The sequence below is a fragment of the Ictidomys tridecemlineatus genome, unplaced genomic scaffold, assembly GCF_052094955.1.
Source record: "Ictidomys tridecemlineatus isolate mIctTri1 unplaced genomic scaffold, mIctTri1.hap1 Scaffold_97, whole genome shotgun sequence".
Classification (NCBI taxonomy): Eukaryota; Metazoa; Chordata; class Mammalia; order Rodentia; family Sciuridae; genus Ictidomys; species Ictidomys tridecemlineatus.
In genome coordinates, this window is record NW_027526179.1 from 324,085 (window position 1) to 468,263 (window position 144,179).

Sequence of the window (144,179 nt, forward strand, 5' to 3'; positions counted from 1 at the left end):
AAGACAAGAATCATAAAATTTTCTCTATAGATGTTGAAAAATATAGAATCATTTCATTTTCAAAACAATAGAAAAACTAGGAATAGTAGGATCATACTTCAACATTGTAAAAGCTGTCTACACTAAGCCCAATGCCAGCATCACTGTAAATGGAGAAAAATTGGAAGCATTCCTCTAAAAACTGGAACTAGTCAGGGATGCCCTCTTTCACCACTTCTATTCAACATAATCATTGAAATTGTAGCCAGAGAAATCAAGTAAGCAAAAGAAATTAAATGGACACACAAGGAAAAGAAGAATTCAAACTATCACTATTTGCTGATGACATTTATAATACCCCCAAAAAATTCCACCAGAAAATTTCTAGAACTAATAAATGAATTCAGCAAAGTATCAGGATACAAAATCAACACCCCAAAATCAAATGCATTCCTATATATCATCGATGAATCCACTGAAAAAGAAATTATGTAAAGGATTCCATTAACAATAGCCTCAAAAATTAAATATCTGGAAAAAATCGAATAAAAAGGTAAAAAAGCTCTACAATAAAAAGTACAGAACCTAAATAAAGATATTGAAGAAAACCTCTGAAGATGGAAAGATGCTCCTCAATAGGCAGAATTAATAGTTTAAAAAGCCATACTACCAAAAACATCATACAGAAATAATGCAATTTCTATTAAAATCCTTATGACAGTCTTCATTATAATATAAAAGGCAATTATAATATATTTTTTGGTAAAATAAGAGCCCCAGAATAGTAAAAGCAATCTTTAGTGAGAAAACTGAAACAGGAGGCATCATAATACCAGACCTTAAACTATACTACAGAGCTATAGTAACAAAAATGGCATGGTGTTGGCACCAAAATAGACATGTAGATCAATGGTATAAAATAGAGGACACAGAGACAAACCCACATAATTTAATATGATTTTCTCATACTAGACAAAACATTCACTGGAAAAAAAGATAGCCTATTCTTTCAACAGATGGTGCTGGCAAAACTGGAAATCCACATGTAGCCAAATGAAATTAAACCTACATCTCTCACCCTGCACAAAAATCAAATCAAAGAGGATCAAAGTTTTAGGCACTAGAACAGAGACCCTGAAACTAATAGAAAAAAAAATAAGCACAAATCTTCACCACTTCAGCCTAGGATCTGACTTCCTTAACAAGACTCATAAAGTGCAAGAAGTAAAATCAAGAATAAATAAATGAGATGGGTTCCAATTAAAAAGCTTCTTCTCAGCAAAGGAACCAGTAAAGTGAGGAGAGCACCTGCAGACTGGGAGAAAATCTTTACCACATGCACCTCTGATAAAGCCCTCATCTCTAAGATATATTAAGAACTCAATAAACTTAGAACCATAAAAACAAATAAACCAACAAATAAATGGGCTAAGGAACTGAACAGATACTTTATAGAAAAAGAAATACAATTGATCAACAAATACATGAAAAAGTGTTCCAAAATCTCTAGCAATTAGAGAAATACAAATGAAAACTACTCTAAGATTTCCTCTCACTCCTGTCAGAATTGCAATCATCAAGAATACAGGCAACAATTAATGTTTGTGAGGATGTGGTGAAAAAGCCACACTCATACATTGCTGGTGAAACTGAAAATTGGTGCAACCACTATGTAAAGCAGTATGGAGAGTCCTCGGAAAACTGGGAATGGAACCAGCTTTTGACCCAGCCATCCCACTCCTTAGTTTATATCCAAAGAACTTAAAATCAGGGCTGGGGATGTGGCTCAAGCGGTAGCGCGCTCGCCTGGCATGTGTGCGGCCCGGGTTCGATCCTCAGCACCACATACCAACAAAGATGTTGTGTCCGCCGAGAACTAAAAAATAAATATTAAAAAATTCTCTCTCCTCTCTCACTCTCTCTTTTAAAAAAAAAAGAACTTAAAATCAGCATACTATAGTTCCTATAGTTCCTGAATAGATGAATGGATAAATAAAATGTTATATATATATATATATATATATATATATATATATGAGTGTGTGTGTGTGTTTCAATGAAATATTACTTAGCTTTAAAGAAGAGTGAGATTATGGCATTTAGTAGTAATGACTGGGGTTGGAGAATATCATGCTAAGCAAAATAAGACAAACTTACATAAAAAAGGCTGAATGTTTTCTCTAATATGTGGATGTTATTTCACAATAAGGTAGTGGCACTAGGGAAGAATTGTATTACCTTAGATTAGATAGGGGGAAGTGGTTGGAGGGGAGGGGAGGGCATGTGAGGCTAGGAAAGATAGTAGAATGAAACAGACATTATTACTGTAGGTATATACATGATTACATGACCAATATAACTCTGCAACTTGTACGCTCAGAAAAATGAGAAATTATATCACATCTCTGTATGACATAGCAAAGTACATAACTGTATTCTAATGTCATATATAAGTAAAATAAATAAAAACTCATTAAAATTGAAATAGATAAATGTAAGTCAAATATTAAAAAAACTCAACTGAAAAATAATAATACATCGAAAATCACATGAATGGACTCATAAGAGTTTACAGTAACAAAAGCCAGAATAGCTTGAATGATAAAATGTATATAAATAGTGAATTATATTTCACAGAATGAAAAAATGAGTATAAACTGATATGTAAACTGCTATAGGAGAGTTCTTCCTTACAGAATTCACATTAATGAATGAAATAGGCAATTCTTTAAAAAATCACCATTACAATACTGTAATAATTGTTGCAGAAATTGACCACAATGGGTGCTAAAAATAATGGACAAAATATTAAGGAAAATCAATATATTTGCATGGACTAAAATGAACATCAACCAAGACAATTATTAATTAAAAAAGAAAATTATTAACTTTAAAGTGGAGAATTAGAGGAATCACCAATAAACCAGGCATGGTGGTGCACACTTACAACTTGAGAGTTTGAAGCAGGATTATCACAAGTATGAGACCAGCTTCAGTAAATTAGTGAGAATCTCAGCAAGTAAGCAAGACCCAGCCTCAAATAATAAACAGGACTGAGGATGTAGCTCAGTGGTAAAGTGCTCCTGATTTCAATCTCAGTTACCCCCCCCCCCCGAAAAAGAAATCACCAGTATATGACTTATCAACATTATATATCCTCCGATATAATTCATTGAGAAGGGCACCATAGTCACTATTATGTTATTCTCAGCAAAAACAAATATACTCAAAGTAGTCACAAAAAATACCACAGAATCCAAAAATGAGTGACATAGTCCAAAATATCTGAACAGGACTTTTTAACATAGCATGGTCATAAAAGAAAAGGAAAGGAGCTGTCGTTGTGGCTCAGTTGTAGAATGCTTGACTAGTATGCATGAGGCACTGGGTTTGATCCCTGGCACCACATAAAAAATATAAACAAACAAAATAAAAATATTGTGTCCATCTACAACTGAAAAATATTTTAAAAAAGGAAAGACTTTTAGTCCTTCAACTAAAAGACTTTTATCATTTCAAATTTTCACAGATTGGAGGAGGCTAAAGACACATGACTATTAAATGTAATGTGGAATTTTGAAACATAAATTGGACATTAGATAAAAAAACAAGTGCAATAAAACAAATCATTAAGTTAAAATGATTGTAACAATATTAATTTCTTGATTTTTACCATTTTTGTTAATATTAGGGCAAGTTCAGTGCAGGATATATGAGAAACTTCTACTGGTTTTACAGTTTTGCTATAAATCTAAAATTCACTCAAAATGAAAAATAAATTAAAGATATTAGTGATACATTAGAATTCCTTTTGACATGATTACAAATGCATGGGGTATGATTTGCTCCACTTCTTTATTAAATTCTTACCCTCATCCTCTCCTCCTCCTGTTCCTTTTCCTTTAATGATTTTTCTGCTAGTTACTTACATTTATTTTTCTCAATTACTCTCTTGTGGATACACATACGGATATACACTGTATTATTGTGGATATACACTGTACTATATTAATATTAGACTTTTGAATGAAAATGTAAGAACTTTCAAAATAAAAAGTATATATTTTCCTATGGCATTGCTGTTTCACAAAGCTCTAATATGACAACCTTTAGTGATACACTAAGTAGAAAGTGATATGAATTTAAAGTCTTCAGATAAAAAAAAAGAAAGTCAGAAAATAGGCAAGTAGAGCCATAATATATCTAGTATAAATAGTTAGATGCTTTAAAAACAAATGACAACTTAAAATTAGTCAAACATTTTCAAATTCATTTTCTCCAATGAAAATCAGAGCAGATTCAGTTTGTGATAAATGTCTACTTACATCTATTTTCTATCTTATTTTTAAGCCTATAAAATAATCTCAAGTAATGTAGCATTAAGTAAATCACAGGGAAAATACAACTTATAAAAAAGTATAGAGAATTTTTGTTTAAGATTTTTTTACACCATAACTTTAATTAATTTATTTATTTATATATGGCACTGAGTATTGATCCCAGGGCCTCATGTATACTAGGCAAGCATTCTATCACTGAGCCATAACCCCAACCCATATTAGGAATTCTCTGATATGGAAAAGCACTCAAAAATTATTAATCGTAACACATACTAAAATCAAAAGAAATAATTCAAATCCTCTTACCAATTTCAGCAGGTCTGATTTTGTTCCCTCAAATGCTAAGTTTTCTGAGTCTTGACAGGTTTCTTATGTCCTTTTCTACAATAGTTATACTATTAAAGCGAAGATAGAGACTGGTGAGAGAATCTAACCTATACACCACTGAAGGGATTTCTCTCAGTCTATTATGCTGTAAATCAAGCAACTGCAGCTTCTTCATGTTATCAAGAGAGTCAGGCAGACTGGTAAGTTAATTTTTACTTAGAGACAGTATCATGAGATTTACTAGACAGCCTACTGCTGCTGGGAGGGACTGCAGTTTGTTACTGTATATGTAAAGTTCTGTTAATTGAGTCAAGTGTTTTATTGATGCTGGCAATATGTGCATAGACCTCTTGGATAAGTCCAAACACACTGAATTCTCTTCCAGGCATTTATTGCTCTTTAGTCACTTCTGCATTACTGGATTTTCTTCCTAGTCCCATGTGCAGGACTTGGCCACTCAATCGTATTGTCAACTGAAAAAGCCATCCCTAGTTGGGCAACACTGGAGACTTTTTTCCATCTTTGTCATCTTTCCCTTTGGTTTTAGAATCTTTTTCATGGCTTTCTGTCCCCAAGTCTCCAAAGGCCTTTGCCACCTTTTCTCTTTCCTTGACTGATGGTACTTTGGGCTCTTTCTTTTTAGAGTGTTTTATTTTCCTAAACTACTAACTCATGGTGACTTAAACTTGGAAAAAAACCACAAACTTTTACATTGTTTGCTAGCAATCAAATTCAAAGATGAACAGACACCTTACACAACACCTGTCTGTCACATGTTGGATCTAAAAGCACTATTACCATTTCTGACAACTCATTCCAACTGGTAAAATGGTGCTGGTCAATCAATTTATTAGAATTTCTGAAATATAATAGATAATATTAAATTACCTTCTGTTAAAATTTACATTAAGTAAATAGCCTAAGAAAAACAATCTTAAAGTGAAGGTTGCTGTGGAGAGCAGTGACAGAGAATGGGAAGCTTTGGCTGAGATTGGGGTCTCTAATGACCTCATGGCTGTGGCATACCTGTTACCTTGGAATGTTTCTGTGCAAAGGTGCCAGAGTCCCAGTGGCTATACACTGCATGAGGAGACTCTGTCCTAGAGACTTACTAGCCTCAATCTTGATCTCAGACACACAGCTACTGGGAACAGAGGAACTCTCTTGCTAGAAAACCACAATGTTTCACCAGTCTGCTGCACCTGGACCTGTGCACCTAACAGTAACTTCAGACAATGGACTTTATATAAAAACAGGACTATGCAATATATATATATATATATATATATATATATATATATATATATATATATATATATATATATATAATTACTATGACAATGAAGCACAGAAGTATTCTTAGGTAACTAGTTTTTTTTTTATCTTGTAAAAGAAAAAAACATTTAAAAATTTAAAAATGAACAGCATATATCCACAGCCTATATTCCTAACCAGCACCCTAAAATTGCTCTATCTGCAACTAACTATAGCTTTAGAAAACAGGAAGGAGAGGGTCATTATAATACAAAATACTTGAATGAAGATGTGAATTTGGTGTTAACATACCTTATATACAAACAGAGATATGATAAATGGTGGTATAAAGGTGAATTAAGAATTGTATGCAAAAAATAAGAGAAAATAGGAAGGGTTTCAAAGTTGATAAAAGAATGGACCAGCAGTGTGACAAAAGAACAAACAGAACAAAATGATATGAATGGAAAAAAGTAAATAGTTCAGGTAAAAGAGTATTAAAGTATGCACTTTAATAAGCACTCTAATTGATTCTCATACAGGTATATTGGAGGGCTCACTCCTGACCAACCATGACAGAGCAATCTCCAGTGATGTCTGTATTCTAGGAAACAGGAGAAAGATCAATAACAGGGAAATTACAAAAAGTTCAAAGTAGAAGAAAAGGTAAGTAAAACCTTTGTGAAGGGCATCAGTCCTCCCTAAGCATTTTTAAATTTAAAATAAATTATTCTTATTTTTAACTCTTGTTAACTCTCATAAAACTGCTTGGTTGGCATGCATCAAGCCTCTGGGTTTGATCACAGGAATGGGGTAGTCACTTAAATTATTTTTATTGCTAATCTCTTAATAGCAAAACTTCTCCAGGTAAGTGCTTTTGTGTTTCATACATAGAATAATTATTAGGAGATGAATTAAAGTTAATGGACCAAGTTCTCAAACAATATTTCACCATTTCCTTACTGAGAAAAAAAATATCCCTGAATGCTTTTGAGATATTGATTGAAATATGGGGAAAATATAAACTTTGCACACATTTTCTAGACACTTAAAATCATTAAATAGATTTAAGTTTTATTTTTTTCTGAAAGAAGTGATAATAATTTGTTACATTTGTTTTGCATAAACATAACTTTATATAATTTTATATAAAGCATTATTCCACTTTGAATTTTTCTGTCAAAAGAGCTGAAATATAGAAGCATAGTCCAATGTAATTTATTTAGAAAAAATAAACTTTCTTTCTTTTTGAGAGGGAGATACAAGAGAAGTTTTGGAAAATGAAATAAAACCATAGATTTGCAGACTAACAAACTGATTTTTAACTATGATTTCTCAGGATTATAACATAGAATATTTATTTTTATGATTTCTTGATACTGACTATACTGGTTTTATTTTTTCTTATGAAAATTTTAGGAGAATTCTCTATGGACTCTGTATGCAGAAAAGTTTCTGAAGATTTGAAGTGGTAAAGGTTTTCTACTTTATTTTGTTGTAAAACAAAGATATGTAAATTATTTGAAATTGCTGAAACTCAAGTATGTTATCCTTAAAAGAATATGAAATCATTTGTAGGAGTTTATCCTGTTTCATGCAGTCACAGTTACTAATAAATAAAAGTAACATAGTTTTTTTGTTTTAGATATTTTAAATTATTTTTGTAAATCTAGAAGATATTTAAATGATATTCAGTTTTTTTACTGTTTGTTTTGCTAGTAATAATTTACATGTATATTGTATTTGTAGAAAGAGGCTTGGTTTAAGAGATAATAAAGTCAACAGAGTAGTGTAAAATAACTGTTTTATTAAATGTATTTAAACTGTATTTAAAGATTTAAATGCTTGATGATGCTTTCTCTAGTAACAAAAAATTGAGGCAAGAATTAAACAATGCAGTTTTAATTAATCTTTTTGGATATTCTCAGCAATTGGAAGCATGTGGTGAGGAGCCAGAAGACAGAGAAGATTTGAACGAAGCTGTTACTTCTCTCATGAGTCATGAATGGACATAATGTAAAAACTGTATTCATCTAGACACCAATCTTCTTAATTCCAAACTGATGAAACAATGAATATTTCTTCATGCTTCATTGTATTTGGTGCTTGGTTTTCTCAAAAAATATAAATTATAATGAAAGTTGCAATTTTAAAGGTCGTGCTTTTCTTTCAATTTTCTGTTTTACTTTTTATTAGCTCTTTCACAGCTAATACACCTAAAATGTGTTTAATTATTTTTATACTCAATACAAGAGATTAAGTTTCTTTGTAATTTTACTACTTAGGGTAATAGGAATTTTGAAATATAGAGTCTGTAGTAGTTCTTTTTCACAGCAATGAAACAGGGCATATATGTATTAGTGACAAAGTTAAAAGAACATAAATTTTGTTTATAAAATTTAGTATTTTGTTATTTTTTCTTTTAAAAGTCTGTGGATTATACCCATGGTTTTATTTATACTGATAACTTGTTCTGTACCACTGAATATACACCATTAGCCCAATGCAATATTTTTGCAACTTGATTTGAAAGTTTGCCCTTGAGGCAATTAGGAATTGGGATTGTACAATTATTGATTAAACTTAAATTCTTATCTTTTTTTTTAATTAGGGATCCAGTTTGCCTTTTTTATAATCATTAATTAATTAGAAAGAACTGGACCAACAGAAAAATGACAGAAATTGGGAAAAATAGATGGATGGATAAGCAAAGATATTGCACAGTGCTGCAATGAATTCATAATGGAAGGACAAATGACAAGAACTGGTGCTAAGAAGAAAGACATATTTTTTTTCTTTGATGGCTTAATGATCAGAAGTAAACTTAATCATGGCCAGACCAGCTTCCAGGTTACAGTAGTGCAGGCTATAGATTAAAAGAAAAGTTTTCTTTTATGTGGAGAGTAGAAATCTGTGATAAGGAAGATACCTGTGGGGCAGACATGCCTTTGCACTAGTACCCCAAATGACAACAGTATCATATTTGCTGCTAAGTCTGAAGAAGAGAAAAATAATTGGATGGCAACCCTTGCTTATCTTAATTAAGGATCATATAGCTGAAGGCAATTTTTTTTGTAGTTCTATGTATGCAGTATTGTAGAAAAGGTTTTACAGAATTTGTATGTTCTATAAAATGATAGGAAACTGGAATCTTCAGTTGATTAGTTTTCTCTGTTGTATTTAAAATATTTTTTTTCTAATTTATGTATCAACAAATTACTTTCCTTTTGGTTTCCTTCTTAGATTTGAAATTCCAGATCCAGAACCTACTGAAGCAGACAAATTGGCAATAGAGAAAAGTGAACAGCCATTCAGTGTTGGACTTCGAAATAAATATGTCCAACCAGGACAACTTAGGTTTTAATTGAATATTACATTTTCTATGTGCCATTAATGTTCAGTTTATAGTAAACACAAACGTTCTTAGCTCTTAATTTAAATATAAGTGTGTTAACTTTATGATCATTAAATTTCCAAATTTCTTTATCTATGAAGCTATTTTAAATAAATTCTCTGAAGAAATGTAGCATGCCCTTTGCATTAGCTCTCTCAGGCATGTGATATGTTTACAAATCAAAGTGTGTTATGGTAAGTAAAACTGAAATGGGAAAGGGAGGGGCAGCGTGGGGGGATAAAGGAAAAAGAAAAGCAGCCAGTCAGTCCGGGGTGTATCGAGAAAACTCGGTCCTCTGCTGTTTCCTTCCACCTCTTTCCCATAGAACTAATGAACACATAAGCCGGAATTCTAAATTAAGAAGGGTCCTACACAGAGCCTGGAGACCTGGTCACTTCACTTCCTCCCTGAGTGGGCTGTCCAGGGCGATAGGGTGACAGGCGGTTGGGTTCTGCTCCCACGGACAATGAGGTGCCAAGGGGCTGGTGATGGCCCCTGGGATCCCAACCCATTGGAGGGCGGTGGCCCTGCATCCCTAGGCTCCTCAGGACAACTCTCCACAAGCAACAGCTGCTTTCTGGCACAGGGAGGCGGTGAAAGCCCCCGGCGGCAGCGGCTCCCATGGGTCAAGTTCGCGGCCGCCTGCGCTCCTGGCCTTACTGGAGGCCGCCCTGCGCGGGGAGGCTCGGCCTCCCGCGGTGGCGCCACGTGCGGAAAAGTTTGCGGGAGCGCTGCGGGGCCTTGCGCCACCCAATGCCAGCTCCCTCTGCGGCGCCTGGTGATGCCCAGGCCTGAGCGCCCCGCGGCGTCCCCGCCCAGAGCCTCCTCGGACCCCAAGGGTCGCCTGGGGGAAACGCCTTGAGGCTCCTCTGGCGGGTCGAGGAGCAAGTGTCCCAGGAAGACACACAGTGAGCGAGGAGGGTCCGGGGGGCGCCCCCCCCCGCCCCCCCGCGCAGTCCTCGTCCCCCCCCCCCCCCCGCGCGGTCCTCGTCCCCCCCCCGCCCCCGCGCGGTCCTCGCCCCCCAACCCCGCGCGGTCCCGCCCCCCTACGCCTGCGCGGTCCCCACTACCCTCAGTGCGCATGCCCGGCAGCCCCAGCGCACACGACCCGGGCTCCGGAGCGCTGCGGGGCGGGGGCCGGGGGCCAGCCGCCCACGTGATCCTGTTACCCGCTGCCTGGCCCGGCCTCTGCTGGCTTCTCCGCTTGGACTTCTTGCAGCCCTGAGGTGAGTTTTCTGCGTGAGCAGCGGCGGGGGCGTTCTCCCTCGCCGGGGCTGGCGAAGTTCCACGCCCCCACTTTGCTGCGACCTTTGAGGGCTCGCCGGCGGGTGCGGACTGCGAGCGTCTGCGCGGGGCGGAGGGACGCCATGCCGCGGGAGGGAGGGCTCCGTGTCAATTTTTTTGTGCAACCAACTGCGCCAGGAGCCTGTGGCGCGCGGGCGGCGAGCGCAGGGACCCTGGCGTGGCAGAGCCATGGATGGACAGGATCGGGGCCTTGGACTCTGCAAAAAGCTGCAGTTGCAGCGAGACCTGGAGATGCGCTCCGGGGTCGGTCTGGGGGCCGGCGCGGCTGGCGGCGGGGCCAGCCGGACTCGGGCGCCCTGGCTCCCTTAGTCGTTGGAAAACAATGGGAAGCCCCGGTCCTCCGCCCGCTCCTGCCCAGACCCCCGCCGAGTAAGCGGAGCGAGTCCACCTTGGCCAAAGAGGACATCATCAATGGGTTTGCCAGGACCAGCTTTGTCCCTTTTGAAGCGCTGGAGGTAAGTGCCCCCTCCCCCCATCTGCCTTTACGCACAAAAATTGGAAAAAAATGGTTTCTGTGTTCCTTCCAGAAACAGCACTGTTACTTGCACTTGGCTTCTGCTCCTAACTTTGCCACTCTGTATGTATTTAACCCTAAGCAAACTTCATAATCCTTTGTACCTCATTTTAAAGGTGTTGAATGTATAGATTGCTACTATCCCTTCCAGCAGTGGAAGTCTGTGATTTTACAGATGACTGAATGCTCTGAATAAGATTAAGAAAGCTTTTTTTTTACAGTGTCTACACGTCAATCCAAAGTGCTGTAAGTGTCCTCAGCTCTTAGGTTGTTTGGTATCATTGGGAACTATAGTATGGAGTTGTTTTTTAAAATAGGCTCAAATTTTCACTTGTCTTAGTGTTTCACTTTGACTTGTAGTGATACCTACTTAGAACTTTAGGGAAGATGGGTTAACTAGTGCAGAGGATGACAAGATGTCTGGAAAAATCATTATTTGAAATACTCTCCAGGTAAATAAATACATATTCTCCCAGTATTAGGGATTGAACTTAAGGGTGCTCTTCACTGAGCTATATCCCCAGCCCTTGTAAGAATTGCTTTATTTTGAGGCATGGTCTCCCTACATTGCCCAAGTTGACCTTGAACTTGTGATCCTGCTGCCTCAGCCTCCTCCATAGCTAGGATTGCAGGCATGTGCCACCATGCTTGGCACTCTGGTTATATTATTTATTGTGCTGCCATATGAATTTTCCACCTGTTCTTCTAACTAAACTTAATTGTGTGTGTGTATATATATTTATTTATTAGGGGATTCTATCTTAAAATGAAATAGCGGCATAAAAAAGAAAAACCACAAGTATTACAGAAAGTCTTTAAATAGATATTGGTTTTAGTTTTACCATGTATAACCTGTGTATCTTTGTGCAATTTATTCAAATCTCTGATCACCTGGCTCCTTGGATGTGAATTCGAGTGATAACATTGCTTATATTTCTTTATATCTATAGAGTAAATGCTGGCATTACTCAAATAAGAAGGGCTTAGAATTATAACTATTGATAACTCCTTCAAAAAGACGTTCCAAGAAGTAAAATGGACCTATGAAAAATTCTTTAAACATAAAGTCCTATCCACCTGTTCATCATTATTAATTGTTACTATTGTTAGGCTTTTCATGCAGAATGCATGCTACTTAATTAATATTTGGATTATCAGATATAAGTTTTAATTTGTGGAATATAGTTTTTCTTTAATGTTATAAAGACATATTGCATTAATATTTATTGGTACTATCTTTGCCTTCCTAGAGAAGTCCCTACATTATCATGATTTATTTCATTTATTGAACGTTTATTTTAAATAAACATTTAAGAATGATATTTACTATGCTCTGCTTTAGTATATCAAATTTTGACACACAGTGCTCTGTTTTCAATGTCATTGAAATTACATTGTGATTTGCTATAAAACCCTTGTTTTTTGTAAAAGAATGCTTTTGAAATTTATTCCTGTCGTAATTTTTTTTTATTTGCAATTGGTTTGTTGACAAAACCAGGTCATTTGTTTTATAGTTTGTCTTACTCAAAATTTTGGTGTTGTATCCTTGTCACATGTTTCTTTGTCCCCTCTATTTCCTGAAATTTGACTATTAAATCTAGAGCCTTAATCAGGTTTTAGTGACACATCTCTGGCAAGAATATAGTAGCCAGGCATGGTGGAACTCGCCTGTAGTTTCAGCTACGCTGGAAGCTGAGGTATGAGGATTGGTTGAGCCCAGGAGTCAGCCTGTACAACATAGGGAGACTCTGCTTCCAAAAAAATAGAGAAAAAAGAAAGAAAACTTCATAGGTATTATTTTTGTGTTACCATTAACTGACAGTAACATGTTATCGTCTTTTCTAATGTTAGCCATCAACAATTATCGTCTGCATCTTAAACAGTAATTGATAAAGGACAAGAGTGTATGTAAACATTACTTTTAACTGTTTGTTGAGATATTTCTATAAAACAAATTCACTCATATCAGCAATTTGACTCCCTAGATCGAATTCAGTCAGAAAAGGTCATATGAAAATGGGATAATTTCTTTCTCTTTACTGGATGTTTTTTTAAATAATGGACTTGTTCTCTAGCATGAACATGATGAAGAGTTCTTTTCTTAGTATCATTATGAAAGCACAGAATGAAACTTATGTGATTGTTTCAATTATGGAATCATGACACCAAATTTGTTCAGATTTTTGCATTAGAGACCATCCTGAGTCCCTCTAACATACACTCCAATATATTTTCACAGTTTTCTTAATTGTTTGAAGATTATCTTGTGAATTTTTTATTACTATTATTATTATCAATATATATTATACAAAGTAATGGGTTTTACTCTGACATTTCCATATATACATGTATCATATTTTGATCATGTCTACCCTCCATTCTACTTTCTCTTGCTCTTTGCCCCACCCCCCAGTATCCTTCCCCCTTCCCAATAATTTCTTTTCTACTTCAATTCATCTCCTTCCCACTTTTTACCCTTTGAAAAAACACTAAGGAATGGTCTATTTGGATTTTTTTTTTTTTGGTGGTGGTGGTGGGGAAGGGGGAACTAGGGATTGAAGCCAGGGGTACTTAGCCATTGACATCCCCTGTCTAATAATTTTTACTTTGAGACAGGGTCTCACTCAGTTGCTAGGGCCTTGCTTAGTTGCTGAGGCTGGCCTTGAACTTTTGATGCTCCTACTTCAGCCTCCCAAACTGCTGGGATTACAGGTATGCACCACTATGCCCAACTCTAGTTGGATTTTATGGTAAATCTATTTTTAGTTTTTTGAAGAATCTGTAAATGGTTTTCCATACCAGGTATACTAATTTACATTTTCATCAACAGTTTATACAGATTCATATTTTTTCCACATTTCAACTACCATTTGTTATTTTATTTTTTGCTTTTGCTTTGGTTTGTTTATTTATATGACAAGAGCCATTCTGAATAGGGTGACAGGAATCTCCATGTAGTTTTTTGTGATTTATTAAGGCTAAAGATATTATTTTTACATATATTTGTTGTCTTGTATTTGTATTCTTTTGAGAAATGTCTGTTCAGATCATTGGTCCAGTTACTGATTGGAATATTTGTTCTTTCTGAAGATTAATTCTCTGTCAGATGAATAACTGGCAAAGATTTTTCCCCATTCTATAGATTTTCTCTTCACTCTCTTGGTGGTTTCCTTTGCTGTGCAGCAGTTTTGATTTATTGTAATCCTATTTGTCAATTGTTGCTTTTGTTTCCTGAGATATCAGAGTACTATTCAGGAAATCATTGCATGTTCCAGTATTTTGAAGTGTTTCCTATATGTTTTCTTCCAGTAGTTTCAAAGTTTTATGTCTTAAATTAAGATTTTGATCCATTTTGAGTTGATTTTTCTTCAGGGTGATTAAAATCTAGTTTCAGTCATCTGCATGTGGATATCCAGTTGTCTTAGTACCATTTGTTGAAAAGGCTTTTCTCCAGTATATGACTTTTGGCACTTTATTGAGATCAGCTGTCTGAAGATACATGGGTTTATTTCTGGGTCCTCAATTCATATGTATGTGTATATATATATATATATATATATATATATATATATATATGTATGTATATATATATATATATATAGGGAGAGAGAGAGGGGGGGGCAGGGAGAGAGAGAGAGAGAGAGAGAGAGAGAGAGAGAGAGAGAGAGAGAAACTGTAATGAAAATTGTATTATCTGTAAATAGGGAGATATATCTTATTTATGTTTATATTCTCTTTTTTAATATTTAATTTTTTAGTTGTAGTTGGACACAGTATCTTTATTTTAATATGGTAGTGAGGATCGAACCCAGGGCCTCACATGTGCTAGGCAACACTTTGCTGCTAAGCCATAACTTCAGCCCCTTTATATTCTTTTTTGTTGTATCCATGTATATCTGTTTTTATGTCTATACCATGTTTTTTTAATTAAAATAGCTCTGTAGTATACTTTATTTATTTGCTTGTTTAGTCATTTGTTTGTTTATTTTTTGCATTGCAATTCTTACTACACCTTTATACCACAATTTATCATATCTTTGATTGTATATAAGGTATGTTGACACCAAATTCACATCTTTATATTTTGTATACTGATGAGGGTCTCTATAGTATATTTTAAAATAAAGGATTACAATGCCTACATCCTTAGTCCTTTTGCTCAGAATGATTTTGATTATTTGTGGTCTTTGTTCATTCCAGATGAATTTTAGGATTTTTTTTCTATTTCTGTGAAGAACTGTGAAAGATGTCATTGGTATTTTGATTGTGATTGCATTGAATCCATAGATCACTTTCAGTTGTCTTAACAATATTAATTCTTCCAATCCATGAACATGGAAGATCTTTACATCTTCTACTCTCTAATCTCTTTCTTCACTACTTTCCAATTTTCACTGTAGCAATCTTTCGCCTCCTTGTTCAAGAAACACTAATTTCTTTCTCAGTCCATTCATTACTGATATATAGAAAAGCTATTGATTTTTGTATATTGATATTGTATCCCTACTACTTTGCTGAATTTATTTATCAGTTTTGAGTCCTTTGGTGGAATCTTTAGGATTTTCTCAGAATATAATTGTATTATTTGCAAATAGGGATAATTCAACTTCCTCCTCTCATATTTATATCACTTTATATATTTTTCTTACCTAATTGCTCTGGCTAAAATTTCAAGCAATGTTGAATGAAAAGGTTGAGAATAGATACTCTATTTCCTGATTTTAGAGGAAATGCTTTCAGTTTTTCCCCATTCAGAATGATGATGGATATAGGTTTTTCATATATAGCTCTTATTATAATAAGGTATCTTCTTTCTATATCTAATTATTCAGAACTTAATCATGAAGGACTGTTGAATTTTACCAAGGACTTTTTCTGCATCTGTTGAGATGATCATGTGATGTTTATTCTTGATTCTATTTATGTGCTGTATGCTGTATTACATTTATCGATTCATATATATTGAGCCATCATTGCATCCTAGGAATGAAACCAACTTGATCATGATATATGCTCTTTTTAATGTGCTATTGAATTCAATTTGAAAGTATTTTGTTGAGGATATATATCATCTATGTTCATCAGGGACATTGGTCTATAGTTTTTTTTTTTGTTGTATCCTCATCAAGTTTTGGTAACAGGGTGATACATTGCGGAATGAGTTTGAAAGGGTTTCTTTCCATTTTAATTCATGGAATAGTTTGAGGAGCATTGGTGGTAGTTCTTTAAAAATCTGGTAAAAATTCATCAATGAATCTGTCTGATTCTTATACTTTTTTGTTGGGAAACTCTTTATTACTGCTTCAATCTCATTGCTTATTATTGATCTATTTAGATTTTTTATGTCCTATTGGTTCGATTGTGGTAGGTCACCTGGGCCTAGAAATTTGTTAATTTCTTCTAGAATTTCCAGTGTATTGGTATATAGTTTTACTCAATATTGCTAATGATTCTATGAATTTCAGTGATATGTGTCATATTATCCTTTTTTCATTTCTTTATTTGTTTGGGTTTTCTTTCTTTTTTTTTTTTGGTTTGTTTAGCTAAGTATTTGTCAATTTTGTTTATCTTTTCAAAGAATCACCTTTTAGTTTAATTGATCCTTTCTATCCTTTCTATTCATTTATTTCCTGTTCTGATATTTATGATTTATTTCCTGCTACTGATTTTGGATTTGGTTTGCTCCTGTTTTTCTAATGCCCTGAGAAATATCATTAGATTATTTGTGTTTGCTGTGGTGATTTTTTTAATGTATGTACTCATAGTTATAAAATTCCATCTTAGTACTGCTTTCATTATACTTCTGAAATGTTGGTAATTATGCAACACTGGCTGAGTCATAAAGAATTGAGTGTATGTCTTAGTTGTGATTATTGATCCTGAGTATATCTTAGTTTAAGTTTCCTATGTTGTGAAACAGGAATATTTGTTTTTTTGAGGATTTGATAAAAGTAGTCCTGAGTGATTCATTTCAGATTATAATGACAGCTTTTATTACTGCTTAAGTTTTTGTTTTTATGTATTTTTAAAGTTTTAGGTACTAGGGATTGAACCTAGGAGTGCTTTACCACTGAGTTACCTTTCCTATTACCCCCTCTTTTTTAAAACAAATTTTGTTTGGATTGACCCCAGGAGCATTCAACCACTTAGGCACATCCCCAGCCCTTTTTTATATTTTATTTAGAGACAGGGCCTCACTGAGTTGCTGAGGCTGACTTTGAACACTCGAGCTTCCTGCCTCAGTCTCATGAGTTACTGGAATTACAGGTGTGTGACACCATGCCTGGCTGGTGGTTTATTTTTTCTTTCTTCCTTTTTTTTTTTTTAGTTGCAGTCGGACCCATTATCTTTATTTTATTTTATGTTTCAAATTTTTTCTATGTGGTGCTGAGGCTTGAACCCAGGGCCTCACATGTGCTGAGCAAGTCCTCTGTACCGCAGTCTGGCTGGGCACAAAATCATGAGCCACTCAAGCAGGAACAAACTTTATTTCCAAAACTCCCCTGACCACCATGCAAGCTGCCTTCTCCCGGGACACACCACACCAACAGGAATTCCCTCCTCCAGAAATCCATCCTACCACACTTCCCCAACCAATGGGAACTCTCCCGGACTCCCCCGGGAGCTCCAAAGTAGCAGGCCAAGGCGGACAGCAGGGGTCTAATCTCCAATTGAATACACATCTTAACATAACCATTAGCATCTCAATGGCTTGCTGGATTCACCTTTCAACCAAAAATGCAATGCGTCATTCCTACTCAGCTATGGCTCTCAGCAGCTCTGCTCCCATGCTTCAGTCCCAGCCCCTGGTGGCTTATTCTTTTTTTATTTTATTTTATTGGTTGTTCACAACATTACAAAGTTCTTGACATATCATATTTCATATATTAGATTGAAGTGGGTTATGAACTCCCAATTTTACCCCAAATGCAGATTGCAGAATCACGTCGGTTATACATCCACAATTTTACATAATGCCCAATTAGTAATTGTTGTATTCTGCTACCTTTCCTATCCCCTACTATCCCCCCTCCCCTCCCCTCCCCTCCCTTCTTCTCTCTCTACCCCATCTACTGTAATTCATTACTCTCCTTGTTTATTTTCCCATTCCCCTCACAACCTCCTATATGTAATTTTGTATAGCAATGAGGGTCTCCCTTCATTTCCATGCAATTTCCCTTTTCTCTCCCTTTCCCTCCCATCTCATGACTCTGTTAAATGTTAGTCTTTTCTTCCTGCTCTTCCTCTTTGCTCTGTTCATAGTTGCTCTCATTATATCAGAGGAGGATATACAATCAATCAACAAGTACATGAAAAAATGCTCACCATCTCTAGCAGTCAGAGAAATGCAAATCAAAACCACCCTAAGATACCATCTCACTCCAGTAAGATTGGCAGCCACTATGAAGTCAAACAACAACAAGTGCTGGCGAGGATGTGGAGAAAAGGGTACTCTTGTACATTGCTGGTGGGACTGCAAATTGGTGCGGCCAATTTGGAAGGCAGTTTGGAGATTCCTGGGAAAGCTGGGAATGGAATCACCATTTGACCCTGCTATTGCCCTTCTCGGACTATTCCCTGAAGACCTTAAAAGAGCATCTACAGGGATGCTGCCATATCGATGTTCATAGCAGCACAATTCACAATAGCTAGACTGTGGAACCAACCCAGATGCCCTTCAATAGATGAATGGATAAAAAAAATGTGGCATCTATACACAATGGAGTACTATGCAGCAATAAAAAATGACAAAATCATAGAATTTGCAGGGAAATGGATGGCACTAGAGCAGATTATGCTTAGTGAAGCTAGTCAATCCCTAAAAAACAAATACCAAATGGTGGCTTATTCTTAACAAGAACGGACATAGTAGCCATTGATCTTGATCGAGGCGAGAACCCTTATTTTGTAAAAGAGGGTGATTTCCTTTGGTTGTGTTCTTCCTGTGAATGTGCAACAGGTGAGTCTTCCTAGAGTAAACTTGAAGGGCAGCATCTATCACAGGCATGCACGCGCACACACGTGCAACACAGGTTGGGGGCTCAGGTGAGGGCTGTCTTTTGATGAGCCCCATGAGGCGATGCAGCTACTGGAGTGAAGGCCGTGCAGGATTTCTTTACTCACAGAAGTGGTATTACACCAGGGTCTCAACCCCAGCTGCCCCTAAGAGTCACCTGGGGAGTTTCCCCAGCTCTCCTAGACTGTAAGGGTTTCTGAGGGCCTGACAGATGCCGTATGTCAGCACATGTATATTTTTTATTTGGGGGTTTATTTCTTCATATTTGTTTTTAATCCCATTAACATTAAAGCGCCCGAGGCAGAGGCACAAACATTAAAGTGCCCAAGGCAGAGGCAAGGGGTGTTTTGCACTCTACGTGAGCCTCAGTTCGCCATGGGGTTGGCGCACTGTGCTGCTGTTTCACTGTCAATGCTCTTTGTAAGCTGCAGATCCAGGCAGGTGCAAGTGAGTTTCTAGTTCTTTTTTGAATGAATGTTCTTCCCTCCCAGGCTTCCTCCCTCCCTTGAGGGCCTCTCTGAACAGCCTTCCGATGGGCCTGTGAACACACAGTGCACACACACACACGCGGGAACACTTGCACAACTGGACTTTTGAGGGTGCTTTTCTGGAATCAGCAGTAGCGTCTTTGCTAGCTTTGGGCACTTACTTCCAGAATCTTGCACGTTTTGAGGAAAGAGCCCTTCCCAGTTAACCTGGGTGGGAAGCAAGGTCCTTGGAGCAGTTTGTTGCTTCTGTTGGGTGGGGGTTTTGGGGACCTCGCTCCTTTTGGTCACTAAAGGAACTGGTTTCTCCAAATGCAGTGCTGGAGAATGCCCTTACTGGTTGTAGGTGAAGGGCTTTGGCTCATGCCAAAACAGAAGGAGAAAAGCAAGTGAAAGCTTTGCAAGCTCTGGGATGATCTCCTGGAGCTTTTTTAACAGGCCAGTGAATAGGTTGCCTTGGGAGCGGGGTCAGCAGGGGACTGAAGCGAAGTCCAGGAGATGAGCCCACGGTGGCTAGGAACAGGCTCAGAGGTGGCTTCTCCTCTCTGGTGGGTGATCAGATATCACCTGCTTTCTGACCTGTGTTCTGGGGTTGGCTGGGTTGGAGGGGATGCCACAAGATAAGGTCAAGGGAAAGACAGGCTCCCCTCCCCCGTGATCTCTCACTGCTTTATGAACCTTTGTGGCCAGCATAGTTCTCTTCCTCTTACCTTGCTTTGGGATGGGAGAGCAAGTTCATCAATATGGGCTCATTGGCCCATTTGGTCATACAAAGAGCCCTTGGTGGAGTGATGGAGGGGCTTGGGTCAGGTGATGTCATCGCAGAGGGCTTTACCAGGAAGTCATGATGAGAAACTTTGGTTCTTACCTGAGAGACCTGTTGGTCACAGGTTAGTGTCCAGGAGGAATCTACTTATGTGGCCTCTGCAGAGGATGTCAGGTGAAGGGAGGCACAGCTGAGAAGACCTCCTCTTCCCTGTTTTCCTTTTCTAGTTTGATCCCCAGATTGGGTAGACCAGGAATGACCAAGGAAGCCTCTGTGTATGGTAGGCAGCCAGGGTCCCCAGCCCCAGGTGTCTCCAGGGGCCCTGGGCCTCATTTGGGTGGAAGCCCCTCACTCGGCTTGGGGAATTTGGAGCAGGTGTTGGCTGCCGGGTGTTCTCTCCCTGCTGATTGTGAGACTGAGCTCCTCTGGCTTTGGAGGGTCTCGGGTCCCACAGACTCTCTGCCTGGAACCCTCCAGCTTACACCTGAAAGCCGCCAGTGGGAATCCGCCTGCTGAGGGAGCTCCCTGGCCGTCCCATGTTGCTAGGGTGGAGCTCAGTGGTGAGTACTGCTTGGGCCCCGCGCCTGGGCTTAGGAGGGTGTGGTTGTGTCTTCCAGATCGTAGCAAAGCCAAGATGGACCTGAAGGAGCTGAGTGAGTCCGTGCAGCAGCAGTCCACCCCGCCCCTCATCTCCCCCAAGCGGCAGATCCATAGCAGATTCCAACTGAATCTCGACAAGACCATAGAGAGCTGCAAAACACAGTTAGGTATGGTTCTGGTGGCTTGCTGTTCCTAATAATGTTTCTAATTGTTTGTAACAATGGCATCCACCTGGACCGGTGAGGGTCCAGTCCTGGCTACTCTTAGCGGCTGTTCTGACCTTGAACAACCGGTGGAACTAAAATGTATTTCCACTCATGGCAAAGTGTACTGGACCTTCTAGTTAATTATTTAGTTGATCATTGGTAAAGACAGCCTTGAGGACTCACGGTGCTGAGTTCTCCTCTGCCCCTGCCTCACCAGTATCTCACATCTGTCCTGAGTGGGTCGATAGAAACCTGTCCCCGCAGGTGGGCCAGTCACTTAATCCCTCTTGGATCCTCCCACACAGCTTTGTAAAGCCCCCCATTCCTGTTTAGTGAATTCCTCTGGTACATCCTGCCCTGTGCTCAGCACAGTGCATCCATCATTCTGGGAAATTGCTACTATTCTCAATCTCATTTTTTAGATGAAGAATCCAAGGCTGAGAGAGGCACATCACTTGTTCAAGGTCACACAGCCAGTGACACCAGGAGCAGGATTAAATTGTCACCATTTTGATTCTGGTACCTACTACTTAACACATGTGTAGTCCAATTTGTCTTTCTTGGGTCCAGCCATTAGCTACACTAGCACAAACCTGAGATCTAAAAACCATACCATGCCTGGGTGTTCTGTGTTTCTCCTGTGATTTTGACTGGGCCCTGGTGGAGGCAGGAGTGTTTCCTACAGATCTGCCAACCTCCTGGGTCCTGGGGTCCTCGTGGCTCTTGTCCTCTTGTGGGTCTCTCTTGGTGTGTCCAGGTCAAGACAGACAATTCAAGAGGCTGTTGCTCCTGAGGGAAGAAGTCCAAAGAGTCGATTGGGTTTTCTTTCTGATTTTAATTTTTTGGCATAGTATTGTTTACCTGTGGCTTGGCCATACTCAGGCATTCCCGGAAGCACAGTGGGGCTGAGCAGAACTGCTGCTGGGAGGGGCTTCTCCCGTGTTTGGAGCACCTGCTGTTTTGTGCCCCCTCCCCCCCTCTTTTTTTGGGGGCAGGGCTGGGGATTGAACCCCCGGCCTTGTGCATGTGAGGTGAGCACTGTACCTACTGAGCCACATCCCCGGCCCCTGCTCTTCCCTTTCAGTGGTCATGGGCACATGCAAGTCCATCTTGGCCCCTGTGAGTGGAAGAACAGTGAACAGTCCACTCTGTCCTGGGGTCGGCTTGTTACTCTGTCACCTGAAGAACCCCTGCCCCTCCCCCATGGCTGCTTGGACACAGGCCTGTGTCCCAAAGTAGGCGAGTCCTCTGTTCTTTGCTGACTCTGCCTGCCATCTTGTTGAGTTGGACACCAAATCCTAAGTTAGGAAAAGCAAAACACAGACAAAAATGGGTGCTGCACGCACAGCATTTCCTAATGAAGATACCTGTGGCTGGGTGGGCTCGAGGGCCTTGGCTTACTTCTGGAGGCCTGGATAAAGGGTGTGAAGGGCACAGAGGCTTTGGAAGCACACAGGAGGAGGCTGGTGATGAGCCCGAACCCGAGATCCACCTTCTGCTTTTGTCTCCTGGTTGTCTTTGTGTCCTAGGACAGGTGATTCTCTGAGCCTCTATTTTTTTTAATATTTATTTTTAGTTGCAGATGGACACAGTATGTTTTATTTTATTTATTTATTTTTATGTGGTGCTGAGGATTGAACCCAGAGCCTTGCATGTGTGAGGTGAGCGCTGTACCACTGAGCTGTGACCCCAGCCCTGAGCCTCTATTTTTTTAACCTGCAGGTTGGCTGGTTTGAGTGGCTTGTCCCTTTGTCCCTCTACCCTCTCCCTCTCTTACCAGTGATACGGATCTAGCTTTCTCCTGTTTAATCATATGTAGGGAGGTCCCAAGTCACCTCTGAAGGCTAAGGCCCAAAGCCTCTGGAGACACGGCTCCCGCTAATCACTTGTATCCAGCCGCTGCTTCCATTTACTCCCGTCCCTCGTGCCAGTGTGATGTGATTTGAGTGTGTTTTTCTCACTCCAGCCTTTGGCATGGGAACCATCTGCATTTCCTGGTCCTGATTTTGGTTCGGTGACTGCACCACAGGCTGGGTTTTCTCTTTTGAATTTAGGCATCAATGAAATCTCAGAGGACATGTACACGGCCGTGGAGCGCAGCGACTCGGGGGATTCTGAGAATTCAGAGAGTAGCGACAGTGAGTACCTCAGTGACAATGAGCACAAGTCCAAGAATGAGCCCGAAGACGCAGAGGACAAGGATGGTAGCGCGCTGGAAAAAGAGCCACCCGCTGCCAAAAAAAAGCCCAAGCCCGCTAATCCCACAGAGATCCCTGAGGAGCTGAAAAGCGCATCTCCATTCGGTGAGAAGGCAGAGCCTGCAGCCACAAAGTCCAGCCCCAAGCCCCAGCCCGAGAGGGACCCTGCCGAGAGAGGAAAGCCATCCCTGCATCCCGCCAAGGACAAACTGAAGGGCAAAGATGAGATGGATTCCCCAACCATGCACTTGGGACTGGACTCGGATTCAGAGAGTGAACTTGTCATAGACTTGGGAGACGACCATCCTGGGCCAGAGGTTTGGAAAAATAAGAAGGAACCCAAAGAGCCACCTTCCAAGCAGGATGGTAAGTCCTTGTGTCCGTCTGCAGGTTCTCACTGGACTTGGAAGGCCCCCAGCCCTTGTGTTGGCAGAAGCCATGGGGCCCCCAGCACCATGCAGCCAAAAAAGCTTGGACGGCCTTATGTTCCCAGGCTGAGGACAGAACAGGGCCAGGGCTTAGCCTACTCAGTGCCCACCATGATTAATTGGGAGCCCAGACAAGGAAGCACTTAGAAAACGGTAGTTGATTTTAGTGAAGTCCTCTTTAGCCTAAGCCACTGCTTTTCCAACAGGCTCACTCATGTCCCTGAAGTGTTTCTTGACATGTGGACCTCTGACCAGGCTCAGGTGCCTACGAGCATTCAGTCAAAGGTCCTCCTTAGTCCAGCTTCCTGTCTGTCCCTCACGCTACTCAGGCATTACCAGGTACATTTTCTTACAAGAATGTGAAACTGTTTGTTAAGTGGTACCCGAGTGCTCGAGAACCCTTTGAGGACCTAGAAACCGAAGGGGCATTGTCTGGTGGCATGCCACCTGTTTTGATGTCCGTACTATTCATTTAGCTGACTTGAGCCCAGGGCTGCTCAGCCTGGCATTAGGGACACTTTGCCCTAGAGAGTTCTCTGTCCTGTGCACTGGAGGGTCTCTAGGAGCATCCTGGCCTCTACCACTAGGTGATGACAGGACCTTCCTGGTGTTGGCTGTTAGGTGTCTCTGGAGGGTATGACACTTCATAGAGCACCCTTTCTCCACAGGAAAACCCTCTAGTGGGAGCTTGGGAATGAGTCGGAGGGTGTTCTTGCCCTGACAAAGCCGTCAGCACATTTTCCAGCTGGATTGGCAATTGAGTGGTGAGTGGAGCCCAGCATGCCCACAGAAGATACTAAAGAATTAATTAAGGGTCCCAGGAGAAATGTTGCCTGAGGACAGATTAGAGGTCACAGCCATAAAGCCTTATGTACTTTGTGGGTAACTTAAAGTGTAGTCAGGTTTATTTTTTGACTATGCCTTACTTCTGACAGCTGCTAGCTTCTTATCCAAACCATTGAGTAAGATGTGAGTCTGTGTCGTTTTAATTTCCCCAGTCTGGTGGCTTAAAGCAAGGTCTCAGTGTGTGTGGAGAATCTTGCTGCTGTGAAGTCTCAGTTGTTAGTGGGGAGAGAGGGTATCCCACTGCTCAGGAAGAGAGAACAGCATGTCTCTGAAGCGTGCAGGAGTGGAGAGGGAAAGGAGACACAGCACAGCAAAGGCAGGCTGACCATCTCTGGCCATCTCTTAGATTCTTAGATGCTTCTGAAAAATACAGTGACATCATGCATTGAGTTCTGAGAGGCTGCTCTCTATTGTTGCAGAAAAAACGGGCAGTAGCATTTGTTCCATGAGGATTATGGAAGTGTGATTTGGGTGTAGGTGGTACAGGACTCCTGAGGCACATTTATACTGTTCTGTTCTTTCTGGAACAGGCCTTTTGATTGATTCGTTTAATGCACCTTCCTCTTCCAGACAGAGTTTGCAGCAGATTGACAAGAATGCATAACCATGAAACATAAAGAAAATAAAGAAGTCAGTGTAAAAGGGAAATGAAGGTAGAATAACTGGGCAACAGTTTTATGCAAAAGTATGTGCTATCAGCATTTACAGTTGGGCTCTGAGCTTCCTGGCCGTGAAAGAAAAAAGGAAGAGATCTCCTTAAAAGATCTCACACTCTCCAAAAACTCAAAATTAATCCAATTGTTGAAAAAAATAGAGCTTTTCCTCATGCTGATGTCTCCAGGAAACTTCTCCTGGAGGCCCTGAGTAGATGCTGAATGATGGAGCAGAAGTTTCTAGAACCCAGTTCAATTAGCAGCTTCTTAGCAATTTGGAAAAAGACAAATGATCTTAAATCCAGAGTCTCAAGGTGGTTCTGGTCTCGAAGGCTCAGTCTTGGACTCTGCAGTGGAGCAGGGTCCTCACCAAGTGCCTTCGCTTCTCCTCAGTTGAAGAGAAGTCTGTAGGGACTCCCGCTCACCCTCAGCATGGAGTGCAGCGTGTGGTGGAGTAGGTACCCTCAGAGCAGAACTGCTCTGATCAGAAGCAAAGGGAGCCCCTAATGACCCCTGTTCCCTGCTGTGCCCAGCAGTCCTGTCACCCTTCTCCACCGGGATGCTAATGCATGGTGGCAAGTTCTGCAATATGTCAGGGAATTTGAATGGGCAGCTTCTGGGGTGCTAGCCCTTTAAAGGCTTCAACCTTTTGGGATGAATTTTGGGTGATTATATACTCCAGATTTCTAGCCAGTGAAATTTCCTTGAGATTCTTCCCCACCAATCATCAGAATACCCTAGAAATTAAAATTTGCCTAAATGATAACATGGGGAGCTGGAGGCAGGAGTCTTTTCGGGCCTCCCACCCCTTTTCTTGAAGGGAGAGCCAGCATGACCCTTGCAGAGTAGCTGCCCCAATGCACAGCTGCATGTTTGCTCTTATAAATCAGGAGGGAGTGACCCTATGGCATTGCCCTTGGCAGGGGCATGCAGGCCACAGCAATACACACATTTTGTCATTGGCAGAGAGGGAGGCATTGAATGTGCTTCTGCAGGTGGGTGCCCGGCTAGTGCCAGGCCTCTGCCCAGCTCTCAGTAGAGCCCAGATGAATGCCTCCTGTGTACCTCGAAGGGAAGGGGCTGTGTTCAGTACTTGCAGGTCACCCAGGAAAGATCAGGACCCCTCATTGCAGGAAGAGAACCCCACCCAGCTCCATTTGAGCTGATGCCCAGCAGCCGGCTGAGTGCTCCCCTCTAGGGAAGCAGAAGGGCTGCCCCAGGCCGGCCCGGAGTTGGCCAGCTGCTGTCCCTCAGCTTTCTTCTCCCGGCCTCCTAAACCCCAGAGCTTCCTGATCATCCTTCCTTCATCACGCTCTCGTGTTTCATTTGAGGAGTTTGATGTCCAGGCAGCACGGAGTCTGAGGTCAGGGGCAGTTGACCATGTTTGCAGTGTGTTCCCTGATGTCCTCTTGGGGCCAAAGTCCACCTAATCCACAGTTGGGACTTCAGTGGCCATGACCAACCCCCTGGTTGAATGAGCTCCCTGCTCTCTCAGTGCTTCTGGCTCTTCTGCTTCGGCCACTCCTGCCCCACTGTCTCCTTACCACGGTGGCCCTGTCATGGCCTGGGGTCTTCCCTCTGTTCTCGCTCTGCCGGGTAAAGCCTCAGCCCCAGCCCCAGCCCCAGGAAGACCACAGGGCAGTGGGCACCACCTCAGGCCTTCACATGCACGGTTTTTGTAATTCTCAAGTCCTGCTTGTGTAGTTGTTGACAATATTTTTATTAAAAGAAACTCATTTTAAAAAACGTGAACATGTGTCACACAAGACCACCACACAACGGGAGAACCTAGACTGTGTGCTGTGGACACAAGACGGCAGGGCGGGCAAACGTCCAGACGTAAAACTCCCAGAATGACTGTGCTGGGGGAGGTTCTGGCTGTGCATGGGGCAGAGTTCCTTACACTGTCAGCACCTCCCTGGGATGTTGTCCTGGAGGGAATTGAAGAAGCAGAGGGGGCTTTTCTTTCTGGGTGGGTGGCTCTGTGCTGCTCAGTGCTTGGCAGAGGAGAGGCCATCTGGTTCTTGTGTTGTGGGTGTTAGAGGATCCCTACCTGAAGGGCTTTCCTTGCCTCTCTGAAGTGAGTCCTTTCTCAGACAAGCACTTTCAGGGATTCTGTTTCCCACTGCTTCGTTCCCTAGTGGGGGTCTTGTTCACCTCCTGTCCCCCAGGGTTCTTGGTTTGGGTCTCGATGCCAGCCGGTCTCAGTGGAGGTGAGATGGAAGGTGGAACTGCTGCTCCTAGATGGGTGCCTGGTGCGGACCTCCCTGGGCACCCCTAGCTTTGGTTGATTTTGCCCAGAACTCACAGGCAGGTCGCTGCCAGGAACCAAGTCCAACCTGCTCTGTTTGTCTGTCTGTCTTCACACGCTGGCTCTAGTCATTGGTAAAGCGACGCCGTTCATGACTTCGGGCAGCCGGTCTCCCCCCGAGGTGCCAATGCCCACCCGCTCCTCCTCCCAAACCATTGTGGCCGTTATCCTGGCCACCACCAGCACAACGTCCACCATCACAGTCACCAGGCCGGCCCCTGCTGTCACAGGAAGCCCAGTGAAAAAGCAGAGGCCGCTCTTACCGAAGGAGACTGCCCTGGCCATGCATCGGGTCATGTGCAACTCATCAAGTAAGTTTCAAATGTCCTCCCAAAAGTGGCACATGCAGAAGATGCAGTGTCAGCAGCAGCAGCAGCACAGCCAGCAGCAGCAGCCTCAGTCTTCCTAGGGGACAAGATATCAGACCAGACAGGCTGTGAAAGGTATAGCCCCCTTCTGCTCTGCGTGGCGCCCACTCCCATTGCCACATCAACAGGACAAAAACTATTGCCATTTTATTTTTTCCCTCCCGTTTGTGTTCCGGCCATCATTCCCTGAGGGCCTCACACGTTCCATTTGGCATTATTTTTTTTAAGTTTGTTTGCAACTCACTTTTTCACTTAAAAAAAAATTTTAAGGTGATATATCCCTCTCTTCTCCTTAGAAATGGGACAGGATGTTTATATGAGAATTTTGTTGAGTGTTGTCCCGTTCACCTTCCATTTAATTGTCCTTCCTTCCTCGGTAGCCACGATCAGTCACCTAAAACCCTTTCCTATGCATGTACGCACAAGTATGTACACACACCGACCCCCACACACCCACACACAACACCATAAAAGTACTTATTTTCCCCTTTTTTTTCTTTTTTAAGACATAAAAATGGTACCGTACTTGCTTTTTTTTTTCACCCATCAGCATGTTTTGAGGTCTGCCTGTGTCCCAGCATATTGTCCTGCCTTCTTCTTTTGGACTGCTGTGTAGTATTCCCTAGTTTACGTAAAGCATTTCCTTCCCTATGGGCTTAGGTTACTTCCATTTTTCTTTCCTACCATAAGCAGTGCTGCAAAGAGAGTTGTACCTTTGTATAGTGTTTCCACAGGCATAGGAGCAAAGACATTGGCCTTGTTTTGGGAAGAGTACAGTGTAAGAGGTTGACAGCAAAGCTTACTCTAAAAACCAGGGATTTGCCACACCCATGAGATATGCCAGTGGCAGGAACTGCTTGTTGAAGTTGCAGAATTGAAACTCCCACCAGAAAGCAGGACACTCCATCTGCAGCTGACGTCAGGGCACACAGAGGGCTGATCTGCCCAGGGTCAGTTTGCCCAGGTTTGTGAGGCTGGGGTACATTTGGTTCCTCAGGGAAACCCCTTTAGATCCTGAAAGGTGGGGCCCCTGATTGAAAGTCCCTTAGTGAGTGCACCCTGGTGAGCAGGCCTTCTGATTAGCAGCAGGATGCAAGGTAAAAAGGTCACCTCAAAGGAGCCCCATGTAATCCTCCAAAGATTGGGGAATGGGAGAGGAAGGAGTCGAAAACTGGAGAGGTCAAGTTGGAAGAGAGTTGAAGTGACCTAGTGCTTAAAACGTGGTTGGAGCTGGGCGCAGTGGCCCATGCCTGCAATCCTAGCAGTTTGGGAGGCTAAGGCAGGAGGATCAAGAGTTCCAAGCCAGCCTCAGCAAAGGCAAGGTGCTAAGCAACTCAGTGAGACCCTGTCCCTAAATAAAATACCAAAAAAGTCTGGGGATGTGGTTTAGTGGCTGAGTGTCCCTGAGTTCAGTCCCTGGTACAAAAAAGAACAGTTGTTGGGACAGATCTAGGTTGCTGGAGATGAAGATGAGTACGTCTTGATTTCCTACCCCGTGAGCAGATGCTCCTTCCCCAGGGGAGGCTTGGTGCTGCCAGAAAGACTCATGGACATTATGGTCCTCAGCTTTCCAATTGTCTATCAAAATAAAGTGACAAGGACCAATGGCATGTTTGCAGCACTAGTTAAGGTGATAAGACACAACTGAACCAGCTGGGCACTTCCGCACCACTAGTTAAGGTGTAATCAGTCAAACACTGGTGCACTAGACAGGGAGTCCAGGTGAACTGACTTCTGCTTTGACCTGTGTGGAGGTTTTGGGCCTGTAGGTAGGTTGAGGGAGCAGGGAGGGTGAAGTGGGGGCTCAGGAGAGTCAGGAAAGTTGGACAATATGGGGACAGAAGGGCTGGGCCATCCAGAGTGGTGAGGTGCCTCCCCTCCCATGGAGCCAGAAGACATAGCCCCCTCTTCCATTGCCCTGTTGCAGGTTGGAACCAGCTGGGGTTCCTTGGGCAGCCTGGAGTCTGCCCCGGGCACACAGGCTGCCTCACAACCTTGAGCTCTCAGAGATGGTTCATGTTTTCTCAAGTTTTACTACTGGGGTTGGGACCTAACCTGGCTCCTTTGGTCACTTTAGTGTAAAAAATCCCACAGGGTGCATCAAGGGCTGGGCTGCACTTGTCACTACAGCATTGTGCTGGGACAGCCCTTCCTATGTTTCTGGGGTGACCGGGACCCTTTGTTCTCCAAGCTATCCAGCAGAAGAAGGTCACACAGAGCCCATCCACGTAAATGAACCATCACTCTGGTGACCAGCACACAGACATCCCCCCTGATCAGCAGCTCAGGCTGCACAAGCACCCTCACATTGTCAGTCAGCGCCGACCTGCCCATTGCCACCGCCTTGGCCGACGTTGACACTGACTTCGCCAAGTACTCGAGCAAAGTGAGTGGCAGGCTCCTGGTGGGCTGCTGCATGGGGCCCTGGCAGAGGACCCTGTTACTCCCAGCCCAGATCTGCACTGGCTCTGAAGTCCTTTCTCAAAGGGTTTTGTAGGGCAGACTCAATCTCATGCCAGGAAGGCTTACATCCTAAAACCAGCCCACAAAATCCAAAAGGCTCTGGAGTCCCCTTTGGAATTCAGGCTGCTCATGAAGGACAGGCTTTCTTTGAGTGTTGGAGCAAAGGACAGCTGACCCAGGGGTTCAGGGTCCCCGAGGTTCTGAACTGTGAGGATTCCAGGGTCAGCTGTGAGGATTCCGTGCCACTCATGATGGTTTTCTGGCCTGTTCATCATGTGAGCCAGTTTTGAGTTAATATTTTTATTTAAACTTAATTCCTGTTGTTTAAATCCATTCAGTTTAAAAACCTAAATAAATGAAGCTTAATCTCACCAGATACTGTTTGTGTCAAGGCTTGGACTGGAGGGAGACTGACCAGGGTGTCACGGCCCCCACCCCCAGGGAGCCTTTCTTGCTGACGGCTCTTGGGGGTTGGAAGAGGGCTGATGGGGACGTGTTTTCATTATCGATGTAAGGTGGTATCTGGTATTGTCTGTCTGTTTTTCAATGTGCATTTGTCCCTGCTGTCCCCCTCCTTTGATCTGGCCCCAGCTGTTTATTTACAGATAGGTAAACTGAGGCCGGCCGGGTGGTCAGGCTTATCCCTGACACTAAGCCCATGTTCCCGGTTCCTGTGGTCGTGTGCCTTCCACTGCCCCCTGCAGTCCCCTTTCCTCTGAGGCAGGACCTGTTTCTAGGGACATTTTCTTCACCATTTAAAAGAATGAACAGGTCATTTTGGGGAATGGGGGGTGGAGTGTTCCTGACTTTTCTGTCTCTCAGGTGACCTGACGTTGGAGGCCTGGGTTTCTGTGATTTGGCAGAAATGTGTTTTTTATTAATTCTGAGGTCTTGGCTGTATTTGGAAGTAGGAATAGAAGACACTCCACAAATCCATCTTTAAAATGGAAAGTCAGCATTGCGTTCACATCGTATTGAGTTTCCCCCACTGTCCCGCATTTTCTTGTGAGGCTGTTTGGTCCAGTGCTTTCTGTGGACGTGCCTGGCAGCAGAGTCCAGGGGCTGGGGATGTAACTCAGAGGTACGCACAGCAGAAAGTGTGTACCCTGGCAGCAGCCTGCAGAGGTGGGACTCACAACAGATGTTTCACTCATTTGACTCCCATTTTTGGGGTGAATTGGGTTCCTCTCTTGGGGCACGCCACCTGTCATGCAGTCGCGTGCTCACATGGATTTGTTTTTGTGCAAAACAGAATGTGAACAGGCATTCCTTTATGGCCACCTCCCCACTGGTAGGCAGGCCCCGGGATGGCCTTGGCCTGGTTTTCCCAGTCCCTTGTGCACACCCCACCGGGTTCTCTGTTGGCACCTGGCTTTATTCCATGGGGAAACCACAGCTTAGGGAAGGTGAGAAACTATGGCCGGACAGAGGCATTGGAGGCAGGGTGTCCTTTGTCCCGCCTTCCCTCTGAGCTGGAGCTTAGGAAAGCCCAGGAGAGACTGGCCAGGGTCAGAGAAGGCCTGAATGACCTCTCTCCTGACCTCTGCTGGCCCCTGTGGTGGGGGAAGGAGGAGAGAAGGTCTTCCCATAAACACATTTGGTCAGCACGTCTCTGGGTGGCTGCCGCAATGTCCTGGCTGGTTTCACAGGCTCACCGATGCCTTGAGAGACTCGTTAAAGGGAAAGAAGATGGGAATAAAGTAGGAAGGCAGTGCCCAGGCTGAGGGCATTAAAATGGCAAATAGCCAAATCCACCTGGCAGGCTGCAAAGGAATGAGATGTTGCAGGTGGGCAGGCCTTGAGCCAGCACCAGGGCCTGCGTGTTGCACAAGTTCATTTATAGGAAATGATTGGAATAAGCAAACCTGTAGGGGTAGAGAGCAGGTTGAGGTTTGATGGACAGCTGGGCACATCTGTGATCCTGGCAGTGTGAGGCCAAGGCAGGAGGAGCACAGGTTTGAGGCCAATGGGGGCTACTTAGCGAGACCCTGCCTCAATATAAAATATAAAGTCGACTGGGGGTAAGCTCAGAGGGAAAGTGCCCCTGACTGGGTTCAGCCTCTAGTACCAGAAAAGGGCCAGGGTTGTCAGAGACCTGGGAGGTGCAGGATGGGGACATTGGAGGGGTGGAGACTAATAGGGCGCGGGCATTCTTTGGGGTGTAATGAAAATGTTCTGGAATTAATTTATAGTGATGAATGAGTCACTTCAAATATTTTAAAAGCCATTGGTGTTTTGTGAGCATGTTTGAGCATGCACTGGGGACTGAACCCAGGCCTTTGTGCCTGTTAAACATACTGTGGACCTATCCTGTCACTGAGCTATGACCCTGGCCACTCAGTCTCTAAAAACCATTGCATTAGGGGCTGGGGATGTGGCTCAGAGGTAATGCACTGGCCTGGCATGTGTGAGGCACTGGGTTTGATTCTCAGTACTGCAAATAAATAAACCAAATAGAGGTCTAGCAACAACTTAAAAAAGTTAAAAATAAATAAATTTACATTTTAATAAAATTGCAATATACAGTTTACATGGTATGTTGTGGATTCTCTCTCTCTCTCTCTCTCTCTCTCTCTCTCTCTCTCTCTCTCTCCTCTCTCTCTCTCTCTCCTCTCTCTCTCTTCTCTCCTCTCTCTCTCTAGGATTTGAATTGAATCCAGGGGCACTTTACTACTGAGCCTCTTTGAGACAGGGTCTCACTCACTGGCCTTTAACCTGTGATCCTCCTGCCTCAGCTTCCCTAGTAAACGTGTTTTTAGAAGAGAATTAATTAGGGCTGGGGTGTAAGTCAGTGGTAGAGCACTTGCTTACTTTGCATGATCCCCTGGATTTCATTCACAGGAGAGGGAGAGGGCAGGGAGGGAGAAGATTCAACAACAGTAGCAAGACTGTCTCCCCCAAGCCTACCGTGTTAGACAGGACACATCTGTGGACCGGTTTGGCCATTCTGGTTCAGTCTGTGGTGTAGAAACTAGCATCAGAGTTGTGAACTAGTCTTCAGGGCAGGGAAACAAGTGTCTTGGGAGGGACATGGTCACTGCTGCCTTCTCCATGTCGATGTTAGTTCTGTTGCCTGGAGAAACTGTCGATGGTGACTGGATTGTTTGTGTTTATCTTTTAGATGATGGATGCCATAAAAGGAATGATGACAGAAATATACAATAATCTTTCCAAGAACACTACTGGAAGCACAATCGCTGAGGTTAGAGGTGACAGGACTCCTTACTTGCTCTGGACCTTAGAGGCTGTTATAAGGGTGGCGTGGTGCATGAGCTGCCCGGGGCCCCTGGGCCTGCCTTTGTCGTTGCTGGCTCTGCTGTCTGAGGGGTGGGTGAGCTACTTCCTCCTTGATGCCCAGCCAGCAGCTGTGCCACTTGGTCTGGTGTGATAAATAGCCCTGTCTGAGCCAGAGTTAGTCCATGGGTGAGACGGGAGACCCGTCCTTCTGCTTCATGTCGAATCAGCGCCGTGGTCTTTCCATAGGCCTGGGCCTCTCTGCAGTCGTGATCTAAGCATTTGCATACAAAAATTCTCAGGTGGTCCAGAGAAGCCTCAGACTTCTGGTGAAGCATAAACTGTCCCTTGGGAAAGCGACTTTCTCATGCAGTTTGCAGAATTCCCTCTCTGGCTGATAGACCTGGAGAATGCACTGCTGGCTGTGTGGCCAGGACAGTGTGGGCCAGGTGCTTGCAGGTCACCAGGTGAAGTGCAGGTGGCAGGGTTTCTGGAGCCTGAGAGGTGAGGACAGAGGTGGGAGTCCCATGCACAGCCTCTGACAGGGTTCTTTGCTTTGCTCAGACCTGGCAGTTTCTGAAGGAAAACTATGTGAATAGAATGGGTCAGGAGGAATGGATTTAAGAGTTCATTTTAAGAACCTGCCTATGATTGAAGGTGAGCGGGTTCATACTGTCTCACCTGAAGCCCTGGTCAGATGTGGGCCGCACTTGTTTTCCCATTTTGGGGGGTGATATTCAGTTCCCTCCCCGGCCCACTAGACATGAGATTTTGGCACTGAAATGAAGTTCTTCACCCTTGGAGGGTAAATCAGAAGTTTTCGACCTCAGCCCCTGTGATGTTTGTGCTGGGGACTATCCTTAGCAGCACCACTGGCCTCTACCCACTAGATGTCAGTAGTAATACTCAGTTGTGACAACCAAAGTGACTCCACATTGTCATTGTCATGTGTGATCAAGCTGCTTGACAATTAAAACCCTCAGATCAATTCAGTCCAAGCTGATTTTTCCCTTTAAATCAATATGGTCCAAATTGGGGTTATCCTACTTCCCCCAAGATACCCTTTCATTTCAAAGACGTTGGGCTTTGGGATTTCAGATGAATGATCATGGATTCCACCTGGATGTTTTATTAGGTGAAAAGTCACAGCTACCTTTATTTAATTTTCTTAGACAAAAATGCAAACTTTTTTATTATTTTTGGGGTGCTGGGGATTGAACCCAGTGGTGCTCTGACACTGAGCTTCACCCCAGCCATTTCTGTTTATTTTGAGACAGGGTCTTGCTTAGTTGTCAAGTCTGGCCTTGAACTTGCCATCCTCCTGCCTCAGCTTCTTGGATCACAGGCTGTGCCACTGTGCCTGCCTCTATTCAGACTTTTGATGTATTGTTTGGGGGACTTGGTCTTTCACTCTAAGTGGCTTTTTCTAGTGCTGGGTCTTTCCATGGTAGGTGGTACTCTCCGCTGGTCTTCAGAGCCAGCATTTCTTGTGAATTTGGGTCAACCTGGGACTCTCATCCCTGGACAGGTGCTGGGGGAAGGTCAGCACCCAGCCTGGCTGCCTGAGTCAGCCCCGTGGCACCTGTGACCCTTCTGGTCAGGAGAGGCTAAGCTCTTGGGGCCTGCTGGGGAGCAGCTGGACCCGTTCAGGGCCTCGTCAGAACCTGCTTTTCTCGTTCCAGATCCGCAGGCTGAGGATCGAGATCAAGAAGCTGCAATGGCTGTACCAGCAGGAGCTCTCCGAGATGAAGCACAACCTGGATAGGTCCTGGCTGCTGGGCCTGCACCGAGCAGGGCTGGGGGGAACCTTGCACCTCTGAAGTTGGGCCCAGAAGTGGACAGAGTCAATGCTGGGCCAGTGGGACACCATTTGTCTGTGCTTGAGTGGGGTGGGCACACGGAACCCTGGGGAGGCTCACCCAGAGAGGTCACTGGTGGAAACTCTGCTTTCCTTTGAGGCTACCGATGATGGTCACTGACTTACAGTGGTTCACCTTCCAACTCCTCCGTAACTTGCTGGTGCCTCAGTCTCTTCACTTGAAATCTGGATACATAATACAAACCCTCCACATAGGGTTTCTTTAGGAATTGCATTAGCCAGTTCATAGAAAATGATTAAATTCAAAGAGATGTCTCCTGAGAAGGGTCTGCAGGGTTCCCAGAGGAGACCAGGGGACCACTGGCCGCAAAGACTGTCAGCACAAGACAGACAGAGGCAGAGCCAGGGTGATTCAGGACAGGGAAGCAGCCGTGGCCTGGGCTGGGGCTGATATTTACAGAGGGGCTGCGTCAGAGCTGGGCTGGAGGTGGAGCCTGGGTGGGGCTACACAGTTTCCCCCAGGTTTTCTAGGGTTTGCATATTTCCCTCATTTCACAGGGGCGTGGGCCATGGTTTGCAACTTTGCTTTCTGAATCTCAGTGGCTTGTGGTGTCTCCTTTAAGAGTCTGCATTCCTCTCTATCCTGAATCCCTGTGTCAGTTGGGAGGCTGGGAGGCTCAGATCTGCCACCATGTGGTGGTTTTCTTTGTCCCCGTCCCTTATTGGAGTACTAGAGATTAAACTCAACCACTGAGCCACAGCCCCCGTCCTTTTATTTTATTTTTAATTTTTGATACAGGGTCTTTTTAAATTGATGAGGGCCTTGCTACATTCTGGAGGCTAACCTCAAACTTGGATCCTCCTGTCTCAGCCTCCCCAGTCTCTGGGATCACAGGTCTGCACCCCAGCTCCCCACTGTGTTTGTGTTCCTTATGAGGGATTAATTTTTCTGATTTTTTTTAAATTTCAGAGAGAGTATTTCAGGAATTGAACAATGATTCATTTTCCTTTATTTCTACCCAGGTCACTTGCAAATGATTTGCAAGTGGACTTATTTTCTGAAGTAACTGGTCTTGACTGCCTGATGTAAACCTAGAGAACTCTCATTACTGGGTGACCTGACACTTGTCCTTAGCACAGTGATCAGCCCCAGAGTTCCTCTGATGCCTTGGATCTAGGGCCACAAGACACACCCCTGAGTCCCAGGCCCTGCTTTACCCCATTTCCTCCTCTGGGAGAGAAGCGGAATGATAGTCCTTACCCCTCAGAATTATTAGAAGGGTTCCACAAATTAATTAAGTGCTTCAAGCCACACCTGCAGATAGTAGAAACTGTGTAAGTATTTGATAGGGAAACAAAGTATATGCTAATGTTTACTTGAAGGGTTTGTTTGAGGAATTCCTGTGACGTCTTGTGGGGTTGAGAATCACCATTAGTCTCCTCTTGTCTCCATACTGGAGACCACACGGACACTGTCACATGTGGCTCTGTAGGCCTGAATGGTGGATTCCCTGTTTACAGATGACGTTTGGACTCAGAGAGGCCGTGTTTTGGGCCCAGAGACACACAGCTGGTGGGGGCCTTTCCAAGTCGGGGTTTACACCCCTGCCTGTCTGAGTGTGGGGGTGCAGCCATCCTGTGCTCAGCCGGAGTCAGTGATGCAGCCTGCGCCCCCCCCTCCCCTCCCCCACAGCTGACCATGGCTGAGATGTGGCAGAGCCTGGAGTGGGAGTAGGACCGACTTATTGCCAAGGTGAAGAAGCAGCTGGAGCTGGAGAAGCAGCAGGCGGTGGACGAGACCAAGAAAAAGCAGTGGTGTGCCCACTGCAAGAAGGAGGCCATCTTCTACCAGCTACTGTGACTACCCCTGCCAGCAGGCCCACTGGCCCGAGCACATGAAGTCCTGCACCCAGTCAGGTAGCACGCACCCCAGGAGGCAGGGCTGGGGCCTGGGCTCCTGGGGACCTTGCACTGAGGGCAGCCGGCTGACTAGTGTGGGTTTTGAGGGCAAGCGTGAGCGTGGCGCACAGACTGAGCTGATCATGGGATCCTGGCTGCCAACTAGTGTGCAGGGCTTTTGATCTTCTCTTAGGGTGGGGATGGTCCTCGGCATCCTCGGGGCACAGGGCAGCCCCAAGACAGTGGGTCAGCCCCCATGTCAGCAGTATTCTGGTCGATCCTGTTTTGGGGGTGAGAATAGACCCACAGCTCTAAATATCGGGGATTCTTACATGGAGGCCCAGGTGTAGGTGTGCGCCCTGTGTTGATGAGGCCATAGCAGCAGCTGTGATGCCCCTCCCCAGCTGGAGCAAGCCGGCTTCAGCCGAGAGCCCACAGCAGAGAGGACTGCCTCCTTGGGGTTTATCAATAACACTTCAAAAGTTAATCTTTAGAGCTAGCGTTTGTGGCAAAGGACTCTAGCTTTCTGGGATTGGAATTGAAAGTCTTGGGCTGAGGTGAGGCTTGTGGTAGAGCACCCTGAGTGCCATCCAGAGCACTTCCCCTACCCCCAAAAGTCTCCATTTAAAAGAATTCACTGAAAGTATTATATAAAAAACACAAGGTTGTATGTCTGTAGCAAAATTTGCAGAGCTGGCGTGTGAATAATTCAAACTTGAGAAACGGCAGTCCAAGGCTGACAGACCTGGGAAGGGCCCTAGTGAATATTTGAGGCTTTGTAGCCAGAATCCGGCTGTGTGCCAACAAGATGTCATTCATAAGAACCGGTTGCCGACTCACTTTCTGTTTCCGACCACGGGAGGTGTCTTCTCGCAGTCTTTAGAGTCCTGCTGCTGTGGCGTGGCACTCCACTGTTGTCTGGAGTGTGTGAGATGCCCCATGCAGGCCCTGCAGCTTGGTCACACTGCCCTGAGGCTCTCTGAGTGTGGTGAAGCCTGGTTTATGAGTCACTCTTTATATGAGTCCAACACCCACTGTTCCCACCATCTTCAGAGGCTCTGTGCTCTCTGACCGGTCTTTCCCACCTGCCTCAGACAAAAACAAGTGTCCAGGGTTGTGGTGGACCTAAGCCTCTAAGTCATGGTGGGCTCTTGTGGACAGGTGTCATTAGCTCTGAGCACATGCTTTCCCTTCCAGAATGACTTATTGAATCACTGAGTATTAGAAAGCCAAGACGCTCTCACAGAACCTGACTTGGAGACCTCTGGGTGCCTGGCCCCCCTGGGTCTGCACCTGGACCCTGGGTGGGGCCTGGCCACTGGCACCATGGGGCATTGAGTGGGCTCCACTTGGGGCCTGAAACCATTGTGCTTGGCTTCCCATGGCTTCCCTCTCTTCCCTTTGTCCCCAGCCACTGCCCCTCAGCAGGAAGTGGACACCAAGGTGACCACAGACACTGGGAACAAGCCCTCCCAGGGGCGCTCCTCCAGCGCCCAGCCAGCCGCCTCGGACACAACCAGTGCCTCCAAAGAGAAGGAGCCATCAGCCGAGAAGAGCAAGGACAGCGGCTTGGTGAGGACCCCCTCTGTGCCTTGGCCAGTGCCATTTACCCTTTGTGTGTGTGTCCCACCCACCAAAGTCCCATGTTGTCTGGGTTTGTCTGGAACAGTCATATGACAGGGGTCAAGGGCGTGTCCCAGGGCTCTTTCTCACAAGTGAGCCCTGTGGACCAGCTAGAAGTCTGAGTTGGCCTGTGTAGGACCTGGGAGCTGCTCTCAGGACCCTGCCAGTTTAATGCAGTGCGTCCAGGAGAACTCTGTGATGGGGAGAATCCCACCCACTGTGGCTGCCAGTAGCCCCTGCGGCTGTGGAGTACTCAGGATGGTGAATGAGACCAAGCATCAGATTTTTAAATTTGATCTTAGTTCATTTAGATGCAAGTAGCCACATCTGACTGGTGCTGCCATATTGGACCATGAAGGTCACAAGTGCTCCTATTCTGTTGGGCTGTACACGTGACATCGATCTTAGAGGGCACACAGATCATCTTTTATGTTTGTAGTCATTGTGGACTTCGGACATCATCATCAGATTATCAGTCAAGATTGGTCTCAGGGTTGGTACTGCCTCACAAGAGGCTTCCAAAGTGAACGGATCCATTTCTCCTTCTGTGGTGAAGCAGACTGTGTGGGTGTTGGGTCGGTCAGCCAGTGGGTGCAGGCCACAGGGAAGGTTTTCAAGCTCAGACTGGAGTGCCAGGGAGGGGCCACCTGCATGCTGGAGGAGTCTGGGAGCCAGAGCACAGGTGTGTGCACACCTGTCCGACTCATCCCCTAGGACCACGCCAGGTGGAGGGCACTGAGATGACCTGGGGGAGCAGTGAGCACTCCCAGGACTCCCTGGGTTTCCCTGCGGGGAAACCATTGGACCCAGTGCCCTGAGTCCATCTTTCTTTGTATTTCTAGACCCTCGACCTTTCTGGCTCCAGAGAGACACCCTCCTCCATTCTCTTAGGCTCCAACCAAGGCTCTGGTATTTCGCCCCCTGGTGGGCTAATGGTGCTTTCATTTCATGTGGGCAGGTTGGGAACCATCTTGACAAGGAGCCCAGGGTTTAGGGCAGTGGTTTTCAAGCTGTTAGGGATCTTTGGGGTGCCTCAGCTGGGCGGGCTTGTGGGGTGAGGGTGAGGCTGGGTAAGGCAGTTACCCCACACTTCCCTGCACTGGTCAGAATTTACCTGTGTTTTTGTTTACCGGGGCCTACGTGACACTATTTGGATACAGGGTCCTGCCCTGGAAAATGCCAGGGTAAGCAGAGCCCCGTAAAGTAAGCTCCTGAGGGTCCTTAGACCTTCACATAGGTAAAGACAGTGTGGAGGTGGGCGGTGTTTCTGGACCATCCTTCCCTCTGGCACGCTTTTGGGGACTTTTCTGAGATGTGCAGATTTCTTTCCTGGGGTTCGGGCCGCCCTTATTTCTCAGCACTGCACTTTCCTAAACCAGTTCTGGCCACTGCACTTGGGTTCAGACCCAGGCCTTGCTTCTTGAGGACCGTCTTGCTGAATACAGGGTTCTTGCCTATAACCTTTCCTCCACGGTCTTTTTGCCTGCTGGTTCTCTTCAGTTGGAGACCAAAAACTTAATGTCACTTGTGCACACCGAGAGCTTAGAGGAAGCAGTATCTGTGGTCAGGTGGGGAAGGTTCCACAGAAGCCAGGCCTGGAAGGGCCAGTGGGAACTGGTTGGTGGAGATGGTGGAGTGGCAAGAGTAAGTCTAGGGAGGATGTGAACTTGGCCTTGGATTTGACTGAAGTGCCTGTCAAAAAAGCACCACCCTGGGGCTGGCATGTGTGAGGCCCTGGGTTCGAATCTCAGCACCGCGTATAAATAAAATAAAGGCCCATCAACAATTTAAAAAATATTTTTAAAAAAAGCACCACCCTTCATGCTTCCCTTGTTGTCCCCAGATGAAACCTCCAGTCATGGCACAGCGTGGCACTAAGATGCCATGGCATCTCAGTTCATTTCAGAACAGAGCCAAAGCGACTTCAGGTCTAGTGGCGTGATAGCCCCAGAACATTGCCCTGCAGTTTGGCTTTCATGATTGTAATTTGAGTTGCAATGAGAAAAGCTTCTTTTGGAATTGAAGTTGAAAAAAAAAATGAGCTTTAAAAAAAATGAGCTTAAAATGACAAGATGGCTTCCAACCTGCCTTCATGAAATGAAAAAATGAGCTTAAAACAGGTCTTTTTGTAGGTGGCCTCGTGGCGTGAGCACCCTGTGAGGGGACTGTGGGTGTGTCAGAGCGAAGGGGTGGCATGAGGAGGGCCAGGCTGGAGAGTGCTGCTGCCCACAGCCAGTGCCGTTCAGAGGTTCTGCAGCTACGAGGTGCTGGATGGAGGTGGCCCGGGAAGACTCATGACGCTGTGTGTGTGGGATCTGCCAGAATAAGGATTGCATGTGGCATGGTGGCCAGGAGAGAGTGGTCAGGGCTGGAGGGCCTTTTTGTAGGTGGCTAGAGAGTAAATGAAGCATTGCAGGCTCCTTGGTCTCTTTCCATATCCTTCACTCAGCCGTGGTAGCAGGAAAGCAGGAAAGCAGACCTAAGATGACATAGAACCAAATATGGGAGTGTGTGTGGGGGTGTGAGTGTGGGTGTGTATGTGGGTGTGTGCTAATGAGTTTGGAAGTGCAGAAGCAGGTGTTGGGCTGTGCGGGGCCTGAAGCATCATGGTATCTGGGGAAGTGAAAGGAAGGTCACTTGGGAACCTATGGCTTCTGCGGGTGGGGGACCTGAGCCAGTCAGGTAAAGCCCCTTCTCTGGCATGTTGAGGGTGGCAGAGGAATGCTCACTGGTGCTTCTTGAAGGACAGGAGTAACTTGCACTCCTGGTCATGCCCAGTGCCTGGGGGAGAAGTCACTATGTCCTGCAAGGCCCAGAGAAGCCGACCCAGAGGCCTGAGTCACTTGGAGCAGGTTTGGCAAGCCAGGATGTGGGTGACCCCAGACCCGAGCTTCACCCACAGGACTCAGACCAAAGCACTGTTGTTGGAAGTCAGAAGTGGCTGTGTCGTGGTACATGGGGCTCAGTCACGGGGGCCGCAGACGTGGCCCTGGTCTTGGTGTACACCTTCTCCCGCTCCCCCACTCCTTCCTCCTGTGTGGCCTGCGTGGCCTAGGTGGCCTGGTGTCTGAGCCCAGTCCTGGGCCGCAGTCTGGCTCACAGGCCCCGGGCACCCCAGCCTTCCTAATTTCTCAGTGCGGCAGTGTGACTCCTCACCTGCACCCGAGCCTTGGCACAGCTGGAGGAAGTTCCCCAGGACTACAGATCTGCCCCATGGCTCATTTACTCTTGATCACTGACCTCAGAAATACAGCTCCTCACTCACCTTATACTTCCTCCAAACCCCTTTCACCAGCCCCCATTCCACCCTGCAGAGGTGATGTCGTTCCCTGCTCCGTCTCAGAATCCACCTGTCTTTCTCACTGCCCTCCCTGTGACATGGGTGACATGCTCTGCCTTTCCCTCCTGGCCACCTTCAGCATCTGACCGCTTCTTGCTTCCTGTCCTTTGTCATAGTCAGATTCTCCACTCAGCTGCTTCCTTCCCTAGGTTTAATATGCTTCTCTCTCTCCGTGCTCCCTCCTCCACCGCCCACGTTGCCAATGTAATATTGTACCCTGAAGGCCGTGTCTTATATCTACACTGTGCACACTGGTGGCCACTAACCACCTGTGGCTGTGGAACCCTCAAGCTGTGACTAGGAGTGGAGTTTCATATTTTATTTTAGTTGACTTAACAGTAGCTCTGCCAGGTGCAGTGAGCCACACCTGTAATCCCAGCAACTCGGGAGGCTGAGGCAGGAGGTTCACAAATTCAAGGCCAGCCTTAAAACTTAGCAAGGGCCTAAGCAACTTAGTGAAACCCGGTCTCAAAATAGAAAAGGGCTGGGGATGTGGCTCAGACACTTGAGCGTGGTGTGACTCACAGGACTTTCATGTCTAAATGGGCCTTCCCCCAGGTGATTTTTGTGAAGATTGGGACTATACTGAAGGAGACATGGTCCCCCCTTTTAGAGATTGGAAAGAGGCTGGGCAAGGGCAGCAGGGCTGGAGTGTGGCTCCACTGTGGAGCACTTTCCCCGCATGCATGAGGTCCTGGGTTCCATCCCCAGCCCCACCAATACCCGCACCCCCAAATAATTAACATTTAAATAAAAGTATTTTGGCAGAGGAGGAGTCATCATCAAAATGGAAGGACAGGTGTACTTGGCACCAGGGCACTGGTGACAACTGCGTGATGACCAGCAGGCTGTGTGGACAGGGCCATGGGATGTGGACCCGTGGGATTGCAGACCTGAGTGCTCTCATTTCTTCCCAAAGCCATGTGAGGGGTCGTATCAGAGCAGCAAGACGCTCATCTCCAGTCCCCTTACCCATCTGGCTAGCTGGTCAGTGCATGGGAGATGTGCAGGAGGTGGACTATACAGGGACACCTGAGCTGTCTCCAGTACCTGTGCCAGGGGGGGGACTGAGGAGTCTGTGTGGAAGGAGAGGTTTAAGTAGGGGTGTGAGCTCCCTTGGTAGGTGACATAGGCCTCCCCTGTTCATATATATATATATATATATATAAAATTAGTTATAGGTGGACACAATAATTTTTATGTGGTGCTGAGGATTGAACCCAGTGCCTCACGCATGCTAGGCGAGCCACGACCCCAGCCTCTCCTGTTCATCTTTTAAGACTTCACCCGAGCCTATGCTGTGATGTATGCTTGTAATCCTAGTGACTTGGAAGGATGAGGCAGGAGGATCACAAGTTTAAGGACAGCCTCAGCAACTTAGTGAGACCATCTCTCTCAATACAAAAAAGGGTTGAGGATGCAGCTCAGTGGTAAAGCACCCTGGTTCAGTCCCTAGGACCCCCCAGCACCAAAAAAAAAAAAAGATTTTGCCTAAAGCATCTGCTCAGGCCGACAGAGGAAAATAGGAAGTAGAACAGGGGTCTCTCCCCAACAGTCTCCTGCTGGTTCTGATTTTTATTGGCATCCTCTTCTGTACCTCCATTTCTTGATTTGATTTTTAGACAAAAGGCGAGCGTTAGGTCCTCTTGTGACTTCCTCCTTCAATGTCACTTAGGCTACTACTTGGGGGCTACCTTGCAGGCCAAGTCCTCAACACCCCCTTCCTTGCACTGCTGCTGGAAGCACTGTCCACTGATCCCACTTTTCCCCCATTTCCTTCCCCCTCCTTCCCGTACCCTTTTGGGGACAGGAGCATCTGTTCTGTAACTGTGGTCAAGTCTCCTTTTGTCCGTCTGAGTCTGCAAAGGTGAAGGGACAGTGGCAACCTGCAGTACTGGGGTGGTGGGGTCATCGTGGAGTCCCTGGTCTGCTGTGGTCCGTTTCCTTCTCAGGCTTCCTTGCTCCTGGAATCCCCCACCCCTGAATCTTATTTTTTCCACCAAACTCCTGACCATTCCAGTTATTTCCTCGAGACCCCTTTCTTCCACTTTTTGCCTCTTTCAGCTGCAGGTTTGATTTGTGGGTAAGGAGTGGCCCTCGCCCCTCTGCAGCCCTGTCCCCCCCCCAGCTTCTCCAGCGCCATCCGTCCCTCCCTGTGCCTGGCCAGGTCACCACTGTCTTCGTTGACCCGGGTGCTGCCTTCCTCCCATGGCGTCCAGTGCCTGCCTGTCTTCTTGTTGGATTAGGCTCTTAGCAGAGCAAGTGATTTTGAGGATTTTGCTTTCAAAATCCTGACACCCTGGGGCTTGTCAAGTGCAGGTAGCTTTCCCCTTATCATGTGCCTTGTCTCCTGCCTATGGCATGTGCTGTGTTCAGTGGTCCTCTTGGGGTTTGAAGGTCTAAGTCTCTTAACACATGGTTTTAAGAGTGTTAAGTGTTAAGTGTTAACCTCTGGAGGTCACAGCCTGTGTGGAGTGGGGATTGGAGTAATTTCCTAGCTTTGGTTCACCTGATAAGGTATTAGAGTAGGGGAAGAGGGACCTTTCAGATGAGAGAAAGTTCATGACCTTGAGATGGAGAACCACCCTGGATTGTCCCTGTGAGCCCATTGCAATCTCAGGGTCCTGAAGAGTCAGAGAAAGAGCTAGGAGGGTGTCAGGAAGATGAGGTGGTGCTGTGCTGCTTCCTGGAGAGGAAGGAGCAGCCAGGAGGCCGGGAGGCCAGGTCTGTGGGGAGGCCATGAAGCCAGTTCTGCCTGGAAGGAGCAGAGCCTGTTGACCCCTGGCATTAGCCCTGTGAGACCCATTTTGGAGTATTACTCTATGGAACTGTAATAGAAGTCACAATATATTTGCTTTGCTTTATTTATTTTTTTCCTTTAGTGGTGCTGGGGATGGAACCCAGGGTTTCAGGCATTCTGGGCGAGCCCTCTACCACTGAGCCTTGCCCAGCCCACATATGCATTATTTTTAGCCACTAAATTTGTGGTAGTTTTTTATAGCAACCAGGGGAAGCTGGGAGGGTTGGAGAGACCTTGGGCACAGGCTCTCACCCTAGCCTTCCCATGCCCTGGGGTGGCTGGGTATCAGCAGGGAGCCTGCCTGGGTGGGTGCCTCCAAGGCATTTCCAGTTCATGCATTTCTTGTACTTGAGAGTCTGGAACTTAAATCACCGTGTTTGTGTGACTCACTACCTGTCCTTGGAGGAATAAATAAAAGTGTATTTAGGACCTGAAGGTTCAGGCTCTGAGCCAACAGTTTATCATTTATAACACAGTGGCCTTTGATATTGGCCTTTTTTTTAATCCTTGTTTTACTGATGAGGAGACTGTGGTTCAGAAAGGTTAGGCAGTTATTTAAGGCCAGGAATGAGTGGCAGCAACCAATTAGAACCCAGATCAGTCTTGCAAACTGCTGTATAAAAGAAAAAGAAAAGAAAGATCAAAATACTGTATAAAACAAAAGATTTAAAAATAGATTGATTTGTGTGTGTGTGTATGTGCATGTGCATGTGTGTTTGCGATAATAGGGATGGAACCAGGGGTGCTCTACCACTAAGCTGTACCCGCCTTTTTTTGGTACTGGGGATTGAACCCGGGGGTGCCTTATCACTGAGCCACATCCCCAGCCCTGTTTTGTATTTTATTTAGAGACAAGGTCTCACTGAGTTGGTTGGCACCTCTCTTGTGCTGAGGCTGGCTTTGATTCTCTTGCCTCAGTCTCCCGAACCGCTGGGATTACAGGTGTGCACCACTGCGCCTGGCCCCAGTCTTTTTAATTTTTTTTTTTTTTTTGAGACAGGATCTTTCCAGGTTGCTGAGGCTGACCTTGAACTTGTGATCCTGTTATCTCGACCTCTGGAGTCCATGATATTCAGGTGTGTAGTACTGTGCTTGACTCATTGTATTTTTAGCTAAAAGCATAAAAGTTGGGCATATTAACAAGCTGTAATTCCCAGAACAGGATATGGCTTCATTGCCTGTGGTAAACAGTTTGGCTCTAGGGTTGGAGAGACCTAGGTTAATGGGCCAGTTTTTCCCTTCTCCTGAGTGTGGAGAATCTGAAATGCTTGGAACTAGAAGTGTTTTAGACTTAGGATTTTTAAAATTTTGAATATCCTGGGGCTGAGACCCAAGTGTAAACACAAAATTCATTTACATTTGATACATCCTTGTATACATAACTCAAGGTTGTTTTGTACAGTAACTTATTTTTTTTTCTTTTGAGATGGGGCCTCTGTCTTGCCCAAGCTGGTTTTGAACTTGTGGGCTCAAGCAATACTCCTGCCCCATCCTTCCACATAGTTGGAACTTCAACTGTATGCCACCAGGCCTGGATTTTTAGAATTTTATTCTGCCACCTTATTGTTATTTTATTGTACTGGGATTGAACTCAGGGCACTTCACCACTGAGCCACACCCCAGCCTGTTTTAGTTTTTGAGACAGGGTCCTGCTGAATTGCTAGACCCTTGATATGTTGCTGAGGCTTCCTTGAACTTGCAATCCTCCTAACTCAGCCTCCCAAGCCTCTGGGATTACAGGTGTGCACCACCGTGCCTGGCTGGGATTTTCCATTTGTTGCATGGAGTTAGAGACCATCAGGGTTTGGAGTTTGGATGTTTAGAGTACAGATGCTCAACCTGTTCTTGTCTTCCCCAGTCCACTTCCCCCTCCCCGTGCCTCAGTTTGATCTTTTGTAAAGCAGGGGCATGGCAAGGGTACCTAGTGGGTGTGAAGCTCACAGAGGATGAAGAATCCAAATGACAGGAACTCTGCAGCCCATAGGGGAGTGGGGAGCCTCGGGCAAATTCCCATCTTGGGTGACAAGACGCTCTATATAGGACACTGCATAGGATCTGACGAGAGCAAGAGCTTAGGTCAGCAGTGGCCACAGAGAAACCAGAGCCACCAGAAGTGGTATTGGACCCTCATAAATACACCTCAGGTTGCTGAGCCTTGAGTGACAGGGCTGCTGCAGGCCCTAAGTATGGTACCAGGACCAAGGTCCATCAGATGTGAGATTCACTTTTCATGCCACTAAGAGAAATAAGGCCAGGGAGGGAGGAGTTCTTACTACAGATAGGGCTGTTTATTTTTTCTTCTTTTTTTTTCTGAGGCAGAGACTGCACTGCCACAGGTCCTCAGCACCATGTCACCACATGGCTATCATGTCAAGGCCATGGGAACCCTTTGTCTGTCTCTACAGGTTGGTCACGCTTTGACCAGGAGAGAGCAGAAGTACCCTGATACTCCTGGGTGTCAGGGATCTCTCCCCATGCCTGGAGAAGGGACAGCAGAGTTAGGGGCATCGGATTCTCCTCCACAAAACTCCCAACGGGGCCTCCCTTCCCTTGCACCGTCCAGGACCCTGGTTGCTGGCTGGTGGGCGGGGTAACTCGATCCGGGTCAGCTGGTGCAGTATGAGGTAGTGTCTAACTGAGCCTCATGGTATTTTATGAAGCCTGAAATGTGATCGGTACTGTTGTCACACTTTAACGCCCCCAACAATCCCCTTGCAAATGAGTAAAACAGAGCCTCCCCAAATGCCTTCCCCCTAACATCAAGGAAAATCCATGGAACCCAGCCGGGGCTGAGCCATGCGACCCCTGAGGTGTTTATCCAGTGCACTGGGGAATGTGCTGTTGGTCTTGTGTTCTCTGTAGCCTGTCTGTAAAGTCAGTGCTCTTCTAAAACGCAAACTCACCAGCACGTGGGGCCTGCTGGGCCTAAGGTCCTTCTAGTTACATGAAGGCTTTGAGTCAGAGATCTCCAATCAGATGCCAATGGGCCAGGTAACAGGTGAATGAAGCCCAGCAGAGATTGTGGGGACCTGAAAGTAGATGCCCCACAGCTCAGCTCCAAAGGACAGTGTGGATACAGGGATGTGGGAGAGAGGTGGACAGACAGAGCTCCCCAAAGCTGACCTGTTGCCCATCATTCCAAAGACATGTTTTGCAACCCAGGGCAGGCTAAATGAGGAGTTCTCTGCTTCTCCCTGACTGAACTTACCACCAGGGTAAGTATCCCTCTAGAGTTGCGCTGCCCATAGAATTTTCTTTGATGGTAGAAATGAATGTGTGCAGAATCCAGTACAGAACTCCCTGGGTACAGATGGCCACTGAGCACTCGAAGAGGACTAAGGAAAGACAGAAGGCCATGGGGCCCGTGGGTGGTGGAAACAGCAGGCCTGGGACACAGTGTTCAGTCGGTGATGGTCATAGACTTTGGGACCCAGAGGTGGCCTCCAGAAGCTGACACTGGGAGAACACAGGGTTCTTGGAGGCAAAGGCTGGAGAGCATCCAAGCAGAGGGGACAGTGAGGCAAAGGCCTCCACCTGATCATGGCCAGGGCTGCCATTTTTCCTGGAGAATGGGAGGCTGGTGTGGCTAGGTTTGCATCTACAGCCCCCAGTGTCACACACTTCACCCGCAGTCCCCTCTTCCTTGCAAAACTGTCCCAATTTGGGAGATAAATTTTCTTCTCGAACTTCCTCAGGGCCAACCAGCTGCCTAATAGGAAACCAGAGAGAGAGAGAGAGAGGAGACCCCATAAGAGCACCTCTGAACCCCAGTGGCAAAGCCCAGCCTCAGGCTCCAACATGGGCTCCCAGCCCAGCTCACCCACCCCTGTGGCTAGAGGAGCCGGCTCTGCAAGCTGCCATCACATTCACCAGGCCTGTTTCTTCTTTCTGTTCTCCAAATTCCCCGTAGGATTGTGACCAGATCCACATTGATGACATCTAATCAGATGACAATGGACAAGATTTAAGGTGGGAATCTGGGGAGTCAGAAATGTCTATCAGTTGATTCTCAGGAGGGGAGGGCTAGTCACGTGGGCCAGAGGTGCCCGTCACTAGCCAGATCTGGAACCTGAGCCCCTCTGAACTCAAAGCACAACCCTGCCCCCCTCTGTAGCATCTTCTGTCACCTCTCCTGTAACCTCTGACCTCAGGCTCTGCTGTGTCGCTCACTCTCCATCCCAGTTTACTGGAGTTGTGGGTGCATACCATAAAAACTCATCCCTGCCCCCCCCCAATCATCATTGCCATCAAGAGTTTGATCCACATCCCTTTGGAGACTTCATGACATTCATTAGCTGGCATGTATTTTTAATACAAAAAAATTGATGCAGTCAATACTCAAGAAACACTTCCTGAACAAATAAGTGGTGAGTCTGGTTTTCAGGGGAAAACACTCCTAAAACAGTTTCTGGAAATCTGGTAACTGGCTGCCTGATTAAAACGAGGCAGCTTTCAGAGTAGTGAGATAGAAATGTCCCAAGCCTGCCCCTAGGGAGACGTGACCAAAACAGAACCACAGCTCCTCTGTGCCAACCCCAAATCATCACAGCTCAGCACCTCCAAGCCATCCTGGATATGGTGAGCAGGTTCTGGTTACGGGTGTGGGCGTCTCCCCATCCACACTTGAACTAGAACGGAGTCCCTGCCGGGCGCTTTGCCAGTCTCTCCAAAGCCCAGCACAATAAGAAGTAATCTGATCAGCCATCCAGAACATCCATCTGTCCCCAGGCTGGTGAGGAGCAATGCCATCCCGCAGGCCGATTCCTGGTGTAAATAAGGCCAGATCAGAGTTAATGGGTCATTTCTGTGAAGTCATCTCTGGGAGCCAGGCTCCCTCTCAAGGCAGCGAGACACCAGGGTCCAGGGTTAGTGCTTCCCCTGCAGCTGCTGGGAGCCCACCTCGGGCTGCGCTCTCTGGTATCTTGTGCCAGGAATCCATCATCTGAGGGTGTTTCCCCAAGTCAAATTCCCCATTTAGTCATTCAGGAAATATTCACTATATTGAGCCTACTATAGGCTCAGCACCAAGCATCAAATGTCTTTTTTTTTTTTTTTTTTGGTGGGTACAGGGGTTTGGTTGTCAGTAAGACTCAACCTCAGGGCCCTTGTTCAGTGCCTGCCCTGCTTTCAATGCTTCCTGTGGGTTAACCCCTGGCATCTTTGAGGCAGCCCTAAGAGACTCTCCTGTCACCCCCTGTCATAGTTGAGGAACTTGAGGCACAGAGAGATTAAGACACCTGCCCAAGCTCACATAGCTGGTGAAAGGTAGGATCCAAACCCGAGCAGCCCAGCTCCAGAACGCCACTCTTACTGACCCCTCAGTCCCCCTGGGCACCCCACCCCACCCTCCTTAAGGGGACTCTATCTCTGGACATCTACCCTGAACCTGAATGGGGACCCTATAACACCTCCGTTGTCAGAGATCCTGTGTTAATCAGCTATTCATCATCATGGAAAATTACCTGAGATAAAAATTATGAGAAGGAGGGGTTTCAGATGTTTTAGCTCATGGGTCACTTAGCCCTGTGGCTTTGGACCTGGGGCAGAAGTCCACATCACAGTGGAGCATGTGGCAGAGGAGGCTGCTCACCTCATGGAGGTGGGGAAGCAGAGAGACAGGAAGGGCTTGGCGTCCCAATGTTCCCTTCAAGGGCACCCCCAATGACCTAACATCTTTCTACTAGGTCCTGCTTCTTCAAGTCTCCACCCTCTGCCCCAATAACACCAACTGGATGGCAGGCAGGTCTTTAACATGTGGCCTTTGAGGGACATCCCAGATTCAAACTATAGCACACCCCCAACTGAAGCCCTTTGCATGACTCAGATTGGATTGATTCAGGGCTATTCTTCTTTCTCTAATTCATCTTTTTTATCTTGTTTTGTTTTTTATTGGTTCTTTTAGCTATACATGACAGTAGAATTCATTTTGATGTAATTGTGAAAGCATGGAATATCTTCTTCTATTTAGGACCCTGTTCTTCCTGCTCTTATGGATGTACATGATTGTAGGATTCAATATGATGTATTCATAGAAGTACATAGGAAAATTGATTTGGATTCAAAACAATTCTTTCCCTTTCCTATCCCCCTCCCTTCCTTTCATTCTCCTTTGTCTAATTTATTCTTCCCCTCTTCCCACTTATTGCAGGTTAACTTTCACATATCAGTGAAAACATTCAACCTTTGTTTTGGGGGACTGGCTTTTTTCACTTAGCATGATAGTCTCCAGGTCCACCCATTTACCGTCAAATGTCATAAAGTCCTTTTCTTTATGGCTGAGAAATACTCCATTGTGTATATATACCATAAGTTCTTTATCCATTCATCTGTTGAAGGGCACTTAGGTTTGTTCCATAGCTTAGCTATTGTATATTGAGCTGCCATAAACATGGATGTCGCTGCATCACTGTAGTATGCTGATTTTAAGTCCTTTGGGTATATGCTGAGAAGTGGGAAAACTGGGTCAAATGAAGTATCCTCTAAACCAAGTAATTCTCCAAGCATTTGGAAGGTTTAATTAAGCACTGATTTTTGGATCCATCTATGGAGCGTCTAATTCAGCAGGTCTGGAGTGAGCCCAGAGTATGAATTTCTAACAATTTCCCAGGTGTTAAGGCTGCTGGGCCATGACACTACATTTTGAGAACCATTGGATTAAAGCAGTATTTTTCAAACTTTAATAGGCACAAACATCCTTGAATATCCTGTTGCAATACAGATTCTGATGCAGTAGGTCTGAGGTAGGACCTTAAGGCATACATTTTTAATACTCTCTGGTTGATGCTGATGCTTCAGTTTCAGGGACCATATTTTGAGTGGTACATTAATCAACTTTTCATCATTATGACAAAATACCTGAGAAAATCAAATTGTAAGGAAGAAGCAAAATATTTCAGTTCATTGTTTCAGAAGTTTCAGTCTCTGATTGATTGACTCCAGTGCTCTTAGGTCTACAACAAGACATCGCATCATGACTGGAATATGTGGTGGAGGAAACTGTTCAATTCATGACACCTGACAGGAAAAGAGAAAGAAAAGAGCTTAGATCCCAATAGTCCTTTTGAGGGCAGGTCTCCAGTGACCTAACACCCTTCCACTTCCCTGACCTCCTAGAGGCTCCACCACCTCTCAATAGCCTGCAGACTGGCAATCAAACATTTGCTTAGTATATGGGACATTTAAGATCCAAACCATAACAAGTGGCAAAGCTTAAAAGTTCTTGTCTCCTTAGTACGTCTTATTACCTATGCCTACTTCTTATTAAAGTGATGCTGAGCAATTCAGAGAAGCCAGCACTGAACCCATTACATCCATGCAGGAAGTCAAGGGCTGTTATGGAGTGACCATTTGGCAGCATTTCCCTCTGGGTGATGGGAGGAGAAGGTGGAGATTGTGAGATAGAGAACCGAGATGGGATGGCAGGAATGGTCTGTGGTCAGAGGAAGCTCCGGCATACCTTCGCATGAGACTGAGGCAGAATGTCCTGTACTGGCACCAGCCTGCTTAGAAAAGAAAGAAAACGATTCTAAAATTGGCCTTTCTTCTCTTGGGAAAGTCAGATTCTTTCCTAAGGGCCACAAGTCTGAGGAAGATTGGGGAGGGGGAGGGGGGCAAGTCCTTCCATGCACCATTACCTTCTATGATGGATGACTTTTCCCCTAGGGCTTTGTTCAGAGCCATTGCTCTGAGTCCTGGCCCAGGCCCAAGCTGTCTGGGAGCCTGGAAAGCACATCTGATAGGGAGGGCACCGGGAACCAGCCCCTGGGTTGGGTTCCCAGCACCAGCTCTGGAGATCTGATTATAACATTCTCTTGCTATCAGGTTGTACATAAACTTCTCAAAACACTTCATTCATTTGTTCATTTCTCTCATCAACAAATATTTATTGGGTATGTGCAATGTGCACAGCATTGCATTTTGCCCCTGAGGAAGGAGACAAGAACCGAAAAGCTACATTGGTCATTTAACTGCAGGAAAGAGGCAACTGACTTCCTGGCACTTCCAAAGCCCATGTGCTCTTTCCTCACCTCTTTCTAAGTAGGAAGGCCCCCAGGAAAGTGCCTTTCCCAACTTACAGAGGAGCATCCAAGGTCACAGGACACAAATAGTGAACCCCAGAACTAGTACTGCAATTCAGGGCTCATCCTGTCAAAGGACAAGCAGGGATCTATCACCATCTCTCAGACCCCAACAAGAGCAGACAGTTCAGAAGAGGCATTGAAGAACTGAAGTGAGATGAAGTAAGAGCCATGCTGGTGAGGGCCAGCAGACCTCAACTAATCCGCTGGGACAGCTCTGAGGACTATTGTATTCAGGTGGTTCTCATCACGTAGTGCACAGGGTAGGGAGATGTGACCCCAACCAGAGAACCAGAGAGAGGACTTGGAGTTTGTATCCAGCTCAATGGATCTCTGTTATTCTGATGACAGGTAGAAAAAACACAATATCAGGGGGTCCTCCAAACAGAGTAGCTGTTTCTTCCTGGCAGAAACCTAATCCAGAAGTGTGGCTTCTGACAAAAGGCCCATGTTAGTACAGAAGCTTGTTGAAAAAGCCTGCAGTGTAGACTTGACAGTCAGGTAGACAAGAACAGGTGTTCTCCCCACATCTGGGCTGATCCTGGAGGGCTGAGAGTCATCATGGGCTTTTGAAAACAACTCACCTGACTTCATCTTCTGAGATTCTGACAGAAGTCTGAGTTAGGGCCCAGACTAAATAGGTGTTTCTGCTGCTCATTCAAAACAGAGAACCACAGGGTGGTGATGTATGGTGTGGAAGTAGCTCTCTGCTGCCAGAATTCCCCCCATCATTAGCGCTTTCCCCCAGCCCAAGTTTATTTTTATTTTTAAGTTTTGGTCTATGAAGGAATTTTTCAAATATTCAGAAACTGATCCATATACCTACTGCCAAGATTTTACATTTTGCACCTTGACACATTTGTTCTGGATGTTTTTTTCCAGAAATAAATTTACAAAATGCACAAAAATGTGTCTGTACATACCATTCCTCTCTCTGCCCTCCCTCCTCAGAGCAAATAACTCTGCTGACATCAGTGCCCATTCTTTTTAGCATGGCCTCTACTTTTTTACAAAGGCATGGGCCTGTTTATAAAGCCTGTGTGGTTGATATCCTAGTGCACCTTACACTTTAGACTCATTTTAACTTTGAGGTGTTACCAACATTGATGCATTTTGATCTACTCTGTTTACCTTAACTGCTATTGAGAGGTTGCCAAGCCCCTGGATTTGGAGTGCCAGCTGAGATCTAGGCTAAGGATTAGCCTCATCACTCTGGACTCTGTCACCTAGGGCTTGGATCAGGTGCTTCCAGGTTTCAGGACTGAGTTATAATCAGCCCGCACTCTGGGTTGCTGTTGCTACAGGAATCCACAACATTTGTCCAGTGATATGAATCAGAAAAGCTACTCACCTTGTACCATCTTAGGAGAATGGATCCTTCAACAAGCAATTAGAAAATTCTGGGCCTGTGCTCTCTGTTTTTTCCTTGTTTTTTCCCTTGTTTTTTGGCTACCATCTTGGGAAAGGAGCAACCACCTAGATCCACTAGAGCCTGGGGACTGCCAGGATATGGTCTTTGCTTCTTTAAAATTTTAATTTCGCCTTTTTCTTTGAAAAGTAAGGATCAGTCATGCTGAGGCCCTGTTTACTCTAGCAATCCTTTCAGAATGGTCACAGATCAAAGTTCAACCCTGAGTATGCCACAGCAACTTTGGCAAAAGAAACCTTAGTGTTTCTATTATGCCTGATTTATCTGTTGGAAATCCCATCTCTTATCCCCTTTTCCCCTTAAAGCTGGGGATGCCTCCAGGTCAGAACCTCACCTTTTCACTATAATTCCTCACTTCTCTGAGAGCTGGCAGACTGATGAGTAGTGTGAGAGTCACACAAGGACAGGGGTGGGAACACAGGGAATTGCATCAGGTGGGGATTTAAACCATGCCTTTCTCATAGTGAATGTCCACACCATCACAGGGAGCAGGAGGTTTTCAGGGTTCGCTGGGGGGTGGCCTTGGAGGGAGAATCAAATGGCAGGAGCACAAATAAGAGCAGACTGTCCTCATGAGACTTTCTTGGCAGACACACCAGATGTTGGGATGAGCATCAAGGGATGGACAGGAAAGGGTAGTGAAGCCAAGATGTTGGGGGACAGGTTGTAAGGACCCTCTACTCAGCCTGAGAAGGAGGGCAGAGGACCAGGGACAGCAGCACAGTGAGGAAAGACCCAGCCTGAGCCTCAACTGCTACTGCGTGCACACCTTGAGGGTACAGCATGGAGCATGAGGGGTGAGGAAGTCACACCATGTGCTATAAGCAGACTCGCCAGAGCCCCTGGACCTCAGCTTGTGAGAAAGCTCGTGAGCAAGACTTAGTTCCAGGGATGGGGAAAGATGTCTTCTGCTAACTCCAAGCAGAATTCCATAAAACTAAAAGATGAGGGACATACTTAAAATCTTGGTAATAATGACAGTAGTTTACCTTATGCTTTTAGCAACATGAATTCATGAGGTTTGCAAAAATCCCTAGGATTGAAGCAACATAGTGGATATTTAAAAAAATAGAAGTGTATGCACAGAGGTGTTAAAAGGGCTTTAATCAGCTCCATAATAAGCCAGGGCTATAATTCAACCTTCAGTTAACAAAACCAAGGGAATCTCCGCTGTGCCACACTGTCCCTCCTCCCAATAGTAAGCAGTACCCAAACACTGACAGCAGTGAGGTCAGAAGAAAGTGGTCCTGACCTATATTTCTCTTTGCAAAACAGCCTTTGAGATGACTCTGCAAGAGAGTGAGGAAGAGGGTACATTCAAGGGAGGATGTGCTGAGGGCCATTACCAAGTAGGAATGACGCATCAAAATCCTTGCCAGCATACCCCATGTTAAATGGACTTGCCTTGGAAATTTGCTGCGACCTTGCTTGTGTGTTTGAGAAAGGTGACCCTGCTCAATCACCAGGGTGGATCCAGGATTAGGGTGTATCTTGCAGAAAGTATCCCCGTCCTTTGGTTTAGGGTGTGACAATAGGAGTTTTAGGGAAGTTGGAGGTTGAAGATTATTCTTGCTGGGAGTAGGGCGTGCCTGCTACCTGAGTTCCCGCTGAGTTCTTGTGGAGAGAAAGTATTTAGGACTTGAATTGTGCGGCGGATAGGGATTGTCCCTGTACCTGTGTGGAGGCGGTGTGAGAGCGGGAATAAAGAATTGCTGTTTGAACCTACAAAGGTGTGTGGTGGTTCATAATTCTGGTGCTAAGCTGAGACCTTGGCAAGGATGCTTCTAGCTTAGGCATTTAGTTGTATTTTCACACACAGTACAGCAGAGCCCTAAATAAATTGTGTAAAAATGAGCAATCCAAGTATGCTTGGAGAAGGAGCTGGGTCTGGAGATATGAGGAACAAGAAGAACCAAAATCACCTCATCTGTGGCGTGGCCTGGACCACCACATCATCAGGGTTGACTGATTCTAAACCCAGCCACACCCCAACTTCACCATCTTTACACCCCTTGGCCCATCATGTATTCTGATCATCCTTTGTCCCAACTATTGTCATTGACCAGCATCCTGGTTAGCCCTGTCCCTCAATGAATCATGCATTTTCTGAGTGATGTGTCCTTTGAGCATTGTTGGCTAAATTAAGTCCTTGGTTTAGATGGTATCTGTTGCTATCTTTAAATCTTTCTCTAAACAAGAAAATCTTCATTCCTAATGTTAAGGTTGTCCTTCTCTTGACCTTGGAGAAGGGGAGTTGATATCATTTGTGTTGCTATCTTGCAAGAAATTCAAAAGCCCACAAGCATTCTTCAGATTGTAGAATGAATGCAAACAAAAGAATTCCCAGGCCCCTCTGTCCATCTTCTACATATTATGCCCTTCTGCTCCTTGTTCTACTTCGTTGCACAATAAACAGCTAAGCAAGCATCCTGTCATTGGGTCGTGTGCGGTTCCATCTGTCCTTGCCTCCATCCTGTCCCATCACACCTTCAGGGGTGCAGTGCATGAGCTCACAGGAGGGAGCTGCGAAGTCAGGCACAGCTCAGAAGTGGCCTTGAGGAATAGTTCTGGGCTGTGGTGAAAGGGAGCACAGGTCTCACACAGGATCCAGATACCCTGCTCCACTGGTCACTGTGGCTCCAGGGAAAATAAGAGTGCCTGTGTCACATAGTTCAGATGTTCAAATTTAGAAGAGAAGGTGCCAGGGAGGAAAGATGGGAATATGACCAGGCCTTCCCAGGAATCAGAGGGTTCCTTGGACACCCTCACCTCTATCCTTCCCAAAATGAAGTCCTTGGAAGTATATTCTATGCATATGTGGAGGGGATGGGACATGAATCCTGAACCCCAGGACAAGAACAGCTTCTTGGGCTTGTAGGTCCCAATGCCAAGCAGTCTGCAGGCAACACCCCCCCATCCCCGCCCCTTCAACGCACAACCCCCGGGAGTCTCTCTAGGAAATAGTGCCATCTGGAGGAAACTGCGCAGCCTTCCACTTTTTCAGACCTCATGCCAAGTATCCAGGGGCATTTCAAAATGACTGAAGGGTCTGGCGTTGAGGTGTTTGGTGCCCTCTTGACCCACCATAGCTTGCTATCACCCCTTAAGGATGTGGAAATTCAGGGGTACCTCCATGGATTTTGAGGTGAGGCTATGCATATCTGGTGCCAGCCTTTGACTTATACCATAATAGATCCCCCCTCTATGCCTTGGCCAAAGCTGTGCCCTTGGCCTGGCATGTTGTCCCTGCGCCTATCTGGGCCCTTTTCACCCATCTACAGTCATAGTAGAGGAGCTCAGTAAATATCTTTTGAATGAAAAAAAAAACCAAAAAACCTACCTCAGTACTGCTGTGGAACAATGGGAAATGGTGTGTCAGTTGTGAAATGCCACACTGATACTAGTGGGTGCCATTTGGAATATAGTGAGAATTTACCCCTCTCCTTTCCCATCTTCCATAACAAAAAACTGGTTTTCTCCCTCTCTCCTCTTTGGAAAATTATTCCTGCTAAGCATGGGCACCTCTGACAGCAGAAACCCCAATTACCAGCCTCTCCAGTAATAAAATGCATGCCAGCCACTTCCTGTTTTCCCCTTTTGTAAGTAGATCACTGCTGCCAGAACTTCTCAAGGCCATACCTCTGATGCCTCCTCAGGCCAACCACACCATGGCCCTCTCCAGTTCTCTCTCTCTGTTCCAGTGAGCAGCCCAGGGCCACTCTGAGCAGGCTGGCTTGCAAGGCTGCTGCTGGGCTAGGAGCAGGCAGAAGACATGGTGACACAGAACAAGGATGCCTGTTTGAAGGGTCCTGATGGAAGACCCAACTCTGACCCCAGAATTAACCCTCTTCTCAGCCATTACTGAAACTTTATCTTTCTTACCTTCAACTTCCCCATGGGTAAAATGAGAAGCTTGGGTTAGAGGATTTCTAAGGCTTTTCTAGTGCTATGGTATTTGGAAGGATCCAGCCAATCCAGGCAGGCTGATGTGTCTGTTCCATGATCATCTTCTTCAGAGAGGCAGAGGGAAAGTCAGGACTCATTCCCCAGTGCAAAGGTGGAGCACCAACCCTCAAAATCCTACTGTGTCCCACTCTGCAGTAACTGCTTCAAGTTGCTTTAATGTCATCCTGGTAGCAAATATTAGACCAGTATTGTCATTTCCATTAAAAAAAGATGGGATCTCTTTGATTTGAAGTGGTTAACCTCATGAGAGGGAGGGAGGATTACTTGTAAATGCCAGTCTTTCTGACTCCAAAGCCCAGGCTGATAGGTGACCAAGGAAGTGCCCCATAAAGAACTGAAGACACCGTGGCCTCACACGTGTTTTCCGCCCAGTTGGCAGTCATTTCCTTTACTCATGCACTGCCTCATTTAATATCCACAAGCACACATGTGGAGAATGCAGGTGGCCCCCTGCTGACAAGGAGAAGACTGACTTTCCTACAGTCACTTGGCTGGTAAACGAGAGGGCTGGGACTGGAATCCTGATATCCAAATCACCGTAGTTGGAAAAGAAGCAACTCCAAGAATCGGCTGCTGTCTCCAACTCCCCAATTCACAGCCAGTGCCACTGAGGCATGAGGACCATTCCAATAAAGATGGTGAGCAGCCTCCTCCCACCGCCAGCCCACAGGTTATTCCCACTTCCTCCTGCCCACCCCTCATGTTAAACCAGCAAGTCAAAGTCCTCCCTGAGGCCCACGTGGCCCTGTCTAATCGACCCCCGACACTCTCCTCTCGTCTTGCACTGGGACTCAGTGTCTGAGAGGCCATCTCTGCTCACAGTCAAAAAGCTCTGAACTCCATGCCCTTGACTTTGGCTGGAGCATAGCTCCACCACTATGGCCAGGGCTCCTCCAGTGACTCAGGGGGGCAGTTCCCTGGTGGGCTTCAGATTTATGTCCCTGAATGTCTGCTCACTTTTGTTCCTGAGCTGTCTCAACTTCAGCCTCCTCCTGTGTTACTAGGCAGATGTAGTGATAGTATCCACCCTACACAGTTACTCTGAGGATTAAATGAAATATGTCCATATTTTAGTCAGCTTTTTAAAAGAATCCAAACAGAACAACTGTAGAGGAGGAAATGTTTATTTGGGGGTTCTTAGTTTCAGTGGTCTTAATTGATAGAAAACGGACTCCATTCTTTGGGGCTCGAGGTGAGGAAGAACATCATGGCAGAAGAGTTATGGCAGAGTGAAGCAGCTCACATGATAACTCGGAAGCAGAGAGAGAGGTCTCCATTTGCTAGATAACAAATACTTGAAAGCCACACCCCCAGTGTCCACCTGCCCCAGCCACACTCTAGTACTTGCCTTACCACTCAGTTAATCCCTATCAGGGGATTAAATCACTGATTGTGTTAAGACTTTCACAACCCAATCATTTCTCCTCTGAACCTTCTTACATTTTCTCTCATGTGAGCTTTTGGGGGACACCTCACATCCAAACCATGACAGTACCTTATTATTATCATTAGTAATGGATTGTTAATAGATTTAAAATAAATTGTTAATAGATTTAAACTAAAGTGAAAATGGAGTGCCTGATAAGAATACACAACATGTGTTCATTCTACCCATTTCTGTGTTTAGCTACATTAAAATTCTCACATGCAAAGGTGGCATTATTCCTCTATTCCAACACTTATCATAATCCAATGTATATAGAAGACACTATAAATGTCTTATGAAACAGAGAAAATAAAATCAAAGAAAAGGAAGATAAAATTTTTAAATGTGTTTGTCTGCCTGATAGATTAAAATGATCCTTTGACAAATAATAACATTGTCATCACAATCTATTAGTGACACCATATACATCAATAACTATGCCTTCTACAAAGGCACTGTGAAAAAGAAAAGAAATCCTCTCTCCCCAACTGGTCTCAGAATCTAGATTCAGAGAATCAGATCTTTGATCCAACTGGCTCCATGATCCAAGTTTCCAATTTAGCCCTGGGCCTCTTAACGTAAGTGTTTCTTTTACTTGTAGAAAGAAAGGGCCCCCCTTATTCCTGTGGCCCATCTCCACCATTGCATTTCCTATGCTCTGAGTTAAGGCACCTGAGATTGGAAAAGGGTGGACAGAAAAAATGGCACTGCAAGCCAGTGCTCAGAAGAGGAAGGCCCTCACACCTGCCGCCTTAGTGGAAACACTTGAGGACAGCCACCAAAATACCCGCTCTTAGGAACCATCACCCCACACCCACCATCACTGCCTGAGTCTTCCTTCCTTCTGAGCTCATTCCCCAGAGGCATAGAGTCAAGGTGACAATAACAAAAGCAGTAACCAGGGTTAGGAAAACAGTTCATGAAGCTCATGCAAAGATGACTTGACTTGGTCCTCTTGCCTCTCTCTGAATGCAATCACTTCATTAGTGCAATAGGAAATAAGATTTCCTCAACCTCACTTAGGGATGAGCAAACAGACTCAGGGAGGAAAAACAATCTTTACAAGGAAGCAAAGAGGCAGGACCTAAACCCAGATATTTTTTCCCTCTAAATTTAAAGTCATATGTCTCTATAAGAGCAATGAAGCATATTAGGTGGGGACACCTCCCAGATTGGATCTCCAGCAGCCAGGAGAGGTCTTGGAACCCTCCAAGAGCACTACAAACCTATAGGGTAAAAACAATAACACCCCAGACCCACAGAGCTGGGAAGGAAGACACACGAGCAACATGAAAAGACAAGGGAAGAAAGTGCCCCAAACAAATCAAGACAACATATCATTAGAATCACTGGCAGCCACAGCAGGAGAAATGACAGAGAAGGAGTTCAGGATGTACATGGTTAAAATGTTCTGTGAACTCAAGGAAGATATAAGAGAGCAAATACAGGCATGAAAGATCACTTTGACAAGGAGCTACATAAACAAATCCAGGAAGCAAAAGATCACCTCAACAGGGAGAGAGAGGTTCCAAAAAACAAACAAACAAAAGTCCTTGAAATGAAAGAAACAATAAACCAAATTAAAAGCTCAAACTGAAAGCATCACCAACAGAGTAGACCACTTGGAAGATAGGACATCAGACAATGAAGACAAAATCTATAATCTTGAAAAGTACATAGACCACACAGTGATAATGATAAGAAACCAGGATCACAGCATTCAAAAAATATGGATGGCATAAAAAGACCAAATTTAAGAGTTACTGGGATAGAGGAAGGCATAGAGGTCCAAGATCTAGCTTTCGCCTTTTAGTCTTCATTGTGGCTTCAAATCCCAATGCAGTGAGTTGTGTTCTCAGAGCAAATGAGTGTCAATCAATAAGTTGTCAAAACTGGGCTCCATTTCTGCCTTTACCTCCTTCATCTATTTTATTTTAATATCATTTATTATTTGATTGTTAGGCAATAACATCTTATTTATAGTCCCTATTTTCTTTGATTTCTCTTATTTGCATTTCCTTTGATTTACAGGCTTTTTACAAGTTGTCATGAGGAATAAAACAAAAACTGACTTTTGAAAGACCTCCTGGAGAGCAAGAGGGAAAAACAGACAGCAAACCAACCTCTCTATTTCAAAATCTTCTCAAGACTTTTGTGGTGAATAATCCACTTCCAGAATCAAATACATTATGATTTGAGATGATGTAAGAATGGAAAGAAGTTATTTGGGGGTTTGTCTAACCTAGGGTTCAAGTTAACAGTGGTTTGGAAATCAGTTCTGAAAAGTGGGAAGTTTAGACTCTCCCCCCCCTTGAGGTTTACTTTTTTCTTTTTAATCAAGATAAGGCATATATTACAATTTAAAAGAGTTTGTATTCTATAGCAGGGGTCAGCAAACTTATTTCTGTAAAAGACCAGATAGTACATATTTCAGGCTTCTGGGCCATGTGATCTCTGTGAGAATGACACAAGTCTGCATCATTAACACAAAATCAGCTGCACTGGTACAAATGATTGTTACTGTTCCAATAAAACTATATTTACAAAAGCAGGCAACCAACTAGTGGGCCATAGTTTGCTGACTCCTGATCTACAGAATGACAATAAATGAAAATCAAAAAGACTTGCATCTTAGACCAGCGTGGTGGGCCACGCCTTTAATGTCAGCAGCTCAGGAGGCTGAGGCAGGTGAGTTACAAGCTCAAAGCCAGCCTCAACAACTTAGTGAGGCCCTAAGCAACTCAGTGAGACCCTGTCTCTAAATAAAATACCAAAAAAAGGATGTGGCTCAGTGGTTAAATATCCCTGGACGCAGTCCCAGGTACAAAAAAAAAAAGAAAAAAAAATGGAGGGTGCTGGCATCCTGAGAGGCTGTCCCGTTGTCCAGATTTACCATCTTTAATGGTTGTATTCCACATTGTTTGGGTGGTTACAGCCAACATTCTAGATTATATGCTTGCAGTTCTATTTCTTGATTTATTCCTTTTACATGGTATCTACTGAGTCTTCCTTATGAAACATGAGATAATTGCCAGACTCTCATTTTCACCTCCCTCCACGACTCCCCAAGATTGGTCTCTTTAGACGCCCATATTTATAGTGTTTCCATGTCCCTGTGTACTTCTGTTGGCTTTTTTTTTCCATTGACAGGTGATGTGACTTGGGGATCTTGTTATTTCTTCATCCCCCTCCATCCTCCCCTGACTACTGCTAGCACCATTGTTATTTTCACAATACCATGTTATAATGTTTGCCCTGTTTTGTAAATTAATTAGGTCTTTGGCATTCTGCCAGAAGTTGGTTCTAAAATTGCAAACTAAGAAACAGCATTCACGATATTTTAATTATGTAAATATTAGTCATGGCAGAACTAAGTAGTATGATTGGAGAAATAAGTATAATCCACTGGCAGTAAATCTCTCTCCACAGAGAATGTTCCAAGTATTTCGAGCCATGCAAATGCTCCAGCACATACTCAAGATCATGTCCTATTTTAGCTTTCTGTCTTATCCTATCAATAACCTTCAAGAACTCTCTTTCTGTGCTCCACTTTTTAGGTCACCCTGCTGTTCCACAGAAGCAAAGCCCTGAACAACCCTCGGAGACTTCCACTTCTCAGGTTCTCCTGTCCCTGGGAACCATCGGAGCTTGTCTTGGTTCTCCTACTAGATGCCGTTGGCTTTCCTCAAGTTTGTCTTGGTTGTCTGTCTTCATGGAACAAAATCAGACTGACTGATCTGAGGAGTGTGCCGTGGGTTCCTCTGCATGTGTGTAGCCTTTTAATCCAAAACTCCTTTTCTAGAATAGGAAGACCAAGTCCATGGAGCGGTAGGCTCAATTGTAGGGTGGATAGACCACACACAGCTGCTCTCTCCCATACCCACAAAGCCCCAATAGAGCTGTTACTCTGGAACGGCACACCAATACCCACAGGGGGACCTGGCCCTAACCCACACACCATGCCATGTCTTTAGAGGGCAGCACACCTACTTTGGTACTGTTCAGCATTGGAACTGAGGTAGCTGCCTCGAGAAGCTGCAGGTCCTCAAAGACCTTCATTGAACTAGTCTAATTTCAGTCCCTGTTCTTGTAGAACCCAGGACCAATACTCTGTCTCCAGGTGGGTTTTCTCTCTTGTATGTTTTAAGATATAGCTTGCTATGCTATAGGAAGTTCAGCAATGTCATCCCATCCACTTTCCACCTTCCAGAATTACATCAAAATCTGGCCTCAGTTGCTGGTTCCCTCTGCTGGCCTCAGCTCTCCTGTGGAATTATTCCATCTTAGACTCCATTCTGCAGCCTTCTTATTAGAATCCTGGGGAGGAGGCCATCTATCTGAGCCTGCTTTTGTTTTTCTAAACCATCAGCGGGCAACCTAGCACACCTAAAGCTGTGGGGTACCTTCTCCTACCGATTGAGATACATGAGATAGTTTTACCTTTGGCAAAAACGTAAACCAAGTAACTCATACAAATACACACTATGAATAATCTTAGACAATTTTGCAGAAAACAATGACGTGTATTTTTTCATGGGTTGAAAACAAAGAATTGTACATTTTCTTTAAAAAGAGATTTGGGGCTAGGAATACAGCTCATTAGTAGATCAAATGCTTAGCATGCTCAAGACCTTGGTTTGATCCCCAATATGAAAATAAAATTTAAAAGCAATTTTCTAGCTTGAAAAGGTCTCCCAGACAGGATTTTAATGGCTATCTCCTTCTTCCCCGAAGAGTCAATTACTGGACACATTTTTTCATATCTCGAGGTTTTTGAAAAATATGATTAATCCATCAGGCAGCATTGTTTTCTTCCTTATTTCTGTGTATTGATATTATTGATCCTTTCAACAGTCTGGGAAGCTTAGAGCAATGCTAACAGCCCAAGCTGTACCAAGCTAGGAGTGAGCTGACTCACTCCTGGAGCTTTGAGTCCAACACACACTGGTTCAAGTGATCCCAGGCCTGTTCCCAGAAGAGTCTCTGGGGACTCTCTTCAAGCATCAATCATTTGATGATGGAGTAGTGTTTTCTGAGTCAGACCTGTCAGCCTGAAAGATTATCCCTTGGGAGAATAGTCCTCAGCATCTCCCTGCAAGTGATAAGTCCCCTTCAAAATGCTTGAAGGGGAAGGAGAAGGAGAAGGAGAAGCTGAGTTCGAGGGGCTGGGCATGAAGCACAGAAATAAAAGATGTGAGTCACTGGTTCCAGGAACTGAATATTCTCGATGAAGAATAGTCCAGAGCAGCAGGCACCCATGAAAGCATTTTTTAATTAATTGGATCTCTTTATAAATCCAAAGGATAAATTAAATAAATGAATTGTCCAAGGCCAGTTGATGCATAGTTCATATTTCCTTCAGAAAGAAAGACTTGACTACGGATTTACTGTTGCATTTCTGAAGCCCTGAGATTTTGTGCTGAGGTCTTCTGGGACCCCTGATCATGGCTCTCCTTAGAGGTATACAGATTTTGTTTTCCACAACATTCACTTATGTCCTCTGCAAAATGCACAAACATGTTGCCAAAAATACTACTTAAAATAGGAAAGGGGAAAAAAGGGTATTTTATTCTTTATTTCCTGTAAGTCTCCACTTAAATGTCATCTGCAAATTATAATTGCTCAGCTTGCACTTTTATGGCAAGGTTGGATCTGGACATTGAAAACTGTTCCTGGTACTGATGCAGGAACATGCAGGCTGGGTTCTTTGTTTTTAGAAGAACCAAAAATATGGATGTTCACTAGCTCATTTGTAATAGGTCAAAATTTATTTCAGCTACATTTTGAGAGAAAGAACCACCATGACTACCTGTGATGGTTAATTTTATGTGTCACCTTGCCTGGGCCAGGGGATGCCCATATAGCTGGTTCCACATTATCTCTGGATGCATCTGTGAGAGTTTCTCAGAAGAGATTAGCATTTGGACAGGTAAACTGAGTAAAGATCACTCTCACCAAAGTAGGTGGGCATCATCCAATCTATTGAGGACCTGAATAGAACAAGATTATGGAGAAGGGAGACTTCTCCCCTCTATGCCTGACCACTTCAGCAGGAACACAGATCTTCTCCCATCCTGGGTGCTCCTGGTTCTCAGGCCTTCAAGACCTGACTAGAATCTACACCATTCTCTGCTCCAGATCTCAGGCTCCTGGATTAAACCATGGGCTCTCATGAGTCTCCAGCTTGCAGATGGCAAATCATGAGACTCCTTAGACTCCATAACCATATAAACCAATATCTTAAAATAAAAATAACTCTTCTCTCTCTCTCTTTCTACACACACATACACACACACCTGGCTCATGATGGTTCCACATTGACTTTTTGGCCTATGATGGTGTAAATGCAATACTTACACAGTAGAAACTCTACTTCAAATTTGAATTTTGATATTTTCCCAGGCTAGTGACATGTGGTACATATAGTGCTCTCTAGTGATGCTGAGCAGCTCCTGGAAAGAAGTTTATAACTGTCACGGTAGTATCCTCCTCATGCGGGATTAAATTGAATCCCAGTGTGCTGTCAGTGGTGCACCTAGTAGTGAGTGCCACACAGCCACCCTGCTTTCCATATGAGATAATACCTTATAAAATAGGCTTTGTGCTGGATGAGCTGCCCTATTCTAGCCTAATGTGCGTTCTGAGCACAGCTCAGATAGGCAGGGCTCAGCTGAGCTGTTTGGTGGGTAAGGTTCTTTTTTTTTAAAAAAAAGAGAGTAAGAGAGAGAGAGAGAGAATTTTAATATTTTATTTTTTAGTTTTCGGTGGACACAACATCTTTGTATGTGGTGCTGAAGATTGAACCCGGGCCGCCTGACCGCTTGAGCCACATCCCCAGCCCTGGGTAAGGTTCTTAAATGCATTTCTTATTTGACATTTTCAGCTTACAATAGTTTTATCAGGACATAATCCTATTGTAAGTAGAAGTGTATATGTGTGTGTTTGTGTATGAGTGTGTGAGTGTGCACGTGTATGTATGTCATAGGATTTGGCTGTAAGATGCTCCCCAAAAGCTCATGTATGAGACAATGCAAGAAAGTTTAGAGGTTAAATGATTGCGTTATGAGAGCCTTTACTAATCAGTGCATTAATCCAGTTGACTGGATTAATTGGGTGTTGAACATAGATTGGTAGGGTGCGGCTAGCAGAGCTGGGTCACAGAGGCATGCCTTTGGGGTTTATATTTGTCCTTGGTGAGAGGAGAAGGCTCTCTCTTCTTTTTGGTGCCATATCCTGAGCTGCTTTATTCCACCACACCCTTCCACCATGATGTTCTTGCTCATCTCAGGCCCAAGCAATGGAGCTAGCCATCTATGAACTGAGACCTCTGAAATCAAGAGCCCCGCAAATAAACTTGTCCTATTCTAATTTTCTTGTAAGGTCTTTTTGGTCACAGCAGCTAGAAAGATGACTAAAAGAGCATGCAAGTGTGTGTATATACATTGGTTTTGTTTCTCTGAGGGACCCTGACTAATACACTAATACACCACCTCATAGTGATTTTATTTTTAATGGTACCAGGGATTGAACCAAGGGCTCTTAACCACTGAGTGACATCCCAGCCCTTTTTTATTTTTTATTTTGAGATAGGGTCTCACTCAGTTACTTGAGGCCAGCTTTGAACTTGTGATCCTCCTGCCTCAGCCTCCCAAGCCGCTGGGATTATAGGTGTGCACCACTGTGCCTGGCCCAACAGTGATTTCCGATGTCATATTACAAGAACAATAACTAATTTGTCTGTTCTCACATATTTTATTCTGGAGGGACACTGTGTTTTCCAATGTATAATGTCCCCTGAACTTCAGAAACAGGAGGGCAAATCAAAGTCAGCAAGAAAATGTGCTCACTGAGAGGTAAAGTCACTTGCAGTTCAGACCGCACAGTGGGGCCATAGGAGCCAGAGGGCGTTCCGGGAAGAATGTCACAGTGAGGTGACTTCTACTTTAAAACCAGAATCAGGAAAAAGCCCGAGTGTTTAATTTGATTTGGGAATCGCTTCTGTGGTTCTCAGCCTGTTTAAGGTGGGCCTCTAGCTCAGGAGGAGAGCTATGGGGAGAGAATCAGGATGCCCCTCTCTGCCCTCTGCCAACACACACACACACACACACACACACACACACACACAAATACACAAATGTGGTTAACTGTTGTGCTCCAGGATTGTTATTTCAAGGCCTCTGAAGTCACCTCTGTCTATAAAACATGGGAGCCCAGATGGTTATGAACCTTCTCATGACAAGCTTTTAGATTTTTCAAAAATCAAACCACAGCCCTGTGCAGTGCTGGAGGAGCCTGCCCCCTACCCCGCCCCCCAGAGCCTCTAATTGCTTCCTCCATGGCCCGCAGGACAGTGCCCAGTGCCAGGCTGGGTGAGACAGAAGGGCAGACCAGGTATCTGGAGCTCCTCAGTCTCCCAGAGCCATTCTCATTCCCAGGGTGCTCTGCAGCCACCTTGATGTAGAGCAAATTATCCAGCTTAAAAAAGAACAAGTACAGATATCTTTCTGTTTGATCTGAATAGCTGATACCTGGTTCCAGGAGCCTGACATGTTCTTCTGTGCTTGGCACCTCGCACAGCCCCAGATTGCAAATCTGGAATGAATGTTCTTTCCTGTCACCAATGTTGTAACTCCCCAGAAGGATCCTGGACTTTCTCTAGGAGGCCTGAAGCCAGCAGCTGAATCCCAAAGTCCCTACCTCCCCTTCTCACCAGAGCCGTTCACAAGACTTCCCTGCAGGGGCCGGTGGGCACCTTGCTGTATGTAGCCAAGCTGTAAATGAGTGAACAATATAAAAATAATAATAAATTGAACTCAGTGGGAGAGAGGTGGGTGGTGTTGGGCCTGTGTTTACCCAAGGTGGGTCTGGGGAAAACTTCATGGACTGGTCAGGCTTTTGAGATTTGTTTTAAATGTGGCTGGAAAAGGTGAGAACAAACTGAAGAAAGAACTGGGCACAAGTTCCTGGCACCCTCTGAAAGTCCTCATGACTCTCTGGGTACACTGCGTACAGCATCCTGGTAGGACTGGCCAGGACTCAGCGCTTCCAACACCAACAACGGTTGAATTTGTGGGCTCTTTGGCTCAGAAAGCTCATCTTGCAGCATCTTCTGACACATAATTACTGAACATCCACCAAGAGCCAGCTGCTGGGTGCACTGGGGACACACAGAAGTGAGTGACGAGGACGTCCCTATTCTCGGTGGGCTCTCAGTCTGTAGGGCAGAGGATCTGGATTAGTCTTGTGAAAGACAGTGTGGGCCCCCCTCTGCAGTGTCTTAACACAGCAAATTCTGTGAAGACAGCAGAGGAACCTGCCCAGGGCAGACTGCTGTGGTCTGAATACTTACATCCTCCCAAAATTCATAGGTTGAAATCCACCTCCCAGGTGACTGTATTAAGAAATGAATTCTTCCGAGGTGATGGGGCCATGAGACTAAAGTCCTCACAAATGGCATCAGTGCCCTTAGACAAGGGACTCCAGAGAGCACTTTCACCCCTTCCACATGTAAGGGTCCAGTTAGAGGGTTCAGAAAGTGAACCCTCACCAGACACCGAATCTGGTAGTACCTCGATCTTGAACTACACAACAGCTGAGAAACTAAATTTTTGTTGTTGATAAGCCACATAGTTTATGGTATTCTGTTACAGCAGTCTGGAAGGATCCAAGACTCAGGGAGACTGAGAAATTGACACCAACCTTGAATCTCAAATCACAGTGAGAGTGAGCTGGGGGGAGGTCCATTAATGGGAGAGAATTTCAGGAGTTCAAACTTTATCCTGACATCTATTGAAAATCACAAAAAATTTTTTTTTAATCCCTAGGACATTACAATCATCCATATGCTAACAACTCCCAACTTCACATCTCCATCCCAGTCCTCAGATCTGATATCATCTGCCTCCTGATATCTCTAGGTGTCTATCCAGTAGGAACCTGACAATCTAGACAACTGTCCCACCCCACCCCATGCATCTGCTCCCCCTGTGATAGTGAACCCACAGTTTGGAGATGAGACTGGATTTCCCGCTGGCAGGTGAGAGGAGTTTCTCCTGCACTGATGGCAGGTGGGGTCTGCCTAAGGTAGCAGGCAGGGGGTGGGGGGAATGGGGGGGTACTGCAGCTCTTAATGGCGGCCCCACCCTCAGTTTTACAGCAGACCCCAGCAGCTTATCTTTGATTTCTTCTTTCCAGGTTCTTGTCTTGTGAATTGGAAGAATGAAATCCACAGACCAGGATGAGTGAGTGTAAGGGTAGGATTTTACTGAAGAACAGGAACAGGACTTTTGCCATGCGAGAGAGCACCCCTTAGCACGGGTCCACCCAAGTGCTAGTCTAGGGGTTTAATAGCACTCAGTTCACTGCTATTGGTTCAAACTTAATTAGAGTTTGAAAAAAGCACCAGTGCTCTTGGCCCAAATTTATGCTAATTAGGGCTTGAAATGTACTAATGCTATTGGTTAATTCTTGAGTCCCAACTTTCATTCAAGTCTGCCAGATTCCATTTTCCTTGGTGGGGTCGGATGGGGCTGCAGCATTGCATGGAGCAGTCTTTGGCTGCAGGCATCCATACCACGTCAGGCCTGGCTTCGGGAGGATGACAGGTGAGCGAGCACTCCAGGCACTGGCTCTCTGTGCTAACCTGGTGGGCTCCATGCAGCCTTGGGCAGCTTCTCTACCTCTCCACTGCCATTCCTGAAGGTGTGGAGGGGAAGGGGAATAGAAAGCCTCAGGATGTGGGCTGGTTGCCAGCAGCAGGAACCACAAAAATACAGGGTTAGCATTTTCAGGCCCACCTGGGGGTGGAGGGCCAAGGACTTCATCTATCCTGCCCAAGTAATGGAACCTCCATGAAATGCCATTGGGAGAGTATCCTCCAATGCCAGGGTTTGAAGAGTTTCCAGGTGGGATAACACACTGAGGTGCTGGTAGGGTGGCCTATCTTGGGAGGGCAGGCCAGCTTCAGAACCCCCACCCCAAAACCCTTGCTACCCCACGGGATAGGTTCCAGGACCCCTCTTCTGCCCGTGGATTCCAAAATCCACAGATGCTCAAGTCTATGCATATAACCCTGGCCCGACCTCGTGGACGCTTTAACCGCCTCTAGGTTACTTAAAACACTTAGTACAAGGTGAATGCTGTGTCGATAGTTGTAATATATTGTTAGAGAAAATAATGACAAGAAAAATGTCTGGACACGTTCAGTACAGACACAGCCCCTGCGGTCCTAACCACGTGGTACACGAAGGAGACACCTAGGTGGACAAGCTCCCACAAGTGCCAGAGAGGGCTGGAGGGTTTGAGGTGATGGGAGGCCACAGTTATAGGGTCCACACTTCACATCCATCATGGGGATTCAGTGTGTGGCAATCTCAAGCTTTGCCCTTTGGAACTTCCTGAAAAATTTCTAAATGAATATTTTTGTGCTATGGTTGGTTGAATCTGTGGAACCTACAGATATAGGGGGCTACATGGAGCCTGCAGAGGGGGGTGTGGGAATCACCAATTGGTCGCTGATGGGCTAGGAATGTGGAGGCCCTGTGATTTGTGACTAGACTCTGAAATAGTGGTAGTTTTGTGGGACTGAGCCCTTAACCTGGGTGATCTGATGCTAAATCCAGGTAAATAGCCTCAAAATTGGGTTGAACTCTAGGCCACCAAGATACTCAGTACATTCAAAGTCAAAAGTTCGAACAGAAACTGTTGAAAGTCCCTATTTCACTGGTACATCTCCCCAGGTGCAGGCACCAGATACCATGAATCACCCCTCACCCTGATAAACCCAGCCTAATTCCCTCTTAAGATTGGGAGCCATCTTGTCACAAAGGCATGAAAAGTTACTTTCGTCTTTACTATAAATTACTGTGATTTCTAAACTTGCTTGGAATGCCTGCCCATGCCTTGAACTCATCCATGCCTGGTTTTCCCTGAGCAGATAACAACCCTCTCTGAAACCTTAGTGGCACCTCATAAATTCTGATGTTGGGATCTAAATTCACTTTCTAAGTGCTGAACCATTTAGACCATTAACCTACTACCCGCCTTTGTATTTTGTTTATCGAAGTCCTGTTATCTGTAAGTTCTCAAGACACTCCCCTTTTGCAAATTTTTTGTGCTATAAAACTGCTCTCCTAGAGAGCCGGGATACTGTCTTCTAACCCATGGATTTTGGGAGAGGGACAGTCCCGGCTGGTCAGAATAACAAGCTTACTTTAATTTGATTAAATTCGAGTCTGTGGTCTTGTCTTTGTTTTGTGGTTTCACAACCCTCCACATCCAGCAATGCTGGAGGCTGTAGAGTCCACAAGCACAATGGAGGGTAAACACACTCACTCTCTGTCCACCTCCCCTCTCACCGACCTGGTTCAAGCCTGGTGCAGCTGGATCACTTTGGTAGCCTTCTTGAAGCTGTGTCTGCAGTGTTTAAAACATGCATTTTTGAAAAGATGGGTTTCTGGGAACCCGGCAGTGACAACAGAAATGTGGGACTTTTCCAGGGACCAACTCCTTCACTCATATGTGGGTGTCATGATGTATAGTGTGCCCCTGCTCCAGGCAGAAACCCAGGAGAGTCTGGGCTGCGAGAACCAAGGCTCATCCTACCAAGGAGATGAGAGTGGGCCTGGAGAGTGCTGGCATGGCCAGAGGGTGTGGAGGGAGAGGAGGCCAAGCTGGAACTCTGATGAGTGGATGGAGGGTAGGGATTGAGGGAGGACCGTGAACCAGGGGCAGGGAGGGGAAGTCTGTCTCTGCAGGGCTGTGGGAGTCAGAGGAGCCTCTGGTCACCAGGAGGACAAAGCCAAGGTCAGCAACAAGGAGATAATAGATTTCCTGGGTGGAAGCCAGACTGGCATGTGGAGATGGCATGGGAAGTGAAGAAGGAGGGCAGGGAGGGTTGTCACCAGCTATTGGGTACAAGCACAGGAATTTTTTGAGCCAAGGTACCCATCGCCACCAGCTAAAAATTAAAGGATGGAAACTTACAAATAATATTTAAAAACAAAGTAATAGATACTGAAAACTCATCCTCCTACTTGGCTACATTTTGCTAGTAGCTACAGTCAGGGTTATCATGGTCCATTGCATCTACATGGTGGGAATGACCCATAATGAGGCTCATCTGCGGGTCTCTTCCAATCCTCATCTAGTGCTGGCTCAAGAGTAACTTGAACCTGGCTGTATTTACACTGTGGAAATGAGCAAATTGCACAATTCAGAATTTTTTATTTAAAAAAGTTATTACTAGGGAGCCAGTTGTTAAGCATTTACCAGCCTACCCCTGAAGGAGCGAGATGGCACACTTCCATAGAGAGAGTGTAACGTTGTTCTCCCAGCAGAAGGAAAAAAAGGAAGTATTTTTCTGATGACTTCTATTTCTCTCTTACGTTGAGGCTAAAGTGTGTAAGAGCCAGTGAAGAAGGCAGCACTGGGGGCTAGATCTGAAGATGCAAGAGAGGATCCGACATGGTCCTGGCCCTCATCTTCCTGCTTTCCCATGAGGGAGACCCACGCTACAGGGCCCTGTGGTAGGAAGAAGCTGTTGTGTTCTAATCTACATCAGTGCTTCCCAAACTTCCGTCTGCTTATCTATCACCTGGGGATGGTGTTGGACTCCTGGTTCTGAGTCGGTGGGTCTGGGGTAAGACTTGGGGTTTCTAACCAAGTTGCAGGTAATGCTGAGACTGCGATCCAGGATGTCAGAGCGGTGCAGTCCTTAGGGGCCATGAGAGGCTGGGCTGGCCTGCATGTCATGCGAGAGGGGACAACGGGTGAGGATGGTGCTGGAGAAGTAGTTGGAGCATGCTCAGTCAGGGCCTTAGGGTACAAAAAGAAGCTTGGATATTATTCTAATGCCATGGGAGGGGTCGGTTGAAGGATTTTATGCAGACTGGGGTGGGAGTGGCTTTTATGATCTGCTTTTCCTTTCAAATCACTCTGGCTGCTGCTTGGGTAGGCAAAGTGACAATGGGGGGGAGACATTCTGGGAAGCTGTCATGCCAACCTCAGCCAGAGATGACCATGACCGGACAGCATGGTGACCCAGGAGATGGAGAGAAGTGGGCAGATTCCAGATGTGCTTTGAAAACAGATCTGAAAGACTCACTAGTGGGCTGGGCATGGGGAGGGAGGCTCAGGAGGAGTGAGGGGGGGCCATTGGGGCTTGGTCCTGAATAAGGGAAGGTTTCATGTGGCCCTGTACTGAGCTGGAAGAGGAGGTGAGGGGCTGAACAGGGGCAGGTGGAGATGCCGAGAGAGTTCCATGGGAGTCTGGATTCAGAGGAGGGTCTTGGCTCCAAACGGGGAGCTGTCCACAGGCACATCTTTGGGGAGGGTGGAGATAGGGAAGAGTAGAGGCCCTAGGAGGGGTCCTGAGGGACGCTTTAGTTAGGGACTCTGTTTAAAGAACAAGAGCTGGGAGCCGGAGGCTGTAGTCCTGTGTCCCTCCCTGTGACTTAAGACAGGGGCATCGCCACAGGGCTGACCACTCAAACAGTTAACATCTTGCTTCTTCTTCTTTTTTTTCTTTTTTTATTTCTGGCAACATGGAATCACTTTAAAAGGGAAGAGAGGGGGTCAGCTGAGGTCGTGGCTCAGTGGTGTTCACAGTGCCCCTGTGAACCTATTGCTCCAATAATTTATTCATCGTGTCCCACATGATGATATTCCCATTATATGTTTTATTACTATTTTTATTTTTATGATCACATTAGATTTTTTTTTACACATGGGAGCCTTGGGGGACATGTTTGTTGAGTAGTTTATAACTGAAAATGAATATTTTATACAGGAACATTTTGAACAGACACAGAATAACTCTTAAACTTGTTTTTTCTTAGGCTAAAATTTTATTATCTCTGTTCCTTGGGCTTCTGAGCACTGTACAAACGAGGCCTAAGAAATGAGCACCATCAATTATTAATAACCATCCATGAGCACAGAGCTGCTTCTACCCTGAGTGTGTTTCATAAGTGGGGATCAGGACAAGGGCTTCTGCTCCTTCCTGGATCTACGGTGCAAAACAGAGCCTGGTGGGACACCAGGGCATCCTGGAACCACAGCTACGGCCCCTGGCCTGCAGCTACCCAAGAAGGGGCACCCTAGGCTTAGGACACCCTCTTAGATTATAGGATCAGCCCATCATCCAAGAAGTTGCTGGCAGGGGCCTGTGATGCTCATTTTCTTCATGAGCTGGGGAAGGAGGCTATGCTTGGAGTTTGTCCCTCTTGCCATCTCTTAGGCTGCATTGTGTCCCCCTGCCACTCATATGTGGAAACCCCAAGGCCCAGTAGCTCACAATGGGGCCATGTTTGCAAACTGAGCCTTTGAAAAGGTGATTGAGTTAAAATGAGGTGGACGTTAATCCAAGATGACTGGTGTCCTTAAAAGAAAAAATGCAGACTTATTATCTTCCCCACCTCAACCCCCCTTGTTGTGAGTCGGCATCCACTTATCAGAGAGTACATTTGACCTTTGGTTTCTTGGGACTGGCTTACTTCACTTAGCATGATAGTCTCCAGCTCCATCCATTTACCGGTAAATGCCGTAATTCCATTCTTTACAGCTGACTAATATCCCATTGTGCGTATATAGCACATTTTCTTTACTTATTCATCTTTTGTAATGAAGGGAAGGGAGGGAGATGAGAATAGAAAGGACAGTAGAATAAATCAGACCTCACTTTCCTATCTCTGCATTTGAATACACGACCAGGGTAACTCTGCATCACATACAACCACAAGAATAGGAACCTAATTAGAAGAAGTCATACTTCACGTATGTATAATATGCCAAAACACATTCTACCGTCGTGTATATCTAAAAAGGAGAAGGTAAAAAAACAAGAAATGCAGACAGACACGTGCAGAGGAAAGGCTAGGTGAGACAAGAGGCCAGGACAGAGGACTGGGGACAGGCCAGCCTACGACACCTCAGCATTCCCACTTCCAGATCGCATTTCTGTGGTTGAAGCTGCCCTATCTCAACCCTTTCACAGTCTGTCCCTCCACCTGGCCTCCTTCCAAGGAGCCTTACCAGGCTGGCCCTTGGGCAGACCTCATGCTTTTTAAACTACGGTCTGAGAAGCCCTGTGGCAGAGAGGGCTAGCGGGAGCCACTAGACAGCTTCACGATCCTCTGATCACAAGATGAGATGCCCAGTGGAAGGAACTTGGCCATCTTAAGTAGGAGGAACAGGACACGTTGTCCTGACCCTCTGACCCAAGGCACCCTGCCCTGTCCCCGGGGTGTGTCTCCAAGGCCATTCCTTAGCCTCTCAGGGCACACCCAGACTGTCTCTTGAGCCTGGATGACCCCAGACTAATTAAAGAAAGAAACTGTCCTCTTTTTCTTGCAGTAACAGGAACTGGGAACATCATGGGGGGGGGATGAGAGAGGGGCTAAGCAGAGAGACCTCTGGCCCATGCCGCACATGACCAAGTGTTCTGATTTGTTTAAGAAAATATTGCACCTATGTGGATGGAAAGGGCCCAGGGGGCAGCCGGAGGGGGAGCTGTGGCAGTTACCACCTGTGGGAAAACCCGTTTCAGGAAGGGGTCTGCCTCTTAGAGTTTCCTCCCTCCTGAGCCCTGGGCCAGGGAAAGGCCTCTGAAACACACTCTGTTGAGCCCACCCCTTCACCAAAGGCAAAGCGAGGAAACCCAGTCATCAGAGGCTCCTGACAGCCTTGTCAAATTGGCCTGTCCCGGGAGGCAGGGAGGGAGAAGAGGTCCAGATGGTTTTAAGAGCGAGAGGAAGACTCTATTGCAGGAAACCCATTGCTCAGCTGCTTTGCCCTGCGGGCACTGCAGCAGCTGGCTGAGGTCCTCCTCATCCCAAGTTGTCATCAAGGAAGGGTCTGCCCCCATCCTGTCCGTGGAGACCACCAGCTCTGAATTCACCATGCTCAGAGGACTTTTATTTATTTTTGGTACTGGGGATTGAACCAGGGGCACTTAACCCTGGGTTCACATCCTCAGGCCCTTTTTATGTTATCATTTTGAGACAGGGTCTTGCTGAGTTGCTTAGGGCCTCACTAAGTTGCTGAGGCTGGCTTTGAACTCATCATCCTCCTGCCTCAGCCTCCGGAGCCACTGGGATTACAGGTGTGCACCATGGCCTCCAGCACACAGGGGACTCTTGATCACCTATTCAGAAGGGCCTTGGAGACCAGGGGACAGGTGGAGCCAAGCCGAGAGAGTACTGGGCTTCCTCACATCCCAAGGACCAGCCTGGTCTCTGGCCAGGCTCCTCAGGGTTCACCTGTCTTTGCTCAGTCCCCCACGGCCTTCATCCTCTTCTTCTCTTCTCTGCTATAGAAACTGGGGGAAGAGAAGCCAGAGAAACATTGGAAATTCAAGCACCTGCAATCTTCCCATGGCTAACAGCTGCTAATCGCAATTCTGACAAACATAAACCAGAAATAAACATAAGCAAAAAAAAAAATTAAAGCAATATTCTAAGTATGAATTCTCAGGTAGGAAGGTTAGAAGAGCCAGAGACACTTCCTCAGTACCCCTCAAGTCACCCCCCAAAAGCCAACTTCCTCCTTGAAGCTGAGACTGCCCTCTTAATTTATCCAGCACCCCATAGATTACACCTTATACAATGTGTTTTTATGTTAGGTGTGGGGCCCACTAGGACCCTCTGTAGTGTACTTAGTGAATAGCATAGACATGAAGGGACATAAGCCCTGGGGGCTCAGATGTGTTGTCATCCTGATTAGTTATACGAGCTTTGGTTTTTCTCATCCACATCATGGAGTTATCAATACCTACTTTATATGATTATTATAAGTATTAGGTGAAATACTGAATGTCAAGCATATCCCACATAGTAGGTGCTCAACTAATGTTTGTTCCTTTCCCCTTCTACTATTTCAGGGAAACTGGTAATTGGGGAACACTTCAATTGCCAGGTATCTATGACACTACACCTGTGCCTTTGACATCTGAACATAGTAGCCAAAATGAGTATTTATGAAAGCATAAGTATCGTGTGAAATCTTTTAGCATGTGATTGTTTATGACTGGCTCCTTTCCCACTTATCCCAACATCTTCAAGACCTGGTTCTAAAGTAAATGATACTTGGTTGAAGGTCAACATGCAGCATCTTGCACAGAGTAGGGAGGCTCAATAAATTTTTGTGGAAATGAGATAGAATTTTGGATCCTAAATGATTGCCCTGAGTCATGGAGAAAAGACTCCAGTATGTTCATTGCATTTTTTTAAGAAAAGAGAAAAAGCAAACTATAAAGTATTTTGAAAATTTTCCATTCTGCATAGATAAAACCTCAGATTGGTGATTCAGGTGGTCTCAGTTGCTGGGAACCTAGCTTTCCACAGTGGCTTGTTCTCAGGAACCAATGGATATTTTGCTGTCGGTGTGTTTTCCTCCTCTTGTTTTTGGTGTTTGCAGTCCTAGAGATGGAACCCAGAGCCTCACCTAGGCAAAGCAAGTGCTCCACCTCTAAGCCAATCCCCAGTTCTTTTTTGTTAATATTTTATTTATAGTCAGGATCTTGCTGAGTTGCTTAGGGCCTTGCTAGGTTGCTGAGGCTGGCTTTGAACTTGTGATCTTCCTGCCTCAGCCTTCCCAAGCCACTGGAATTACAAGCGTGAACCATCACACCTCGCCCCATCCTCCTTTTAAAAATAATTATTGTATTTTGAGAGAAGGTCTCTTGCTAGATTGCCCAGGTTTGCCTCAAATAGACAATCCTCCCAGTCTCCTGAGTCGCTGGGATTACAGGTGTGCCCCATTGTGCCCAGAATGCTCAGTTTTTATTTGGTTCATTTGTTCACTTTTATGTGAAGCTATCAAACTTCATTGCATGCATCTGTACTGCTGGCACCTGTCTCCTCTCTGTCTCTCTCCGTCTTCCCTGTTACATTATTAGTAGTAATGTCCACCCTATCCTGGTTGGCTCCTTTGTTCATTTATTCAGTACCCTCTACTATTATCACAGATGAAAATTTAAGATACACTGGCCCAAGACCGCTCTTTGAAACCCTCTCTGTATGTTTTTGCTTACCGACCCAGTGATGTGTTTTTCTCGTTCGTTGGGAGGTGTAAGTTTAAACCCCATGTTGAAGTTAAGATCCATCATATCAACAACAACCTTTGAGTTAACCAAACATAGAGCCAGGAGTTGGAATTTTATGAACCCAACAGGACTGGTTACTCCTGTGGCCTTTTTTGAAGAGCACTTTCTGTTTATTCCTGGGAGGGTTAGGCCTTGAGATGTCCGCCAGGACCAGGATCAGGTATGGTGAGATTTAGAGAATTATTTTCACTGTTTATTTTTAGGGATCTTGCTATTTTTCCTAAAGCAACTAGAATCATGGCAATTGTTTAGTTACTTTAAATCCCCAGGGCTGCTGGTATTCTTACACACCAGGTTTAAATAAATAGACAGTAAGTGAGTTTTTTCTCTACTCCCATACTATCTTCTCCAAATTCTGAATTCCAATATCCACTCTCCACACAACCCAGAGTCTGCCACTGGCAGTCGCAGTTGTGAATCAGGTGGAACTTGGGGTGTGGCACTGTCTCCTAGGTGCACCCCGCAAGGTCCTGACTTCCCCTGCAGTCCCAGGAATTGCTTTAGAGGTAGTATGTGGCTGGGAAGCTGAGGCAGGAGGATCTCAAGTTCAAAGCCAGCCTCAACAACTTAATGAGGCCCTAAGCAACTCAGTGAGACCTTGTCTCTCATTAAATATAAAAAAGGGCTGGATGTGGCTCAGTGGTTAAGTGCCCCGGGGTTTGATCCCTGGTAAGAAAACAAAACAAATCAAGATGGCACATGGCAGCCCAAGTACACTTGCCTTTCTAGAAAGCTTGCAGTTAGCCTCTAGCACGTAGGGCTCTCATCTACAGCCTGGTGTCTAGCTGGTCTAGACCCAGCCCCTCCCTCTGGAAACTTCTCCCAACCCCTGCTCCTCTCCAGACTCCTCCCCCTTGCCCCTGGGTTTCCTGCTTCTCCCATGGGGCTTGGCTTCTGGTTGATTCTAATTGGCAGGCAGCCAGAAACCACCCTCCCCCAATGGAAGCCGGAAGTCCAGTCTAGGGCAGGTTTCCCTCTTAGGACTGTGGTCAGACCCAGCCTCTTGCCATTTGAGGTGGGACTTCCTCTTTCTTAGAGCTTATTCCCATTTGATGCCCCTCCCAGGGCTGATGAGTTTCCCAGCCTTGGTTCTGTTCCCTTCTTGGGGGGAAAAGATCTGGCCCACTCCCAATTTTCTACAGCCCTGCATCCCAAATACAAAACGTGGAAGATCACACCTAGAGTTTCACAGGAAAATAAATAGAATCCCCCTATGTGCCAACCATCCGTCCATTCCCAATCCACTTCTTTTGAAATGCAGTTGGTCATTTGGTTCTGAGACTGGATGATACAAGAATTACTCGTTCATGACAGGGTCCACAACCTCTGACTCCTCCAGAAAGGTGATTCTGGAATGCGTATCACGCCCACTTAGATACACTTAGACTTGCTCATTCCACTCTCAGGAATTTATCCTAAAGACATCAACAGATGTGTACCAACATTTGTGTGCAAGAATAGTATGTGGAAGTTCTATACTGGGAAAATTTGAGCTAGTCTAATTGTCCAAAAGGAGGACTACATAAAACATAACATCAATACAGTGAAATATTTTACAACCATGAAATTATTTTTGAGGGGCTGGGGATATAGCTCAGTTGGTTGAGTGCTTGCCTCACATGCACAAGGCCCTGGGTTCAGTCCCCAGCACCACAAAGAGAGAGAGAGAGAGAGAGAGAGAGAGAGAGAGAGAGAGAGAGAAAATGTTTTTGAACACTTATTTTTAAAATAAAAGAAATTCTAAAAAATTTTTAAAATCTCTTAAAATTAAGGTTATATTGGCAAAGAATGGCATATAATGTTATTTAGGTAATAATGTTATCTCAATTTTGTTAAAAGAAGGAAAATTATTTGCATATAGGTGTGCTTAAAGCAAACACAAAAAATATGGCTATTATGTGTCTCTGGGTGGTAGAATTACTGGTAATTTTCAAAATGCATTTTTCAGTATTTTATTTGATATTCTGCAACAAATGGAGAATTCTTGGAGATAGGAATTTAGGGATACAGAGAGAACACTGAACTCCAATAAAGAAAGCCCAGAGAAGTTGAAATGTTGCACAGCTGGTGAGCAGCCTGCCTTGGTCCTTCCCTGCAGCTTGCTGATTGGCTGATGAAGAAGCCACAGACCCGCCAGACTACTGAGGGGTCAGAAGACACCACTCCTTTAGAGAGCATCCTCCTTAAAGAAGTTAGTGACTGAGAAGTGACCCTAGTCCATTTTAACAGTAAGAGAGGAAGCCCTGGGTGGAGCTTTATGATGCTAATGAGACCGAGGATGTAGGGAGTAGCAGGGTTAAAAAGTTCAAGGGCTTCCTGCAGGTGCTTGGAAAACAAGGGTACACGTGCCTACCCTGCCGGTTTGCACCTCTAGTTCACCTTCCTGGCTTCTCCTCCTCTATAAATATGAAAACCTGGGCCAAGACGGGGCAGCTCGATTTCTTTATAAAAAAAAAAATTTAAAATAATTTTTATTTATTTGTGTTTTTTACATATAAATGTATGTATGTAGAATGTATGTTGGCATATCATACATACATGGAGTAAAACTCATTCTAATTAGGATTCTTTTCTCCTGTTTGTATGTAATGCAGAGTTAGCCTGGTCATGTATTCTAAGATGAGGCGAGGAAAGTGATGTCTGATTAATCCTCCTGTCCCTCCTATTCTCCTCCCCTCCCTTCCCTTCACTTCTCTTTGTCTAATCCAATGAACTTCTGTTCTCCCCCTCCCCACCCTCCCTTGTTGTGGGTTAGCATCCACATGTAAGAGAGAACATTTGGCCATGGTTTTGGGGGACTGGTTTATTTGACTTACGCGATATTCTCCAGTTACATCCAATTACCAGATGTCATGGTTCCATTCTTCAAAACTGCCATACTACCGAAAGCATACTAACTCTACAATCGAATGCAACTTCTATTAAAATTCCAATGACGTTTTTCATAAAAATAGAAAAAGCAGTCATGAAATTCATTTGGAAAAATAAGAGGCTCAGAACAGGCAAAATAATCCTTATTGAGAAGAGTGAAGCAGGAGGCATCACAATACCAGACCTTAAACTATACTACAGAACTGTACTAACAAAAAATAGCATGGTATTGTCACCAAAACAGACATGTAGCCCGATGGCACAGAATAAATGACACGGAGACAGGCCCACATAAATACAGTTATCTCATACTAGACAAAGGCACTGAAAACATTCATTGGAGAAAAGATAGCCTCTTTAACAAATGGTGCTGGGAGAACTGGAAATCCATATGCAGCAAAATAAAATTAGACCCCTCTCTCTCACCCTGCATAAAATTCAACTCAAAATGGATCAAGGACCTAGGAATTAGACCAGAGACCCTGCACCTCATAGAAGAAAGTGTAGGCCCAACTCACTTTCTCTATGACCACATTCCTGTTCTCGACTGTGGAACACTTTCCCTTTGTAACAAACCCGTTGCTCTGACCCTCATTCCTAACCCCTGCTTAAGTTCTTTTTTATGACATGGTCAAGAACTTGGAAGGTTCAGGTGGAGACCTCCTCATGGTGGTACTTTCCTAATCGGCAGGATAATTAGTTAAGTGTTATTTAAAAATGAGGTCACCCAAAAGCAAAATCAAATAACAACATTATAAAAGCCCTTGCCTGTTGGTTTTGTTTTTAACTGTTTCACTCCATTCTTTCTAACCAATATAGGAAAAAAAGGAAACTAACAGTGCTAAGAACTTAAATCCTTTCTGTAACTCAGGAAAGTAAATATCGTTCCCATTTTGAAGGTAAGAACACAAAGTCACAAAAAAGAAAAAGTGGGGGGAAAAACAAGATGGAAGAGCAAGATGCTGGCTCCAAAGGCATGCCCTTCCCCTCTCTGTGCTGTCCCCAATCATGTTGACTGATTGATCAGTTATTATTAATTTATTTATTGGAGACAGGGTCTTACCATATTACCCAGGCTGGTCTCAATTGCCTGGACTCAAGCAATCCTCCTGCCTCAGCCTCCCAAGAGTGTAGGATGTGACTCCAGTTATGTCCCTCCATACCTTGACCTCTTGTGATAGTCTTTTTCTTTTTTGTACCAGGGATTGAACCCAGTTGTGCTCAACCACAGAACCACACCCCCAGTTCTTTTTTTTTTTTTTTTTTTTTTTGAGAGAGAGAGGGGGGGACAGAGAGAGAGAGAGAGAGAGAGAGAGAGAGAGAGAGAGAGAATTTTAACATTTATTTATATTTTCTTAGTTCTCGGCGGACACAACATCTTTGCTGGTATGTGGTGCTGCTGAGGATCGAACCCGGGCCGCACGCATGCTAGGCGAGCGCGCTACCGCTTGAGCCACATCCCCAGCCCCCCCCAGTTCTTTTTTATATTTTATTTAGAAACAAGGTCTCACTAAGTTTCTTGGTTCCTCCCTAAGTTGCTGAGGCTGGCTTTGAACTTGCGATCCTCCTGCCTCAGCGGCATGTGCCTCCACAGCCGGCCCCTCATGATATTCTTAAACTGCACATTATTCTGTACTTGGGCTTTCTTATCAAGACAAATTTCCCTTTGGAAACAAAAGATATTGAACATTCTGTAAAAATTTCATTCTAGCTAACTTTTATTAGCTAAGATTTTGCCTCAATCGAACTATTTGAATAACTATACCAAAAATATTTCCTAAATGGTCTGAATGAAATTGAGTAACTGCAATCCAAACAAGCTCACGTGACACTTTTGCACGTGTCTTGTCATTTTGGCACGGGGATCATTGTAAATGAGCATGGGCCACACACATCTCAGTGTGATAAGGTTGAAGAAATTGTCGTCTTTCCAGATCCTCGGAGATGGCACTGGACTTCTGCCTGTGCAGGTCGAGGCCTGACAGGGTGCTGGAAGCCTGAGATGGGAGCTGACCAGGCCTTGAATGCCACCATGTCACCCCAAGGTGAATGTGGTTTTGAGTCAACCTTTAACCGTCCATGTGACCCGGAACTGAGATCCAACTTCTAATTATATTGTGAATATAATCTTGCTATTTGTTTGTACTGGCAGATATCCATGCCCATGTAGCAAAGATCATTGTGTCCTGCCTATCTGTTATCCTCTGACCTAGGAGGAACTGAGCAGGCACACCTGTGTTGGGGAAAACTTAATGTTCACATTTTATGATAAGGAAATAGGGGACCATACTAGTGTCTGTTGTATTCTGCTGCCCTTCCTATCTTCTACTATCCCCCCTCCCCTACCCTCAACAGACACTAGTATGGCAGTATGTAAAAACGTGGATGTGTGACCGATGTGATTCTGCAATCTATATATGGGGTAAAAATGGGAGTTCGTAATCCACTTGAATCAAGTGTATGAAATATGATATGTCAAGAGCTTTGTAATGTTTTGAACAACTAACTAATAATAAAAAAATAAAAAATTAAAAAAAGAAATAGGGGACCAGAGAAGCAATTTGCCCAACATTATGCAACTTTGAGTACACTCATCTCCCCAAGTTACTTCTTCACGTAACCATTGCACCCTTGATTTGTCTAGGCTCTCAGTGAAAGCAATTCCTTGAACTTTGAAGACTTTATCCAAAAATATAACAAAACATATAATTTGTTTATTAAAAAAATTTTGTTGAGACAGAGTCTCTCTAAATTGCCCAGGCTGGCCTCAAACCTGAGATTCTCCTGCCTCAGCCTCCAAAGTAGCTGGGATTACAGGTGTGTACCACCATGCCTGGCTGATATCTCAGTAGTATTTTTATCATCTACCTACTTAAATGTTTGTTTTTGATATATTGTTAGATAAAATATAGCATTCTAATTAATTTTACCCTTTTTATTTTTTGGTCCTGAGGATTGAACTGAGGAGCACTCGACCACTAAGCCATATTCTCCGTCCTATTTTGTATTTTATTTAGAGACAGGGTCTCACTGAGTTGCTTAGGTTCTCGCCATTGCTAAGGCTGGCTATAAACTCGAAATCCTCCTGTCCAGCATCCAGAGTCTCTGGGATTACAGGTGCACCCACCTCGCGCCACTGATTTTATCCTTTTTATTTTTGTCTTGAAGGTGGCTGCTAGAAAACTTTATTTTATTAATTTATTTATTTATGTTGCAGTGCTGGGGATCAAACCAGTGTCTCATGCATGTGAGGCAAAAGTTCTACCACTGAGTAATACCTCCAACTCATGTTTACTAGAAATTTTTAAACTACAAGCAGGTCTTGAATTATATTTCTGTTGAACAAAAGGGTTTCCAAAGCAGATGATTCTTCATTACAGGCATATCTACTTCAACTGTGCCTCTCAGGATTGTGGGTCCAGATATTGCATCATCTGTGTGTTGAAAGTTTATAGCATCCCTGGAGCCAGGTGTGGGGGTGCGTACCTGTGCTGCACAGCTACTTGGAAGGCTGAGGCAGGAGGATCACAAGTTTGAGGCAAGCCTCAGCAACTTAGCAAGACCCTGTCCCCAGTTTTTTTTAAAGGGCAGGGGTGCCTAGGGATGTGGCTCAGTGGTTGAGCACCTCTGGGTTCTGTCCCCAATACAAAATTTAAAAAGGAGAAGGAAGTTTGTCGTAACCCTGCATCAAACCAGGTTATTGGCAACTTAGATGACCATCACAATTTTTTAGCATGAAGGGCTTTTTAAGTTTTCTTGCTTTTGGTTTTGTTTAGTTTGTGATGCTGGGGATCAAACCCAGGGCCTTGCATATTCTATGCAAATGTCCTACCACTGAGACACACCCTAACCCTATAAAATGCTTTAAATTAAAGTATGCACATAGTTTTTTCTAGCTGTCTATTAACAACTAACAGTCGAGTACAGTGTGAACCGAACTTTGGAGTGTACCAGAAAACAACAAAAAAAAATTTATGAGACTCACTTTACTGCCCTGTTTGCTTTGCTGCAGTGCTCCGGAACTGAGCCCACAATCTCTCTGAGGTTTCTCTGTAGGCAAAGTTTGCAATATGTTCATGTTACTCCCCTCCCCTTTCCACATGAGAACACCTGGCCCACCTCACTTTGGCTTGCATGGTCCAGATACATGAAAAACCCTTGTTCTCTTCCCATCCATATTCCTCTGCAGTAGGGGTATGATTTTTAGTGATGTGTCACTTGAAATCATATGATATACCGTTTTTAAGTAGCCATGTCAGAAAGTAGAACCTGGAGCCTGGATTCTAAAACTACATCCTTTAAAGCAAAGGGATCAGAGAATGCAGCTATTCATAAGCTCATCCCAGGAACCAGTGAAAAGACAGTGACATTTGGGCAGGAAATGCACACGAGGCTATTCATTCCCATGGAGGCTCGCTGAGCACCAATCTGCTTGTGATATGAATGATTCATGGGGTCCTCCATCCCACCCTGATGTGTTTTTTTAAATTTAATTTAATTGTAGATGAACACAATACCTTTATTTATTTTTATGCAGTGCTGAGGATCAAACCCAGTGTCTCCCACATGCAAGGCAAGCTCTCCACCACTGAGCTACAAGCCCACCCCCATATTGAAGGCTGATGTCTAGACAGGACCCATGGTTCCCCTCTCTGTGCCCCGAGCTGAGCAGCTGTGTATACAGTTGGTGCCTCATCTTAGAGTCCACTCCTCCTCGCCATGGTGAGGGCTCACCCAAGTGGGCACAGGGCCGGTGATTGGCACTCAATTGGCCACTAACGATTAGGTTTCCCTGTCCAACTGCCAGAAGATGGATGAATCCATTCAGCAGTCATCCTTGGGATCATTTATGAAATCTTTGAGTGCTGTTCCTCCATCTACAAAGAATTAATGGTGGCCATGTAATAAGTAGCCTTTTGTTGAATTAACAAAATTGTACTTGAATTTCACATTGTAGGTGTCATGGCCAGAAGTGATCAATTCCTGTAGGGTCCAAACAATTCTGCTGATGAAGAGGAATGCAAGAGGGATGTGGGTGGGGGAGGACTGTGGCTAACTAAAGAGCGCCAGCTACTGTGTGACTCACACAGGTGTTGCAGTGACACCCCTGGTGTTGCACATCCTCACAAAAAGTCAGAGTCCCATTAATATGGAATTCTCCTGAGTTTCAAAACACCGGGCTGAATACACCTGTCGACTGGTCCAATTCACCCAGGCTGTTTGTAATCTCTTATCTCACTTATATACTTGTACAAGTGGTAGCTTTTCATGGGAGGAAACTCTAATTTCTATTTCTCCCATCTTTCCTTGGGATTCTTCTACCTTCATCCCTCCTTGCATGGTGCAGAGCACTTGCACCAACTATGATTTTTAAAGTTAGACGTGAACTCCCCTCCTTGATAACTATTATAGATTTTTCTTTCTGTATTTTTTCTCTTTGTTTCTCAAAGTTCTCCAGACTCTAGGAGAACCAGGGGCAGTATGAACAGGAGACACACTGGCCAATTTTGACCACATGTCCTCATTGATTTAAAAATTGTAGCTAAATCTTCCTTCCTGATTTTCACCTTCTGCATTACCAGGGTATGACCAGCATTGCAGGGAAGCAGGGAGAATTCACATTGGGTTCCAGGTCTCTGTTTTAAGGTGACATGAAAGCAGGTAAATGCACATTAATTCATCCAGACTGTCTTCTGTGCATTCTTGAGTACAGGTGGCTGAGACCCCACCCAGCCATGCTCCTGGCTCTCTCTGTCCACCATCTTTGGGACCCTGCCTCCATTCAACCAGAGAAATGTGTCTTTGATGATAAAAACTCTGAGGTCCTGGAGAATCCTAGGCTCTTTTTGCGTAGTATCCAAAATCTTCCAGTAGAATTTAGTTTGATAAATGGCTCTTTTGATGGTAACAGGCAATTTATTTAGTTCTTTGTTTTTAAATTATTTCCCTGTAATATTGACACACAGATTGGCTCGGTCAATTGGAAGTAGATCCAGATTACTTTTTTATTGATAAAACTATCTGTTTATGGGTTTAACATGTTTTTATATGTGAATATATTGTAGAATGGCTAAAGTAAATTAATTAACATGTGCAACCTACTCTCTTAGCAATTTTCAAGGATAAGATATGCTGTTTTAACTGTAGTCATATGCTATAAAATTGATCTCTTGAACTGATTCCTCCTGTGTAACTGAAATTTTGAATCTTTTAACCAACATCTTCCCATTCCCCACCCAACCCTTCTTCCCTATCTCCACCCCATGCCTCTACCCTCTAGTGACACAAGTTCAACTTTTTAATTTTTTAATTTTTTTGGTACCAGGGATTGAACCCAGGGGTGCTTAGCCACTGAGCCATATCCCCCAGCTCTTTTTGTCTTTTTTATTTTGAGACAGAATCTCACTAAGTTGCTTAGTTCTTCCCTAAATTGCTGAGGCTGGCCTGGAGCTTGTAATTCTCCTGCCTCAGCCTCCTGAGTCACTGGGATTAAAGGTGTGTGCCACCACACCCGACAGAGTTCAACTTTTTTGGATCCCACTTATAATTGAGATTGTTGCAGTATTAACCATTCTGTTTCAGGCTTATTCAATTTAGCATACTGTCCTCCGAGTTCATCTACACTGATGCAAAGGTCAGGACTTCCTTCTTCTCTAAGACTGGATAGTGTTTCATTCAGTTTTTTATCCATTCATCCAGTGATTCAATTGCTTCCACATCTTGAAGAGTATGAAAAGTTTTGCTCTAAACAGAGGAGTGTGAGTCTTTTTCAGCAAACTGATTTTGTTTCCTGTGGATATATACAGAGTAATGGGATGGCTGAATCATATGGTAATTCTCTCTTCAATGTTCTGAGGACCCTCCTACGGCCTCTCATAATGACTATACTAATTTATACCACCCCCAGCAGCAAGTGTAGCAGGGTCCCTTTGCTCTATGTATGCTACTTCTTTAATGACACTCAGGAGTCAAATTTTTAGGAATCACAATGTTACTATAATAAATATTAATGCACATTTTGGGGAATTGAAAGAAGACAGCTGAAATTGGGGAGGAAATGGGTTAAGAAACACTGGATGAAGCAATATTTTCTTTCAACCTGTGTATAAACCAAGATGTGATCGGGAAGACTGCCATTGTTTGTCGGGGGGTGGGGGAGGGGGGTCTACTGTGAGCGTACATGACCTTGAGTGCAGGTGGCAGGCTGGGAGATCAGTACCACACATCTTCTGTACTGGTAAACATATGGGAAGAATAAGTTCTATAAACTGCTTTAACCGTTGGAAGATAAAACTCATGATAGGAAGGCAGAGTTTTACTGTTGTGGTCTGAGTCTCAGTCACATGTATACAATTCATTCTTTAAACGTATGTCTGCCAAGTTTTGGAGCTTGTGGGATTTTATTAGATATATGCAGCTATAGTGACCCTAATAAAGACATTTCAAATTTCTCTCTAGGGAACAGCATGATCTCCACTCTTTGGGATTTGATGTATTCAGAAATTGTGTCTTATACTTTTTTCTTTTTTTGGCATTGAGGATTGAACTCAGGAGTACTTTCTTTAAAATATTTTATTTTGAGACAGGGTCTTGCTGAGTTGCTTAGGGCCTCACTAAGTTGGTGAGGCTGGCTTTGAACTTATGATCCTCTGCCTCGACCTCCCAAGCTGCTGGGATTATAGACATGCACCACTGTGCCTGGCTTACATACACATTTTTGCCTCCATATTTTGTCTTGGACAGTACAGAGCTGCATTTCGTGGTCTCCCAAGTTGACTGTCTTCAGAGAACACATTCCATGTCTGGGGCGTGTGGTGCTCCTCCAGGACTCTGCAGGATGGGGGTGCACTTCTGTCATCCATGCTTTGTTACTCAGCTTCCTCTAGCACCCCTTAGGTTCTGGTTTAGGGAACACAGCATGGACTGTATTTTTCAATGAGCTCCTGTCTTTTTGTATTCTGGGTTCTCTGAGTTTCTTAGTCTGTAAGTTCAGGTGCATATCATAGCTGACAGATGTGGGGCACATGTTTGAAGCATCCCATGTTCTCCTGGGTACTTCTCAAAGGGTCTCGTGATCAGGGCCTGTGGCTGATTTTCTACCAGCTGCAGCCTTCCAAGAGGCTACCCTGGAGAACTGGCCATACAGGAAAACACAGTCAGGCCACCTGATATTCAATGGTCATAGTCCCCGTTCCCTGCAGCAGGGCCTCCCGTTGCTCTATCATATGGTGCTCCCCACTTCTTGGCATTGCTTCTCCTTGTGCTCATCTCGTCTTCCTGGTAATTCTGGAGAAGGTATTTTGAAAATCTGCCCCCAAGCCCTGATCAACTGGTATGAAGCCGGACACCTGGCCAGAGCTGGCCTTTCACAATGCCTCTGTCATGCCTCACTCCCAGGCAATAATGGAGTGATTCAAGGGTGGGGTCTGGACCCACACTGGGCTAATCAGCCTCTTTGCCTTGGAAGGCACTGTGAGTGTCAGCCCAGTGGACAGAATTATAACCTGAGATGACATAGACAGAGGAAAGACCATGATTAGCACAAAGAGTGAGGCCACACTGGAGAGAGGCAGGAGCCAGGGAGAGAGGGCCTTCCAGGGGTGTCTGCACCCACTCCTTCCTGAAGTCATCTTCCTCCCTATCCCCGAATGACTTCTGACTGATAACCCTCCTTTTTTTGCTAGTGTTGTTCTAATTGGGTTCCACCACTTGCAACCAAAGTGGTCCTAATTATTACAGTGAAGCTAAACCAGGCGTCACTAAATAAAACAAATAAATTACGTACACACAGCAATTACATTTTACACCAGGGATGAGTTCATAAAGACCTTTTATAGGCCAGGTGTGCTGGCACACACCACACCTGTCATCCCAGCAACTTGGAAGGCAAAGCAGGAGAACTGTGAGTTCAAAGCCAGCCTCAGCAATTTGGTGAGGCCCTGAGCAACTTATTGAGATCCTGTCTCAAAATAAAACATAAAAAAAGTTGGGGATGTGGCTCAATTGTTAAGCATCCCTGGATTCAATCCCCAGAATCAAAAAAAAAAAAAAAACCAACAACCAAAAAACAAAAATAAAAGCAAAACCTATAACTATTTTTCATTGTATGTTTTTGCTGGGGATGGACCCCAGGGCATTGAACATGCAAAGCAGGTCAAAGCAGGTGCTCTGTCACTGAGCTGGCCCTCTAGCCCCTGGATGGATATGTTGTTTCCAAGCTGAGGTGGCATCACCATGTGTCATTGCTATAAACACATTATAAAACACATTATACTGTTTACTTGGTCCTACAGCATTACTGATTTGAAGGTGGGGTTGTTTTTCTTTCTTTTTAAAGTATATTGAATTTGAGAGCCGAGAAATGATTTGGGTGGTTATAAAAGATGTCTAAAAAAATATTCCACGTTAGTCCCTTCAAAAAATTCAAGATTTAGGATTATTATTATTATTATGTACCAGGGATTGAACGCACAGGTGCTTAACCACTGAGCCACATCCCCACATTTTTTTATATTTTATTCAGAGACAGGGTCTCACTTTGTTGCTTAGGGTCCCACTAAGTTGCTGGGGCTGGCTTTGAACTTGAGATCCTCCTGCCTCAGCTTCCTGAGTTGCTGGGATTACCAGTATGCACCACCACACCTGGCTCAAGATTTAGCTTTTGCAGATGTTGTTGGACAGTTTTCCAATGCTGTTGCATTCGTTACCCACCAACTGGCAATGCAGATTTCCAGCTACTCCATATTCTCAGCAACACTGGGTTTTGTCAGTCTTTTTGCTCTTACAGCAGTGGACAGTGGCTATGGAGAGGGATCATGCTGTAGTTCCACTTGAAATTTTTGGGTTTTTTTTTTGGGAGGGGGTACCAGGGACACTCAATCACTGAGGTACCATATTAATATTTGGGATTATCATGGAGGTATTTCTATGACAGTAAAAGTTAGTGGAGGTATCTCTGCTTTATAGTACTATGGTGATCACTAAGTAACTATAGTTAGTACATTTTTTTTAAAAAAAAAGTTTTTAAATAATGCAATTGTTCAGACTTATGTACAGCAAAAACTGAGTCTGATGACCACAAAACCTGAGCCTCTTTGTCTTTTTCCTTTTTTTTTTTTTTGTACTTGGAATCAAACCAAAGTGCTCTCTACCACTAAGCCACATGCCAAAATCTTTTTATTTAGGGTTAGGATCTTCCTAAGTTGCTTAGATTCATGTGAAATTGCTGAGGCTGGTTTTGATACTGTGATTCTCCTTCCTTAAACTCCCCTGCTGCTTAAATGAAAAGTGTGCCCAGCCTTCCAGAATCCTGAGAGGACCTGAAGTACTGCAGTGGAAGAGATTTTCTCATACTTTATTAACTGTTAAAAACATCATTTACTTGGAAGAAGCAATTTGAAGAGCCAAGGATGGGTCCAGGGAAAGATGTAACTTTCTGAGCTTTCACTCTGTGGATTGGGACAGACCTTTTTCTGAGTGACAGAGCTGTATCCTTGTAAGTACTACTGAAAGGGTGGACTCACTAGTTCAAATGCTTTTCATTGACACCATTTTTTAACCATTATTATTTTTTTTCAACTGTAACAAAATTATTGATTTAAAAAATTTGCAGGGCTGTGGTTTTCTATTAAGAGAAAAAAGGGCAACTATGTTTCATCAGGTACTGTCTCAGTGTTCTCTAAAACAGATGTCATATATATGCAAGCAGAGCCACACTTTGCTACAAAGACACACAGTGCTTTCCCTGGTCTGTCTAGTAAAAGCTATAGTATGTCTAGGGGTGGGAAAATGTAGTGTGCTTCTTTCTCATTTTTGCAGACTCTCTGGAGGCTCAGGAGCTCAAAGTCATGAAGGAGGCTCAGGATCATCAGGGGTCATGGACAGGCCTCTTGATGTCTATTTAGTGTGAGCGTTCATACCCACTACATGTGTGGATTTAACCACAACATATGTTGCATTTTACTGTTCAATATCTTTGTTTCTCAGCCACCTGGTTTCAAATTTGTGATCTCTGCATTTGATGTAGAAAGCTAAGATGTTTCATGCAGGACATTTCAAAAGCCAGAAACTGATGCCTGAAGTGTGACAAAACCATCTTTTTATGGACATGAAATCCTGAGTAAAATTTTTTAACTAACTACAAAGCAAAAGACATTGATTTCTGGGTGCAGGGATGCATGCCTTGTATCCAAGCAGTGCATGAGCCTGAAGCAGGATAATCACAAGTTTAAATCCAGTCTTAGTAGTAAAAGTGATACCCTAAGCAACTCAGTGAAATTGTGTCTCTAAATAAATACAAAATAGGGCTGGGATGTGGCTTAGGGGTTGAATGCCCCTGAATTCAATCCTCGGTATACAACCAAAACAAAATTAAATAAATAAGACATCGACATAGGACCATGCTGTCCAGCTGAGATTATGGGGAATATATTGATGTGACCATAGACTTCAGGCATAAGATAATTTTATTAATGTGTTGGTTTGGTACAAATAGGCCTGTAAGTCCAGATATAGCTTTTGAAAAAAAAAAAGATGATTTGAATTCAATCAATACAGAGAAACTGAGGAAAGGACAATTGAACCTGGAGAGGTCCACAGAAGGAAAGAAGGTGAAGCATCCAATCATGCTTCCTGCCCACTTCCATGGGCTAATGAGTAATGGCCATTTGGGCAAGGGTTGAAATTTTATGGAGTCAGTGCTGCAGAGCTATTTCTGGGCAATTGTAATTGTTCTTCCCAGTATGAAGTTTCTGGTGACCAATGAGGTTTGATCTTACAAGAAATGACTTTTAAGTCTATGCATTTGTGAGAATTGTTGCAAGTATGAATGATCTGTTTCTTGTTAACACTTGAAGCATACTTAAAATATGCCACATTCTTAACACTTACATGGCTCTTATCCAGTATAAATATTTGGTGAACAACAATACTTTTCCTAATAGAATAGCTTTGCCACATTCTTTGCATTTGTATAGTTTCTCCCCAGCATGAATTTTCTGGTGTTGAGAAATGTGTGATCTTTGATAAAGAGCTTTGCCACATTCTTTAAACTTGTATGGACTTTTCCTAGTATTAATTCTCTTGTGTCAAATACGTTATATTTGATTAGGCTTTGCCACATTCTCCAAATTTGTATGGCTTTTCTCCCATAAGAAGTCTCTGGTGTTGACTAAGGAGTGACCTTCAATTAGAAGCTTTGCTACATTATAGATATTTGTATGGTTTCTCCCTAGTATCAATTCTCTGGTATTGAGTAAGGCATGATTTTCGATTCAAAGCTTTGCCACATTCTTTACATTTGTATGCCATTTCTCCACTATGAAGCCTCCGGTGTCGAGTAAGGTGTGATTTTTTTGATTAAAAGCTTTGCCACATTCTTTATATTTCTATGGATTTTCTCCAGTATGAATACTCTGGTGTTGATTAAGGCATGATTTTTTTATTAAAAACGTTGCCACTTTTCTTCACATTTGTATGCCATTTCTCCAGTATGAACTCTCTGCTGTGGAATAAGTTGTGACTTTCGATTAAAAGCTTTGCCACATTCTTTACATTTGTATGGCTTTTCTCCTGTATGAAATCTCTGGTGTTGAGTAAGGCATGATTTTGTATTAAAAGCTTTGCCACATTCATTGCATTTGTATGGCTTTTCTCCAGTATGATGTCTCTGGTGTTCAGTCAGGTGTGATTTTCTATTAAAAGCTTTTTCACATGCTTTACATTTATATGGCTTTTCTCCAGGATGAATTTTCTGGTGTCTAGTAAGTTGTGATTTTTGATTAAAGGCTTTGCCACATTTTTCACATTTGTATGGCATTTCTCCAGTATGAAGTCTCTGGTGTTGAGTAAGTTTTGATTTTTGATTAACAGTGTTGCCACATTCTTTACATTTTTATGGCTTTTCTCCTGTATGAAGTCTCTGGTGTTGAGTAAGGGATGATTTTGTATTAAAAGCTTTGCCACATTCATTGCATTTGTATGGCATTTCTCCAGTATGAAGACGCTGGTGTTGAGTAAGTTTTGATTTTTGATTAAAAGTGTTGCCACATTCTTTACATTTGTATGGCTTTTCTCCAGTATGAAGTCTCTGGTGTTGAGTAAGGCATGATTTTTTCTTAAAAGCTTTGCCACATTCTTTACATTTGTATGGCTTTTCTCCAGTATGAAGTCTCTGGTGTTCTGTCAGGTGTGATTTTCGATTAAAAGCTTTTTCACATGCTTTACATTTATATGGCTTTTCTCCAGTATGAACTCTCTGGTGTGGAATAAGTTGTGATTTTTGATTAAAAGCTTTGCCACATTCTTCACATTTGTATGGCATTTCTCCAGTATGAAGTCTCTGGTGTTGAGTAAGTTTTGATTTTTGATTAAAAGTGTTGTCACATTCTTTACATTTGTATGGCTTTTCTCCAGTATGAAGTCGCTGATGTTCAGTAAGGTGTGATTTTTTTAAAAAAGCTTTGCCACATTCTTTACATTTGTATGGCTTTTCTCCAGTATGAAGTCTCTGGTGTTCAGTCAGGTGTGATTTTCGATTAAAAGCTTTTTCACATGCTTTATATTTGTATGGCTTTTCTCCAGGATGAATTTTCTGGTGTCTAGTAAGTTGTGATTTTTGGTTAAAAACTTTGCCACATTCTTCACATTTGTATGGCATTTCTCCAGTATGAAGTCTCTGGTGTTGAGTAAGTTTTGATTTTTGATTAAAAGTGTTGCCACATTCTTTACATTTGTATGGCTTTTCTCCAGTATGAAGTCTCTGATGTTCAGTAAGGTGTGATTTTTTATTAAAAGCTTTGCCACATTCTTTACATTTGTATGGCTTTTCTGCAGTATGAAGTCTCTGGTGTTCAGTCAGGTGTGATTTTCGATTAAAAGCTTTTTCACATGATTTACATTTGTATGGCTTTTCTCCAGTATGAATTTTCTGGTGTCGAATAAGGTGTGATTTTGTATTAAAAGCTTTGCCACATTCTTTGCATTTGTATGACTTTTCTCCAGTATAAAGTCTCTGGTGTCCAGTAAGGTGTGATTTTCGATTAAAAGCTTTGCCACATTCTTTACATTAGTATGGCTTTATTCCAGTATAAAGTCTCTGGTGTCCAGTAAGGTGTGATTTTTGATTAAAAGCTTTGCCACATTCTTTACATTTGTATGGCATTTCTCCAGTATGAAGTCTCTGGTGTTGAGTAAGTTTTGATTTTTGATTAAAAGTGTTGCCACATTCTTTATATTTGTATGGATTTTCTCCAGTATGAATTTTCTGGTGTTGAGTAAGGCAAGATTTTTGATTAAAAGCTTTGCCACATTCTTTACATCTGTCTGGATTTTTTCCAATATGAAGTCGTTGGTGTTCAGTAAGGTGTGATTTTCGATTAAAAGCCCTGCCACATTCTTTACATTTGTTTGGCTTTTCTCCAGTATAAAGTCTCTGGTGTCCAGTAAGATGTGAACTTTGATAAAAAGCTTTGCCACATTCTTCACATTTGTATAGCTTTTCTCCTGTATGAAGTTTCTGGTGTTCAGTAAGGTGTGATTTTTGATTAAAAGAATTGACACTTCTTTTACATTTCCAGATTTTCTCTCCAGTATGATTACTGTAGTGTTTAAAGAGGTTTGACCAACACTTAAAGACATTTTCACATTTCTTCAATTTGTAAGGTTTATCTCCTTTGTAAAACCTATTGTTTTTAGTAACAAATAGAATTTGAGTAAAATATTTTTCACATTCTTTACTTATGGAGGATTTATCACTGCTCTGATAAAGAATTGAGGAATTTTTAAATGATTTTACATATTTTTTTAACTTGTAAAGCTTCCCATCAATATTAATTTTCTGGAGTTTAGGAATTCTTCTAGTTTTATTAAAAATGCTTTCACATACCTTATATCTGTAATTTGTCTCTTGATTATAAAAGCTTGAATAAATAAATTTTGGGTATGAATTAAACAAATTTACACTTTTCTCATTGTAAAGCTCTTTTAAACCATGATATGGGTGATTTCTAGGATTTAAAAAAAAAGAAAATTTTAATTACTTTCACAGAATTTGCATTGTTTTACACCAAATCTATTATATTGCTAATTACCTAGGGTAGAGACTGTCTATAGGTCCTAAAAGATTTATCATAAACATAGGTCTTTCTGAGTATCTACATCTACTTTTAAAATTAAGCAATATTAGGTAAGTACAAATACTCTCACATTCATTATAATTTCATGCATTGCCACAAGGAGAAACTGTTCATTTCATCATTTTTGTAAAGTAACAGTCAGACAAACTAATAAAACTAAGAAATTTTTTTTCTTCTTCTTCTCCTTCTTCTTCTTCTATCCTGTCTAAAGAAATATTTGTGGATATTTACTCAATGGTGCATTTTTAATTATTCCAGTGACTAAAAGCATGAAATAGACTCCATAGGAAATTTTTCATTTTCTAGAGGAAGGGTATAATTACAAAATGCTGTGCAAATATATTTAAAAGCACACACAGGTCCTCAAATTGTACTGTCATTTGTGTTGTTGTCTCTCTCTAGGTTAGCCAATGCTCCACATCCCTAGAGTTCCACCTTGCCTCCAACACACTACTGTCTAGTTTTAATTTGCTGGAAATCCTGAAGGCACTGGGACATAATCATGGCCCTGATGTGCCAGAGCATTCTTCATTAAGCCAAAGAGCAAACTCCATGTGAGCTGAGCTGCTCAACTTTCCAACAAAAATATCTATTACTGAGGGTGTTTTTAAAATTCTTTCTATGTAACTAGCTTACTGAAATAAATTAGAGAATACTTTTGATTTGTTGAAAACATATTCCTTGAGATGCACAGATGAGTAGTGCTAGGGCCTCAGAAAAATCTAATGGCAACAGGATTTAGTTCACTAGGGACACATATAGGATCCAGGAAGTCTCTGTTTCTCACACTTGGAAAGTTTTTTCCATTCCTCCCAAAACCACAAAATCCAAAGATCTTTTGGGATATTCACTTGGAGTCTTGTCAAAATCCCTGTTAATATGAAAGATGAAGCAGTGCATGTCAGATGAAGCTGCTGAAAGATATCTATAAACTGCATGAAATTTTTTAAAAAAAGCATGGAAGCCTTTAGGGAAAAAAATCTGGTATCTGAGAACTCACAGTTGAAATCCAGCTGGTTTAAGACTATCCAGTACATGTTATATACTACCTAGTTTTGTCTAAATTCAGCATGGCACTGAAAATGGTATCATCCATTGGAGCCACATAGCATCACAGAGATGGTGAGACATGTCAGAATGCGAATCAACCTGTCTCAAGAAATACTCTTCCTTTTGAAATCTTATTCCTACTTTGATGCACTCTTCCTTAAATAAAGAACCGGAAAAATTATCTAGAAATTATTTTTCAGAACTTATGTGGTCTAGGGAATCTATAAGATGTTTTACCTCTTTTAACATAAGTTCTTGCCTGGTCTTATATTACTTTACTAATTATTTCAGATATATATTTTTTTCAGATGGCTCATAACCTTCTAAAAAAGAAATTACTCAGGTGGGATGCTTGATGTCCCATGACATGGAGTTATTATGCTAACTTATGAGCCATGAATACATTGGTAACTACACAAAGACTTCTTCAAGTTGAATTAAAATTATAAATAATTATTTACAAGCACCTTTGACTCAAATCAAGTTTCATGGAGAAGGGTCTACAAAAGTGGGCTTCTGCAATGATAGACAGAATCATGAAATGACAAAGAAATTATAGATCTTTTTTTTTCTTACAGAGGAGAAGTTTCATAGTAAGCCATTTCTCATTCAAAGGTGGTCTTACCTCACCACTGTGGCTGCTTTACTTTTCTCAAAGAGTTTTACAATTATTAGCTTATGCCCTTCATTGTTCTTCATTTGCCCCACACCGGCCCTAGTACTTCTGTCCCAGGCATGTTTTCTACCTCTTAGCATGAGCCCAGAAAAGTGTCAGAAGTCTTCCACAATTCTCACAAGACCCTCATGTCTGCTTTTGGGGTGTGATGCATTCCTGCAAGCCATTTGGGCTGTGGGTTTTCTGGGAGACTGTGCTAGAAGTTCCTGAGACTTTCCTGTGTTTCGATTGTCATACATGATAGATGAGCTGTATGCTTATTTGATGTGTTTTAGAAAGATTTAACTGTTTATCTTCTTCTTCTCTTTTGCTTAATTATTATTGCATTTAAATACAATACCTACCAAACTTTCCCTGTAAGCACATTTAATTACTGAATTGTTCTTTTCAACAGAAATGTCTTAGTAAGACTTGTTTCAGCATTTCCTTAATCAGCATGTATTTCTTTTAAGTAGAAATACTATGCATGTGTTTAAATTAGACAATCAGTCTATATTGTGTAGAAAATCTTTTTATTACTTTATAAAATAGACAGATTAGAATGTTGCAACTTTAAAATAATGATCTGTACACTTTTCTCTATCCTGCGCTTATGTAGAGATTATTTAAAGTTTTTAAAACATAACTGACTATAAGCATTTTATAACTTTTTGAGTTTTTTTAATTAAAATGCCTATTTCTATTCTAATCTTATTTCTAAAGCTGAGCAAACTGGTTGTCTTTATTTTTCTAAAGGTATTTTTAAGATACAGCTTCATAATGCCCTGTAAACATTGTGTAAATGTAATTTGATACATGTTTTTGCAATTTAAAATATTGTGTATTGCAAGTGGTTTTACAAAAAATACTGAGTAGTAAAAATTTTACAATTACAATAATGTAATTTAAAGTTTTAACCAAAGAAAACTGAATGGCACTAGTAGAGCAGTAAGTCTTCTGAGATGTTTTTAATAATATAACCTGATGAACTTGTAATTTTCTGCATAAATAATTTTCATGTTTTTTTCCATTCATTAAGACAAATTTTATGAACTTCCCTCTCTTTCAATTTCAATTTCTTGTTTAAAACCAAGTATTAACTGTCCTGCTTTCCATACCTTTGCTTTTTCAAGTTTTGCAAAAAATATTGTATTTCTTGCTCTCCTGAAAATTCTTGGTTTTGATTAGAAGACATACCTAAAAAATAATAGGAAGTTATTTCACTTACTATGGTGAATAACTCTGCAATTATATAAAACTTTATCAAAGTGAGGGGGAATAGCCACAGAACAGTATGATTCAAGGATATTATTACTCAAGAAATATATAGAATTTACTACAACATTATGACAAAAGCCTTGAGAACTTTGAAAATTATCTTAAGAAATTATATCACCACAGATGAGGACAAAATGCAAACTGACTAATATTACTACAACAATGTCAAATCATAGCCCTTCACTTCAACATATTCAGACTCCACCTGTGACTCAAATATTTCAGGAAATGAATCTCTTATTTGTTTATTTATATTTTATCTTTGGGGGGATTATTTCATAAGAGAACACAGGGGTATTCTATCACCAAACTAGATCCACAGGCACTTCTATATTTCTATATCTATTTCTATATTTCTATATCTATATACTTTTTTAAAGACAGTTTATCAAAAAGATGCTGAAAATTATTTTAAACTGGCATTCCACTGTCTCGGCTTTCCAGTTATATGGAATTAAATTTATATATCATTGCACATCACCTTTTTTGTTTACTTTGTAACTTCCAAATATTTTCCAAAATGACTATAATGATCTAGTTGAACAGATTTTAAATAGAAAAATCCCAATGAAAATAATAGCTCACACAATAAAAAGTATAATAAACTCAAGCAAACAAACAATATAATACTAGTAATTGAGATTTCAAAAATTGATGTTGTTAATTATCTAACTAATGCCAGAAAACCACCTGAAATGTATTTAATAAACTATCAATGTAAAAAATAAAAAAAAATAGAAAAATAGCAACAGAAAAGTTAGAAATTATATACTAAAATATTTTTTTAAAAACCATGTCTCAGGCTGGGGACACAGTTCACATGTTTGAATTCTTGCCTCACATGCAAAAGGATGGGCTTAGTCCCCAGCAGCACGCGCGCGCGCGCGCGCACACACACACACGCACACAGTCTCATAAATTAGAAATTTGAGGAAGAAAATATATCAAAGGCTAGAATTAATTAAAATACACAGGTACTGCTGGAAGATGTGGTACATGACTGTAATCCCAGTATCTGGGGAGACTCATGCAGGAGCACCATGAGTTCAAAGACAGACTCAGCAATGGTGAGGCACTAAGCACCGAAGTGAGATCATATGTACTTTTCTATAATTCCAAAGTAATGATAAAATAAATATTGAAGGTAATAAAATAAAATAATCACCATAAAATCTATGAAATACAAATTAAGGCAGTTTTTTCTAGGTAGAAAAAATTATAAAAAAATCAATAAAATTTTAAATCTACAGAAGTAAGTTCTTTCTCATCAGGAACTTAAATAGAAATAAACTAATTTGAAAAAATGATCAGAAAACAATGTGATTAACAAGATTAAACATAAAAATATATTAACTATGTCAGATGCAAATCTACAGAATGTTTGCTGAAGATATAAGGTCACAAAAAGACTAAAAACAAAGATATAACAAATATTACATTCAAAATTGCAAAGGTGATAATAATTATATAAATGAGAGACAAAATACAATATCATACAAAGATAAATATGACTAATCCTGGAATACAATCATAGTAGAAATATTTGTAACTTCAATCATATTTTTTATATATAGAAAGAAATCACAGAAAAAAATTCAGCAGCATAAAAAGAAACACAGTAATAGTAGGATACATCAATTCCCAGTTGATGCAAATTAAAAAATATATATATCATTGCATTAGTACCCAGAAAATTAAAAATCTTCAAAAAGCATTAAAAACTAATTAGATTTACAGAGACAATCTTCTTTATAGTGTATGGAATATTGTTCCAAAGAGATCAGGTTAAAAATACAAAACAAATGTTAAATATATTAAAATATTGAAGTTGCTTTATAACATAAAATAGTAAGTTAGAAAGCAAAAGTGAAAGTGATATTCAAATTTTATGAATAGGAGTTTAAATTCAAATTCAGCAATTAAGCAAGGCCCTAAGCAACTTACCTAGGCACTGTCACAAAATAAAATATAAAAACAGCTGCCAGCTGGGCACAGTAATATACAACTGTAATTCAAGCAGCTTGGGAGACTGAAACAGCAGGATTGTGAGTTCAAAGCCAGCCTCATCAACAGCAAGGTGCTAAGCAAATGAAGGAGACCATGATTCTATGTAAAATTAAAAAATGGGGCTTGAGATGTAGCTCAATGGACAAGTGCCCCTGAGGTCAATCCCCAGTGCCCTCCCCCAGAAAGAGCTATTGATGTGGCTCAGTGGTTAAGCACCTATTCTAAAAAGAAGTACCAGTAGCACCCAAAAAAATCTAAGAAGACTATGTAATACCAAACAATCAATATTATTTTGTGTAATCCAAATAAGTTATTTGAACAATTCTTTGGAATATTCTTGGTACATCAATAACTACATATAATAAAAAAAAATTAAAAGTACTTCCTGATATAAAATAATAAAAGCTACAATATTCAATGGAATGAGGTTAAGTGAGAAAGCAATGAGTAATAAAATTGAAAGTATATCAATTAGCCCTCAACTTGATGGTCAAAATATTTTTACAGACCTATTCTCATTAAACAACATTCAAAAGAGAACAATGTGGCAACTTAATCAAATACCATTTCAAATGACTATATGAAGGCAATTTGGAATGAAAAAGTTAGAAATCTTTTCAAATATAATAAATTATATAATATCTACAATGATCAACATTCAGGAGAGTATGTTAAGTAAAATAATAATTCACCACCCCCCCAAAAAAAATAAAGTAAAAAATAAAATAAAACAAATACCAGGTAATTCTACTTCTGAGAGATACCTGCTGTAGCCAAATATACAGACCAAAAGGAATGGCATTAGGGATGAAAAAGTAAGACAAAGGAACACTTGTTTGAAGAAAAAATGTGATAAAAATTTTCTAGAAAAAAAAGTTACGAAAAAATTAAATGAACAGAACTGACCAGTAAATTTAAAATATATGAGACAATAAGTTCAGCAAAGATATACAGTTTTGATCACAATTACAAATTTGACAAATATATAAAAGATAAAATAATTGTAAACATCTTCATGGTACCTTTAAAAAGCTCAAGTCTTACTCCTAGACAAAAGAACAGATGCATATATGGAGAGATGATGAATATGCCATTAATTCTAGCTACTTGGAAGGCTGAGACATGGAAATACAATTCCAACTTTAGCCACTTAGCAAGAGTCTATTTTAAACTAAAAGTCAAAAGGGGTGATGATGTAGCTCAATATTATAAGAACCTCTGAGTTCAATCTGCTGTTTGTGTGTGTGTGTGTGTGTGTGTGTGTGTGTGTATGTATAAACAAAATTTAGATACATTACATGATTAAGCACAAAAGCAGAGTAAATAATCAAAGCACTATATACAATTATATAAAAAACAGAGGAAATATTTATACATGTAAGTAAAAGCATAGAAAACTTGATTGAGAATTAGCATATGGGTCATGTGCAGTTTAATTTTACCTAATGTTGTCCTAAAGTGACAAGTCATAATAATTTCTATTCAATTATTACATATAGATATAAAAACAAAAACAGTATCACTAATGTGATAAAACATAATGAACACTAAAGCTCTCTAAAGAGTGAGATTCAAGAAAGATACAAGAATTAGAGAAATGTTACCTACAATAATATGAATAATTGTATTATAATAGAAATATTTCCTTTATTTTTTTTGTAGCTATAGATTGATAGAATGCATTTATTTTATTCATTTATTTTTAGGTAGTGCTAAAGATAAAACACAGTGCCTCACATGTGTGAGGCAAGCCTTCTGCCACTAAACTACAGCCCTAGCCCTGAAAATTCTTCTTTAAACCACATTGATCAGCTATACTTACATAACCACTAGGAGCAGGTATTGTGAAATACTGCTATTCATTACATGGCAGAAAAACTTCACAGAATATTCAATATAAGCATTCATATAAAGTTCTGATGAGAAAAAATTGAATGAATAAATATTTAAATTATATTAAAGAAACTCTTCTGTAATATTAATATCTTACAATGGTTTAACCTAGAGATATTTGGAAATGAGCAGATTTTCTAGGGACCCCCCAAATGCAAATAAACGCCAGGTTATGCATATCCTCACAGTCATTGTGGAATAATTTGTAGGGATTCTGATTGTGGAAATATGCAGAGAAGCATTCCTCTGGTGAGAAAACTCCCAAGGGTAACAGTACTTTGTTTCCCTGCCGTAGAATGCCCTGCAATTTTCCCTAGGAACTAGTCAAGTAATTAAATACATGTGCAATGTCAAGCTGCTATGGCAGTGCCCTGCTTGAAAAGGCTCTGCACTAGAATGTTATCAGCCTCAAACATAATCTCTGGCACACAACTTCTTGGAATAAAGAAACTCTGTTTTTTATAAGCACAATGTTTCACTGAGCCTAAACCTGTCCACAAAACAGTAAGTTTATAAAATGGACTTTCTTGAGAGCTACACAAAACTCCTAACACTGCACTTTGAAACTTAGTATATAACTGAAAAATAAGCTGCATAATGTTGCTAAGTTTGTAACTTGCCTAGTAATAAAATGAACAGTATGTACTAGTGATGCCAATGACCTAAATTAACCTGTTGATATAAATAAATAAAGCTTGGCAGTTTGGACTCTCTGTACTATGTCACATTTCCTGTCTCTTGTCTGTGTCTTCTTTTGATTTTCTTTTTTTTTAAAGAGAGACAGGGAGAGGGAGAGGGAGAGAAAGGGAGAGGGGGAGAGGGGGAGAGAGGGAGAGAGGTAAAGAGGGAGGGGGGGAGAGAGAGAGAGGGAGAGGGAGAGGGAGAGAATTTTAATTTTTTTTTTTGGCAGACACAACATCTTTGTTGTATGTGGTGCTGAGGATCGAACCCAGGCTGCAGGAAACCACGCTACCACTTGAGCCACATCCCCAGCCCCTCTTCTTTTGATTTTCCTACAATATTTTGTTAATTTAAATGTAGGAAGATCACTGAAGAACAAGAATGAGCAAAGGAGCTTAAATAATTGATATGCATGGTAAATGGAAAGAATGAAATGCTCTTTAATGATTGCAACTGAAACAAACCTAGGCTTGAAAAAATATTTTCTGTCAGATTTTAGCTTATCAATTAACATTTTTAAATGTGAATTCCTCTTTAATTTTGGACCTCTTATCTGTAATCTTTGCTTCATTGATTTCTACCCAATTTGATATGTCTACTGTCACTTTTCTCTTCAAATCCCAAGGTTATTTCATTGGAGATCAAATGGTGACCAAAGATTACATAGAGACATCAATATTTTTTGATGTAATATGTCAGGTTTTGTTATTTTCTTGGAAACTAAAGAAGTCTTTTTAATGTTACCCTCATTAGGAAAAAAAAAAGAAAGAGAAAATATCCTATAAGAGTCTACAAAATTATTTTCTTAAACATTTTTTTTCTAGACAAAAACTCTAAAATACTTTGAAACTATTTTCATTCTCTACATTGTGAGCACTACTTAGAAAAGATAAGTTAAACATAAAAAGAAAAAAATCTTTAATATTTTCTTTTCTACATAAACAAATTCCCAATCTTTGTACTAAAAACAAGAAACAAACTTTTTAATGCAGAATAAAATCTACCATAAGATACTCTATAAAGTTAGAAAAATAAATATTGGTTTTGAATTAAAAATTCTGAATGAAATTTAGGCTTACCAATAAAGAGTAGGTTTTTACAGATCTCTAACATCACATCTCCATATAAAGTCTGCTGAGAAGGGTTCAGGAATTTCCATTTCTCTTCAGAAAATTCAATGACCACATCCCTTAATGTCAATGGTTCCTGAAATAAAAATGAAGAAATACATAATACATAAATCATAAGATTAATGACATAGTATTTAATTTCATACAAATTTTAATGAGAGTTAAAAGGTGGGTTTCACAAATGGTAGTGATATCAACCATTCAATAAGATACGTTTTTTGTGGTGCCTGAGATTGATCCCAAGGCCTTTTGCATGAAAGGCAAGCACTCTACCAACTGAGCTATATCCCCAGCCTCAATAATTTAATTTAAGAAGTAAAATTGGTGGATAATTTTGTTATAATAAAACCCAGGGAGCAGCACATGTAAAGAAAATCAATGAAGCAAAAAATGTGGGAAAAAAATCCAACAAAATTCCAAAGGATAAATAATAGTTGCAATTAGTTATTGAATATTCAAAAGAAGCACAATGAAACAAATCAATGATACTTGAGATATGCATAGCAAAATTGTAAGTAATAACTATACTCATATGACAGTGGTCACCTTAGTGTGTAGAAGACATAAGAGATCACTAAAGACACACCAAAACTTTCAACAGTCCACATAATTATTTGAGTGTTTATCACCAAAGTTGTCTATCTTCTCATTATTTAAATATAACATAAATCTATACTGTATTTAAAAGAATTACTTTTACAAAATCACTACTCACTTCTAAAACAAAAGAATAAAATTTTTAACTATCAAACTATTACAAAACACTTAGGTACTTGGGTGAACTTGAATCACATGGCACAAAGTTATAACAAAATATAAAAATAAAAAAGCAAATTAAGTGAATAGACTGTTACTCTCTCAGTTCATAATGAAACTGACATATCAGGTTTACCATTCCCAGATTTGTGAAACCACTCTCACTGTGAAACTCTATCCTCACTTGGCTCATTTCAAAGTAGAAAGTGAGAGAATAATAAGCAGTTAAGAAAAAAATTCTGAACGGTTCTTGCACCCTAAGTGCCTCTCTGACAGCTTGGAAATACTCCTTTTACCAGGGTCTCAACTATCACTAGTGAACAAACACATATATGAAGTTAGTTTAACATTCTGATCTGTGATGTCTTTTTTCTGAAACAGTATGTTTTTTTTTTTTTTTAATTTAGAGATTTAATCCAGGGGCACTCTACCCCTGAAATGCATTTCAAGAAGTTTTGATTTTTTTATTGTGATAAATGGGCTTACAATGTTGCTTAGGGTCTCTGAATTACTGAGTCTTGAATCATATTTACTTTCTTACTACCTCGTCTTTCCACATCACTATGATTACAGGTTTGTTCCACCTTTCCTGACTCTGCAACCACTTTTGATACCAAATGTGTAAACTTGCTCAACAACCAATATTTCAACAACTAGTCGTCCAATAATTCAGTTCTGATACCATCTAGTACAGATCCCACAAGTTTTGTGTTCGCTCGTATCAAATTTTACTAAATGAAGTGCCACTTTCAAGCCCCAGAATAAAACGATATTCATATTTATAATCAATTTCCTATAAATTAGGGGTCTCTACATTTACTCACTCAAGTAATTTATTCTGATAAACAAAGAACACAGTTATGTATACCAGCTTGAGATAAATTATATAAATATGGAAGTTGACAATTGAAACCTTGCATAGAATATAAAAAAAGTCAGAGGAAAATGGGACACTATATAGGCCATTTTAAGAAATAAGTGGTTGAAGATATTACCTCCAATTTTTATGTAGTGCCATAGAAGAGCCCTTTCCCAATGTGATTTAGAAGATCCTAACTATTTTAAATATGCTGATTCAGATACTCATTCTGAATATTCCTATTGTTTTACATAAAATAATATTTAATTGAACACTTTTACATTCAGTGGTAAGAACAAAATATTTGTTTAAAAAAAACAGGTTGGTATTCTTTAGATAATTTCCTTTATATGAAACCCTTAGAATACTGAGCCATCTCATGGCAGCCCAAACCAACATACACAGAATTTTCTTAAAACTCCTAAGTATTCATTGGCTTCAGGGAAAAGGATACTTCATTTGGAATTTTGATTTTTTTTTTTTTTTGGTACAGGGGTGTTCTACAACTAAGATATATTCTAGGCCTTTTATTTTTATTTTTTATTTTTTGAGACAGTCTCTTACTAAGTTGCTACACTAAGCTTCAGCTTTGATCTTTCTTCTTCAACCTCCAGGTTGTTGTGATTTCTGGCATGTTACAATATGCCCAGAAAAACATGAATGCTCTAACTTCCTTTGGTCCATTTTCATTTCACCTTATTTATTTGCTATTTCTTCTAAAAAGAAAAACTTGACAGCTTAAGATTTTGGATGCATCCATATCTTATATTTGATGAATTTGAAGTATTGCAAAGTAGATTTAGAAAAACAAAAGCTGCTTATTACCTATCTCTTATTTTTTTCCAATCTGACATTCTAGAAATAGCTCCACAGCAATGAAATTTATAGCCACAGATACAACTAAGATCTTACTTAACCTTCAATGATGTTCTTTTTCAGGCTCAAAAAATTACCTTAGTTTGAATACAATTTTATTTGAAATTTGCCTGTATATTTTCTCTTTGGCAACTTTTCTTAATCTTTCAAACATTAGTGATAAATTGCATTTTATAGGTAATAAAAATATTAGACTAAGTGAGACATGCTAAATCCGCCATCCAATTTATTTAAACATTTAGTTACCACCCCAAACTTGAGGTATTACATTATGTCTTCCAATTAGCATATACTGAGTTTTTCCTTGGAGACGTGTGCACAAAAACACTAGGATTTTTTTTTCTAAATTCTTGCTACAGCTTATTCTCATTTCAAATTCTGGCCCCTTATACTCAATCTTCCCTGCATGAGAAAGAAAAAGGAGGATAAAAATCAAATTTCCCTTTCTTTTCAGTTACAGAATCAATAGATCTGAGCAGTAATGTGTTTCTGGGGAGCTGAACCTAACATTTGGGGAAAATAATATTAATATTCCAATATCTGAACTATTTAGACGAAACCTATAAAGGATATTCCTGTAATCTCTAGAGTATCTAGAGTATCCAGCTAGTCCAACAAGGTGTTCCATTCTCTGACCACAAGCTGCTCTGTAGGAAGAGAGGATTACACACAGGTTAGAATTCTCTAGGTAATTCAACAAACATGGAACCTGTGGAGACCTAGAGTCAGCTTCATGTAATTTTTACCCCAGAGCCACTCAAAGACATGGCAGATACTGAAGAGACATCATATTCTAAACTTTCTTAAGGGGGACCTAAACTTGCTGTCTATGCTTATGAAAGACAAATAAAGAAAAGTTTAAAGATTTTTTTATTTTAATATCAAGAATTAAATTCAGCAGTGCCTACACACTGAGCAACATTCACCTCCCCTTTATATTTTTTATTCTCAATATATTAATTCTCTCACTTCAGCCTAGTAAAATGCTGAGATTATGAACTTGCATCTTCACACCTGACATTAGGTACAAATACTTTTTAAAGAGTTTCAAGTTATAACCACACATTCCTCTCATGTAAAAGTAGAACCACACAAATGCGCACACACGCACTCACTTTTTAAAATTCCATACAAAGTTAAGAGAAAAGATGAATTAAAACTCTGTGTAATTTGAAATGTTCCAGGGTACAATACTTCATAATATATAGCAGAGAAAATATGGCATTTAGGAAAATCATGCTTGCCTACATTGGAAGATGCATTTAAAAAAGTGGGTGCCCCCTGATAAAAAAAGAGAAAATGAAAACTCCTTGGACCACAACTCCTCTCAAATATGAATTATTTATATGAGTCAAAATTCTCATGTCCTGATCCTGTATTTAACAACCACCCTGAAGGGGTGTAGGTAAGAAAGTACAGAGCTGGTTTCAGGCCAGACAGAGGTCACCATACAGAGGACAAAAAGTAGAATCCTGACTGTCAACTCCATGGGACAGACATGGCAGTATATTGAGCTCTATCAAATTCCGACTAGGGTTAAAATATTACAAAGGTGACCTCAGGAAAGTGCAGTTCTCACAATTAGTTTTGAATACTTTTACTCAGCCCATTTGTTTTTATTTTATAATGCCCAGCCCTGAAGACTTCTTATTTTTAAATACTCTAGACCCTGAAAGTCAGAAAAAAAGGGTCCATTACAGAGCCATTCAGGCATCCAAAAACCTGGAAGTGTATCAAGAGATTTGCCTGAGACAGAGATGAATTGTTTCCCAGATTTTGAAGCCTTACCTCTATTCTTTGTTTTTTCCTCTGATTCAATAATTATCACCTCAATAATTTTTATTTTATAATTTTTACTTGAATAGAAAAAATACCATGCTTGGACCCCTCTGCCTCTGAGTGTAAGGTGAATAATTTCAATTCAGGCTGTAGGACCCCAAAATAAGAAAATGTTAATTATACTCCCTCTCAGACAGAGCTTTCTATGTGCAAGAATACCTGGCCATAAAAGGGGACATAAGTATTTAATGTTGAATATAATTTTATATCAATTATCAATGACAGTAATACCAATGACTTATTCACAAATGCAAATAATAGAGCGAGAATTACTTTACATTTTTGGATTTCATAACCTTCATACTCTGGCTAAATAAGGCTTTGTGTTTGTTTGTTTTTGTTCCAGAGATAGACCCCAGGGATGCATTACTGAGGAACATCTCCAGTTGTTTTCAAAATTTATTTATTTATTTATTTTTTTGCCAGAATCTCACTAAGTATTTGAGGCTGTCCCTAAGCTTATGATTAACTTTCTTTAGTATCCTGATTCACCAGCATTACAGGTATGCAACAACATGCCCAGCTCATGTTCAGAAATTTTGAAGCAACTAGAGTTTATAAAAAGTAGACAATCTTCTACAGCATCATAGTTGGAAGAAATAAAATGATAAATATATGTGTAACTGAACTTTTAGAGTTTGTAAGGAAAACAAATAAAATAAATAATTATAAGAATGTATAAATAAATTCCTATAAATTCTTATAACTTATAGGTTATTACAAATAATTGGTACTTTATAATAATTTAAGTTATAAAATAATTAAACATTACATTATATAATAAAATCATGATTATAATTTCCAAGTAATTTTTTTATATTTTAACCCAAATATTCATAATTTTATTATTCCAATATAAAAACAATAAAAATTGTTACCTAACTTCATGTATTTTTCATTAATTTTTTCAAATCTCACACTTCTTTCCACTTCTAATACTTCTCAATGAAGATCAACCACATTCCAAGAACTCATTAGCCACATGTGGCAAATGGCTGTCACATCACAAGTGTATATCTGATATGCTGTGATTCCCTGCACTGCAGATAATTGAATTACTAAAACCCTTCTTTCTTATCAGAGGTGAGGAAATATGTCTTCTTTAACAATATTTCTCCTTTAAACCAAATGAGAAAGAAATGGTATTTTTAGACCCAGGAGTGTGCTATAAGGTGAGAGTTGCCTGAGGCAGGCCATTATTCCAAACTGAAAACTGTTAAGGTCAGTAGCCTTTTCATATATTAGACAAAAAACAAAGGATGATAAAAATCCAGGAAAAAGTATTCTCATGTCTTCATATCTGTCAAAACCTTGAAACTGAAATTTAGTTGTGAACAAAAAGATCAATTTTTTTTGTTTGTTTTCCCATTGGGCCTTCATCCTAGTAATCCAGCTATGGTTGTCTGGTTTATATTTGTTGCACAGTATGCTGTGAGTTAATGTACTAATAACATTTTCATATCTACATGAATTTTGGCATTACTCAATATAATTTTATAGGACTTTCAACACTAAATCAAGAAAAATAAATTCAGTGCTTCTTCCAAGCCTAAATCTATGCAGTTAACTTGAAATTAGCATGTGTAAATTCTGGCTTTCTGTTTCTATTAAATGTATTTAAGCTATTAAGCACTACAAAGCTGTTAAGTATCACAAACTACCAGCCAACTAATTCATGATTCAAATGAGCAGTTTATGAGCAAGCCAAATTTGGACTGGGTTTATCTGGGCTATTCTGATTTCAGCAGATACTTTACAAGTGTAAGCTCAGCTACTTGACATGGTTACTCTGTTTCTGGAAGAGAGATGGCTGTCCACTCTGGTCTTTTCATTCTCATCCACATAACCTCTTCTCCTTCATAAGCCTAATATGAGCTTCTTCTTCTTAAGATGATGAGGTTTACAAAGACAAAAACAGGAAGAATTCAAGACACTTTAGATCTAAGCACAATACCAGTACATTTGCATATTCTCTCTCTTCTACTTGGTGTAATATAATAGCTATTTTTAAATTCACATATTGGCAAAGAGATACTGCCTCTTCATAAGGACAGTTATAAAAGAATACTGCCAATTGCTGGGATACAGGAAAGGATATGGAACTGGAGATATTTTTGCATTTTATGCTTTTTTTCTTTTCTTTCAGAGAATAAGTTTTATGTTTATTCTAAATTAATAAAACTTTACAATGCCACAGGTACTAAAAGGTTATTCAAGTTTTAAACTTAGAATCACAACAGCCTGCCTCAAGAATTCAGATTTTCCCCAGGTCACAATAATCATGAAACTTTTCTAGGGCTCTTGATATAGTTCAGTTGAATGCAAAAGACCCTGGGTTTAATTCCCAGCACAAAAAAAAATCATAAAAATTTTTTCTAAGAATTAAGAAACTGAAGAATTACACCTATGCTATAGAAGCACAATTTTTTAAGCCTCATATCCTTTACTATTTTTTCCTATTCAAACACTTTTTAGAACATTCAAGTTTGTGTGCGTGTGTGTGTGTTTGTGTGCGTGTGTGTGTGTTTGTGTGTGTGTGTGTGTGTGTGTGTGTGTGTGTGTGTGTGTGTTTAGTAAGGAATAATTTGGGTAAATCTATTTGGACTATGTTTTGAAATTAAAGCTAAATGATTCATTTTTACTTTTCATCATGAAATAATAGTAAAAATGTGCATAACACACAATGTATCTTCAACTTAGTTTATTCTCTTTTTTTTGGTGTTCATAGTCTACTTACGATTTTTAACCTAGAATAACCCTAGATATTATTTTTAATAAAAGAGTTTCTTACTATGAAAGCAAGAGAACAAGATAGGTACACTGAAAAAAAAATTTCCTCCACAACTAGCAACTAGTTTGACTAAACAACTGAAGATATATATATATAAATTCTTTGATTTTTTTTCAACATGGCAAATCTATTCTCCATATACCCCCACATGCAAGGATGAAGTGGGCAACTCTACACAACACACAAGAAAACCACACAGAGCTAATGTGTTTTCAATTATAAACCAATGGTTCCTAGTTCTGGCTAAAATGTACAGTCACCTAAAGGGCTCCTTAATTTCCAAAAATAAAAATAAATAAATATTGCATTAAAACAATGTAATCCATATCCCTGGAGAGAAACCCAGGCATGTGTGTCTTTGAAAGATATGAAATAAATTATCATGTGTAGTAAAAACAAAAAACTACTACTTTAAATTAACATCTTTTGATGAATGAGTTGCAAAGACATATAAGATATGTGATCATTATTTTGGCCACCCAATTTCTCAGTATTTTTTATTTTTGTGGGGTTTTTTTAGCTATGAAATATACTTGTGATAATCAACTAACAAATAAAAAATCTTATTTTTAAATCAAAGTTCTGGAGATTATGGTTGATAAATGCTTGGTGTTATTCCTTTATGTTTGAGGTGAGTGAGCACATTATGACAGAAGCCCATGGCAAACAGAAGCATCAGGTATCAACAATTTCTTTCAATTACATACTGTACAATGAACTAAACAATTTCAAATATGATTTATTTTTGCAAAGTTTCCACTAAATAAAACACCCTTGAAAATAAACCGTAAATATATGGACTATTATTGGGCAATTATTCAAACCAGAGTGCCTGTATTATATTATTGATATCCTTTGCATACATGGATCATTGATATTCATTTTGCCAATTCAACTCAGTTAAAAATTACTGGAAATACACCAGGCACAGTTTTAAGTGCCTTGATTATGAACCACATCATTTTATCAAATAATTTAATTGGAGAAAATTATTTTAAAAATGTGTTAAGCCATGTGTTGTGCTGCATGCCAATAATCCTAGCAATAAATGTGACTTATGCTTTTGGATTGCAAGTTCAATGACAGAATTCATAACATAGTATGGTGTCATTTCAAAGAAAAAAATATATTCACAAAGTGAATATTTTACCAGTGAATGAATGAATATATATATCTCCACTGGTGTGTGTGTGTGTGTGTGTGTGTGTGTGTGTGTGTGTGTGTGTTGTGTTTGGTGATACTTACTTCCATCCTGTGTACTGTGGGAAAAAGTGAATAAAAAATAATGTTTACCAAATGGTTGCTGAATTAAATAAATAAATAAAGTCACGTCCAAGTGTTAGAACATGGATAAATGCTTGAGAATGATAAAATATTAAATAGAAAGAAAACCAATTTGAGATTTATACCAAATCATAAATTGTTACTAGTATTCTGAGAAACATAATTATTTCAGAAACATAACTTTTAAAATTTTCATTAAGTATGATGCACATATAAAACCACATAAAGCATTTATGAAAAGATTCAGAAGTTACTCAAAAGTAAACACATTTTGTATCAGCCTTGCTCAGGAAAGTCTAAATCAGATTTTTCATCTACTATCCCAAAGAGAAGGTTCTTAATAACTAGCATGGGAATGTCTTATTACATAAATGTAAAATGTATCTTAAAAATGTAAATATTTTACCAGTTACCCAGATTTAATACCTGTGTATTGTATGCCATTTTTATTTTTTTATGCTTCTACCCATTTCACAACATAGGCCAGCCATCCTCCTTGTATATTTATTTTTCAGTGAGGTCATATGTACAAATCTTGAATGTCATAGAAATACATTATACAGTTTTAACAAATTAGAATGTTAAAAACCTTCACTGCTTTTAAGCACAAAGTATTTACATCATTGCTCCCCCCCAAAAAAAATTTCTTTTACATGCAACTTTGTTTTCCCCAGAATGATGTTACTGTAATGTATTAAAAAAACTATAATTTTATTTTGCCTGTCATAATGCAATATAATTTAAATACAGGTGCTGTAAGAGTCAATAATCATGTGTGCATCAGTAAAGTGTTCCTTTATATTGATGACTGCTTTTGTATTTTATGGATGCACTATAAATTGTTCATTTCAACATTCAAGAATATTTGAGTTATTTCTTATTTTGGACCATTAGGATGAGTGGGGCCATCAATAATTTTAAACAAATAATTATTCCACTCAGCTTATTCTTTCCTAGTATTTCAATGACACTATATTTTATTTTTACTGGTTGCTAAGAAAATTATAACTCCCATCTTACCATTTCAATTTAATTAGAGCCAATATTATATGAGTTTACTAAATACAAAATAAATACCTTGCCACAGACTGTTTATTTTCTTGTACACTTTGTGTAAGTACTATAAATGTTTATGTACACATTATACATCCCAAAATACATTGAATAATTTTTGTACAAAATAACCATAGGTTATAATAAAACAAAGAGAAACAAATGTCAATCTTAATGTTGCTAATATATGTTAGCCATGGTGGTATACACCTATAATTCCAGTGACTTGGGTGGATGATGCAGGATGATCATAAGGACAAATAGTGCCTCTGCTACTTAGCAAGGCTCTAAGTCACTCAGCAAAACACTGTCTCTAATAAAAATATAAAAAGGGCATGGGAGCACAGGATTTGTCTGGGTGCTTAAGTGTACCGAGGTTCAATCAATGGTACCAAAAAAAGAAAGATTTCTAATATATTACAAAATTTAGGCAGTGTGGTAAAACTTTGACAATAATGCACCACATACAGAATTTAATATATAATATTGAGAAATTATAAAATGTTATTAGTGGCATTTTGGCTGCAATATTAATAGGTATGTAGTTTTTGGTAAATTTTCTTTGCTATGTGCACATATTTCTAAGTATAGATTTTTAATACCACTATTTATAGGTTGAGATACCATTTAAACAACAGAATATAGTATTCTTTTATACTGATTGTTTTATGTTTTACAAGATACATTTTCTCAGCTTTTTAAAGTTTTCAGGAAAGTGAATTCATAAACAGTTTCAAAGTCACTGAACACTACCCAATAAGGAGTATAGAGATCCTTTAATACCCCTGGTAAAAACTCTAACACACATTAGAGATGAAAAACAGTTCTATGTGACCATTCTTAATTTAAGTTTTCACTCTCAAATTTTTATGTACACAATGACAGCACACTTTAGATAACATTCAGCCAGAAATCCACCACATTAGTCAGAAGCCCAAGTGCATATGTTTTGTTGACTTTTCCATTTTGTCTATTTTTTTTTCTATTTTTACACACTTCATTTATGGTGACCTTGAAAATATCTACTTTTTTAGCTCTGTTATAACTCATTTTGGGAAAAAACAAAATTAAATAGCAAGAGACACAAGTAAGCTACTTGGTATATACCTTACTTTTACCATATTAAAAACATTGGTTCGAATCTCAAAAATCTACAATTCAGAAACAAACAAAACAAAACAAACAAACAACAACAACAAAAAAAAACCAAGACCACCAAAGAGAAATAAATACATCCACTCAGTGAAAGAAGTGAAAAAAGTGAAAGAAACACGAACCTGTAAATTTTCTGTTCTCAATTAAGTAGATGAGAGAAGCAATAAAGAATTCCTCCAATTTTTAAAAATAAAAACATTTTCAGAAAGTTTGTCACAATCAGCCCTACACTTTTGAAAACTGCAAAAAATAAAATATATTAAAAAGTATTTTAGAACAAAAGATTTTAAAGAATAAGTAATGAGAAGTTATATAAAAGATAGAGTAACATCTGCAGTAAGCAGCAGCTAAGATGTTAAATAAAAAAATAAATAAAATACTGAAGAATTTGCCTTACCAAGCTCATTCTGTTTCTGAAAATATGCTAGGCAGCTTTTAATTAAACTTGCAAATATATATAAACAACCTGGACAACCAGTATTTATATTTGATACCTACCACTTTAGGAGGATTCAGTTTGGTTACATTGTCAATTAAACTTGCAAAAAATCCCTAGATTCCTATTGCTACTAAAGGAAATAATCACAAATATAACAGCTTAAAATAATAAAAACTCATTCTTTTATAGTTATGGATGCTTTATTATCAGGATAGAGGATTAATAACAAATTTTAGCAAAGACACACTCCTTCAGAAACTCTGGAAGAAAATCATCCCTGCTTTTAATAGCTATTAGTATTTTTTCTGTGGTTACAAATGTTTCCCTTCTTATAGTACTAATACAGCCTTCAAAACAATAAAGAGAGACTATACACACACACACACACAGAGAGAGAGAGAGAGAGAGAGAGAGAGCGTGAGCAAGAGAGAATGGTGCTGTCATAACAAGTTACAACATTCAAGCCTCATAGAATCTGAGAACTATAGCAACATAGATGTTAGATCCTCTATTGAGCTTATTTTTATTCTTGCACAGAATATTTGACAGAATCACAAAAAATAAAATTTCATGCACAGTGGATGAAGGAAGAGAGGAGACACTTATCCAGGAGAATGTAGCAAGACAGGTTAATTATGCACAAAACTGACTATGATAGATTAAATTATGACATAATACACTGTCTCCAGATGCAGAGCAGAGGACAGAGCTGTGTACAGAGTGGAAGTCTTATTTTTTTCTTGAAACCCTGTAAACCCTTTCAATTACATGGAGCTTTGGATTATTCCAACTAATACTCTATTTATACTTTCTGCCTGCCCTTGGTCATCCTCTTACAATGAATGTGCATGGTACTTATTTGAATACTGTGAAAAGAGAAACTATATAAGTGACCTATATTACTCAATTTTTAAGACCCTTTCCTGTTTATTTTCATGGATTTATGTATGTGAAGGCCAATTTTTAATACTGTAGATGAGGAACACTCAGGTATCCAAGCTAAAATATAAAGTGAGAGAAAATACTTGCAAAGTACATATGTAGCAAAAAGTTGATATGACAGAATGAAAGTGGTTTATATTTGTGATGAAAAGAAGGCATACCAAAAGAGTATGTTTCAGTCAAAATATTTCTAAATTCACTTAAAAAAGTATAAATCATGACTATTTAGACAAGTTTACAAAAAAAGCAAATTCACTATTGCATATCAATCAGGAAGGAGAACATGAAATAGAATGGCAAAAATAAAAATGACTGAAATTACAAGCCTTGTGGAAAATTGATTTGATACTGCCTACATAGGTATACCTCAATGAGTCATCAGTTCTACTCTTGGACACCAAAATATTCTGAATTTTCCAACAGGTTACTGTCACTGCTGTTTTCATCATGAAAATACACTGCTTCTGCCACCATCTTCCACTGACTAAAAGAATGGATCTAAGGAGGATGAAGATACTGCTAACTGTGTATTAGATGAGAAAAGAGGTTGATCCCATGGGGAAAAAGACAGGAAATATTTTGGCAGCAAGATACTTACCCCAGTGGCCTCATATTTGGACATTCCTAGAAACCAGAATGCTGTAATCAAACAAGTATGCCACACACCTGGCTTCTTTCTCTTAGAGCTTTACCAGAAATGTCACTCTCATTTTCTTTCAAGACTTCGAATTTATCCCTCTCCAGGCACTGTTCATCCAACTTAAATCTGCTGGTCCTCTACTTCTGAACCTGTTCTGTCTGAGCTCCCTAAGATTGTCTCCAGTAACTCATACCTAATCTTTTTTTTTCTTTTTCTTCAAACCATCCCACCAATCTTTATACTCAGGTAACCTCTCATAATTGAACTCTTAATGCTCCATCTCTGACATTTTGAGCTACCCCTCTTTTTTATGACTCCTGGAACACCCTCCTATTTGCTCCACCAAAAAAGCTTCAGGCATAATTGGTGTAAGATTTTGTTTCCTACACAATGAGATACATATTTTACTCATTTCTTGTACAATTAATAAAATAAATAAATGGTCCCACTTGTTTTTTGTTTGTTTGTTTGTTTAAAGAATAATACTTTAAAATAACTAGTTGAAACAAAAAAGTTGAAGTTACCACTAGGGTAACTGGAGTGTATAGTGAAAGCAAGAGGACATGAAGCTGTTCTCTGTAGCATCATTAATGTTCTATTTCTTAATAGAAATAGTAGTCATACAGTATGTTACACTTGTAATAATTCATTGATTGGTAGAGTGTGATGCTGATCAAGTATTTGCATTTTTAAATATAATCAAATTAATTTCATAAAAGTTGGTGGAAAAGAGCATAAGAGAGACTAAAAAATTAGGGTACTAGAAATTACACTATTAAATGACTAATTCAAAATTAAAGCAAGAATTCATTCACTAAATATCAGTCTCAATATTTTTAGAAAGGGAATTTTTATAGGTAGAGAGTATAGGGAAAATACTAACAAAGGAGTAATACTTGAACATATTAACAGTGAATATAGCATAGAAAGTATCAGTAATTCCAAATGTTGCATTGAGAACACAAGTAAAATTAAAAGAGCTCTGGTAAATTTTATAAGTAAAATTTTTATATTATTTATATATTATATACTTGTAAAATGTATGGTATGTATAATGATGCCTCATTTAATTATGTGGATACATTATAGGAAACGCACCATAAGGGGATTCTGTTATTTTACTAATGATTCAGGGTACTTACATAATTCTACATGCTATATACCACTACACAACTAGGTTATAATTTAGCCATTAGAGTACATAAAGTCCATCATTAATGAAAACATTGTGCTACATATGACTATTGGATTTAACATTATAGTAATCAATATAGATATCATGATGAGGTGAGTTATTAGCCCTGTGGAACCAAAGACAGAATACTTAAGAAGACTCTGGCCATTTAGACAATGATATAACACAGAAACAGAACTACCATGAAGGAGAAAAAAACGATAAATTTTCCAAAAAATCTGCTTAAACAATGGAGTATCTGCATAGCAAAAGATGCCATTGTATCATTTCCTGTTATTACTTAATAAATCATTCACTGGTAAAATACACCTTAATATAAAAAAATATAAGATATGCCAAAGTTTTTACAAGAAAGAAATTTATACAGTGTACATAATGGTTGGTGACTGTAATACCAGCTACTTGGAAGAAAAAGAAAGAAATATTGCAAAATTAAGATCAGCTTAATAATCTTAGTGAGATACTTACTAAAAATAAACTTTAGAAATGGCTGTGAATGTGTCTGAGTAGTATGACACACCTTTTTTTAATCATGAAGAATGATAAAATAATAATAACATTAAGAGACAGAAATATGGTTGTTTATTTTCAAAGTTAAATGATACCTTTATTTTTTGAGAGAAAGAGAGAGAGAGAGAGAGAGAGAGAGAGAGAGAGAGAGAGAGAGAGAGAGAGAGAGAATTTTTTTAATATTTATTTTTCAGTTTTCGGAGGACACAACATCTTTTTTTTTTTTATGTGGTGCTGAGGATCAAACCCAGCACCCCACAGATGCCAGGTGAGTGCACTATGGCTTGAGCCACACCCCCAGCCCCTAAGTGATACCTTTATAACAAACCAGGAAAATACTTAAATGAAAATCATATTTATAATATGATACCATTAAGGGGTACAAACTGAAGTAACAAATTGGGGAAAAAACTAATTGCCTCACATATAAAAAAGGAGTAACAGAAGCTAGGACAAGAATATCCCAAGCCTTAGAAACACATCCAAGCCCATAAGCAAATTAGAGACCCTTTCTAAAACTTAAAAAAAAATAAAAATATTAGGGGATGTTGCACAGTAGTTAAGAATCCTTGATTTTAAAAGTGGGCACCAAAATAGTAAATAAAAATAAAAAGAATATCAAATGCAGAGACTCCAAAATAGAGAAAGTAAGAGCTATGATTGGTGGCAGATTTTTATACTCCCAGCAGCTCAGGATACTCAGGAAAGAGAATTGTGAGTCCACACACAGTCTCAGAAGTTTAGTAAGGGCCTACGCAATCAAGTGAGACCATGTATCAAAAGAAAATATTTTTAAAAATCTAGGATGTTGTTCAGGGGTTAAGTGCCTCTGAATTCAATCCTCCGTGCCAATAAAAGGAAGGGAAAAGACTTCAATAGCCACCTTTTAAAAGAAAACATAGTGTTCAATAAATATAAAATAGCTCAATAGCTTTAGAAATTTGAAAATGGCAATTAAAATCATATCTGTGGCACAAAAATTAAATAGTATATATAAAAACATGGAGCAAGTAAATTCTCAGGAACTAAAGAGAGAGTAAAAATTGTTATTTCTTTTAAGAAATGGCTATTGAAAATACATGTCTATTCCACAGCAGAAGCATATGCTTATTAAAATTACTGCATATCTGAAACATGATAACATATAAGGATATAGCTGTATTGGTCCAAACAGCTGAAATCCAGGACATGGAGAAAAGGTAATGTACATTGAGAAAGATATAAAAAGAATAGGGTTAGAAAGGCAAAGGGAATACAGTGAGAAAAATGATTTTTAAAACCCATTTTCATCATAATATATCCAGTTTGACAAATATGTGAGCCATCACATAATTTTATGTAGTACATGTGTTATTTTGCATTCATGCATGTATAAAAATATGTAGAGTTTAAGAAAATAAAAATATACAAAATAACATAAAAGACTTCATCATACACATCATTGTGTACATGATAAAACTCATCATTACCAAGATGTAAAATTTCCCCTAAATCTACAATATCATTTCATTAAAATATTAGCATATTTTACTTTTAATGAGAGAAGTGACCAGAGAAAAAATTCTAAAATTCATCTGGAATGTTATATGTTATATATGAAACCAGCAACCCCCAAATTCTGAATTTAAAGAAGAACTTATTTTACAATAATAAAAAAACAAAATCCATAGATGAATGTATATGTATGTAAAACTTTATGTATACTTAATAGGAATTGAAAGGTCGACATAAATCTAAACACCTCAAAAACAACATCACATGTGAATGGTTGACATGGCCAATCTGAAGAAAGATCGACTTGGGAGCAGCTATTATTGTAATCCTGTGTTTTGCAGATTGTACACAAACTATGCCAGTGAATTCTGCTCCCAAGTCGATCTTAAAAAATGAAGTAAATGCACACAAGAACATACCAAACAAAGAGACAAGAAACTATGGATATGGAAAAAAAGAAAACCCTTGCATTCTGTTGGTGAAAATGTAAGTTTAAAAAAGTCATTTGTGAAAATAATGTAAACTCCTTGAACTATTTAAAACAGAAATAACATGTAACATGGTTACATTAATTCTGGATATAAATTCAAGGAGTTAAAATGAGTAAGCAAAAGAAATGACTGCATGCCCATTATCATGTGGCAGTATTACCAATAGTCAAAGAAAAAAAAAAGACTCAAGCGAAGGTTGAATCAGGAGATTTATTTCAGGTGCAGGGCATCCAACTACTGTCCAGATAATCTCCACGCAATATTTCAGAGTGCTTCTCCCTTTACAGTGTACAGATACAGTCTCAATACACAGCACGGTAACTATTACCTGGCTTTCAGGGTGACTTGCATTTTCCCAATAGATTTTTTTATTATCTAGGTAGAAGCAGAACCTCAGTCTCCTGATCACTGTGATGAAAGCCTAGAAATTAATCTGAAAAAATGACAAGCTCCAGAAATTAAAACTCGATCAGATAGTGTAAGTCATAGCTTTTGTACTTATCATATGTTGGATTAAACAATTATCATTCAAGAGCACCTGATTGGAAACTGCTGCTCTCCTAGTCTGAATCCACTGAGCCTACTATATAATAACAGTAGATGGCATCAACTCCAGGAATGAATGAAGCCAGAATGAGTCAAGATAGGCATATTCTTGTGTGCATTTACTTCATTTTTTAAAGGTGATTATAATTGTGTACAGACAGCAGCTTTTTTAAAAGGCAAGTTTATCCAAAAGTTATGGAGTCTAGCCTGGCAATAGGATATTTACATTAAGCCTTTTATATAGGATAATATCAATGTATGAATTAAATGCATACATATTGTTAATTACTGAAAACTATATAATGGGAAATAATTTTTTTAATTAAAGTCTCTTGATCTAATTTCTAAAAAGACAGAGTTCTCAACTGGGAAGCACTCCCCTAATCTCCAACTACAAATAATATGTTAGGCACAGGTGTAGATTTAACTATTTTAGTATATAAAATAAAAAAAGACATAGTTGAAATTTATTTTAATCACAAAACTGAATATATCTAGAGTATTCTTATTATGAGACAAATATAAAATTACTAATAAAGAATATATATGTATTTAGAACTCCATCATCACAACTCCCTCAATTTTAATGCTCTAGCACAACTTAATTCATAATGATCACATTCCATTTTGAGAATATGGCTTCCCTGTCCTTGGGGAGTCAAAGGGTGTGGACCCCTGCATTCCATACAAGAGATATGAGAATACACTTTCTAATAAATGCTTTTCCACAAAACCAAACAGCAGTAATGGCACTGCCCTCAGAAAGAGAAGGAAGACCACAAGACAAGGTATAAAAGATAATGATTTCTTTTTCTATTTGATGCTGGACACAGACTCATTCCCATTTCAGATGTCAGATAGCATAACAGAGAGTTCCAAGAGTTGGATGTCTCATTTTGGTATATCTTTTCGCAGCCTTGACTCTAAAACTTAAATATATTAAAGACAAATATCTTATTTTGTAACTTAGCCTTTGACCTAATGCCTACCTAGGCTGATATTGTTTCCTCAGTTTGTATGAGGTATTGTGACAGTTTTTGCATCAATCTGATGTATACATGTCTGCATAAGCTAAAAGCACCTCAATAATGATCCAGACTTAACTTAGGGGAAAAAGAAAACAGTACCAATAGGCAACTGCTGTTTTCCACAGAATTTTCTCCAAGTATGTGACAGAATCTTGGTTTCCAATTATAAATGGTGAATGATTCACTCTAGAACTTATTAGATTATGATTGGGCTGCTTTATTAATTCAAGCTGGGCTTATCTGTGTTTTTCTGGTAGAAAAAAGTTAGCTGATGGCTGGTGAACTTCAGAGGGTTAGCTATCATCCTCACAAGCAGCACCTTGATTCACTGCTTTGATAATTCCTCCACTAATGTATTCTTGTTATTTTGGACACAACAGGATTTGAAAAGTAAAATCAAAAGAAATCAAGATCTTCTGAGTGTAGGTACTATACTATTCACTTTCATCTTCACTGGTTCCTATGAGTCACAATAAATAAAAAAAATGCAAATAACAGTGGTGCCTGAACATAATACAAGTGTCTCAGAAGACTGTGGTAGGAGAATTCTTAAAAATATTTAAACTGAGCCTCAGCAATATTGAGAAACTAAGAAACTCATGGAGACCCTGTCTATAATAAAATACAAACTTGGGCTGGGGATGTGGCTCAGTAGCCAAGTGCCACTGACATCAATTCCCGGTACTCCACTCCCACTCCAATAAAAAAAAAAAAGATAGAAAAAAAGAAAGAAATAAATATTAGATAGACTTAGGAATAGATTCTGCATTTTAACAGGTTGCTGAGGGCCATTACCAAGTAGGAATGACGCATCGAAATTTCCTTGCCAAGCGTACCCCATGCTGCTTAGAGGACATTTGATGGAACATTGCATGCATGCTTTAATAAGGTGACCTTGCTCAAGGACCAAGGCAGATCTGGGTTTAGAGCTGATCAGGTTTGAGGAAGTAACCGGCTCCTTGAGTTTAAGGCGTTGCCAGTTTAAGATAATGGGTTTTAGGGAAGTTGGAAGTTGAAGATTATTGCTGGGATTAGGGTGTTCCTGCTGCTTGTTCCCATTGAGTTCTCGTGAGATTAAAATGGGATTTGGAGATAGCCTCGTGGAGTAGGTGGTTTGTGCGGGAGACAGCAGAACGTGTTTGCCCCTGGACCTGTGTGGAGGCGGTGTGAGAGCTGGAATAAAGAATTGCTGTTTGAACCTACGAAAGTGTGGGTGCCTCCTGAATCTTGTGCCAAGCCGAGACATTGGCCTTGGCATTTTGGTGGCCCGTACGGGGAACGTCTGAAATTTGGAGGTGAATAAAATCGCTCCCCCCTGAGGGAAGGCAAGAGAATGGGTGACCATTTCAAAAAACAACGTGTTCTTGTTTTGATTTATTTTGTTTTTATTTCAAGTTGCCTGTTCCTAGAACTTTCTCAGGCAAACTAGGGAAAATGGTTGACTCAAGGTTTGAAGTTTTTCGCCTCCGAGGAAGAGAGATTGTTAGAGGAAGGAGGCACCCCAGTAAGACCAAGAACAATTAGGGCATATGTTGATACAGTACAAAAATGTAGCCCATGGCTTTATAAAGATAAGTTATTAAGTATATCAATGGGACCATCATGGTATCCTGTAGAAGGATTTTTCTTCAACAAGAAAGAGATGGCTAGTTCTGTTTACCAGACTTGTTTAAGATTTTGGTTTTTACAGACATCTGATTAATTTACAAAGCTAAAGTGTTAAAATATCAACCACTAGATATGAAATCAAGTACTCTTTACTTATTAAGTTCCATAAGGTAATATATTTAAACATTATGTGTGTTTTCATAAATTGGTGAATGGAAAAAGGTTTAATATTGCTTTGGTCTGTGTCTTTGCTGAAACAAGGTTACTAAGAGTTAAGATTCTATCATGTGTAATTTATATACAAAGAGTATAAGAAGTTTCAGTTGGGTTTCAATTACAGTATAATAGTACCTTAGAAAACATAAAAATATTTCATCTTATTAAAGTGGAGTAATTTGTCTAAATTCAAAAATTGTATAAGGGTTGTTTCAGAATGTGAATTTATAAAAGGGTTAACGGTTAAAAAAGGGATATAAAAAGGTTCAAGATGTGGAAATATATTTTAATATAAAAGGTTAAAGGTTAAAGAAATGTTTCTAGATGAGATAATCTCTGTGTGGTAAAAAGTTGTAAATGTCATTTAAAAAGATTTTGAGGAAACTAGACTTACTTTAAAAGCTTGAGAAAGGAAGAAAGAAGAAAAAAAGGTATTTGTACATGGCAGATTGAGACAAAGCTTCTTAATGGAGTAAAAAGCCTTTGGTTGAAGGTCAGCCATGTAAACTAACATTAAAGCGATTTAAACAGAATCTAAGCCTCGTTTAAAAGAGTGAAGCGGTAGGTGGTGAAAAAGTACATTTAAAAGTACAGTATAGAAGATAATTGGAAGGCTTTGAAAGGTTAAATTGAAGGTGGTCGAGATACCTTCATGGCGGATAAAAGATTGCTTTACTCATCAAACTATTAAAATGTACTTATTAAACCAAAAAGAGGGAGATGAGATAATCTGTGTGGTAAAGTAAAAAGTTGTAAAATGTCTAAGTAAGTTGCAAAAGGCTTTAAAAGGTTAAATTGAAGGTGGTTAAGATGCCTTCATGACGGAGAAAAAACATAACCCATGAAAATGGGAAGATAATAAGATAAAAGATTTAGATAAAGAAGATTAAAAATTTGAAGTAGAAAACTTCAAAAGCAGAAGTACAGGAAGGTAAAAAGAGAGAGAGAGAGAAGATGTAGAAAGATAAAAAAGATGTAGAAAGACAAGAATTTTTAACCCACAAAATAGGAAACAAAAGAAAACTAGGAGAGAAAAAAGCTACTAAGGGTAAATATAAAAACCTTAGTAGAAAACTAGAAGATAGAAATAAGATAGAAAAGGTTGAAAATGTCAAGTAAAGGTATTTCAGATAGAAAATACAAAAGGCTAAGACAACTATGGTTTAAAACCACATCTAAAAATTAAAAGGACTAAAGTAATTCTAAAAACTAAGACAAAATGCTTTTGAAAGACTTAAATTTAAAAGGATCTTTAAGGGGTATATATCCCCCAAAGATAAACTTAAAATAACCCTTTTTACTCTAAACTTTCTAAATTTGGATTCATCAGGACTTAGTGCTGCGGAAAGACATATGTATCCGAAAAATGTACATAAGCCTAAGGTACTTTGGAAAGATATTCTAACAGGACAATGGAAAGGTCCCGACCCAGTTATTGTCTGGAGTCGGGGTTCCCTTTGTGTGTTCCCACAGGGAGAACAGCAGCCGATTTGGATTCCAGAGAGGTTAACCAAAACAATTTCTACAGAAAAAGAAGATGATTTGACTGAAATCCATAACAGCTGAAATCCAGAGCTCCAGCTTGGCTATTCTTACATCTGCGACAGTGATTTACCACGGTGCTTTTTTCAATATCTATTTTATTATTGCTTTCTCCCACATCATAAAGTTCTATTTTATTTTTGAGCTCATACAAACCTAGGTTAATGTTTTTCTGATCAGTTTTGTTTTTTGACTGTGTTTTATTTTTTGACTGTGGAGTTTTTAAACATTGCAATGGAGATTTTACCTAGGTAAAGCTACAAGGCCGTTATTATTGTCTTATATGTTGTATGTTATGTGTGCCCTGTTTTGTGTTGCATGTCAGTATGTGTGTATGTCCATATTTTTATATGAGGAGCGCTCATGAAAAAATGGATCCGAATTTTTTTTTATTCACGTGATTTAAGTGGTTTAATCTAATTAGTTAAACAGCTGTTAATGATTGCTTTCAAAGGTGATTAACAGATCTGTTTGCTTACTATTGTTTTTAAAGGTGATTAACAGATCTGTTTGTTTACTTTCACTTTTCCTTTTCATCATATTTAATAATTCTGTTCAGGATAATGTCTCTTTAACATCATTGCCAGAATTCCCATCTCCATCCCGGTGCCGGTGAAGACAAAGAAAACCAAACTACAGCTTCTATGATAGCTACCACAGGAAACTGTATAAACTGATGCATCAATGAATATAACTCAACAAGTAATGCTCAATCAAGGACTTGATTTACTTTGGGAGGAAATGGACATATTGATAGACTCCTCCGATTTGAACTGCCTGCAGAACCTGACTGGACTATTTATCAGTTGCATGCATTGTGAACTATCGTCTGGTGCAGCGAATGGTGGTAATGCTGGCATATTTTTGCTGATGGTGTCACCAGTGATGCAATTTCCTTGCCAGCGCACCCCATGTTAATTGTGGTAATGCTGGCATCTTTGCTGATGGTGTCGCCAGTGATGCAATTTTTCCAAAGGAGCCGTCAATTGGCTTGGTGTCGTGGCATTTCTGTATCTTCCTCCCTTCTACTAGTGATGGTCTAAAATTTGGGGGCCAACAGAGGTGAGGCAAGAACCTCACCCCCCCACTGGCACCAAGGTTAAATTTGGGGGCCAACAGAGGTGAGGCAAGAACCTCACCCCCCCCACTGGTGCTTAGGCCTATCCACAAGCATGGCTGAATGCTGGACCGGTAGTCAGCGACGGGTTGATCTGATTGCAGTGGATTCAACCTAAGACAGGGGACTGACGCCTAGAGGTCAGTTCATCCGATGACGGGTAAGAACCATATGTTGATTTGGACAACCTACCAGGCACGGTCCTAAGCCGCATTGCTTGTTGTTTAATTAATCAGAAGGGGGGAGATGCTGAGGGCCATTACCAAGTAGGAATGACGCATCGAAATTTCCTTGCCAAGCGTACCCCATGCTGCTTAGAGGACATTTGATGGAACATTGCATGCATGCTTTAATAAGGTGACCTTGCTCAAGGACCAAGGCAGATCTGGGTTTAGAGCTGATCAGGTTTGAGGAAGTAACCGGCTCCTTGAGTTTAAGGCGTTGCCAGTTTAAGATAATGGGTTTTAGGGAAGTTGGAAGTTGAAGATTATTGCTGGGATTAGGGTGTTCCTGCTGCTTGTTCCCATTGAGTTCTCGTGAGATTAAAATGGGATTTGGAGATAGCCTCGTGGAGTAGGTGGTTTGTGCGGGAGACAGCAGAACGTGTTTGCCCCTGGACCTGTGTGGAGGCGGTGTGAGAGCTGGAATAAAGAATTGCTGTTTGAACCTACAAAGCTGTGAGTGCCTCGTGATTCTGGTGCCAAGCCGAGACATTGGCCTTTGGCAACAGGTGAAGATGAAAAACACAATACTTAGTTTATAAAGGCAGAAAATAAGGAAGAATTGCTGATATCAAGCACTCTATATCATTCAACCCTGTTTTATACATGAAGCTTATATAATGGTTTGAAGGAAAAAATGTGTTTGTATATTCACAGCTATTAAGCTTACCAGGTAGAATTCGGAATCAACTATGCATGACTCCAAATCCAAAGATTTCCACTAAACCACATACTACATGGAAATTTGCTTACTCTCTGAGGTTTTGGACAGAGACATACCAAAAAGAGCATAATCTGTATCCATATTGTGTATATCACCAGTGGGGATAATATACTAAAGAGTGTACTTCTGAGCCTTCTAAAAAGAACTTGGAATAATTTTGAGTAATGGCTGATGTCTCAATTTTAAAAAAAAAAATCAGTAATCAACAATATATTCTTAATTTCTTACCATGTGAGAAACATGAAAATGCTACAATGCATCCCACAGGCATGGCATTAAAATATTCTATGGAAATTTTAGAAAAAGAATACATCATCTGTGTCCCAAAATTGCTAAAAATGAAAATTTAAAAACCCATGAAAGAGTGTAGAAGAACACAGCACTTTTAAACAAGATACCACAGAATACACTAGAATTCCCTGATGAGATTATTATCTGTGCCTTTCTATATGAGAACATAAAGCTTCATGGAACTTGTGTCAATACAAAAGGATTTCAAATAGACATAATTGGGAAATGCATTCCATGATTATGATATATACATTGATAGAGAACTATTTTAAATTTAATTGCAAGAATTATTTTAAATATAATAAGAGAAATCCATATGAGTTAGAGTAAAAAAATAAATATAAATGAATAAAACAAATAATAATTTAAATAAAAATCAATTCTAAGAGAAACCTGAGGTACGTAAACCCCCCTCTGTCACAAGAGTAATCCCTGGTATACAGATAAAAATTCAGTTCGAGCTATTAACTAAAGAGGCCACATTTATCCTAAAGTTTTCTGATTATTAACACTTCTGTTAAAAAGTGAGAATGATTTTCAATAATGCAAGTTAACAATATTTCATCTTTATAAAATACAAAAACTAACAAAACATGGTGGCACATATCTAAAATCCCAGTGCCTCAAGAGGCAGAGGTAGAAAAATAATAAATTCAAAGTTAGCATAAGCAACTTAGTGAGGCTCTAAGCAACTTTGAAGGGTTCTGTCCCTAATAAATATGAAAAGGTATGGAGATGTGGATTAGTGGTGAAGTGCCTCTGACTCAATCCAAGGTAAAAAAAAAAAAGTGTTGTTTATTTTTTCTAAAAATGTTGTACTTCAATTTTTTTCACTAGTTGTTTTTGTTAATGTCTCATAAAATTAAGTAAAAATGTTCTGTCATTACATATTATATCTTACTAACATTGACATATCTGATTACCTTAATAATTATAATTATTTGAATATTCAGGGAGTATATATACAAATAGGATTGAACAACACAACAATGGAAGAAAACTAGAAGTCTATAAGTAAACTCCATACCTCTGGTCAATTCAATTTTGACAATTGTGTCAGAAAAATTAAATGGAGATTAAGTAGTCTCTTCTTTAATGTAAACTGATATAAATGCATGTTTATGTTTTAAGTAATGTTATTGGATTTTACATGAGATTATGTACAATATTTAACAAAAATGTGTTTTACACTAGAATATAAGAATTAAAACTATAAAAAATTAAGAGGAAAACAATTACATATTTATAAATCAGATTCAGCTGTGGAGTCTTCATTATGCTTCCAAAGTAAAAATAAGAAATTTGACTTGAAAAAACTTCGGTACAAAAAATAACCTCACCATGAAAATGAAGACATAATTATAAAGTTTTCCTTTTTGTTTTCTAAGAACTATCTTTTCCAAGATTTTAGCCTTGGCTAGAGGGCAGTCATTCCTCCTTATTGAGAGGATGATTGAGCCCAGAGCCCAAATAATTACCTTTTTAGACTCTCATACATCAGTGCCAAAATGCACCCTTCATAATTACCCAACAATAAGGGACTAAACCATTGAAAAAAATGTTATACATCCCAGAGACCCCCACATTTTTAAGCTGTTAAGTGAATGATAATTCCTAAAATCTAGATGACTTCATAGTACATAGTATATAGTACAGAGTACATAGAACTGCTACCACAGTTCTAATATGTCTTTGTTATACCTTTGAATGAACAACTATGTGTTTATTTTTAACATTATTCTTTTGTTCCTTTTGCCTATCCAAAGCAACTGTTTTATATTATGTAAACAAAAATTATAAATATTTGCAAAAATACCCTAAAACAAAAAACAATATGGAAAAGAAAAAAAAGGTAAATATGCAGAATATTGAAAATTCCATGCCTCTCTGATACAAAAGTAAAATTACATTGATGGTTTCTTGGTAAAATAAAGAATTACTAGATGAAGAAGCATTTATTTCTGAAATATACCCAAAGTAACTGGAAATGTATTGAGACTGTCATTCATATAGGAATATTTATAACTGAACTATTCATAAGAACCAATATGTAAAATCAATTCAAGGTAAATAGATAAATGGAAACATGTAAATCCTCACAGTAGACTGTTACTCAGGAATATTATATTCGAGTTGCTAGAAATTGAACTCTGGGCCTCACACAGGCTAGGAAAGCACCCTACCTCTGAGTTATTATCCCAGCCATATTGAGCAAGTATGATTCATGAGAGCACTAAATGTTACAATGACTGTGTACATGGAAACCTTTAGCTAATTGAAAGTAAGCAGAGAAACTGTAATGTGATTTACAATTAATATTATATTTAATTTTTTGCACAAGTAAATTCATGAATCCAAAACACATATAAGTCATTGCCTAGAGCTATGTGAAAAATACAAAAAGGAAAATCTCCTAGTGGGCACTAATTTCTTTTCATCTAAAATAGTTTCTGAAACTAAATGCTGGGAATGGTAAACATGTGAATGATAAAGAATTACACCCTGAAAATATTTATAAAGTTAATTTTAAGTTCATATGTGCTTTCTAGGAATGAAAAAATAAATAATTTATGGAATTCATAAAGCAGCCAAAGTTAAAGCCTGTAAAATAGGGAAATGAAAATGTAATTTATTATTGTTAAAAATAAACACTGAGTTTTCATTATGAGATCCACTTACATTTATGTGAATATACTGTGACTTTTTAAATTTTCATTTTTACTTTATAATTTGTAATAAGTATATAAGAAAACTATGTCTATACATCAACCACTATTGTAAAGTTGTCAAGTTTTTAATATTCTTATATGAATTAATATTCATTTTTGTGAGTGTGTGTGTGCATGCACCAATGGAGATCAAACCTAAGATTTTGCTCAAGCATGGCAGGTGTTTGACTGTTTTGCCACAACCCATGTAAAATGTCTATTTTTAATCTTGGTTGTCTCTGTCTGTCTGTCTGTCTCTCTCTCTCTCTCTCTCTCTCTCTCTCTCTCTCTCTCTCTCTCTCCCCTTTCTTTCTGTCTCTCTTTGTCTCTCTCTTAGCCCCTCACTCTCTATCTTTCTCTCATTCGCTCTGTTTTGTATATTTGGCCACAGATGGCATCCTGGGGTCATTTATCACTGAACTACATCCCTAGTCCTTTTGATTTTTTTGGCAGAGAGTTTTTCTAAGTGTATTAGGCTGGCCTCTAATTTATAATCCTCCTGCCTCAGCCCTCAGTCCTGGGATTACAGACGTGTCTTGCTATATCTATTTTCTCTTTTTGAAAAGATATCTAATGCCAATTTTCAACTGTATTATATATATTTATTATTGCAAAAGTGAACATTTATTATGTTCTAATTAACATTCTGCTAATACTCTGTTGATTGTTGTTGCTGTTTTATGAGTAAAAATTTCACATGATTAACTAGTATCTTCTAATACTTCATATATATACTTTCTTGTATTGCCTATTTATTTTATGTAGAATATAAACTTGATCTCCCTGCTGATTAGTGTGCTCAGTCTCACACAATCCTCAGTTCTCTGGGCTCCTCAGCCTCCTCACTCCTGCTTTTTCTCTAGTTCAGTGTTGGCAATCTCTTTAACCTATGCTCTTGCATAAGACATGGGTCTTACTCTAACATAGCAAGGAACAAGTCTGCATTAAAACAAACAAAAATCATCCATAATTCATAGCCATGTTTTCAGACAGAAGAAACTATGCATAGTGACAGTAAGATTTATGAAAAAGGAGTCACAAGGCATTTACTAAAAGAAAAAAAATGAAACCTGAGAAATAAGATCCTGAGCATAAAGTTTCCTGACATGTTATTTACACATAAGTTATATGAGTAATTCACAAAGATGCAAATTACACAATTTATCATACATTGGTAAAACTGGCAATTTTGGAGGCTGAGGTCAGAGGATTACAAATATAAAGCAAACTAAGCAAGGTCATTCTATTTCCAATTGTGCTCTCTTAAAATCTAATAACTTTAGGGGGCAATGGAACACTATTGTAATCACAGAAATGTTGAAGGTTGAGTCAGGAGGATTGCAAGTTGGAGTCCAACTTCAACAACTTAGTGAGATCCTATGCAACATAGAGAGACCATGTCTTAAAATTGAAAATTCTCAGGCTGTGACTCATTGGTGAAGTGTCAATGGGGTCAATCACCAAAACCCTTAAAATGACTAATATCTGAAATATACTAAAAATTAATTAATTATCTAATAGCTTTTAAAATTACAAAATTAGCACTTAGGTGAAACAAATATGGCCTACAAGTTTTTTAGCCTCTACTTTAATTTCTATTTAAAGGAGATAACTAACCGTTGCAAATTAAAGGAACATAATATTGTAAATAATTGATGAACTGTAATCTCCTGAGACCAGGACATATACATTTCTTTTAGTTCATTATCCAGTTTCATAAAGCCTAATTATAATAGTATGGGTTTAATAACCAGTTTTATTAACAAATATTAATTTAGTAATAAAATAAAAAATAAATGTGAAGTATGTATCTTGTTGTGGATGGACTTTTAATTTTTATTTATTTATGTATATGTGATGCTTAGAATTGAACCCAGTACCTCAAACTTGCTCAGCAAGCACCAGGCATGGTGGTGTACATATATAATTTAATTAGTTGTGATGATGAGGCCAACCAAATAAGTACAAGATTCCTTGTTACGATGCTGAACTTCTGTAATACCAGTAGCTCACAAGGAAAAAGCAGGTAATTCTCAAGGTTAAAGGCAACCTCAGAAATTTAACCAAAAAAAAAAGTTTTTCAAGTAACTCAGTGGTTAAGTTCCTCTGGGTTTAATTCCTGATACTAATGAAAGTACAAACCTAACTGGGCAACTTAGGCAGAGATGATTTTGCTCAATTATAAAGCACTGATAGATTTTATCCCTAGTACAAAGAACAACAAAAATAAGAATAAAATAAAGAGCCACACATTTACTTAAGTTAATTCCACAGTAAAATTAAAAATTAATTAATTAATTAATCAGTGCCTTTTGAGGACTGATTTCCATTGGTGAAAAACTAATGTGGCACTAAGTACATGCTAGACTAGAAGATACACATCCTGAAACGTTTGGTTGCACTCTGAAAAAAAAAAGTGCAAATTAGTAGAATTAAACAAGGATTTTTGTACCAAGCCAAATGTATGTGTATGGGTGATGAAAAAAAATGTTAAACACTTCAGTCTGAAGACACTCTCTATTTTTTTACATGTTTTTTTTAGAAACCTCAAAATATGTGTCAAACAATATAAAGAAGAATACTAAGAATGCTTACCACATAGTGAAAGTTTTTTTTGTTTTTGTTTTTATTTTTGAGTTTAGGGTTTTTGAGGAACTAGGGACATATATTCTAAATATGCAGTTTTATAGGTTGCTTTCAATATCCATTAAGAAATTAGAAAATGTTTATTTCTATTGCCTTTTATACTTTTGTTTGTACCTTTACTTGTCTATTTTCTTGAGCTACTTTTCTGGACCAGCAATTATAAATAGTTGGATTTTTTTTTCCTGTTCACTAGTTCTGCTGGGCTAACCTTTCATGAATATCTTCATGCTGTCATACTAAAGGTCTCTCAAAATATCATATTTTAATGAATGTACACTGAGTAAATTATGAGCTGTTTCTAATGGACACATTGTGGTAACATATTAATTACTAAAACAACTCACAATCACCTATGAAGTAGTCACACTACTATTTTCTTTATAGGCTTATCAGATGTGATGATAACCTGAATAAATACAATTAAATATTTATTTTTTGAATGAAACTAAATTTTGTCATTGGCCTACTCATCATAAAATGACAAATTTGAGTACCAACAGTAAAATGTATGTCTGAAACTAGCTACATTATGGTAATATAAGATTTAAGAAGTATGAGCTTATTCTTTTTTAGTAACTAAATAGCTACAAAAATAGTAAATGTTGTAAAACACTGTCAATAACATGACATTAATATGATATATATATATATATATATATTTAATTTAGTAAGTACAACAGAAAAATTATAGAGAAACATTACCCCCCAAAAAAATTGCTACCACAATCATAGTTGCATAATTAATGGAAATATATTTCTGTAAGTGCAACATAGTTGTATTTGCAAGTTTAAAATGACATCAAATTAAAAAGTGCAGGATCTAGCAGGGTAAGGTGGCTTAAGCCTAGAATCCCAGTAGCTCTGGAGACTGAGGATGGAGACTTTCAACTTCAAAGCTATCCTCAGCAACAAGGCACTAAGCAAATCTGTGAGGCCCTGCCACTGTATCAAATAAAAAAAAGGGTCTGGGTATGAGGCTCAGTACTCCAGTAGCTGTGAGTTTAGTTTCTAATTATCCCCACCACCAATCAGAGACATTGATGGAAAACTTTGAAGAAACCAGTATCAATGAGGTAGAAAAGCAGAGAATGGGACCATAAAATTGATCAAACTACATTCACTTGATGAAACAAATGATAGTAAACTACCCAACAAATTGACCAAGTTTAAATTGAGTAGGTTAAAAAGCTGAAAATAATACAGCCAATCTCCAAAATATAAAACTAGAATGATTAGAATATATATATATATATATATATATATATATATATATATATATATATATATATATAGATATATATATATAAAACAGTAGAAAACCTCCTTTTGTGAAAATCAGTTTTTTTAGTTCCAAATAATAAAATGTATCCCTATTAGATTCATAAGAAAATAATAGTTAAGGCAGAAGTTATCAGAAGCAACTAAAAGCAAAGAGAACATGTGAGTATCTAACATGAAGAGAATGGTATAGCAAAGAATACCAATAAGTTACATCACAAAGAAACAGGTCTTCTCTTCTCTCCTCTCTCTCTCTCTCTCTCTCTCTCTCTCTCTCTCTGTGTGTGTGTGTGTGTGTGTGTGTGTGTGTGTGTGTGTGCACTAGGGATTGAACCCAGGGCCTTAAGCATGCAAGGCAAGCACTCTACCAACTGAGCTATATCCTCAGCACTGGAAACTAGTACTGAAAAATGAATCACAAATAAACTTACATACTATTCAGAAATTTAATGTTGCTTTATTAACCTGCTTCTTACACTCAGAAAAGGCAGGGAAATTTCAATCATATTTTATAGCAACTTTGTTCAATGTTAATTCCTACTTAATTCTGATCACATTATCATGATGGAAATTTGAATACATAGATTTAATTTTCAGTAATTTCTGATTTTTAATATGGCTAAAAAATTAAGTCACTTATTGGAATGAAATAACCAGAAATTATTACTTACAATTATGGATTATTTAAATACAAGACTTTTACAGTTTTAATGACTGTGAGTATATAAATTTTTATAAAATTGATGAAATAGCCATACTTCCTATAAAAGTCTAAGAGAAAATTATTCCTTGCATTTTCTCAAATCTTATAGCTTCTAGTGTTCTTTAGCTTGTGACCACAAGTACTTCTCTTCTGAGTTGGTGGAATACAGTAGATAGATAAGCCTTCTCACAGGAAAGATGATAGTAAAACAGCAGGGAACTACCCTCAATTCCCACAGGGTCTGAGAACCATATTATATGATATGGAAGACCCTCCTATAGACTGACTATTCCAAACATTGTTTGCAAAGATATAAAAAAGTCAGTTCATTGAACAAAATGAGTGAAGTGGGTTTGTGCCTCTGAAGATGAGAATAAGTTGTAAAAAAAGCAACAAAAGTGAGTTCAGGACTGGGCATTACAAGACTTAGCTGACAAAATCCTGAAAACAAAAGAAAACAAAAATTCAGAAAGCACTTTACCCACCTAAGCTTATTTGAGAGAATCAAATTCAGATGAACAGCAGAGGAAAGAGGCATACCCAAAGGGATATAATAGTATCTATTTTTATTAAATATATTTAATAAAATATTATTATTATTCCCCACAATTAGAGTTCTGAATCACCTCAATTACTACTTTCTTCATATTTTAGGTGTTATCATTACCTTGTACATACAACTCATGCTGTTATCATTACCTTTTACATACAACTCATGTACACTGAATTTACCATTGCATTTATGAGCTTATCATTTATCTTTTTCTCTGTATAACTGTATATGTATGTGTATATTTTTACCTAACATTTCCAGGATTCTGCCATTAAAATTTCTTTGATACCACCTCCATGAAATGCATTTTTGTCACTTCAGTTCAGTACATCTAAATGTTCTATTCCATGTAGCTGGGAAAGATGGGGCTATTGCAAGGTCTTTCTTATTTTTCTAATTATCTGCTAGAATTAAAGATCAACCTTGGTGCCTCCAGAGGATTTAATTCTCATTAACCTTTCTTATATATAGTGTTTTATTTTGTATGCAAGCAGCAATAACTGTATTTAAAAGGTGAATAAAAGATTCTGATATGGACATAGTGCTTTAGAGGTCCCCAAATCCCTAGGGTGGTGTTCTGACACCACCTTACCACTGAAGCATCTTGATTGCATTCCACCTTGGACACTGGTACTATGCTTCCACTGAAAGTGATTCATTAGTTATGAATATTGTTCTTTTTCTGCTCTCAATTCTCTTGGAAATGTTGGGATTTATGATAGGTTTAGAATCATAATTTTCAACACACTTATCATAGACCCATTTGATAACAAGAGACCGCACATATCTAAAAAGAAGAAAGAAGAGAAAGAAGACCATTTATCAACCCTAAAGAGGTAACAGAATAAACTCTGGGAATAAAATAGTAGTCATCTAATAAATTTGTTTCAAAAAATATTTTAGATGGTAATATATTACTGTATTAGAAAAGAGTGATGTAAATGCAATTTCTATTAGAGTTGTGACTGATTATTTTAAAGAGAGTATCAAAAGCTGTGTGCAGTGGTGCATGCCTGTAATTCTGGAGTCTTCTGAGGTTGTGGTGAAAGATCACTAGTTCAAAGCCAGCCATCCTCAGCAACTTAGTGAGTCTCTAAGAAACTCCACAAAACCCTTTTTCTATATAAAATATTTTATAAAGGGCTGAGGATGTTTCTTAGCAGAAAAGCATTCCTGGGTTCAATCTGTAATATGAAAGAGAGAGAGAGAGAGAGATGGGGGGGTAATCAGTGAAACTTTCAGTGTCAAAGATTTAAACAATTTAAAAACAATAGTGGGTTTGTTGATGAAAACTCATCTATATTTATTAAATGCTGCATTCAGAAATTAGTATGTTCTCAAACATATACAAGTGAGAGAGGAGTCCTATTTTAAGGTGTAAATAGGAACAAAGAAAAGATTTGACACAGCTTTTAATTGACTCAGATGCCCACTTTAGTTTGTGATTGGAATCATGCTCAGGAGATAGATCCTAACGCTATTTAAAATAATGTGTTTTTATCAAGTATTTATAAAACAAGATTAAGATCTAATATAATCAGGCTTGGCAAGGGGAAAATTGTTCAAATAATAAGTATATTCCTAAACACATAAACCAATATTAGAGAAGTTAACATTCGGGATATTTATGCCATTATATAATCAGTAGTAATGTAAAAACAATGACAAGAAAAAGTGAGTAAATAAATAATTTTATGAATGAATGAATAACTTAAAAGTACAAAGATGTAATGTGACTGCAATTGTAAAAGAGAGCTTTTAGCCTTGAAAAAGTGTAAAGGTACTTCGATATGGTGTTCTACTACTTACTGAGGCATACCTCATGAATTGTAAATTCCACTTATAGAAGGGAAGAGTTAAAAACAGAACCCACTCAACTGGCTCTCTCACTTGGGAATAGTGCAACAGTTACCTTTTTGTTTCTTCCCAAATTTTATTTCTGCTTCCAAGAACACTACCCCTCTAACCTCATGATGCCATTGAAAAATTGTTGCATCTGAACCCTTCTACTGCTCAAGTTTTTTTTTCATTATCTTTTCCTCCCTATCCCCATATATTCCACAATTTTTAATGTGTTATTTTCAGTTGTAGTTGGACACAATGTCTTTATTTTATTTATTTATTTTTATGTGGTGCTGATGATCAAACACAGGGCCTCTTATGTGCTAGGTCAGAAATCTGGAGCTGAGCCCAGCCCCTCCACCAATACTTTAAAAAAAATAATGTCAGCTACATACTTAGCATCCACCAGTCTTACATTCTGATCCATCCATTTCCTGCTTTTTGCATGAATAATTTTGAGATTTTTTTCATTCAGACATCAATAGTCCAGAGTGCTCAGAATTGGGGGTAAATTTTACAGAATATTAGAGGTCAATTACAGAACATTAAAACTTTATATAGTGGGAAGCACCTAAAGCTGAGGATAAAAAGAAAATATACAGATTTCACTAGTTAAAAGGTCTAAAATTCAGGAAAATGAACAATTTTGAAATGACAATTTCATAAAAAGGAGAGTAAAGGGCAGAACATACTAAGCAAAAGCAAAATTTTCATACCACAAAAAAATGTACATCTGCATAGAGTGTCATGTATGGGTGCTTCTAGAAGACAAATTAAATTGAAAGAGATATGATTAATTTGAGATGTAGCAATAAAATATTAATTGTATATAATAGTAATATATATGTACCTGTACCAAATATGCCTCATTTAATAATAGGTATACATTGCAAGAAAAGAACTTTAAATTTTTTTAACTTTTTTAAAAAATTTATCTTATTTATTTTTTATATATCATAGTGAATACTGACATCTAGAATTTTGTATTGCCAAATGTTCAGGCTACATATTGTATTTACTTGAAGTACATCACTGAACAACAGATGGATTTTACCACACATTGTTGTACAATATGAACTTATAGAAATAATTACATACCTTACAATAATATGAATAAATAGATGTGTGTAAGTAATAGAGAACCTTTATTAAGAAAAAGAAAATGAAACAAAACAAAACAAACAACAAAAAACTTGAAATTTAGAAAAAGTTTGAAGTGCTTTGCAGAAATAGAAATATGACATTCTTTCCAAAAAATCATTGGGTCAAGCTATTATTTTTGGGGAAAACTATATTATATGCTTTCTTAATACCAGAAGAAACTCATTTTCAGAAGTATTGTATACTTCAATATAAAAATAAAATAGAGCTGTGGATGGTATTACACAAATAATCTCAATGACTTTGGAGGTAGAGGCTGAAGAACCAAAAGTTCAAAGAAGCCTCATCAACACAGGAAGGTCATGGCCACCATGAGGAAGTTTCTATCTCAAAATAAAATATTGAATGGCCTGGGTATATGGCTGTGACTTAAGGGTATACCACCCCTAGATTCAATAACCCATATATATCTGTCAAAAGTTACTATGACAAAGAATTTATGATAGGTGTGGTGGCACATGCCTGCAATTCAAAACTCTAAAGACTGAGGCAGGAGGATTGTGAGTTAAATGCCAGCCACAATAAAAAGAGTCACTAAAAAGCTCAGTGAGACCCTGTAACTACATAATATATAAAATAATCCTGGGAATGTGATTCATTTGTCAGTTGCCCCTGCATTCAATCCCCAGCATGAATGAAAAGGATTTATATTGAAAAGGTCATAGTACTTGCTTCTAATGTCATCTATTTGGAAGACTAAGGCAGAAAGGTTAAAATTTCAAGGTTAGCTTGGCCACTTGCCAACAACCTGTCTCTATATAAGATTTTTAAAAAATGCCTGGGGATGTTGATGAGTGTAATAGCAACTTTGGTTTAAATCTCAAGAACCACAAAACAGAGCAGTTATTTATTTTCAGAAAGTTACATAAATATGTTAAAAAATTATAAACTGGACAACATTAAGAAATAAACTTTTTTTTTCATTAAGTGATACAAAGATGGGCTGGAGTTCTGAATCAGTAGCAGATCACTCACCTGGCAAATGTGAGGCCTTTGGTTCCATCCTCAACACCACATAACAATAAATAACATAAGGGTATTATGTCCAGCCACAACTAAATAACATAATTTTAAGAAAAGTTATAAAGAGAAGTGGGAGAACTCATGAGCTCACATAAAAGTTAAGAATATTTAATAAAAAAGAAAATGACACTTATGGTAGGAGAAATGTTCAAAAATTAAAACCTCTTAACACCTTAACAAATTATAAAAATGCAAGTGAACATCTGATGCCAAAAAAAATTACACAGTATTGATGAGGACAAGAAACAATTTCTTTTGAATTAGAGAAAGAATATAAATTGCTATTATTTTTTGTGTAAAGTGTTTATTCAATATATATGATATTCCTCAAACAGTAGCAAAGCCTATATAAAATACTGTGTTTCTGATCCTGATAATATGTAGTTATATGATAGCATAAGGCTACAGATATGTTTGTCCATGCTGTTGAAACCAGAAAAAATAGGTGAAAAGAGGAGGTATATTCAAAATAAAATAAATGCTGTAGTTTGAAAAAATTGATTTCTTGGGATCAGATACATTTTTAGTTTCACTGAAGTGGCTCCTGTTTTCTCCAAATTGTCTCAAAATAAAACATAAAAAGGACTGGGGATGTGGCTCTGTGGTTAGAACTCCTGGATTTATCTCCCAGTGCCAAACCAACTAAGGTGTACAATTTCTGAAAGATTATAATTATGCCAGTGTACATATACATGTAAAAATATTACTGAAAATTTAAAAATTAATAAATATATTTTTTGAAAAAAGTGTTAAGGTTCTTCCAAAGCTCAAGATAAAAATGACATATAATCCACTAATAATAATTTTGGGTAGCAAAGCAAGGCTGCACATGCCCATGCTCCAGTGGCTCAGGAGTATAAGAAGGGAAAATCTCAAGATTCAAGACCAGTCTCAGCAATTTGGCAAGGTTGTAACCAAATGGGTGAGATGCTGTCTCAAAAAAGGGGTACAGGTTGGTGTATAGCACAGTGAAAAAGTGCCCATGGGTTAATCTATAGTGACTCAAAAATAAAAATAATAATAATAAATCTGGCTAAAAAGTGCCATACAATCTAGTAATAATATTTCTAAATGAATTGGAAAACTTTTCTCAAATAAATAACAGCAATTCAATTTTTATTGTAGCTTTATTCATAGTATCTAATAAAAAAAAATAAAATGCCAGTCAGGCATGGTGGGAAATGCCTCTAATCTCAGGGGCTTGGGAGTTTGAGGCAGAGGATGGAGAGTTCAAAGCAGCCTCAGCAATGGTAATGCACTAAGCAACTCTTTCCAAAGAAAATGTAAAATAGGGCTGGGGATGAGCCTACGTCGTGGAGTGCCTCTGAGTTTAATTCCTGGTATGCACCTCTCCAAAAAACATCCTTTTAGATGAAAAGAATATCAAAAGATTTCTTCCAGCTTCACAGCATTGAACTACTCCCCTTAGATGCTACACACTTATAGTTCAAACTGATCTCTAGAAGACAAGACTCAGATAATGATATTTTCTAAATAGGCTAAGAGACATTGATAACAGTGGACACCTTATGTCAGACTGTTCTAAAACTAAGGACTGGGCAAATATGGGACATTGGAATGAGAACACAACACACAGTTAAGTTCTCAGGGGAATCTTAACTCAGACACTGTGATATCTGAAACCACAGTTGGAGATAAAATTAGATTCTTTGCTTCACTGATTTCTGGGTTATTAATTCAATCCAAACAGATATTGAAAAAGTATTAAGGCTACTGGTTAATGTCTATGTAAAACAGGTTATTAAAAATGTACAAAATTAGGGCTGGAGTTTCAGCTCAGTAAAAGAATGCTTGCCTAGCATGGGTGAGGCACTGGGTTCATCCTCAGATCCACATATCAGTAAGTAAAATAAAAGTCCCTTGATAACTATTTTTTTTAATGTACCAGGTTTCTCACATGGCTTTTTATGTTCAGATTCACTATGTACTCTAGTCTTTATGATTAAACTTCCTTATAGTTTAAATCAAGTCCAGTCCCATCTTTATTTTCCTCCACACTAGGACAAATATGTTTCCTGGAAATGTTTGGAATGCTTCTACGGGTCATTTTAATAAAGTGGTCTTACATATATTGAGGGGGAAAAAAATCAACTAAAGTCCCCTTACATTTTTAAAAAGTCTTTAATTGGGACCGTGAGGATGGCCTTAGCCCTAAGCTTAAACAACTCCATTTTAAAAACTCCAGTTTTAAACATGCAGTGGCACCAGGCACACACACAGAATCCTCCAGTATGGCCTAAAAAAGTTACTTCCCCTTAACTTGATAAACAGAGTGAAATATCTGGCAGGCTACACTTGCCTGATAAGAGAGAAAGACAAGAAAATCAGAGTGGAGACAACAAGACCAGAAGTTTCTGACCCCAGGATAAATGATGTCATGGATAAATCCCATGATAGCTAATAAGAATTGAAAGAGAGGTTAAAAGCCCCCAAATTTAGTATAAATAATAGAGCTAATGAGCAGGGATTTAGCCAGCAGAAACTAGCATGCACTCAAGCTGAAGAGCCTGAAGAGGACCTGACATCCCATCACTTCTCATTGTTCTTCTGATCCTCTGCATGAATTTCTCATCTCTCAAACTCTACCACTTCATCTGAACTTTGGTGAAAGCCACAACTTCTCCATAGGTTCTCTCCTCATCCTGTTGTCCACTCCAAGCCAGGAGAAGCCTGCCTTGGTTCTGGACCTGGTCACCATCGTCTGAGTGAGTGTGCATCTGCTGGACTAAAAGCCCAAGGCTTAAAAATTTTGATCTGA

At 40.5% G+C, this 144,179-nt stretch overlaps 1 protein-coding gene, 2 long non-coding RNA genes and 1 pseudogene across 4 annotated transcripts; 2 read left to right on the plus strand and 2 right to left on the minus strand.

The window, feature by feature from the left end:
• The first annotated feature begins 10,661 nt into the window (after positions 1-10,661).
• Positions 10,662-118,951, plus strand: LOC106145554 (MYND-type zinc finger-containing chromatin reader ZMYND8-like; annotated as a pseudogene). Its single transcript, XR_013434173.1, has 17 exons — positions 10,662-11,054; positions 19,562-19,577; positions 20,999-21,148; positions 23,242-23,751; positions 27,692-28,066; positions 30,183-30,377; positions 33,576-33,656; positions 35,371-35,449; positions 37,199-37,424; positions 38,818-38,978; positions 63,626-63,835; positions 66,827-66,912; positions 69,986-70,104; positions 70,263-70,672; positions 73,460-73,594; positions 83,976-87,702; positions 118,287-118,951. The product of XR_013434173.1 is annotated as an MYND-type zinc finger-containing chromatin reader ZMYND8-like (transcript).
• Positions 51,824-54,888, minus strand: LOC144374949 (uncharacterized). Its single transcript, XR_013434175.1, has 3 exons — positions 54,599-54,888; positions 52,626-52,668; positions 51,824-52,183 (listed from the first exon to the last, which is right to left on the minus strand). It is a non-coding gene; the product is annotated as an uncharacterized LOC144374949 (long non-coding RNA).
• LOC144374948 (uncharacterized) lies at positions 94,867-96,779 on the minus strand. The gene is given in 1 exon segment (XM_078037676.1): positions 94,867-96,779. A coding segment is annotated over 1 exon segment (1,269 nt). The 5' UTR covers positions 96,203-96,779; the 3' UTR covers positions 94,867-94,933.
• Positions 118,952-123,312: 4,361 nt separating the features above from the next.
• Positions 123,313-128,924, plus strand: LOC144374959 (uncharacterized). Its single transcript, XR_013434184.1, has 2 exons — positions 123,313-128,195; positions 128,255-128,924. It is a non-coding gene; the product is annotated as an uncharacterized LOC144374959 (long non-coding RNA).
• The last annotated feature ends 15,255 nt before the right edge of the window (positions 128,925-144,179 follow it).